The 109,711-nt window shown below is 41.7% G+C and overlaps 1 protein-coding gene across 2 annotated transcripts; it reads right to left on the bottom strand.

Moving 5' to 3' along the window:
- Window positions 1-19,199: 19,199 nt before the first annotated feature.
- Window positions 19,200-95,841, bottom strand: ADAMTS18 (ADAM metallopeptidase with thrombospondin type 1 motif 18). Of its 2 annotated transcripts, none has more exons than XM_058813560.1 (23): window positions 95,735-95,841; window positions 95,503-95,581; window positions 93,316-93,632; window positions 67,766-68,039; window positions 63,915-64,114; window positions 63,104-63,187; window positions 62,068-62,227; window positions 61,338-61,443; window positions 58,179-58,316; window positions 56,582-56,735; window positions 55,471-55,566; window positions 54,306-54,454; window positions 48,736-48,908; window positions 46,061-46,191; window positions 45,797-45,920; window positions 44,492-44,736; window positions 33,283-33,424; window positions 31,950-32,076; window positions 27,247-27,451; window positions 24,529-24,720; window positions 23,968-24,180; window positions 22,849-22,996; window positions 19,200-19,315 (listed from the first exon to the last, which is right to left on the bottom strand). In XM_058813560.1, exons 2-23 carry the CDS (start codon window positions 95,552-95,554, stop codon window positions 19,200-19,202), a joined length of 3,546 nt encoding a protein of 1,181 aa, XP_058669543.1. In that variant the 5' UTR covers window positions 95,555-95,581; window positions 95,735-95,841. The 2 variants fall into 2 exon arrangements, with proteins under 2 accessions (XP_058669543.1, XP_058669541.1); XM_058813558.1 differs by having other exon boundaries at window positions 95,739-95,840.
- Window positions 95,842-109,711: the final 13,870 nt, after the last annotated feature.

Below are 109,711 nucleotides of genomic sequence, written 5' to 3'. Positions count from 1 at the left end.
AAGGAAAAAGAAAATTACAGAAACCACCAAACATCAGACAAGCAAACCAACCACGTTCTTTCTGTAGGCAAAGGAAAACAACCATTTTCATTAGATTCTACAAATGTACCATCCTGCCCTGGAGAAGAACCATAAAACTGCAGCTGGATCATATACTTTTTTCTTTATGCAGCAGTTAAACATATTCATATTCACTTGAAAAATGAACCAACAACTTTCTGTAGCTGTTAGCTGTGCATTCCTTGAAAACATCCTCAGCTTTGCCCTTTTCAGCTGGGTGCTTTGCACTGAGTTAAAGTCTCCTGTGGATTCCCCTGGTCTGTGGTTTGTCACAGCAGACCACTGTTCTTCCTTTGGGCCATTTCACCATCTTAATTAAATTTGTGGTCAGGCTTATTTTGCTGTTATTTGCTTCACAGAATCAAACATTTACGAGTTTGGTGTCTGCTCATGAGTGCACTAAGAATAACTGCTTGAATGAAACAAAAACATGAAGTTTGTTCTGTGGTTTGAAGTGCAAACATGATTACCAATTTCACCACCCACTACTCATTTTAATAGAGTGGTATAACTGCTATGGTAAGTGCTTAACTCTAAATTTTTAGAAAGGAGACCTGTTCATTGGGAATTCTTTGTGTTTCTGGGTAAAGGTTGAAAATTTCTTTAAAAATGCAGACTGAAATAAAAGTTATAATTTTTTTTTTGTTTGAAGTTGATTTTTGCTTTGAATGGAAATGTCACAACTGTTCTCTTAAAAACTCTCTGAAAACTGTCTTACTCCTGTTTTGAGGTGGTTTTCTCAGTCCTTGGTGTTTCATTTCAGAAAAATAAGCAGGTTTTTTGTTATAGTAACACTATTTTATTGCCTATCAAAAATTATCAAAAGTATTTCAACAATCCTTGTTGTCTTAAAACACTTATAAACTGATTATTTGAGACACATTTCCCAGATCTGACTTGAGGCTCAGCTGTTTGCATTCAGGTGATGGTTGGCACTGTGACCAACTTGAAATTGGGAATATTTGTTTTTAATGGAAACAAATAAATCCATATTCTTAAGGAATAGAGAAACCATTCTAATGTTCATTTGGTTTAAGGGATGGAAAGAAACAGGCTGTGCAGTTACTGAAAAGAGCTGTTTATTCATAAAGTTATGATCCTAGGAGCTCCCCGAAGCCCATATAGTATTTATCCACCTCTAGTGTGGGATTTATCTATTTCTTGCAATTGAGTTTTAAGTGCTAATATTGTGTTTGTGATAATAGTGTGCAGAGAACTGGAATTTGGCATAATGGTGAGGACAGTCCTTAGCAGAACTGCAGACTGAAGCAAAGCTGTGGAAAGCTGGAAGAATGGCTCTAAGGATGGCAAAGCACTTGAGGAGGCTGGATAAAATGATTGCTGTGTTCCAGACATGCTGCTTAGTTTGGCATCTAACACTTTCTCAGAGACAAATAAGTTCTGTAATAGCCACTTCAAGAGATGGAGAACATCATGCAGGAAAAAGAGACTGCAAGAAGATTAAGCTCAGTATAAAACACATTTTAATTGATGTAGATTTTAGTTTACCGTTCCTCTTGCAATCAAAAAATTCTTAAAATGTGAACTTGCTTAATTAGACATATCTACACAAATTAATATTTTGTCTAGTGTTGACAAAAGTCATCACATGAACCACAGCATAGTACCCAGAACTGATGAAAAAATGTAACTTTTTTGTGCAGTTCTCACAGGGCAAGATGGATTTTTACATTCATTCAGTGACCCTAACTGTGTTAATTCTTTGTTGGTCCACATTTACTGTTGACCAAAGTGGACTCATGGCTGTTGACATGTATAACAAGACGTGAGGATTTTATCTAACTAGGATTATTTTTTTTTCTAAGCAATTGGATGGACCCCTGCGAGTTGTGTGCCATTGAAAATGACCTAAGGTTTGAAACATGATCTTTACTTGTTGTTCTTGTGAACTGCAGGCTACACAAATGAGACAGAATGATCCTTTATGTCTTAGTTTGGTCATTTAGGTTTTGGTTGTTTGGGGTTTTTTTTAAGCTTTCTCAGGCACTGTTTTGAAGGAATCCAGTTTGCGTGATTGGTGTCTGAAGCCTCTCTCTTGATAATAAATATGATTAGGTCTTATCTGTGCCTCTTATTTGTTTTATTTCTGTCATTTACAGTTGTTTTTAGCAATCTATACATTGCTCAAACAGCACCAGGTGTCAGTTCAAGCATTTTTACTTGGGCATATCTGTGTCATCTGATCTCTTAGGACAGGGACCATGAAAGGGTTTACAACATTTCTGTGAAGGGGAAGTTTTGGGCTTGCAGTCTCTGCAGCTACTTTAAATAAGTTATTTGACTTTTTTGTGTCCTCACAACGTGCTGGAGTTGGATTGCCTGGAGTTACACACACCTGGTGCTGCTGGGCAACCTTATCACAGTTTCTGGATGGTTCTCTCCCTCTGTACAGCAGTTATAATGAATGCTGTGTAGTGAACCATCCCTCTACTCATTTGTTTTTATTAATATGGCCTAGAACAGTGACAGTCAATATCATTAAATATTTTTATCCTTCTTGGATAAAAGTAGCAGAGTGGATATTAATTGAACAAATAAAAAGGCTTTATGAAACATTGTTATATAGATATCTATGTACATGTTGGGCAGACATTGAATCAGCTCATTTGTGATATGCCACACAACCCTTGCAGCAACTCCTGTGCTGGTGTGGAAAAAAATTCATATGCAAGTTATTTCTCTCAGGTCTGTTTCTCAAACCTCTCATTTACCATCTCAAAAAAAATTTCTTTGTGAAGCTTAAATTATGTTACTAGCTTTTTTATTATCATTTTTCACTAACTTAAGAAAGCTTCTTCATGCAAGAAGACTTTACAGACTTCAGTGAAGATGTTTGCATAAGAATTATGGGAGCAAAAAAGTAGGTTTAGAAACTTTCTTACTAGAAAAAAAAAATTGCTGTGTTTGAGTTTTTTCTCCTTTCTTTTTCCTCTCTAAGCAATTATTTTGTTGTAGTACCACCGGAAGTTCCTTGAAGCTTTTTCTGAAATGAGTAACTCCTTCATGATCGTTTCCGTATGTTTTGTTAAAAGAAATAACTGTCTGTACTCAATTTGTTTCAACAACGTGCATTTAAATATTCATTATATATTTAGAGTGGACACAGGTATGACGTGTGTCTTCATGCCTTGTAAATAAATGCTTTTCCTGTTTTCTGGTCAATTCCATGCTCTAAGCCTATCTAAGACACCATTCTGTTGAAATCTTAGCTGACATGTTTTCTTTCTTTTTATAACATTTCATTGGTCTGGGTCTTGAATTATAACACATTCCTTAGTCTGATCTATTTTGTTATTTTATTTTTTAAACTGTGTCATCACCACAGTCTGCTAATGTGTACAGAGTAAAAAAGAAAGGAACCTCGAGCTTTTTTCCAACCTGTCTTCCAAAACTGGCAACACCAGGCAGAAGACTGGCATTGGCACGTACTGTTCTCCAAATATTCTCCTGGGTATGCCCGGTGTGAGGAGCCCCTGGTCTGTGTAAAAATACCACAACCAACTACCTTGACAGATTTCCTTAAGGACTCTGAGGACATAGAGAAATTTTGTCTAAATTCTGCTGTACTCTGACCATCTGGGTGTGGGATGGTCCTGTTGGAGCCAGGGTTACACTGGTTGCTTGCTGTGAAGACTGAAATGTCTCATTGTCATGTAGTGAGACACAGCTCACGTTTCCTGTTGCCTTTTTTGGAGAAGAGAATGTTTCTGTTCTGAGAAATGCACTGGATTTTCCTTCAAGTGTTTCTGAAGGAGGAGGACAAAGGCATTACACTGCCATGTAGGCTGATTTCCCAAGCCCATGCTTATCTGGCAGTAAATACTTGGACAGGAGTAAGATGATGTTGTGAAATTGAATCTTTATACCTAAACTGATGGTAATAAGCAGCCTAAATATGAGGTGAGTGCATCAGATGTTTGACTTTACTCTGAGAAGAAGATTTATGCAGTTATATTCTACCTGAAAAGGAAATACCTAGATACCTTTCCTAATCTAGATTTGTGCCACATTAACTTTCAAAGGCAGACAAGATCTTTGTTGCACTCTGACGCAGATTATTGATTCTCCTGAGCAAGAGGCATGTAAAAAGGAACAAAAGGGAATAGGCTCCTATTGAATTTACCAGACAAGTTGATAAATTTTATGTGAAAAGGGAGGTTGGAAGTATAAATATCCTTTCCATGACAGGCTATGGAATATTTATTAAAAATGGAGTCATAAAGCAGGAATAATCTTCCCCATGACCTCACTGTGACAAACTGGCTTTCTAATTCTTGCTGAGTGCTGATTATTATTTGGCTAACACTCTGAGCTGAAGATGAAGCATGTGCTAAGTTGCAAGAATTCTTACAAATAGGCTGAGCTAATTCCAGAAGGGTAATTTTAAATATGCATTCATTCTTTTCCTTGTTGGAGTATTTTTTCTTAAGCACATGAGTAGATCCACACATGCTGAAAACCTTGAGGCAAACATTATAAATGCACTTGCTCATTTATGCATTGTGCAGTGCCTGGTCCAGGGAAGCAGTGGGATTACTGGGATTGGTCACAGGCTAGAAAAAGCACTTTCATTAAACACCTTTTGGAGGTGATAACACTTATAAACTTGCTTCAGGTTTTATTAACTCAGAGAAGATGCTGCTGGTGAAAGCAGCTCACAACTACACTATAATATGAAGGAGTTAAGGGGTTCCTTGTTGAGTTTTATCACCTGCAGGAAGCATTTGAACTGTGTTTATGGAGACTTTGCTCATGGAAGGAGACAAGGATCCTGCCTCTCATAGCAATGCAGCTGCTGTGTGTACATCTCTAGTGCTTTCAGAGAGAAATGCCATCTGCAGGCTCAGTAATGGGGTTCATTGGCTCTGTCCTCTGAGCACTGCATTTTATCAGTGCAAGCACACCACTCCTGCAGACAGTGAGAGGAAAAAGCAGCTCTATCTGAGCTTCTCAGGTGGGTCATCCTTCCTCCTGTTTATGAAACTGTGACAGCTTCATGTCTCAGAGGTTATTTTCATGAAAATGGAACAAATCAGGTTTTTTTCTAGCAAGTCATCCAGCAAATGTAAGGGTTTGTTTCTTGTGTTTTTGATATGGCTTTGCCCCTCAGGCATGTCCTGCTTGCAGATCACCTCTTCCCAGCACATGCTGCATTGGTGTGGTTGGTGCAGGTCGAGTGAATTTGTCAAAAAACTCGGGCAAATCTTAATTTTATTTGTGTTCTTATGTATCTCGTGTTCACAGGACAGCACAAACAAAAAAAGCCATATGCTTTCCTGCTACCATTGGTTACTCTGCCACAGGCTGTCAGTATGTCCGATTTGAAAAAATTAAAGCATAGTAAAAGACTTGCCAGTAAATGTTTAATTTTTTAGGCTTGGCTTAGAGTGTTCTGTCAATGTGCAATGTGATTCCTGTAAAATGGCTTCATTCTGACATCAGAGGTGAATTTCTAGTATTTCCATGCTTCAAGTTCCCAGCAGCTTCAGTTGTATTCCCATGTTCTTGCCTGCCCTTAAAATTAAAGAATAAACCTGCAGTTAGTTCATCAGGGATAGAAACAATAATATAATCCAAACTCGGGGTTATGAAAGGTCAATGAAGACTTATAAAGGAATGTTCTGTGGTTAAAATCTGGGAAGCAACAAAGTCCACCAAACTGTCCTATGCAGGAGAGTTCATGGCTGTAGTTTTGCCAGTCTGCTCAGGGTATTTTCTAGAGGCTTTGGGGGATACCAAATTTCACTCTACAGGGGTTGTTCACAGGAGATGATGGAACATCTCTTTATAAATTAGAGGACCCTGGAGAGATATGTTTACTCTGAATCATTAAAGGTTAAACCCGTAATCACAAAGATATTCAATCAAGTCCTGCCTTATTTTCAAACCACGGAAAAATGGATACAGCTTAATGGTTGTTCATATGAGAAGTCTGCTATTTTTCCAAGGGTACACAAAGCTGATTGGCTTTCAGTTCCTTGGATCCTTTCCCTCCCTGACAAGATCTTTCACTTCATACAGAGGAGCAATGGTATTGAACAAATTGTCAAATTAACAGAAGACCTAGAACAAAACTGCAGCTATGCCTGAACCTATCACCATTGTTTCCACAAGCTTTGATTTTGCAAAATCTTACAAATTGTCTTACATTCTTGTAATTCTGTAATATGTTATGGCCATTAAGGGGCATTCCATGAGGTGATTCTGGTGACAAGGTTGTGTGAGAACAGAAGATCATGGAGGAAGAAAAACAACAAGCTCTGAATCAGGCTTCACAGAGAGATGTTCCACCAGAGCAGGGGTCTGTCAGGAACAGGGCTCCCACACTCTCAGAGACTTCTAGATACATATTGGGAGCACACAGACACACTACTCCAGGGGTTAGGTACTTGGGAAGACTTTTCTAGGGATCATTACTGAAAAGATTTTAAATACACAGTGTAGAAATTAGTGTCATACATACCTGAGAGAAAAACGTATTTGCACATTTAACATAGAGGAAATATATTGGAAATATATTTTATACATTCCTAAGAAGCAATATCTTCTTCATGGTCTGACTGGCATGAATTTTACTCGTGCTTCAGGTGAATAACAGCAAGAATGATCTGTGCAGACAGAAATTTCAGTGCAGCCATGTCTTCAGAGCCAGAGGAACTGCTGCAGGTCTGAGAACTTTGATAGCTGTGATCACTTGTATGACACTGCCTTAATACAGCAGCACTGAGCAGCTCTGCCTCTTTGGACAAATTTAATACCACTCTTAATCTAATGTCATTGCTTTTCTCATAAAGAAAGAGAAAGTCTTGTGAATTTTGCTAATAAGTTCTGTGTGAATATGCGTACTGAACAGGAGGAATCATGAAGGCTGTGGAGACTGTCCATTTAAAGAACCTTTTGTGTATTTTAACAATAGGTGGATGCATATTGCTGGATAAAATTCCTTGCAGTATCAGAAACAAGATAAAAATAAGCAAAAAAAAAAAACAGAGTGGGGGAAGAGAACTCCCAGCACCGAGCTGGAAACCTCAGAGGCTGTGGAAGTGACTAGCAGAAGTTCAGGGCCAAATGTCACAGGCAGCACCTGCAAGTGCTGAATTCCAGCAGCAAGGAAGTGCTGGGAAGCAGTGACCATTTGGGGGACACTTGTGGGTGACCTCAGGTGCAGGAGAAGGATGACACTGCAGTGGAGACATTTCAGGAGGTTTATGGGCTGTAAGTCTGTCCAACAGCTGGAGCTTAATATTGTGAGTTACAATTTTCCAGACTCCCTGATCTGGCATTTAGAAACCAACCAACAAACAAAAAATCATTCAAAAGTCTTTGCAAGATCTAGAATGACCCCTTGAGATGTCACATAAAACATTGCAGTGAACTCAAGCCATTCAGGGCCAGATTGAGGCTTGTGACACTTAATGATGTTTAAATCCATAGCACACACATAAAAAATATCAAATCAAGAGCCCAGGCTTAAAAATGCTCAGGGTCAAGAAAGGAGAAATCCCACAAGAAAGAACTGCAGGACTTTGCTAACTATGACAACCAATATCTGTTGTGCTGAAGTGGATTAAACAATTCTAGTATTTGTAAATAACTCCTTAGAGCAAACTGCATGTCCACATAATTTAAATTCTCAAGGAGTAATTTACTGTAAACTATTAATATCTATGGCTAGGAACTGGGGTGGTGGAGGACTGTGCTTTAGAGATGCCCCAATTCTTTGGTGCCAGCACCTTAAATATCTGAGCTGTAAGTGAGACACTGCAAAGTGCCTGTCTCTTGTCTGGGCACTGTCACAGAACACCATGGCAGCAAATCCTTCCCTGGGTACAGAGGAGAGGAAGAAGGAGGTTTGAGGAGGCAGCAGCCTGAATTTGTCAGGATCTCTGCAGCTGGGTTGGAGGCACCTTTCGTCTGGGAATGCCCTTGGGCTCTGCTAAGCTGCCACCAGGATTTAGCCCCTCCTGCCCTCCAAGGAAGGCAGAGAGATCTGAGTTCACATCCCACTTGCTGGGCTAAGAGCAGACCTGTTGCTGGCTGTGGGAGTTATGATAAAGGGGCTGTAACTCTCCTCTGGAATGAATAAATAAGTACTGTTTCTGCTCCTCCACAGATTTGGTGTGGAACATCTGTGCATATGTGCAGCTCCTACAGAATCACACCATATGTGCAGAGCAGCTCTCTGGGGTATGGAAAGTAAGAAATCAGTAAATCACAGCCCCACATGCCTGGGGTACTCAGAACCAGAGCTCTGAGGGCTGCAGGACAGCAAATTCTTACAGAAGAGGGAGAAAGTGGGACACAGGAGCAGCAAGCAGTGTGAAAGGGAAAGGAGGGGAGCACAGCATGGCACCTCAGTGTGACTGAGTGTTTTTTGAGAGCTGAGCCATGTGAGCTGAGGAAGGTTTTGAGCGAGACCTAATTAAAATCATCTGGCCCTTATGAGAGAGGTTTCTTTTCCTTGCAATTATTTTTTGTGTGTGTCAAGGATATTTAATTAGGCATGTAGAGCTGATGTTTCTAAGAGGAATTCAAAACACATTCATAGCTATTTTTAATATGTTATTACATTGTTAGGCTTGGGGGATTACAAACACTTCAAGTCCATAAGAACAAAGAAACTGTATGGCGAAGTCTGCAGCAGTGGACCAGGACTGACATGATCTGCAGCCCAGGCAGTTCTCTGTTTTGGTAGAGTTTTGGGAGGCAATAGAAATTCTACAGCATCCCAAACAGAGTATCATCATCAGGGTTTGTCTTTTCTGGGACCTACTCACCCCCTTGCACCCAATCTATGGCATCCTGAAACTGGATGGAACTTTGGAGAACCACAATTTTGACAAGGTTTTCCACTAGTATCTAAATTTTTTGTTTCAGATTATTTTTTTGAAAGTTTCCTTTCAGTGATCCCATTTATAACTAGAGACCATCTGGGAACTTCATAGCAAGAGGCAATTTAGCAAGCAGTGGTTAATAGGTAACCACTGGACTGATGAGGTGCTGGCTCTGGCTGCTTCATTATAATTCAACCCATTCTCTGTCCTTCTAGTACAGGGATAAATTTGCATGTTGTGGCTCTGTGAATGCCCAGAGCATGAGACAGTAAGTGTGTAGCTTTATCAGACATCTCCCTGTGGTAATTTCCAAAAGGAAACTCCAAAAATCATACCTGACTGTTTTTTCTGTAGATCCTTATGACTGATGGCTCCACCCCCACACTTTTTTTTTCATGGAGCTGGAATTCAGCACACAGAACGAACAAATACAAGTGCTCGTTTTGAGGTGAACTGGGTGCTCAGGTTCTCTTTTCTTTCTTGAAAGACTTCCTGCTAATTTCACACCAACAGACAAATTTGGCTTAGCAGAAGTGGCCCAACACACACCAGCAATGAAGCAGGCTCTCTGTGCCAATCCCCAAGACACTGCTGGTGTCACCATCCCTGGAAGGGTTAAAAAGCTTGTGGATCCAGCACTTGATGACATGGTTTAATGGTGAACATGGTGGTGCTGAGCTGACAGAAGGATTTGGTGTTCTTAGAGGTCTTTTCCAACATTAACGATTCTATGAATCTCTCTATCCCTCCAGACTTTGCCCTTTTTTTAAAATTGCATGATGTCCATCATGTCCTGTTTTCAGTCAATAGAAATGTTTTGATTTAGCAATGGGTATATAAGAAAAAGGTGAGGTGTGTGTATATATATATATACACATACACACACACATGCCTATAAATAAAAGCACACACATATACTTGTTCTGAACAAAATTCTGAAATTCACTTAAATATTAGGCATGTTTTTCAGTGCTTGAACTCTCCCCTGCGGCATTCACGTTTTCTGAACAGAGAGAGACATAATTCTCTCTCTCAAGATTTTTTCCTGGAGAAGCACAGAAGGGAAAACCATTTTTATCTCTGCTTGCTCCTGGTGTTTTGCACCAGTGGAATGTGTTGGGAAGGTTGTTTACCTGAAGCCAGTACTGAATTGGATTCTGGTGGACATTGTTTATGTTAATTAGCCTGTCAGGTCCAAGCTGTGTCACCTGTCTGGTTTGCAGATGATCACGAGTTCTTCAGTTAGTTAGAAGCTAGTAAGTAAGTATGATGAGTAGAGTAGAGTAGAGTAGAGTAGAGTAGAGTAGAGTAGAGTAGAGTATTTCTCTTTAATGTAATATAGTATTATTGTAACAAAGTATAGTTCTTATAAAGTGAGTGTTCAGCATTCCATTAGCCTTGGAGTCAGATGCTTCATCATTCCCATGGTGGGGATGCCCTTCTATTTCAATACTCCCCCCAACATTACCTTCAAGAATCACAGAGAGATGATAAATCTTGTCTCACAGCTCAGTAACTGGAGCACCCTTCTGCTCTGCTACTGCCCTGACTGAGGCAAAGCCCCTCTGCACTCATGGCAAAGTTTTGGCAGTGTTTTAGCACTGTATTTGTAGAGTAATTCCAGCCTCTGTTAGAATTCACAGCATTTCCTTGGAGCTGTTAGTTTCTCGCTAAACTCACTAGGTGGCTGTCTAAGAACACACATGGGCTGGGCCCTGCCCTGTTCTTGCTGCATTTCCCTCTGGGCACTGGAGAGCTCCCTCTCCCCAGCCACAGCAGGCACCGGCTGCCACTGCCAGGGCAGGGCTCAGGAGACCCAGCCCCACACGCCCTGGGCACCAGATCCCTTGGATTAAACCAGTTTTGTTCTCCAAGGCAGAATTATGTATTTATGTCAACCAAGTTCAAGCCTTGCTTGAATGAGTTCCTCACAATTTTTCGAATTCTATGAGGTATTTCTAGGAGTTAGGTAAAAATAGGGAATAAGGTGCGTAATGAAGGCTGCTTTTTTCTTCCAGTAAACTAGGGCAGTGAGGAAAATCTGCTTCCAGAATCTGGAAATTCTGGTTTTCATGTATGAGGACAGACTGAGAAAAGATCTGTGCTGGTCACTGAACATTCTTGATGTTCAAGCCCTTGTTGCCAGATGTGGCTTAAGTCTGGCCAGTGTGCACTGATGCTGTGTGGTTATGAATCCTTTAACCTAAGGGAAATATTTCTGATTAAGATGAAAATTGGACCCCAAGGCTCAGGCTGAGCTGAACTTTGGGAATGCATTTCAGTTTTCCAATGCTTTTCATTGGAAACCCTGACTTGTGAAGGAAAATATGCATGGATCTATCTCCAGTCCATGTGTCATCCTATTGTCTTCAGTTCCACAGAATATGGAGCAGGGAATTAGACCACACAGCAACGAATGCATCTCTCCAGAGCACCTCTGGATCTGACTTGCATGGTTTGTGCTCCTCTGGACTAGCCCAGGAAGAGGAGGCAGGGAATTGGCAGTGTCTTTGTCTCTTTGCCTTACTGGGATTGCAGCAGAGCTGAATTGGCACATGGGAATGTTCTTAATTGCTTATGCATGGAGAAACGAGGGAGAGGATGGGAGAAAAGAAAGGAATAAAAATGTTATCTGTACTTAATCAGTTTGTTCCCATCACTGTGTTTTTAACAGGATACTTACATTCCATGAAATAATAATTCTTCTTTTAGTTCAGCCTTGTTGAAAACCCCAGATTTACCTGACACTTTAAGAGTTTTCAGTTGGAAACGGTGACATGAGATACTTAGTCTGAGGGCTGGGTCAACTCCATATCTTCCAGAAAGTCTCAGGCTGTGAAATAGTTTGTTTCCTGTCATCAGGACACCAAATGCTGATGTACAACACTCCAGTGCCTTCTGGGAGTTGTAATTCGCTTGTTCTCTGCCCAGCTCTGGTATTTTTTGGCACCTTGCAGCTGCACAATACCTTTTCCACCTGGAGATAAATGCATAGTTTTAAGCCCTCATTTGCCATAAATCTTAATTTGCATATTTCAAATTTAGCTGAAATAATAACAAATTGCCAAAATGTTTTTGCCTGGCTGTCAGGCAAGTTTGAAAGTTAAATTCTTGGCTCAGAGTCGGCTGGATTAATATGAAACGCTAAAACATGATACTGGTGCTGATCAAACCGTGCAACCTACACCTGAGGGGAATTTTTCTCATGGAATTCATAAAAAGGTCCTTATTTTCTCTTGATTAGATCTGACGGTTAAGGTTTAAATAGAAAGCAGCAACTTTTGCGTGGACAGCAGTGGGAGCTTTGCTGTTCCGAAGCAATAACTTTTAATCAGTGCAGTTCCCTGTCAAAGTGGATTATCTCAGGACACTTCACAACCCACTCTGCTCTCACCCCCCAATGGCTTCAGGGGGGAGCTCTGGAAAAGGAGGAGGGAAGCAGCGAAAAAGGGAATGCAATTGTGCGAGAGAGACAGAGCTATGTGCCAAAATGTCTGAAGGTTTCAGGACAGTATGATTCTCACATTATTGGTACTTTATTTTTTTAATCAACTGCTGTTTTTGAAAAGGCAAATCCACTGTTTGCCTTCCTCTTCTATGTTGTTAGTGTGCCTCAGTAAATCAGTTTGGAACCTGAGGTGTAAACTCTCCTGTCAGAGAGTCCTTTGATAGTGGAGGATGCTGGCTGGGGTCCATCCAGTAGGCATGAGGTTCAGAAGGTTAATGAGAAGTTCAGGGAAGAGCGTCTACAAAAGCCAGCACCAAGAACAACCCGGTTCTTGCAGCACTCTCTTGTTGTGCAAAGTGGGATTGTGCAATCTAGGAAGCTGGGGAATTACTTCAGTCTGGCTGTTTCCTGATAAGAAGACATAGCACATAAAGAAGAGTTTGGGTGTTTTTTCCACCTTAATTTTGTTCCTTACATAAAAGAAGATCTAGATAAGCAGTCTGTAATATATCTTGTGTTATATCTTGTATATATATGTATGTGGATGAATTTGAATAGCAGTTTCTAAAACTGGCCCGATTAGAGGAATCTCTGAACTAAAAGAAGAGTTTTAGTCTCCCTCTAAGTCACGATCTCTCAGCAGATCAGGGCTGCCAGCAGGATGATCACACATTAACACCAGGACCCACAGCACTGGCCCTTATACACACACGAGGTGTGAGTTGTTCCTGCCCTAAATAAAATGAACCATTTAACCAAAGGGGATACTGGATACTGTGATCTAGAGAGAGGTGGTTAAATGATGAAGGAGATCACTGGTTTTAGTAAGTCCAGTCGCTGTCCACAGCAGGCTGCTATGTCACAGGTGTAGAATAAAAAAGAATGAATTTAAATAGGATCCACTCTTCTGTTCCAGTTCTCCTTTCCCTTCCTCAGCACAAGTGAAGAACTTGCAAAAACACCATCTACCACCCTGCAGGAGAGTCAATGCAGCAGGTCAAAGATTCCAATTCACAGGAGATTCTAGAAGAGGTTAAAACACGTGCACCAATACCCAGAATCTCTCTGGGATGACCCTATTGAGGCTTTCCAGTACCTGAAGGGCTCCAAGAGAGCTGGAAGGAGACTTTGGGCAAGGGCCTGGGGTGACAGGACTTGGGGGAATGACTGCCCACTGACCAAGGGCATGGATAGCAGTTCTGTGAAGTTCTGTATCCTCTGATTTTTCCCTGGTACTGTCACCCAACCTGCACTGAAGCAGGTTGCTGCACAGGTGCTTTAGCCTCACTGTTCATACCACTATCTTATTATTACCTTACTCTGCCTTACTCTTTAGTAGCAAGGCTGGTGAAGCTGGGCAGGATTCTCAACAATGTGCAAATTCTAGGGTACAGTCACTGTGCTAAGGAGCAAATGGAGCAGCTGATGAGTGGGACAGATGTACAGCATGTCTTAGAGAGCTCAGAGCTTGTACCAGCCTGTGGGAGCTGCCCTGCTCTGCTCCCCAGTCCATGTGCCAAATGTCACACAGCTCTGCTGGACATGGAGATCAGCAGGCTAATCCTGACACTTGATTTTACCTGAGCAATAACCTTATACCAGGTTCATGATTTTCATTAAAAGTCCCATTGCAACTGAGAAACAACAAAATAAAAAGTCAGCATTAGATGTTAAGTGGCCACAGAATAAGAGGCCGGCTCAGGTGTGTGTGACATGGTCACTTACATCCCCTGACAGCCTCAGTCAATAGCTGGATGCTTTTCAAATTATATGTTCCAGTTTGTTTATACACAATTTTGGGTTTGCAACTAGTAATTTGGAAGTGGACACCAAACCCTTCCAAGCTGTGGGAAAGGATACAGTTTGATGAAGTATATCCTACATTTAATGGGAGAGAGCTGTGTTTACAGCTTGTTACTGTCTGTGTTGGTTGATTTTTCCTCATACACCAACAAAGCCCAGGCTCATGGAAGTTCTGGGCAACTTGGCATCTGCAGTTTATTTTTACAAAACCTGAGCTGATGAGCTTTCTGCTGACAGGCAGATTCTCTAAGAGTGAAATGTTCTGATCCACTTAAAATATCAATGGAGAGAGCTGTACAGTTAAGGTCTTTGAAAGTGAAAATTCCTTTAATAGATATCCTGACTCTTTTCAACTAATCTAAACAGAGACAGTAGAGTGACATAGATGGTCCTCAGTAGAGGACCATTATTTCCATGGAAGCAGAGTATTGGTAGGTCATTCCTGCTTTGGGGAGAATCCCTTCAGTTTGTGCTATCAGACAGACAAAATTCAGATATCATGATCTGAGAAGGTCCCAAAACCCAAAATTCTTGTATGTGCTTTCCTCCCAAGTCTCTTTGGTCTCCACAGGTAAGAGCTTCAGTAGTAAATATTTCCCATAAAAATCCATTTATAGTCCTCTTTAATGGGCTTTTTTTTGGTCAGCTTTGCTATGTTATTATGAAAGGATTAGTGAACATTATCACAACAGAACATAATTAATGTTTGGCAGCCCAAGGGATGCTAAAGATCTGTCATTTTTTTGCAGTAGGCACACAGCAGTGTTGAGGCTGACATGTGTAGCTTGATTTAATGCTTACAAAGTAAGCCTGGAAGTTAGAACTTAGCTGAAGGTTCCTGCCTCCATTGGCAGAATCCAGAAATTATAAAACAGGTTCTGTTAGTGACTGAATAATTCTTATTATTGAACGGAAAGTACATAAAATATTTAGTAGCTTGAAGCATAGGCCCTATAATAGATGTTTTTCTTCAGGGAACAAAAGGAATACTGCATTTGATGTTACTACATATTGTGAATTGAGGAATTCAGATTTTGTCTGTAGCTCAGCCCAGCTGGCAGATGTTTGCTCCCCTTCCCTCAGCCCTGCCTGGTGTGTGCTGGCTGCTGGAAGGCCAGAGTGTGTTTCTGATTCCCTGTGCTCCAGCAGGGGCTGTGGCTTCCCCGTGGCACTGCCAGGCAGATGCTGTCAATAACCCTTACAGGGCTGAGGATCAGCTTGGTCCCCCTGCCCCTCTGCCACAGACTGTGCTCATGGGAAGGGGAAGGGCTCCAGAGTGTGATCTGCATCAAAGCACACATTGCAGCCCAGCCTGGACCTGGGTTTGTCCTGAAGAGCAGGGGAGGAAGAATACCCACAGTGGGGGTGCCCAGTGAGCAGGAAGCAGGCAGGGAGGTCAGCTTGATTTGGCTGATGTTCATACAGTAGTGCTTGGGGAGGAATTTAAAGCATCTCCTGGAAGCTGCATCTCCTCATTTCAGGACTTTTTCAGCAAGAAGGAGGCTTACTGCTTTGCCAGATCCTCACTTCTCAGTCCCCCGTAACTGGCAGGTGAGTGATCCACATGGATTTCCCTTCTCTTGGGACAGTCCCTATCTTGGTTAGGACTCAGCACTGAACATGCCTCATTTTTGCTTTCAAAGCAGTGTCAGGATAAAGTTCCTCAGTACTGTTCCTTCAAATCTCACCTGCACAGAGCTGCCTTGGAGATGTCCTGCACTGTCCACACAGACAGTGAGCCACCAGCATCACTTTTTCTCCTAATCACCATGAGCTCCCTATGAACATGATCTTTTCCTCAGTTTCTTGTGGCACACTCAAGACTCTGAGCCCCTCCTGACCTGTGCACACAGCCCTGAACACAGTGGCATCTCAGTGACTCTGTGAGGCTGCACTTCAATTACAATAGAAATCATAATGTTAATTTATTTTCTTGATGCTTTTGAATAGGATTTGCTGAAAAATAAAGGAAATATGGGATATGGATCATGTTACCATAAAACCACATGCAGTGAAACATTCATCTGTCTCCAGCATTTCATGTCTTCTGGGCATCTGAGAGAGCTGAGTTTGATTTACACAATCAAGCTATTCATTAAATATCTGTTTGAGTTTTGGGCAGATGCATCCTTTACCTGAGTGATGAAATCTGACCACAGGAAATTGAGCTATTCCTTTGTGAAAAGACCCCATTCTGCTTTATAAAGTGAGCCTTGCAGCAATATACTTCCAGAAAACTGCCAAGCTTTGTGTACCAAATACTGTTGTAAGGTCTCAGCAATAAAGCAGTTGTGGACTTGGGGGGGATCCAAGCACACAATAGCACATCTTTATGCAATATTTCCTCTTTCAACATCCCACTCCAACACTGTAATTCACTGACAACTATCGGTTCATTTGGATTCCGAAATTCTAGCCCCAAACACTAAGCAGTTTATAGTCTGAATTCCTGTGTGGGCATATTAATTACTTAAATCACTAGTCCAAATCCCATCCCAAAGAGCTCTTGCTGGGAGTCCTTCAGGAGCAGACTGATCTATTATTGCTTACTGGATTGTACTGTGTGTCAGAGGCATCTCAGTATTTCTATCAACAGCCCTCTGGATATCTGGCTCTTGTGAGAGCACTAAGTGATTGTGAATGAAGGGAAAAGCACCAATATATGCTGGAGAATATATCTGAAATGATCAGTGAAATTAAACCCTCCCTCCTAGGGATTGGCTTGGAAGGTTCTTAGCCAGTTTTAGAAAAATCAAGTATCCCCAGGCAGATGGGAGAGGCTGTAAAACCTCCTGCTGTGCTGAGTGAGGCTCCTTATCTTGAATACCACCTTGCAGATAAAGACAGGGAAGAATCCTGCTGGTTCTGGGATACACAAATTCCCACTGTCTTTGCTGAGAGGATCGACAGCTCAGGTTTGTCTTGCACATGTATTGTTGTGTATTTTAGCTTTTGTGTTGTCATACAAATAAAACCATGAAGTTTTGCTCCGTTTTTGCCTTTTTGGGCCCACTTTCCCCATCACACAGCGGCAGAAAAACAGATAACCTTCTACTTACGGGACAACAAACAAAGATGCAAGGGAATGCACACAGCACTTGTAACACTTGATATTTACTTATAACCTCCATATTTTATTCATGAATTTTACAATTCCAAATATAATGAAACAGTTAGAGTATTTTATTACAAAGCTTATAAAATAATTAAATATTACACTTATAGTTTTTGCTTTTTTACACCATAATTCATACTTTGTGACACTACCATTTTTCTTTCCTCAGTTCTCATTTAGGGAAGTGAGCAAAGAAATATAAAGGAAAAGCTATGCATTAATAAATTAATTATTTTACATCAAATAATAAAAAGGACACAATTATAAAAACAAAACAAAAACAACCTTTTAGTTTTCCTAGAAAAAAAGGTTATAATTACACAATGTCCAATATCAAGACAGAGCAGTGTAGGTTGAGATATGTTTCCAATCATTTCCTAAAGTAACACAGAATACATGTTTTTAATTTAAATTGTTTCAGAAGGAACTGCTAATTTTAAGTGACCACTGTCTAGCATTAGTGCTGAGCTGGCTAATCCTACACTGAAACCATACTTTAAAAAAACACTCAAACTGAACTACATTCATCAAAAAAAGTTGTGGGATTGGGTGGAATTAGATAAATATGTCCCTCATAGGCACTCCCCAGAAAATTACAGTAGGACACAGCTCTGTCTCGGAATGGGTTTGGCAAATAGGTTGGGTTTTTTCAAGGCAGAAATGTTCTGAATGGCACCATTTGATACATGGTGCCATCAAACATCTCGATACTGAACGGCCACAAATATCAGCATTTTTACAATTCTTTAGTTGGCTGGTAGATTCTGAACTAAATACAAGTATTAGGAGGGTGTATAAAAATAGAATTGACTTTTATTTGGTAAGAGTGAATAATCCACTTATCTTTTAATGCTTTTTTTTTTTGCGTAATGTGAATAAATAACTTTTTAGAGAAGTTCAGCATGAATTAATGGACTGCAGTATTCTTGTTATTTGCTTTGGGTAATGGATTAATCAAAATTTGCAGAGAGATTTGAGATTAGAAGGAAGACATTCTTCAGTATCTTGGCATTCAAACAATCTAGCTTCTGAAACAAAACTACTTTAAAATATCAAGTTTAAATTTAAAATTACATATCTAATGAGCTTAGAAAGTTGAAAACATAACCATTGAGCTCAATCAATCTGAGTTCCTTGAGTTAGTTGAAATATGCAATTCTATTTTACTTGTAACACAGCAATATAAAAAGTCCAAATATTCTACTGCTGCACATTTCTAGGAATACATTTCAAGTTACTAGTTAACCACCTCTGAGTTTCTACACAAAGCAGAAAATGAATTCTTCAAAAATTATAAAAACATTAGCATGATGCACAACTTGCTTTTCCAGCAGCAAGTCTGGTAGAGAAGCACCATAATATCTTTGTAGTGCATTATTTACTTCTGGTGGCCACACGTGTGACACTGCCTTCTCCAGCCCTCAGCCATGGAGGTCCCTCCAGGGCAGCAAACAGCTTCCTCACCCTGGGACAACAGTCACAAAAAATAGCAAAGGACACACTTCTGATGGTGTGCTCTGTCCTGCTGCCTCCTCCCCCAGCTGCCAAGCTCTCCTGCTTTGCATTCTGGTAAATCAGCCAGAAAGGGCTCCCTTGCCTTAATTTCTTCCTCGTAACATGTGACAGTGCAAAATGACACTTTTAAAGAAAGAAGAACTTCCCCTTGAGTCTCAGTGTTCAAGTGATCCATAGTACCCTGTGCTTTAGTGAGGTCAGCAAATTAAGAAAAAATAAGAAAGAAACATTCCTTTTTCAACATAAATCCAACAATTACTGTACCTCAGACATTCCCTTAGAAAAAATGTCTCTCCCATCAGTGGTTTATGTGGCATCATGTCTTGCCTCAAAGCAGAGATAAATCCAGCATAAATTGAAGAAGAGAATCCTGTCACTGAAGGGTTCAGATAACACGCTGCTATCAGTTCTTCTTTGTACATGATTTACAACATTGCTTGCCATAAAATTTGTGGTTACAGACACCATGCTGGGGCACCAGATGACACCAAGTGAAGAAATCCACACAAGAAGGATCATCTGAAGGAGAGAAACACAAGCAATGTGGTAAGGCTGTGTTTTAGCAAGTCTGCAAGTCAGGCAATAGTTCCACACCCTTGTATGCCTTTGGTAATATTAAAAACATGATGGGTAACTTGATTCAAAGGAGAAGGAACATGAATGAGCTTTCATCTCAAAAATACTAGTTTCTTGTTTGATTTTAAGAGCCATTAAATTTTGCCAAGAGATTTGTTAACTTGATCAAGATAGAACTATTATTATAGGGGGGTCAAAAGCTGAAGGAATTAAAAAAATTGGATCACACTTTGTAGCTCAGGAAGACAGGAGGCAGTTCCACATTAGAGGATAAAAAAAGCCATCTGTGTTTACATCTCTGATTACAGTTGCTCCAAACCCAGGTACTCATACAAATGAGCCTACTCCATATTTGGTACCAGTGGCTGGCTGCCATCATCATCATCATCATGTGGAGTTCACCTGCACACAGACCTCATGGAACTCAGAATGCCTGGCCCCTGCACAAAGTGCTCTGCTCTGTGCTTGTATTCCTGCACTTTCTGGAGACACTTCTTTCTCTCCCTTTTCCTCTGCAGGGAACCTCAGAAATCTCTTTGCTGAGACACTTCAGTTAGGTGTCATGATTTAGCTTTTGGGGTCTTGACTATGCCATGTTGGCAAAATCTTAATTAACTGCAATGGGAGAAGAGACTTGTTAACCATGGTTAGTTCTCAAAAGCCCAGCTTTTCATTAAAAATACAGCCAAATTATATTTTTCAATTAAAATCTTGTTACTCTTCAATTTATGTGCAGATATCATTTATACACACAGCTTCATGGCTTTAAAAACACATTGTAGCTGCTTCTCTCTCGTTTTGCAGTGGATGCTTTATGTTTCTTTAAAAGAGGAGAGTGATGATTCATATGGGTGATTTATAAACAAATTCACCATGTCTGAGAGAGCAGTAAGACTCAATGGGGTTTAGCAAAATTTATAGCTAAACTGAAATCTGCAAGCATGGGTAAAGATTTTGTTCAGCTCTCAGAACTACTGTTTACATGGCCAATAAAAGGAATTTACAAGGAGACTGAACAAAAATCTACCCACCACTGTCTGCATTCTTAGATCAGTTACTGAGTCACAGTAGATAAATGCTCCCTCACAGAGCACAGACGACTTCTGCATGTTCCATGGGCCAGGAGGCATCTCCACCTCTCTATAGCAACTTCTTTGGTTTAATCACCACTGCTCTTTTTGTATTTCCTTTTATATAATGGCAAAGGTGATATTTTATACCTTTATCACCCTAAAATTTATTTGAGTGAAAAAGAAAATAATTTACTAATAATAATTCTTTTAAAATGCCACTTTTCCTCAGGTTTTAAAAACATTAGCTAGCCTTTAAATGCTAATGGTAGGGAAAGAAAATAGTGTTCTTGAACAGGAACTGGGGAGCTCAGGACTGAACTGCAGCCTTCCCACTCCACTGCACTGCCTTTCTGTTCTGCATGGAGTGTCAGGAGGGATCCAGCTGGGAGTTCAGCACCAGACTCCCCATTCCTTCACCTGCTGCCACCAGACAGAATTTGGGAGGGCCCAAAGCAGACAAGAGATGAAAAGCACACACCACACCAAGGAAGGAAAGCTGTTCTGATGAAGAGAAGAAGGAGCTCTCCTGCCATGAAAGGGTGAATTAAAAAAAAAAATTAGAAATTACTGTTTAAAAAAAAAGTATAAGCACTAAGGAAGCCACGTAAATAAATCTTTATGTCCCCTTTGAAGATCAGAGGGCAATGCTAATATTGCAGAGGTATGGCTGAAATTGGGACCTAATCCAAGCACTGTTGGAAGGAACACAAAGAGTCCCACAAAATTCAGTGGGTGGGGATCAGGCAGTCAGGTCCTTATTTCTATTTACCCAAGTATTTATCAGTTGTTTAGATTTTCATTCATTTGAAGCAGCTGGATTTACTTCGAGTTACGGTGACCGTAACTGCCTCTAGAGAGCGATGGAAATGACCCAGTTTGTCTAGGAAAGTGTGCAAACTCTCCCTGAAACATTAATTTCTTGCCTGTGATCACTGAGCTGGAGCTGCATGGCTGATAATAGAGACTGATTTGCTTCAATGTGATTCCAGCCCAGCTGGTTTCCTCTCTTTTTGCTGCTTTAGACAGAAAGTTAGAGAGCAGCGAGGAGATAATTGATCTCTAGAGCCTGACGACCCAGGTATAATAAAGGGGAAAGGGCTCCTGCAGATGTGAGGAGAGAGAGAAGCAGGCCAAGGCCAAAATTAATAACAGACAGTACTTCAGACATGAAATATAGCAGGGGAAAACAGAGGTGAAAGAAAAGTCCTTGCTATATCCTAACAGAAAAGGAAGCTATACAGAAACTCTGAAGTACAGCAGAACCTTTTAGGAATGTTAATTTGAAGTGTTAGGAACATTTACTGATAAAAACAGCAGAACTATTTACTTATCCCTTTTAGGACCATTTCATCTCCATATCCTTGTTTGGATTCAGGTCCCCTGATAGATGAGTGTGATAGCCTGCATGTCTCAGGCTGATGCAGCAGAAAGGTTTGTTAGGATCTCACTGGGTTTCACAGGGGGTTTTGTGCACAGGGAATGCCAGGAATTGGGCAGACATGGGGGTGGTTGGCTAATGTCAGTTTACAAGATGCAGGGCCAGAGCTTGACCTCTGCTCCCAGCTCCATTACCACCTTCCTCACGCAGTCCAGCCTAGATTTTATAGAGGTTGCTTTCAGCTCCCAGTTTTAAAAAGGTCAATTAATGTGCAGGATTTTGAAAGTCACAATTGAAAGTGCTTTAGCATAACCAGATTATGTGGGACAAACATGGACTTCCATGACCATTTTTCATGCAGTTAGGAAAGAGTCACAAACAGTAACCACCCTGTAAGCAAATCTCTGGAACACCACTCTTTGTCTGTGGTGGTGCTGAGAGGAATCCCCCTTGCTCCCCCCTCCCTTCTCACACTGAAGAGGTGGAGAGATAGAGTGGACATGAAAGTGGAGAGAGACTCTAATTTCATGTTCCCCGACTGCCTGTCATGCACTGCTCAGAAGCAGTAAGATGGACATTCTAGGTAAAGCAATTTTGGAATCCCAGGAGCTGGGTGAGGTCTGGAAGACTAAAAAAATATAGCAAATTCTTATTGTTTAGTTCCAAAGTGGCTATTATTCATCAAAAGCAGTACCAGCATAGAATACTTGTGTTTTTCAACAAGAGAGTAATAAAGGTGCAGTTCAGAACCAAACAGCATGACTTTTTCACATACTTCTTTTAACATATGCTTTTAAAAAAAATCTCCAGTACCAGTTGTACTCCCTCTTAAAGTCTGCTTTAAGAGGGCTCACTTGGTAAGGAAGAGATGCTGTTAATATCAGAGTTACTGTAAATGTGGAAGTCTAGGAAAAAAACAGCTATGAAGGAACAGGCCAGATAAGTGGTGTAGCGAAAAGGTGATGTTTGCTGGGTATAGAACTCTAAGCAATAAGCCTGCTGCAGCATCTTGAGCTGAGTTTTACCTCTTTTCACGGGGACTGGGCAGAAGTTGGTGTTGCAGGCTCTCAGGACAGCTGGTTTCTGCTGGGGCAGGCAGCCAGCAGCCGGCCTGCCCTGGCGCAGGCACTGCACGCTCCGCGTCTGCACTCCCCCGCCGCAGGTCACCGTGCACTGGGCAGAGGGAAAACAAAACCTTGGCTGCATTGCAGAGACTCTGAGAGCCCTGAAAGCCAAAGGGAGAGCCTTCAAGGGCCTCATATGAGACTTTCAAAGCAAGAGAGGTCAGGACCAGGTGTGCTGCTGTCCACCAAGCCCCACCAGGACCAACTTTTCAAAGGCGTGTGTGTCTTGTGGTTATTTAAGAACTCAGCTGAAAATCTGGTTCCTTACTTAGACATCAAGACAGAAATTGAACATTTTAGAAACCTGTTCCTGATTGTTTGCATGGATTTCTTTTGATCTCTAAGCCTCTGGGCCCAACCCTGCTGCCGGAACACAGATAAAAATCCCATCAGAACCATAATTATGGCAGTTTCTGGGGAAAACCACTATGGGTTTGCAGGAAGAGCTATGAAGTATTTTAAAATTAATAAGCCTTTTACTTGTATGTGTTTCATGAAAAGTTGTCTTTAAGATAAATGTGATCATTTTCATCTGATTGCAATTGTCAGGCATACATTGTTTCATGTAAATATTATTAAATGGGTGCGTGTCTCATTGATACATGACTCATAAAGTAGATAAGTTCCAGAAATACAGAAGCTTGTTTGCAAGAATGTAGAAACAAATACAGACTGATCCCACAATTAATCATAGTATTTAGGGAATTCCAGGCAATCTGTGCAGATGCTCAAATACACCGTGCATAGAGATATGCAGTAGTTCAAGCACAGTGCACTTTGAAGAAGACTGAGAAGAAAGTGTTGGAAAATGAGTGTGGAATGTAGTGCCTCTCAAGCATGAATAACATTTTTAAGTGACATTCTTCAGTTTCAGGACAAAGCACTGAGCTGCACCAAAGCACATGATGGATGTGGAGCAGCTGCATCCCATCTCAGGGGCTGAGTGGTGTGGCCCCGTGCAGGAGGCACCTGGGGCCTGTGAGCACTGGAGGCAGCTCCTCTGTGCTCTGACATGCCTACCTGCTGCCAGGGCGAGGAATACCAGCCAGACACCATGTTATACAACGTCTGTGATGGGCAGGCTCCCTTGTTACAAGCTTCCTCCAGGCTGGTGTTTGGTTTCTTGATGTTCCTGCATCTCCTCTGGGGGAAGGTGACCAATTTCCCGTGGATGCTCTTCTCGCCGCATTTGAGTTCTCGCTGCCGCAGGCCGGGCCCGCAGGAGGCTGAGCACTGCAGAGGCAAAGCACAGCTTCTACAGCCTCACAAACACAGGCAGATAAAGGGGAACTTGGGGTGGGTCAGACACCCCAAATTGTGCATTGTAAAAGCATCACAGAACTAATCCCACAAAGCCCATGCTCCATAAAGGGTAAACTGAAATATGAACCTCAGACAGTGATTAACAAAGACATTGGGGAACCTCCATCTACATCTGGGGTTTACAGCTCCTCACCTAGAATACCTGATTTTCAAACCACAGCTCAGCTGTTCTTCCTCCCCATGGTTTGTGTGTCCCTGAGCCAGCATTGCCAAGAGCAGCCAGGGCAGGCAGTGACCCATGAAACTGCAGCACTTTACCTCACTCCAGGAAGAAATCACCCACTGGAGCCGGTCATTTTTGGGACAGCGGCCGAGCACACAGGTCTGCTGGGACTCAGGCTTAGGCTCTGTGCTGCACCTGCTTTCAGGCAAGATTTTCACCTTGGGAGAACCAGGACTCTTGCAGTAGACATCCCGTTTCTTAATACCTCTCCCACAAGTCTTGGAGCACTGTGATGGAAAGAAACACTTCTTTGAACTGGAGGAAATGAATACTGGCATCATTTGCATTTTCCAGCAGAGCACAGGAAACATGGCTAATGTGCTGTACATCACAGCTGCCATCATGATATAAGTAAACCTGAAATTCTATTGGTAAATAAGTAACAGCAACATCTGTGTGTCACTTCTAAAACATTGTCCTAAGTGCTTTCTTAAATGTAAGCTGTGAACTCTCTCAGCCCCCATGTAGAACAGACAAGTAATCTCTTTTCCATAGATGAGGTAAGTTGGACTTGTGAGCAAAATGCTTTTGTGAGCAAAATGCTTTTTCCCTGCTCAGCATAGTTGAAAGCTGGTCCTAAGCTCCCTCCACAGAATCTTCCATGGCAAGATGCTCTCGGCTATTTGTCATTTTGTCCTCACCTTGGCCTAGAGGGATGAGACCGAGGCAGAGGAAACTGCCCAGGGAATTGATACATAACTCCACAAAGGAGACAGAACCTGATACAGACAATGCTTAAGGAGATACTTTAGTTGCCAACTGCAGCGTAGGACGAGTCACCAGGATAAATATGCATTGGTTCAGCAATGAGCCATGGTTCATGGAACAGACATGCTGTGGTTTGCACTGCCTTTCATACAACAAAATGCCTGAATGAGCCATTTGTGAGGAAATGAAGCAAAGAGCCCTGAAATAATGCTGCCAGCTTCCTACCTTCTTGCATCCTCTTCTAGCTGTCCTTTCTACCAATAATTATGGGGCATGTTCCAAGGCAGAACCACTCAGTGTATCAAATTACAAATGTCTTTAAAAGATTTCATGAAAGCACCGTTGTGCTGAGGGTGTAACAAATATCTGCATGCTGAAAATCTGTGGGTTTAATCCTTCCCCAAACAAATGATCTTTTCATTTAAAACGACACTGATTTCTGCAGAGAGCCTGGGTTTGGATTAGATGTTAGGAATAAATTCCTCCTCTGAGAGTGGGCAGGCCCTGGCACAGGGTGCCCAGAGCAGCTGGGGCTGCCCCTGGATCCCTGGCAGTGCCCAAGGCCAGGCTGGACACTGGGGCTGGAGCAGCCTGGGACAGTGGGAGGTGTCCCTGCCATGGCAGGGGTGGCACTGGATGGGCTTTAAGGCCCCTTTCCGGCCTAAACCATTCTGATTCTATGATTTTATGATTTTACATTTTTTTACATGATTCTATGATTTTACATTTTTTTCTTCTTACCACATTTAAGTCTGTAATATTACAGTTTTCAGATGAATATTAAAAAACCTTTACTAACTTGTGCAATAGGCCTGTTCACTATATTCAGCAGGACTGGTGAACTTAATTTTTATGGCCTTATTTGAGAATTGCAACTTGAATTTCATACCTCTTAAAGAGAAAGAAAACAGATTTTTTTGTAATGGTCTTATTTATTTGTTTGTTTATTTATTTATTTGCCTTAGAAGAAAGGAAGTTTGTAAGTGTGAATGTATTTGAAGACCTGTTTTATAAAATCTTCTGCTACACTCAGGTTTTCTTCAGACACGCTGGAAGAAAAAGTCCTTTTTTGAGAGTTGTGCTGGACTACTGAATAGTTACTCATCTGTTATAGAACATTACAGGGCACTTCGTGCTCAGCTGGGGGTGCTGAGGTCAAGATGTTCTTTAACATCTGAAGAGTGACAGCACCAAGAACAAAACACATAAGTAATACATTTTTTAGCTAATTGAAATCCACCAAATTCAATTTAGTGGATTTCAATTAGCTGAAAAATGTATTACTTGACTATCACTAAATGAAGACAGAAAAATAAAATCAATGTAGATCCTTTTATAAGGGTACTGTCAGCTCTCTCTTAAAACCCAGATGTGTGATTTATTTGAGGGATAATTTCATTTATCCTTACATGAACAGCATCAACAGCAGTGAAAGATGGAGCAGAGCTGAGTTTTGTGTGTTTTTAGCTCAGGTGTTTCGGTGTCAGGTGTGTGAAGCAGGGTATGCACAAAGGAATTTGCCCTCATGGCAATAGCTGAGCAGCTCTGCTTGCAGGAGAGCTACTCTTAACAAAAGCATAGGAACAAAAGTGACTAATCAATGTATAATTCACAAATTTATCAATCCACAATCCATATACACATGTGCATTAATATGCAACTTTAACCCCAAATATTTCTTCATTCCTTGACTGCCTGCCATCTCTAAGAGAAGGCAATACTGCTTGGGAAGTAATCTCATAGATGGTCACAGAGCCTTAAACTATGAACCCAGAAAGAATTTTCCATCTGTTTGTATGTACCTAAAAGAACACCACGTGCCCACTTCTGGCAAGCCCTCATGTGCCAGCTCCTCTGAAGGCTGGTTACAATGCACATTTAGTTTACATGTTTATACAAACATGGTTTACATATTATCTTCAAGTAAAAAAACCACATGCAAAGCACTGATCTCCACAAAATTTGCTCTGTTGTTTTGGGAGAGAATTTTTTGCAGTATTTTCATCATACCAGCAGACAAAAATGTAAGTTTTTCTCCGAATTACCTGAGACCATGGGCCAGGGCTCCATTCGGGTGGGCAGTCCTGAGCACTGCACACTTGCACCTGTGCTGGGGTGCTGACAGGACACAGGGAATGGGCCACCACCTCCTCTCTTTGGAAAGCCCTTTTCTGGACACACTGAATGAGGCGACTTTGCTGTCCCCCTCCACAAGACTTGCTGCATGTGCTCCATTCACCTGCTGACCAGCTTAAAGGAGGAAACATGTGTTAGAAACACAGGAGTGCAATTAGCTGTAGAAAATAAATGAAAACAGCCACCTATCAAATGTGAATTATCCAGGGATCCTGCTCAGCCTATCTCCTGGTGTACTGGTATCTGTTCAAGCAATCAAAAAGCTGCAGTTACATGATCTATTTTCAAAGCATGGAACTTTCTGCTAGGGATGAAATACAAGTCACTCAACTAGAAAAACAAGTATTGTTTATTTATAGCTTTTACCCACTAGAATGAGCTTGCCTATGAATCTGATCTGGAATCCTGAGTTCCACAGGGAATGAAAGAGATGCTGCTATTGAGGCAGGTGGAGTACTTAGAAGATAGAATTAGATAAGATAGAATTAGATAAAATAGAATTGAGTATGTACGACTGTGTTTGTGCTGAGATACAGTCCACTCACACAGGGGGACAAATGTTGGCATTTCTGTCAAAATCTACTGGCCCTACAGGTATTCATCCAAAAGAACTTGCTTGCTAAAAGTAGCAGTGCTGTCCCTGATATCCTGAGGAAATGAAAAGGCTCTGAAAGGCTGAGAGAGCTGGGGCTGTTCTGCCTGGAAAAACAGAGGCTCCAGGGTGACCTAAGTGCATCCCTCCTGTACCTGAGGGAAGCCTGGAAGAGAGCTGGAGAGGCACTTTTCACAAGGGAATGCACAAGGGAAAGGAGAAATGGCTTTAAGCTGAAGGAGGGCAGGTTTAGATTGGATATAAGGAAAGGAATTGTTCCCTGGCAGGGTGGGCAGGCCCTGGCACAGGGTGCCCAGAGCAGCTGGGGCTGCCCCTGGATCCCTGGCAGTGCCCAAGGCCAGGCTGGACACTGGGGCTGGAGCAGCCTGGGACAGGGGAAGGTGTCCCTGCCATGGCAGGGGTGGCACTGGATGGGCTTTAAGGTCCCTTCTGACCCAACACACGCTGTGACTTTATGATTCTCGAACTCAATGATTTACAAATCCTTAGACTAATAAATCCGGCAGACAGTTGATGCAGAATCTAAATAAAACAGAGGCAATTTAACCAGCACAAGCTGTTGGGCAATGTGTGCTCAGGCACGGGGACACTGCAGTTCACACGCCATGTCCTTCAAGTGACACAAAGTCTGAGGAGTTATTGCCAACTGCTTGGGCTAAGTTCAGTTTTGAAATGCCAGGAGCTGCTCACTATTTCTATTCTTGAAGCTCTGAGGGTCCCCAGGCGTTGTGGGACACTTTGCAAATATGCAACCAAGTGTCTTTGTCTTGAAGGCTTCCATTGTAAGACCATAATCACAGCCAGATAGCAAAACAGAAGTGAAAAAGCAGAAGAAATTATGAATGACTAAATGATTACTCACTGAGAACTCTTATTTAAAGACCCAGCACTGAAATTAAACTGAAGATTTTTAAACAGTTTGACGAATTTTTAGTAATTTATGTCATGGAAAAGGTTCTTGTCTCACATCTGACCACTTGGCCAATCCTGCTTCCACAGTTTCTCACAGCATCAATCCTGTGACCACTGGAATAGCTGCTTACATAAAGCTTTAGTGACAAGAAAGCTTTCTTCATCCTGTGTGAAAGATGCACAGGGTCCCATTTGCCTGTCTATTCACAGCTGCTTGAAAACAAAGCTAATTTTAATTATAAAGAATTTATAAAAAGCCTATTTTTTGAGAAATGTCTTTGGGAATATAAAAAATCCCAGCTCTCAGTATCTAGCAACTTCAGAAACTGCCAAAAGTAGTGAGAAATGTAAAAGGCACTAATTTAAGGACAATGAAGTATTAATGTGAAAAGTCAGTCGTTATGTAATTCCAGAACATGTCAAAAGTTTCCTTTTTGTCTGATTTATAAATATTTGGGCCGTTGAACTACAAACTTCTGAGAAAAGAGTTTAAATCCATTTTACAACTTCTAAGTATTTGCCTTGATGTTCCTGACAATGGCCATTGGTGGAGTGACCAAAAGTGTTCATTTGAAGAGTTTATTCACCATAACTGCCCAGAAAGTTCCCCTCTTCACAGAGAAGAGGGGACCTACTTTAATGTCCTCTAGTAAACTTCCATTTTCCAAGATTGTCTGGGCTGTGATCCAAGAGTATCTTTCATTAGTTCAAATAACTAAATTATTATGACCAGATTTGGCAGCTCTGAAATCCAACAACAGCAGTGTGCAGTGCTGGTGCCTTTCTGTGTGGGACAGTAGTTTGCGCCCACTCAGACTAATCAGCCTTTGTTCTTATGCAGCAATTATTCCTCACTGACCTTCACAAGTCTGGAGCTTCTTTTATGTCCCCAAACTGACACACTTGTATCTCATCTGTCACCTCCTTCCCCTGCCTCTTCTGCCGGGTGTATTTGGGTTTGCTTTATTTGCTGGCTGTTAAGCATTCTTTTGTTTCCTCCATGGCATTTATTAATCCTATTAATCCTATTTTTTTTTTTCTGTTGGCAGTTTTGGGTTTATGGGAAATTATACATGCTGTGAGTTTCTGGGCAGATTCCTCAGCAGAGATATCCTGGCACAGTTTCACTCAGCTGAATGGCAACCTGTTCATTTAAGGCATGGTCCTACATGTAGATTCTCCGTGCATTAATCTATCCTAAGGATTTTAAGAATAATTAATTAGTGAGTTGAACTATTTTTCCCTAGAGGTACTTGGGGCTTTTACATGTTTTTTTTTTTTTGTACTCATTTTATAGTTCAACTCATTAATTTTGTTTTAAAGTAGTAAATCATAGAATAGCTGTGATTTCAGTACAAAAACATTGCACTGTGTGTCAAAATGAAAATTCAGCATTTTCATGGTAAATATATATCAGAGGATGTTCAAAAGACATCAGGATCTCAGGTTATCAGAAATAGAAATTTTGTGTGTGGTCAATATAAGTGAATCTGATTTGGGTGGAGCTTTATAGTATAATGATGCCACATCAAAACAAAGGTAAGCAGAAGGAGCTTAGACAGAGTCCTGCAGACATCACAGACAATACAATTCTCTGTTCATTGGATAAAAATAGTCCTGGCAGAAGATAAGTTGCACATGAAAACATTGTGTTTGGCTACAAAGATTACTTAAAATTGGTATTGAGAAAATCATGTGGCTAAATGCAGTCTAAAGAAAATGCTGAAGCAGTAACATGGGGCTCTCATGTCACAAGGTATCATTATTTAAACCTTATCTCTATCCTTTTGTGGTCATAGTGTGTAATTTGGCATTTGGGTTTGGTGTACTCTGCTGTACTCTTTAAATTTGCAGGAAATTCCAAACTATTACTGAACTATTTTTCAGTATGTTCAACATATTGCAAAGTATGGATTTTTAAGTAAAACGAAAGCCTCTACAGAACATATGCATCTTTTTGCTTTGACCCACCATGCTCTCCTAGACTGGGAGGGATGAGGAATGCTTCCTATTAAACATCATTAAATGGGATATTTTATGGGAGCAGGCTTAGCCAACTGCTTTTACTGTTGCTTTTATCACCCTAGAGCAAAACCAGCAGATGATGCCAGGTCTGGACCCTTCTTCCATTTCTTCTGCTTCAATGCACCTTCAAGTGTATTCACTTCCCACTGAGACTGAAACACTCTTAATTTTGTCAACATATTCCTTTAGAAAATCTCTTGTTTTGGAGGCTGAAATAGCAAATCCAACATAATGCAGCTCTTCTGATCTTTAATATAAAATTAAAATAATGTTGAGGTTGCAAACTCAGGAATCCAAAAGTGAAATAACCAGTGGAAGAAAGATGGCCACAGTGTCCTTTAATCTATCCATTTTTATCCTAAGCCACACAACACTGTGTTTAATTATGTAAGCACAGAACTTTTTTTTTTTCCAAAGGACCCCTACATCAACTACTATAAATCAGTGTTAACTCCCTTGCTTTTTAAATTGACTTAGACCAGCTGGGTTCTAAGTGCTTATCTATATGTCAATGTCTCCCTTTGCATCTCGCCTTTCTTACCTCTTTTAGAAAATAAGATTGTTCACAAAGGCAATGCCTTCATATATATTTTTGTGGGCACCAGAAGCTTTGCTGACAGCTCATGTGGTTCAGATAGTCCTCTTTGTGGCATGACAATACTCTGTGGGACATTTTGTCCAAAAAATCACTAATTACACTGCACAAGACTCTTTTAACCTAATCTAATATGTGGAATGCGAGTCATGGGGCCGAGCTTCCACACAGGGAGTAGCACTTTTCTCAGGAAATGGGCTTAGTGATTCAAGATGAGGAAAGGTGGGAGAAGGAGCCCTGAGAAAGCTGGATGTGCCCTTGTCACCCCAGCACAGGGACAGAGCCCTCAGGAGCCTTTGCTTTAGGCACCAGACCCAAAACCCCACTTGGGCAGAACATCCTCAACAATTCCTGGTTCCCAGAGCACCAGGCAAACAATTCCCCATCCAGCAGGCAAACAATTCCCCTGGTGGAAGGGGAATTCCCTCCACGGCACAGCCAGCAGGCACAAACCCCAGAGAACTCACTAGGCTGGGCAGGGGTTTGTGTTGCACAGCTTGGTTTCAGTCAAAGGCTTTGTCCTTGGGCCACAGAAGGAGGCGTTGACTCGAGCACGATGATCTTCCAAACAAATTGCTTTTGCTGTAATGTGTCCTGTGCAAGTGTCAGAAAAGAAAACACTATAACAAACCTGTATTTGAAATGTCAAAGAAAAAAGTAGTAGGGAACAATTTTAACTAAACAAGTCTAAACTCATCCTTGCTACAAATCCACTGACTTGAACTAAATAAAATATGGGTTTATGTGACAACATGTTTCTAGCATTGATTTCCCTCTCTGTAGCACAGATACTACTGAAGTCAGATAAAACATTTTAGCTATGAACAAAAGATTTGAAGATTGTTCCCCCAGCAAAAATTAGTAATTATTCAAGTTGTAATTCCCTGCAGACACTAGCTGTGCTTGCTTAAAGCCCTTCTCACTCACTTAAAAACTACAAATAAACATTCAGTATGTAATAAATAAACATCCTTTTTACAGTGAATCTCTACAGACTCCAGAGTTCTGCAGGTACCTGTACCTTAGACTCAATCAAGTGTCAGCAGCAGGACAATTACAGAAATGCCTTAAGTGATTTTATAGATTTATCTTTTAACTGAGATCTATCATTCACCTCACACATGGTTCATTGGGCACAGTGAATCAAATTTGGAAACAAGACTGTTTTCATCATTTTTATATGCATGCTGCAGCCTTTTAAAGAGAGGGAAGAAAATACAGCTGTCATATTTTATAGCTGCAGGGCTCCTGGTGGATCTTTCTTCCATAAACCATTTACTGAGATGCTGTGAAGTTCTGACACTGCACCAGCAAGGTATTCCTGAATTTCACTTGAACTTTTTGCCAATACAGGAGCATTTCCTTCAGTGCCCAGTCATATCCTTTGGTATTACAGACTTCCCACATGCCAGCTTTTTGTTTTCATTACATCCCAGATTTACTTTCACTGACAAAACATGCAGGGTTTATAAAAACAAATAGGTGTCTGTGCAAGAAAAGAGGAAATCAAAGCATAATTAATTTCCACATTACTTCAACAGGAAGATATGATATGCATATGGGTTGACCTAAACAAAAAAGACTGACTCACTAGCATGACTATTTTTTACTCTAAAGCCATACCAAATTATTTCCTCTGTGTTCTATGTTATCAGATAAAAAAAAAATAAGGACCAGGTGTTCAGTGTAAACCCCTGTATGTATCAGTATATATTTGCAAAATCAAAGGCAGCTGAAAAGCTTTGAGATGCTTTAAAAAGAACAAAAAAGAAGAGGTTTGGCAATGGGAAAGTCACCTACCACCACCACAGGTCGCTGAGCACTCAGACTGCACTGTCACCCATGAGTAGCTGTGCTTCCTGGCAGATGTCTTGTTCTCAATGCTACTTTTGGCAAATGTGTATTCCCAAGAAATCCCAGGGTTTTTGCCTTGTAACAGGATCTGTAGAGGGATATTTGGGGGTTATTTTTAAAATAAAAAAAAAAAAAGGTGGGGAGGAGGTAAAAGAAAGGATTCTGTCAGTCTGAAGGAAGATGAACTAAACAAGATCCACACAAAATATACAGGCACAAAGCATGCTTGTGAGAGGATTTTCAGGAGACCCAAAGGAAAGACCATCAAAGCAATTCCTAAACAGCAAATCATTGCCTGGAAAAACACCTGCAGGTCTGAAAGAGAGGGTGCAGAAACAGAATCCCCTCCTGACAATTGGCTGGGTCAGGGCAGCAGAGGTGGAACATCACCCCCAGAGCATCCCCCTCTGAGCAGGGCTGGACTCTGCCTGGGGCACTGCAGCACAGGGGTTTGGCATCTGGGCATGGGAGACATCTCCTCTCTTCAGTGAGCAAAGCCCTGGCTGATCCTTCTGGCTGAGGGTGAGGGTCCCTGGTGACACAGAGTCCCCAGGCAGACAAAGAAGAGCTGCTTTATTGCAAAAACCAGACCTTTCTCAGTTACACAGCTTGAAATCATAACATACATAATTCAACCAGCCACCATACACCATGATGTGAACACATAATGGTTATATAACTTGTTTTTCTACCCCTAGTTCAGCTGAGTCACTTTCCCACAGTCCTTTTCTACTTAGCTGGCCTGAGCCATGGTTTACAAGGCCTTCCCTTTTATCCCTTTATTTTATCCCTGGATGCAACATCTAGCAAGGAGGAAGCCTTTGCCCACCAAGCAGGACTCAGATGCTTTCCTGGCAGAAGCTTGAGCAAAGCAGCATCTGTGGGGCTGGAGATGGCTTCCTCAGTTCTTGGGGCTAAGGGTATCAAACACAACCCACTTTCTTGTAAAAAAGCTCTTTCTATGCAGACTGGGGATAAATTTTGTTTGTAAGACCCTCAGCTGGAATTTTTCTCATGGTGATTGAAGCTGATAAAATTTCAGTGCAGGAGAGAACCTGTCCTTGGGTGTCTACAGAGCAAAAAAGGGTTGGAAAAATCCTGTTTTCCAATAGTGAATATTTTATTCACTATTTCAGCATAATGTGTTGGAAAATTTATAGAAAGTGTGATTACTGACTATATTAACAATCTCTGTCATCTAACTCAGGGAGCCCAGCTCTCAAGGGTGTACTATTTTAGTGGTGAATTATATTGCAGTTTTCATTCACTGTATTAATTTCAAGATTGAATTATAATCACTGCAAGATGCACGAACATCTGACACATACCTAAATTTGGGGAGAAATTTCTACTTAACAAAATTTATTTTAGAAACTTTTGGCAGCAAAGCGCATTCATATCCACACTTAGCAGAATCAGTGTGGGAGTTTACAGTTACAGAGCTCTAATGACTTTTAACTCTCCACCGATATAGATCCTGTCACAGTAACATAAAGAGCAGGTGCAGTTAACCTCTGTTCCTAAATTTAGTTTTTGATAAGCATTAGCATTTCAAGTACAATTCAAGTCTATGTTTAATAATTGTCATTCAAAATATTAATAACTTATCAGTGAAGTTTACATAATATCTGACCTGAGAACTTAAGCAATCCATACAAGTGGAACTGATCTCTGTAGAGACTGGTTTCATAAAATAGCAACAAACTTGCATTTATGTTAAGACTGAGAAATTTAATAACATTTTGAAGTGTAGCCAAGGGTTTTAAGGTATTCTGCAAATGTACCTATTGGAACACAGAAATTGCCCATGACGGTGAAAATTCAGACCAAATTTACATGACCTGCAGCTCAATAATATTGAACACATGGAGGATCTGGACTGCACAGTGTTTACTTTTCTAGAAGAAAGAAAAAATGAATGCTATAATTTCTTTTCTTAGTAGCCAAAGATTTTATTTCAGCCAGGGAACCTCAATAATGATCCAAACTGAGGAAACAGCAATTAGGGCTGCAAAAGGCAAATACTTCCAAGTGAATGGAAGAGTATGTGCCTTCCCCTGGGAGGATTCATATTAGAAACTCCTTCAAGCACAGGTAAATCCAGTATTTCATGTGAATTTTTTCAGCCATCCAAGCTTATTTCATGAGCACCTTAGAATAACAGTGAGGTTATGGAAGAAATAGATCTGAGAGTCACCACTGACCACTCTTTTGAATGAAAATTCTTGGTAGAAATAGGAATACCAGATCTGCTTTAGGGATGAGTTATAGATGCAAGTCTATATCACAACTGTTTTACAAGAAGAGGATTCAAATGGAATACTCTGGAATTAGGAAACATGAGAACTGAGGCTGCTGTGCAACCCCTCTGTGCCCTGCACAGATGCTCCCCACACCTCAGGATCTCTTAGTGGCTCCCCAGGACACCTCCCCAGTGCCCAGTGCTCCCAGCACATGGGGCTCACTAATGAGCATCTCCCAAAGCCTCTGTATTTCACTCCAGGCTCCTTCCTCAGGGTGTGCTCCTGCACCCCAGCTGCTGTGCTCCACTCAAACCATTCCCTGTGTCACTTTTTGGGGGACTTTTCTTTTTCCCTTGGTTATTCATCATTATCTGATGTAAATGTGATAAGATTTAACAGCCCCTTCAGATGAAGGGAAACATCTCCTCTGAAAAATACTATAGGATGTGTAATGTTCGACCGAGCTTTCATCAGGAACACAATACTATTGCAAAGCTGCAATTTTGCCAAAGTAACGTTTTTATTTTCACAAATCTATCAGCCTGCTGACAGCAAAAAGTCCAGCTGTTAAAACAGCTGCTTTAGAGTTTGAATATTGAACTCCATGTCCACTGGCATTACAGATAAAACAGGTTGCAACAATGTGCTCACTCCACTCAAAGACAAATTGAGACAAATATCTGAAGCATAAAGCTTCAGAACATGTGCTTCAGAAAAAATGCAGTGTGTTAACTGTAGTAAGAACTGAGCCCTCTAACACTTTTCTTCATTTAAAACAATGCCTTCCTTGCTTCTTCTTACAGACCAGACCTCAAAATATTTTAATTTACATTTACTCATCCTCCAAGTCTAAGGCATTAGCACAGATCTCGGCATCTTAGGCAGCCAGAAACACTTTCTCCCATTTCAGTGGGTGCTCTGTGTTCCTTCAAGAGCAGAGGCTGAAATTCTGTCTGGCCTTTTAATAAGTTTTGTCAAAGAGGAGGAGGTTTTGTCCATACCACAAAACCTCGTGTACGGGTTAGTCCTCATCTCATTTGACTCTGACAACTGTCATAAAACTGTGCTGTGCCAGTGGCCAAAAAGCAGCAAAGTTTAAAACTTTTCTAATAAAAATATCTTGAAGTATTAGACCGAACATTTGTCTTCTGAAAGTGCTCTTTGTGACACTGGAGGCAAGGAACAGATGGAATGCATTCTGAACACAGGGTTCAGGGCAGGAAGGGGGGAGGACGAGAAGGTAAGAGTGGCAGTTTTACTCCTGTTAGAGCAATTCTGTGCTGGTGCTTTGGCAGAGTGAAGGGGATGGTCTGGGACAAGTGGGAACAAGCCCTGTGAGAATCCTTCCCTTCAGAGAGCAGGCAATGGTGCAGGGAGCTCACAGCTGGGTGGGTGCCTGGGGGTAAATCCTGCACACCAGGCAAGCTGGGCCATACACATTTCAATACCTCGGGCTACAGCCCCTCCTTGCACACTGGGAAGTTGCCACAATCCTAACAGGCTGGAGAAGGGAACTTCCTCTCCATTTCCTGGCCAGAAGCCAAAGCTGGAGCCCCTTCCCTCCCAGCAGGCAACGAGAGACAATGTTTACCAAGCAGAGCAGCATCCCTGCCTCTCCTCCTGCATCATCCCAGCCATGCAGGAAAAGGGCAAAATCAAACTATGGAGCAGTATTGGAGACACAAATATTGCAGGGCACAAAAAACCATATGCTTTGATGTCCCTGGTGCTCAGCTGAAAAGTAGTACATGGTGTATAATGTCTGACTGAGTTTTCATCAGGAATGCAATACTATCGCAAAGTTGCAATTTTGCCAAAGTAACAAGCATATAAAAAGTTTTCTGTCGTATTTTCAAACATTCATTATAAAGCCCCTTCTTAACAACCCAATAACTGAAGTCTGCATATTCAGCCAAGTTATCAGACCTACAAATTTGGAAAGACCTCCAGCGCTAGTCTACTTAACTGGACTCATTCCAGCATCTTTTCAGCCAACTGGCATTTGCTCCCAAATTTACAGCTGGCAAACAACCTCCTTAAACATTTCCAGTTCCTCAACAGAACTGTTTAATGTCTACCTTTAACACACCAACCACCTGACTTCAGACACAGCACTCAGCAGCTCTGACCGCAGGGCGCAGAGTTATAAAATTTACAGCTTCTTGAGCTGGAAAACCACAGCTCTGTGGCTGGAATCTGCTGGATCCCTTCTGAAGGAAAGGAGCTGTGCCTTTAGCTTATGGCACTAAATGTTAAAACAATTGAACTCTCCTGAGAAAAGAACCTTTTCCTTTTGCTGCTAATTTTGAATAAATTCTCTACATTAGCTGTGCATCTGCTCCTTTGTTTGAGATTTTTTTTTTCTCGTGGCCATCCTAAGTTTCCAATATAATACTCTATTTTGCAGGTCAGATTTTTAAAGAGTCTACTAACATTGCTTTGCTATGATTGACTTGGTGCTTTCCAGTAGTTTTTTATTGTAAGATGTGCATGTGAAGTTACTTGCAGCACACTGGATTAAGAGAGATTAATTGATACAAGCAAAGTTCCTATTCCTTCCACCATGTTTTGTTCCATGCATAGAAAGAATACTAATGCCTGGCTTGTAACATGCTGAAAAAAATCTCTCTTATCTCTATGGAGGACTAATAGACATTTACAGATTACTTAGGGGAGAAGCTGAGCACAGAGGAAAAATATCCAGGTAAAAAGGACTATTTTCATCTGCATGTGCCCAATTCACAAAGTGGGCAAGAGCCCAAACTCTGAATGCAGCATCCACAGTGTCTTTGATCTGCATCCTCAAGCTGCATCTACATTGCAAACATTATCTACACTTCCTGGCTCATTCCCATTTATCCCAAGGCTTTGGAGGCCTTGGATAATTTCTTTAGGGAGATGTACCAGCCTGCAGGGAGGGCAGACAGAGAAGTCTCCGTGAGAACACGTGCCTGGCTGTGCTCTGCTTGAGACCTGCAGCTCTCATCCACTGGGGATCTCCATGCTGCTTAATAAATATTGTAACATCCAATATCCTAAGCCACATTCTGATTTCTCTGTTCAATCAGGGTTAATTCCAGGGTTAATATATTAATTTATTCTGGTATATTTAAGCATGCAGCATGTGGTTCTGGTGGAAAAGTGTTTAAAACAAATTTTAAAACTAGTCTGTTGTCCTCAATGGGCAGTTAATTGGATGGGATCCTTGACAGTGGCAGAACCAAGGCTTCAAAGGAAAGTGGGAGAACACCTGTTTGGAAAGCAGTAAAGGAAGAATTGGGTACTTAAGCCAAACCTTAAAACAAAAGGGGTTTTATCTCTTCAGTACTTCTAAAATAACTTTAAACACAGTCCTAACTAAAAGCTTATGACAAACTACTGTTTTTCAAGTCCACTAAGGTCATTAAAATGAAAAAAAAAAGAAAATAAGTATCCTTGAAAGGGTCCTATATGATCTCATTTCTACTTCAGCTGTTTCAAATTTATCTTCCGTTGTTATTATGCTCCATTTGTTCACTGTTCACATGCTAAATGTACAACCTTCAGGGATGCTGTCCAGCTAATCTCTCCTCACTACAGGAGAACCCTTTTATCCATTGTATTGAGTCAACATCTGTATCTTATAAGTACATCTTAGGTCCCTTTAGCCTACTTTCTCTTCAGGGGAAATCAGTACAAATTTATCATCTAGTAGCTAATAATAAATGTAATTCTTTATAACTGCAACTTGGCTTTCTCCCAGTGGCAGCTACATCATCAGCAAAGCCATTCCACCTGGCTTCCCTTCTCCTGTTTTCCCCTATTGATAAAGAGGAAGTGATTTACTGGATTTAATTAGATGTATTCCTGCCTTGAAGCTCCATTCACCTTCTCTTCCTGTGGATGTCTGCCTCTTTACAAAGCATCCTTTCCATCTGTTACTTATTGATGTTAAAATAAACTCTCTTTATTTCGCAAAGATGTCACAATTTCTTGATTTAATGTTTCACCAAGTTTGAGGTAAACTTCAGGGAGGATTCTCGTCCTGTCTCATCCTGGAAAACTTTGCTTTCTCCAATTGTATTTCACTTCTCAAAACAGTCAATTCTTCCTTCATCTGCTTATTGACAGAATGGAACACAAAAATTACAAAACTCTCATGTTTTTAAATTAGTTCCTCAATCCCTGGCCATGCAGTCTTTTTCATACCCACATAAAGTTTTTGTTTTCTTTCAGAATCTTTCTCAGCATTTGAGTGAGTCATGGAGAGTGACAGAATATTCCCCCAAATGGGTGTCCCCAGTGAGCCCCACAGGTGACAGAGCCCTGTGGGAACTCTCCTTCTCCAAAGGATTTGCAGCAGCTGGTGGTGCCCACTGGCAGCCCTTGTTTGCAAAGCTAGATAATAAATGACAAATATACTGACTATTTCTCCTCAAGTTAAATATCTTTCAGTTAGCATAAAAACATTGAAAAGGTCTTTAAACAGGAGGAACTGACCTTGGATTACCTAGGTCTAAATAACAGATAAATGAGCTGAAGGTTTTCAGCTGCATTAAAAATTAAAAAAAAAAAAAAAGAAATTGAAAATTAAAAATCTGTTTAAGGTGAGACAACTATGCTACAAAAACTATATTTTTAAAAACTGGTATCAATTTCTCATCCTAGATTAGCTTCTACCATATTTCTACCCCTCTGACCAGTGACCATTATTTCATGTCATCTAAATTGGGCCATTTCAGCGACTGTCTTCTAAATCCATGAACATTTTTCATTTCAGCTTTTACTGGCTTTTGAAAACCCATAATCACCGAAAATATCAGTAATGTTAACTTCAGAAGGACATTGATACACAAATTCTGAAGGACATCCATTTTCTGGGTTTTCCCTTCCCCCTGTCTGTGAAATCAATTCCTGAACAATCCAGAAGGGATCCTGATGAATCCCAAAACCTCATCATGCATTCACCCTTCCAGCAGTTGTGCTCAGGAAATACTAGTCATGCATATTAATTCCACATTCATCTCACAATGTTCTCCTCTCCAGGAAATATCTGGCCATTACAGTTTGTACTTTTTCTCCCACAGCCCAGTTAAATTACAGAGTCACTACTCTTTGTCTTTTTTAGTATGATTCATTCCCATAATTACATATCTATATTCTATAGAACTAAAGATATGGAGGGGAGGGTTTGGTGAAATTCTAGGGTAAATAAGAAGAGCACTCTATATCTTTTTGTGGTCTCTCACCCATTTTTGAATAGTGTTGAGGACTGCAATGTCTGATGAAATGAAACGTGCTCATCTGAACTATTGAGAAGCCTGACAGAAAAGCAGATGCATAGGAACACATTGTACAGTAAAATATAAATACACCACATCTCATAGAACTGCAAGGCTGAACTTGTGGTGTGCAAGGCAATGGGAAATGTAAAGATTTGTTTTTTCTTATTTGCATCTCCTTCTGCTCTCTCAAGACATGCTTCAGTTGTCTCTTTCCAGAAAATATTTTGGAGGATGACTGCATTTCAAAGGAAGTGATTGCCTTGAGCACAGACTTGCCAGACCTGTCTGGTCCCATCCTCTCCTGGGAATGCTGCTCAGAGAACGTGCACAGCCTGAGCTTCCTGGATACCTGCAGCCCGCTCTGCATGCAGGAACAAAGGCAAAAACCTGGACCATTTCAGCCACCACACAAATCTCCACCAAAATCTTAACTGCAGAATGAAATGGGCACGAGCTGTGTTAATCTGGCATTCAGTCATAGGTGGATGGCAATAAATACAGCTGCAAAACCTTCCATTTTCAGCCCACCTGAATAATAAAAGCTCCTGTATTGTACATACAATTTATCCACGTCCTCAATACCTGCAGTGCACCATTTTACTAGGGCTCACACTGGATTGTTTTGGAAGAAAAACAACAGCCCTAATCTAGAAAAAAAAGTATTAAATATCTTTTGAATACAGCCTAATTAAAAGAAAAATCTAAAGATTACAGGAAGAAGTTGAGGTCCAAACCCTGGAAAACCTTATCTTACATAAAACTAATTTAGTTGAATAAAAAATTGCAGCAGAACAGTTTTGTGTGCTTCTTTGAAAATTGTAGGTGATATAAAAATGAAAACAAAGCTACACTGTAGTATGCTTAAACATTCCCTTTTTTCAGCCTACTATCAGTCTCTGGTATTTAGAGCTGAAGCAGGATTTGTTTCAGTATTATGGCTGCAAGCACACATTCAGCAATTTTGTTTCTCAAAACATACTTCTTTGGTTTTCTGTCATTTTTGCTTCTTAGAGTTACTGGTAAGTTATAAATAATGCAGATCTCTGAACAGAAAATTCTGTTTTTTTTTTTTTTTTTTTTTTCAAAATTGAGCTTGCTGAATTTTCCTAAATTATTAAATGAGGAAAAAAACATTTTAAATCCAGTTCATAGATGTGTGTAATTGGGGGACACATAACATTTTTAGTCATTAGAATCCCCAGCCACCAGTGGTGTAGGTATTTCAATAAAATACAAGGGAAGCTTAAATAAGCTCTGAAAGGAGCAACAGCCTCCAGTTAAATGTTACATCTTAATAAAACTGTTTAGCATAATTTGAAAGGATGAAAATAGAAGTGTTATTTGGCATTAATTTATTTTCTTTAATCTTTATTCTGCAAAGTATGTGCCTGATATGCAGCCAAGTCTTCCTGCAGGCAATTTATTATTCATACTTCAGCTCTATAATAATAGTAATAGAGCTCAAGTCTACTTTGGGTTATGACAAATAAGATTCCTGGGAGTTCAGCTTAACATTTCATAATATTTGTAAGTGTGGTGGTTTTGGTGTAAGGCAGATGGTTTGCAGGGAGGGAAGCATGTCTGGAGCTTTGGAGACCAAACTGATTGGACTAAAGGAAGATCCCTGTGAGCACACACACCCAAAATGAAAATTCTTCAATGAAGAAAAATGGTGCAAAAACCATTGTGAATTATGATGGCAATTTGTGGAGAGACAAACCCTTAGCCCATGTCAAACTGCCTGTTCTAAAACTTGTGTTCACTCTACAGAGGTCTAACCTGCCCATGCTCCAGGGCCTTCAGTATTTCCCAAGGACATGTTTCAGTCAATTACTCAGCCAGCAGGAAGAGCAGCAAAGCTCTTCAGTATTCCAAGCACACACTCCTCTGGACACTTGTGAAAGCTTTAGAAACCCTTGAAGAGTATACGTCATGTCCCAGTCTGTGCTTGCTCTTTCTTGGTTTAATAGGCTCAAGCTGGGCAAGGGAGGGGATCCCAGAGCCTGGGTTATGGGATAGGGACAAAGACAAGGACAAGGGGCAAGGACGCTGCTACGGCCAGGGGGCACAGCACAGCTGGGATATGGGATGGGGACAAGGACAGCAGGATGTTGCCATGGCCAGGGGGCACTGGGATATGGGATGGGGACAAGGACAGCAGGATGTTGCCATGGCCAGAGGGCACAGCACAGCTGGGATATGGGATGGGGACAAGGACAGCAGGACGCTGCCATGGCCAGGGGGCACTGGGATATGGGATGGGGGCAAGGACAGCAGGATGCTGCCATGGCCAATGGGCACAGCACCCACTGCCAAGCTCCCACTGCTCCCCAGTGGCACTGCATGTTCCAGAGTGCTGCTGAAAGGTGTGGGAAGGAACTGAATCCCTGCTGGGGAGGGATCCTTCCTTCTCACAGGGAAGGAAGGATTCACCAAAACAGACCCAACAGCTGAGTTACAAAGCCAAAGAGCTGCAAGAGCTGAAAAGGGCAAACTAATGGAGCTAACAGGAAGTAAAGCCCTGGATGATTCAGCCAGAAATGGCCCCTCAGATATTCCAATGAATTTTAGAAGAAAATCTAGCTAAGCAACATAATGCAGAAAGAGGTTTTTCTCAGAATAGCAGTAGCAAATGCCAATTTCGAAATTGTAAAACTTGAACTAACCATGTAATTACCAAGTTTCCTTTCTGCTTACAATAGTTTCAACACAGGACATCTGGCAAACAAAGCAGGTGACACAAATTTGATTGTGAGATAAACAGATATAATAGAATAACTGAACCAACAGAAATTCATTCTATAGGAACCTGTGTGTGGTATTTTGACTGCATTCCAAGGTGGATGTGAAAATGGCTCCACTCACCTGCAGTTTCAGAAGCATCATTTGAACCTGTAACCATTGAGCATTGACATAATGGTAGCTTTAATTTTTACATTATTGGATGTCACAGACATCTTTTGTGAAAAATCCTTTCTTTAGGATTTTTCTCCCTTCTGAGAAGCTGTGGCCTCAGGAACAGAATGCAAACAATGGCTATCTGCTGCTGTGGAATGCAACAGGTGGATCCGTGATTGGTCTCCTGTGGATGTTTGGATTTACTGACCACTCACGGCAGAGCTGGGTCTCACTCTCTGCTGGAACACAGACCTTTGTTATTGATTCTTTTCTATTCTTAGCTTAGCTAGCCTTCTGAGAACTTTTCCTTCTATTTCTTTTAGTATAGTCATAATGTAATATATATCATAAAATAGTGAATCAGGCCTTCTGAACATGAGGTCAACATTTTCATGTCTCTCTTCATCCTGCAAGCCTCGTGACCACTGTGACAATTGGATTTTACTGCACACCATGTATGGGACGCATTCATAATCTCCATCACCACCGTGCAACTCAGAAATTCTGCTATAGGGTGTTTGATGCACCTTCCTTCTCACTGAATTTGTGACAGTTTAGTAAACCTCATACCTCGGTAAAGCAGCAAAAGGCCTTTCAATCCAGCATGATTGACCACACAATTAAGTCTGAATGCTATCATGACTCAACACTATTCTTTAATCTCTCTGAGAGCCCCAGTGCAGAGCTGAAGCTGTCGTCACCAATTCTGTAATGGACATCAGGGCAGGAACAAACAGAAGCCAGGCTTACTTCAAAGACCAGCGTCTCATTAGTGGGTCCTGCCGCGTAGAGACTCTCGGGCTGGTTAAAGGAGCGCTGGTAATCAAAAACCGTCCCGGCAAAGGGGAACTTCCCAGGCCAGTCGATGGTCCAGTCTCCTGTCAGGTAGTACCTGCTGGCCAGGCTGCGCACGGCCAGGTAGCTGGGGGAGACGTGCAGCTCCTGCAGCTGGATGCTGCGCGCGCCCGCCGGCACCGTCACCACCGCGTAGTAGTCTGCGAGGAGAGGAGGCAGCAATGAGTTGGCAGCTGGCACGCACAGAGCTGGCTCATCCCCCTGAGCCCCTTGGAAAGTCAGCACACTTCAGAAGATGCACAGCTGATCCACCAAGTTAGCCCATTTTCACCAAGAATAAGCAGTTCTGATTGTAACATCCCACCCCGCCCCACCCCATGCAGCCTGTAATCAGAGTGACTCTGAGGTATTTCAATTCCTGAAATTTTTCGTTGTGATTAAAGGCAAGAAAAAGCTAGTTCACCTTAGAAAAATTCAGAACACACTAAAAAATGGTGGCTCCACTGTAGCTTTTGCTGTAGTACCCTGCAGTAGTTGGAAGGTACAAGCACAAGGGCGTGAATGGGATGCAGAGTCTTCACAAAGCCCTGGATACCAGAGGCTCTCCCTGCTGCCAGCCAGGGCTCCATTACTACATACTGCACAATTTCCTGGCCTATATTACTGCAGTAAGGACATGTCTTATGACCAACAGCAAAGAGATTCAGCTCAAAATACCCCTGTGTGTACTGAAATCTTATCTGAGTTTTATGCCTGAAAAACTGCAGTGTGGTGAGATTATTTCCCAAGAAGCCTGTGACAGCCCACTAAGGAAAAGTCCACCTCCCAGTGCCTGGAGCTTCCACTGAAACAGCTTCCAGACTACTTAATTTGAAAATGGACATGGAAATACTGTCATGTTTGGCATTATGCTATGTATTACTTTGTATATGTTCCACAGTCCCATCCCAGTCAGAGCTGCTGACAGCTATTTTTTCACTTGCCTGAATCCTAAAATCTCTTTTCAGAGGAAATTCCCATGTGTAAAGGGAAAATGTGGCTTAAGAAACAAGAGAATTGTTTAACTGACCAAGACTTATGCTCAGAGCCTTCTTGTTACCAAGAAACAGGAGAAATGTGAACTCTCCTCTCACTCTCCCTGTGATTTTCTGCTCACATCTGGACCCTCAGCCACTGCCTGAATGAGTAAGGAGTCATATATATTGCATGGGGACACAGCAGAGCAGTGAGTTGATGGTCATGGGGAACAGTTTTCCTTACCATTAGCTTTGTGCTGGGTCAAGTATTGGCCTTTAAAGAACTTGCACGTTGAATTATCTCCTTTACAAACTCCACAAGCATCCAACACAGCTTTGGAACCAAGTCCATGATCACACCCTACTTGCTGCAACCAAAAGGCACAAATGAAGGACTCAGACAAAAGGGAATTTGAAGAAACAGCTGCATTTTCCCTAAAGGACTCAATTGCCCACTAATAAAAAAAAGATAGGCATTAGGATTGTAAGAAACTTAATTTTATCTTACTTCACATATTCCATCAATACAAACATCATAGTTATTTGGAGAACACAGAGTTCCATCCTTCACTTTGCTGGACATTGCAAAGAAAAAGTCAAAGTCTTCAGCTGTGCAATACAATTTACATTTGTCTTGCTCTGGGGAGAAAACAAACAAACAAAGACAAGGAAGCATTAGCAGATCTGCACTTTTAAAGAGATAAAAACCATCTTGGTTGTTGTTTCTTCCTGTATTCTAGAAGATAAGCTACAAGGATGAACTGTGCATGAAGACAACTTAGGACACCAGAATGTAGCTGAACAGAAATATAGCTAAATAAAGTACTTTATATTATGCTTTATTAAAAGCACACGTGAGTTTGCTTGTCCACACAAAGAATTAAGAATTCAAACTCAGTGTAAAAGCATTGCCTTAGCCCTGCTGCTGCACCCTGCTTTCAGTTCCACTGCCTCACAGGCTCAAATTTCATTTTTATTAAGATAAATGGGAGACTGCAATAATTTTATCTGAAATTTATTTAAAATTTGTGAGAGAGATAACATGGCACAAATGACCAGTTCAGCTGAAACTTAGAACTGCAGCCAGACTTCCACCTAACAAAAGTATTTTTCCTCCAACAAATCCCAACCATTGTCAAATTTGTCCTTACACAAGGGTAGTGTGCTATGCTTATAAAGGGCTGATGAATTCTGCACAGACAAAAACAGTAATGAAATTATAAGTATTATCACAACTGCTGAAATGCAGAGTTTTTATGCAAATTGAAGTGCAACAAATAAAACCGTTTTTAAGAACATGAAATTGGATTCAAAAGAGAATCCTTTTATTGTAAAATCAGTAGCTGGATTTCCAGTAGTCCCTTCGACAGAGGCAAAGAATCTGTGGCAATTTTGAAAACCAGATCATGTTTCCAGGACAACAAATGTAGATCTTGGAGGAGCTTTTACAAAGCAGCTGAGAGGAAGGATGGGCATTTTCAACTTCAGAATCACTTGGGAACGTCTTGCTTTTGACAATTACGCCCCTTGTCCCTAATTTTAGGACTTTTTTACTAAACACTAAACATTTTTACTCCTCCCTTTAAAACCAATGTAGGCCACCTTAATTTCTATTAAACAAGATGTATTTTTTGCTCTATTGTACAACATCCACTGCTACATGCTGTGAAACTTCTTTCCTCTGTTCATTGGCTTGTTAGGATATTTTTAAATACCCGTGAAAGTGTCCACAAAGACTTTTGAAGAAAATATATTCATGCTATGAATGAATGTGCATGTATATAATTACAGACATTATCATCAAAAGCAAATTTGTTCATGTGCTGAACAAAGCAGCTATGATGTGAGAAAATTCAGACACTTTTATTCAAGCAGTGCTTTCAAAGTGGAGAAAATATTTGTTTTAGCTGATAAAAGCGAATACTGGTTCAAAATATTTGCAAAATTAAGATGCATAAAGTAAAAATAAACTCGCTTGTGCAAAATAACAGAAATAGTTATTGAGACCTGAACTTGATAAAGATCTCTTAGTAAAAGATGACTTTAAAAAATGTATGCCAGTACATTGTTTGCATTTCCCCTTCTCATGGGACCATACCAGCAGTAAAGTCAAAAGGTTGATTTACTGTTACATTTTGAAATCTGAGAACATTCCAAAAGAAGGAAGATTCTGGTAGTGTTATTGTGGAAGCTTACATTTCCCATGCTGGAAATTCCGTGGAAATTGTTTTGCTTGGGTTTCAGACTAAGCAATAAGGAATATAAAATGAGAGAGAGAGAGGGGCGGCAGCAGCCGGGGAGTCACGGGGAGGACAAGGACTCCAATTCCCAGCCCAAATCAATCCTGCATGTCCCTGCAGGCAGGATCCCACAGCAGCCTGGCTCCAGCTCTGCCAGACAGCAAACACATCTCACCCAGCCCCAGGAAGAGCCTGTGTCTGCCCACAGGGTGATGCTCACAGTGGATGATGCTCACAGGGGTGATGCTCACAGGAGTGATGCTCAGAGGGGGTGATGCTCACAGGGGTGATGCTCACAGGGGATGAAGCTCACAGGGGTGATGCTAACAGGAGTGATGATAACAGGGGTGATGCTCACAGTGGATGATGCTCACAGGGGATGATGCTCACAGGGGTGATGCTAACAGGAGTGATGATAACAGGGGTGATGCTCACAGGGGTGATGTTAACAGGGGTGATGCTCACAGGGGTGATGCTCACAGGGGGTGATGCTCACAGGGGATGAGGCTCACAGGGGTGATGCTCACAGGGGTGATGCTCACAGGGGTGATGCTCACAGGGGTGATGCTCACAGGGGTGATGCTCACAGGGGATGAGGCTCACAGGGGTGATGCTCACAGGGGTGATGTTAACAGGGGTGATGCTCACAGGGGTGATGCTCACAGGGGGTGATGCTCACAGGGGATGAGGCTCACAGGGGTGATGCTCACAGGGGTGATGCTCACAGGGGTGATGCTCACAGGGGGTGATGCTCACAGGGGTGATGCTCACAGGGGTGATGCTCACAGGGGATGATGCTCACAGGGGTGATGCTCACAGGGGTGATGCTCAAAGGGGTTGATGCTTACAAGGGGTGATGCTCACAGGGGGTGATGCTCACCCACTGCACACGGGGCAATGGGCGCTCAGAGCTCCCTGTCCCTGAGAGCAGTGCCAGCCTCACCTTCCACTTTGGTGTAGGGCTTCCACTTGTAGAACCAGCCCCGGAAGGGTTTGCTGTTGTACTCTGCACACTGCAGGGCTCGGAAGTCCAGGCTGCCTGCTGGGCAAGGCTGCTTATTGCAGAGCTGATACACACGGCCCGAGCCCTGGCAGAACTTCCCGCCGTACTGCGGCCTGCAAGGGAAAGAGAAAAAGGTGATTTTGCAAAGCCTCCATTTTGTGTGATTGGTATGTTACACGTGTGTGAGGATACAGGGAACAGGAGAGGACATTCTGCCCTGGGAGATCAGTACCTCTTATATGGGCCATTAATTTTCATGGTTCCTAAAACCAAGCAAAGCAGTTCACATGAATTATCTACTTGGATCAGTGCAGACTCAGCAAAGATGCAACCATCTAGAGGTGAGTCATGCTTGCACTAATTTAAATTTATAGGGCTATTTGGTACTGGCCGGGTTCAACCTTGTTATACAGCTATTTTTACTCTGCTGTAACCAAAGAATGAACATGTGCAAAGAATTACCTATCACAATTAGAATTAATAAAGGATAACATAACACTGATCAAACAAAAAGAGAATGAATGATTACATTTGCTTGTTCATTTATTTTGTAAATAATTTTGAAAAAATGTGCTTTTAAATAGTCAGAGGAAACAAGGACTGTGCATAGTTGTCCTGCTTTAGGAAAGTGCTGGAATTCTGTGGTAATTTTAAACATGTCACATCCACTTCAGCAAACCTCACCTGGGCATTTTCCTTCATCTTGGCCAGAATGGAAAGACCATATTCTATTCCTTTGCTCATACCTCACATTATCAGAATATTACTTTTTTAACCATTTGCTTTGTGCTCAGATATTGTAAAACAATGTAAAATGCAAGAGTTGCTCTTTTGAACTTAGCAATTCACTGATGTCATTTGTGCAGTTTTACAATGCTCAGATACACATCTGCAAGCACTGAGCCAAGCCTTCAAAATAACAAATTCTAAGAATCCTTTGTTGTATTATACATGCCTGGCATCAAGTGAAAAGAAATGTACCAATGCTATGCTTGCACTTATTTATATAATGACTTTTTATAAAATTTGGGAACTTACATACTTGAAGGACAAGATATAAACTTTGAGTGGACAGCTTTGCCCATATTATACACACACTAAGAAAAAAACCCAGAATAATATAAAACATACTGAATAACAGTGATATATTAACTAAAAGCAAAGATTTAAAATTCTGAGAGTATAGAATGTAAAATTGAAACATACTGTTTGTTGAGATCCCTAAACACTATGCTGTAACTATTCCCCACATCCAAGGATCCCATGCAATTCCTGACTTGCTCATGCCTGGAGTAGCAGGGAGACAGCTCTGTGCAACATGCAGGAGAAAATCCAGGTGCTTCTTCTGTTTGCTGTGGAATCAGCTTTAACTCCCATATGTCTAACCCTCTAACCAAGCTGGGACTTGCCTTTTTTATGTTTTACTTACACAATATCTGCCTTTTCCAGAATTCTGGGCTGCAAAACAGTTTTCAGAGAAAGAGATGGAAACCCACCTGTTACTGTGTTTAAAACTGTGTTAAATCACCAGTGCTGTGGAAAAAACCACAACTTCCACTGACTTTTCCTGAGGTCACCTGCCAGCTACATTGATACTGGATATGACGGTGAAGGCCTTAAAGCCAAATTTTCTGTCCTAGCTGGTGGCAATCCAGCCTGTGAAGGGCAGGGAGGATATGGAACATCAGTGAAATCAGGGAGTGTTTATGTTGACTTTGTGCAATTGGTGAGAGCTTTGAGTTAGGGCAGCCAAGCTGTTGGGTGCTGACTCCATTCCCTACAGACTTTCTATACAGCTTCAGCACATGGAGGATTTTTGACCTCCTTCAACCCCAGAGAACAAATCTGCTTTAGTGTAAGGAAAAGAAACAACCTCTTTCCAAGTAAATGCCACCAAATAAGCAATATAATGGAATTATTTATGGCTAGATCGTGATTTCCAGCCGCACTCTTGCATTTAAGGATGGGACAAAATTCCTCCAAACTAAGAAAGCTCTGAAAGAGGCATTCTGTTTCCCAGCTCCATTACAACATTTTAATATTACAGTACATTCCCATTACTGAAGCTGTTGGCTTGAGAACGATGGAAACTTCTCCACCTTCATTTTTACCAACAAGATGTCAGTAGGAGTTAAGTAATTCACAGGAAAAGAGATGGAGATCTACAAATACAAATTCCTGTGGAAATACTGTTATCCACACTGAGGAAATCATGCTTTTCTTCAGGATGTTTGAAACACCAGTAGGTTTTGGGACTGAAAGCTGTTGGTGCATCCACACTTACAGTGGGATGCCCTGCACAAAGGACATTCCAGTATTTCTGTAGTGGTACAGTTCCCCCAGTACAGACACAGCCTAAAGCTTTCACCCCTCTGTGACCCCCTCCAGAACTGACACAAACAGGGTGGCCTGCATCAGGTCTGGCTGAGGATAATTGGAAAAGGGAGAAATTTGGTGAGAAAAGCCAACAAGAAAAGTCTCCAAATATAGATTTGGAAAAGGAGTCTGAGTGCAAAATGGTAAGTACTCCACTCCATATAAGACTCAAACACTAAAATGCGACAAGAGTAGCTTAAATTAATTCTAGGGTACCCTTTTAGGGGTAGAATTCCTAAACCATGGCATTCACTGCAGCACAACACAGAGTGAGAAATCCTGAAATTCATGTGATCAAAGAAAGTATTTCATGCAATACCAAATGAATTAAGACTCTGAAATTCCAGACTCCTTATTTTCACTTTTTGTAATCATTTAATTTCATGTAAGAACCCTTCTGCTGATCTTGTGCCAATATTATGATAGTATCACAAAGCTTTATTAATCTGCATGAATCTGAAAGGTCTACAATGCCTTTCACAGTATTTGTTTTTTAGAAGTATTTTAAATGTCATCATTAAGTTGCATCAGTTTACATCTCACATTTTCTGTAATCACCATTACAGATGTTATATACAAAAGATTTTCTAAAGTGTGTTCAAGCAGTTTTGGTTCAGTCTTTTGACTGCACACATGCCTACAACTCCATTGTGCTCTGCTGAACAATGCACTATTGTGAGGTGTAGGATGCAGTCCCACAGATATGATTCAGGTACTCATTTAAATCTCTCAGGCACTCTTCGGGTTCTTTCCCAGCCAAACTATTAAATTATGCAATCAATTTCTATCTTGGAAAAGTACCTAAACTGTACAGTGCTGTGGTGTATGAAAACCAGATCCATGAAATCACACTGTGACAATTTACAGGAACATAATGATTTTAGCAAATCTGCCCAGCTCTGTGGACGGCAGGTGATCCCCTGGGTGTTTGTCAGTGGGAATTTGTGCTCAGCTCCAGTGGGAATTCCAAAGCCATACCCAGAGCTCCTGGGGTGTGGTCACAAAGGCTGCCTAAAAATTGGCAGGAGGATGGGAATTGAACTGGTTGGATATTATTTGCAAGAGGATTTCACAAACTCCCACAGGTAACAAGATTTTCACACACAGCAGCCTCATGCTGTCTTCCTCACTTGCCCTTAAATTTCTGGTAACGTGGGTCACTTTTAAATCACCAGAAACTGAGATATTTCCGTCAATGTTCATAAGATGTCAATCATTGTGATTTCATTTTAGAGTCCAGTCAGTTCTTCACAGATCCACACCCTTGTTCTAATCTAATTTTCAGAAATGACATTCTTTGTAATTTTCAAAATTTCGCTATCCAAAATCATCTATCAAGCTTTTGAACAAAACAAACATCAGCTCCTACACAAATCTGGATTAGGAAAAGTGACATAAATATATAACATATAAAATAACATACATATATGTATCAAAATATATAAACATCTGAAATACATTTCAGAAATTCAGAAAGAAAGGAATCATTATTTTGACTTTTTAGAGGTTAACAATGAACAGGAACTAGTCCTTAAATCATTCTGTGTGGCATTGAAAAGAGATGATATTATTTTTCTTCTGATTCCACATTCATACAAAATGCTGTGATGTCAAACACAGCTACCTGGACATTTGTGCACTGTTGTGTGCCTTATTGATACTCCTGTCATTCCATCAATGTAACTCTGGGAGAGAATTATACCATTTTCTCTTTGCCCTAACTGGATTATTACTAATATAATGGAATTAAATCTAGTGAAAACATGATCCAGCTCTGGTACCAAGTATGACTTGGTGACATCAATTCTTACTTCATTAGAACAGACAGTTCACTCTGAAGGAAAGTTCTAAATGCTACAGCAGATGCCACGCTTCATGGTGAAGAGATTCTGTTTGAAGCCCCCAGAAATCTTTATCAATCACACCATGCACCAAACTGAACCATTTCCACTACTGGACATTCTCCTGTCACACAAGGAGAGCAAGGGGGAGTTTATGCAGAAATGCAGAGAACAATGTGCAGCCATACCCATTCAGCAAGAAAAGCAGGGACCAAAGCAGGAAAACCAAAATATATACATATGGCCTCTGAGACCCTGCATTCTTGTGCTAAACTGCTTAACAAAGGAAAATATCCAAGTAATTTCATTTATGAAAATGAACTGAGAAACAGCAAAAAAGTTTGACAAAACACTCTGCTACGGATCTGTAAAAATTGGCTTGACTGAGGGTAATAAAGACTATTTTAACTAACTCACATTCTCCTATAACACAGTATATGAAGCATGAATATTATACTGCAGCCCTGTATAGTAGATGAGAGGCTTCTTTACAGCCTCATATAAACTGTGTCATATTTTCTCTGTTTTTTATTACCGCACTTTAAATGCTGCTTTTACTGTGTGCAACGAGGAATACGTGTCTATGTCTGCTGAATTTGTGTATGAAATAGAACAGGGAAATCCTTCTTTTCTTGTAAGCTGTAGTGAGTTGAGTACTTGGGAAAGATGCTGGTCAGCTAACACTTTTAATTTACTTTGAAATGCTTATTATAATGAATAGTATTTACAGAGATAAGATATTAATTAGAGGCAAATAAAGAAATGTTTCATGAGTTAGCACACCATTCCAGAGTTCAGCAACTTTCATTTGACTCATGAAATATAAAAGAATGCAAAGAACATGCGAAGACAGACATGCAAAGACATCTGTCCTTATCATCCTGGATAATGTGATCTCAGGAGAAGTCTTAATGGTTTTTAAGATCTTTTTCTCTTGATCTTGGGCTGTTAGGGGTAAAAAATGTCCGTATGGTGCTTCCTTAAATGTAAAATGTAGAAGTGTACAATGTAAAAGTGTCTATACAGTGTCTCCTTAGATCGGCAGGTATTTGATAAACTGTAGCATCCCAAAATAAAGGAAGCAAGTGGGGATGTTGACGAGCTGCAGCAGTCTGCAGCCAGGCTCTGCTTTCTGGTGCCCGGGCACAGAAGTGTCTGCCACCCATGGCTGCTCGTACTGGACACGGGAGAAAGCATTACAAACATTCCCCGCAGAAATGGGCACTGTGCTCGTTTCCTGCCCTAGGAACATGAATAGAGCACAAACACGACCTTTCCATAACTGTGCCTTACTTTGGATTATTGCAGTGTCTTTCCTGGTAGGTGACGCCCCCTCCGCAGGTGCGCGTGCACTCGGACCACTGGGACCAGGCGGACCACTGGCCATGGACGGGCTTGGGCCCGTGCTCCCCGTACTGCACACACTGTCCTCTGCGACACCACTGCGAGACAGGCACACAAACACAGTCAGCACACCCTGCGACAGGCACAACAGGAAAAAAATCACCCAACATTTAAAAGCTCTAATGCTTGATCCTAACGCGGTCACCCACTGAACTCAATGAATGGCGCGCAGCAGGACAAGGACTCTGCAGCAGGACATTGATCCATACAGTGGCACACATTACTAATGTTCTAATATTAGTCCAAGTGTTGAGTTGAAGATCCCTGGGGTAGCAAATTTTCAAAACTGTGCTCTTGAAGAGTGCTTTTTCACCTTACTCTTCCCCCAAAAACCCATGTTACTTTATGACCCTGAGCTGCAGAGCCTCAACACTTCCCATCTAATTTACACACAGCCTCCCAGAATTCTGCTCCTTTCGTGATTCAATTTGGAAATATTGCACAAAGAGAAAAAGCAAAATAGAATATTTGTTAGTAACTTCAAAATCAAAGCAATGTTCTGCTGGAAGAAATCTGTCAGGTAAAGAAAATATTTTGCATAACTACAAATGAGAATAAATTAGAAGGTTCAACTCAAATAAATGCAAAAAAGATGAGGGTAAATACAAACAAATAAGATGAGTGGAGGTTTAAATTAGGAGGTTTGACTCTAACAAATAAGCTCTTTTAGTGGTTATCTCTGATGAAAATATGGTCTTAATCTGTACAGCAAACAGTATGGCTTCAGCTATGCTCATATCAGAGTGGAATTGGAAACATTGATCTAACTCCTGTTATAATTCATGTATTTTCTTACTGATTTATATTTACCAGAGATATCTGATCCCACAGCTCCTTGGGAGAGGCACCAGGCCCTGCCATCAGCCAGGTACCACTGGGAGGCCAAATCCTGAGTATGCATCACAGTGGAATCATTTACAAAGCAATCTCAAAGTCCAGGATGGCAAATCTGGAGGGATCTAGCTAAATCTGGTCTTGATGGGACCTTGTATTTGACCAAACACAGTCTAAACTCAAGTTAGGATGACAATATTTTATTTATAAAGCAACTTACCATACTTATACCACAAGCTGTTCCTTCTGCTGCGGGCATGAACTTTGTCTCACACCTGTGACCCACTTTGTGACACCAAAGGGATTTGCAGATATCCTGAAAAGGAAACAGTACTCACTGTAGTGCTCATAATTTCCATTATTTCCTGGTATTTAAAAAGAGTACCCAATGAAACATGCTTTTGCTACCTTAAAAGACATATAAATAAACTTTTCTGAATTTGGAAAAGCCTGGGTTAAAGTTTCCTAGCACAGATGTGCCTTCTTGTTTATGCACTATTTCACTATATATTTCTTAAAATTATATTGAGTGTGAGATTATAATAGAATACAAACAGTGTTAAAATGTTCATGGCTAAAATTTCATGGTGTCTGCAGGGACTATAACACTGTGAAGAGACAAGATTTTTCTAAACCACAGAAGATATCTGGAAAGGCATTCTGTGCACTGTGCTGTTCACTCCCTCTTCCTTGTCTATTAGCTGTGGAAGAAACACAGCTGCCAGCCCTTGAATAATGTAGTTAGTATATAATAAATCAAAATACTCCAGGATAATAACAGGAGTAAAAGAAATTACCATATCTTTTTTCAGAATGAGCACTCCAGCTTATTTTTAAAAACAACCTCTCTGAAGAGACCAGTAAGGAGTGTAACAGTCATTAAAACAATAGGTTAATCTAAATTAATCATCCATCATGAAGTCAAGAGTATAAGTTACATTTCATTGCTCTAAAATAACCCCATAGATCTCCCCCAGACTTTTTGCTGTCATCAAAGTAGAACACAAGAAACTGAGTCCTTCTTACCCCACACAAGCTTTGATCAAAACTCCACTGCCTGCTAATTTCCCTTAGCACAGCAGGCAAGGGTTCATGGCTCGTGTGGATTCAAGTGCCCCCCTTATGACTCCTGGAAGGAACACATTTCCTTCTGAAACTCCCCTGGGGCTGGGATATTCCTCAAAAGAGGCCAGTACCTTCAAAGCAAATTGCCAAGCCAGATAAGGCAGAGAAATAGCCCAGGCCTCAGAAGAGCCCTGTGCTTGTACTTTTTCAGTGTACTGCAGTTCTCTCATGCCATTGTAAATTCCCAAAAGTGCATGGATAGGTACCTTTACAAAGCTGAGGTTGCACAGTTTTGCTTTCATTCCAAATTGCCATTTGCACTGGGTATCAGCATCATAGATCTGCCCTGGCAGTTTGTCAGGGTATTTATACTGTCCTGTTTGCTTGGGTTCATCAATCAGGCAGGCAGCTTGAGCTGTACTATAATGAGAAGGTAAATTAATCAGGACTATGATCTTGACATCAAAATATTTTAATTTGCTACAGACCAGCACAAATACATAATATGGCATACAGTGCCTTTAACTAGTTTTAGAGGTATGCTCTGAAACAAGAATATCTATGTGTAGGAGCCAAAAGTTTTTGACATCTTGTTGGTAGCCTGACCTGCAAAGTTTTAAGGAAGCAGCAATTTCCAGGCTTTGGGGCTGTTGTGACAACAAGAAGGAGTGATGCCAAATTCCTTGCCTCCCTGTATTCCTGGATAACCAAGAGCAAGCTGTCCTCCTCTGCCTCTTTCTCATCAGTGGGTTCCCCAAATGAGAAGCCAGCAGAAGCAGCAGGCACAGTGTCCCATTGCAGCATTTGCCCTGTGTGGAGCTCCAGGAGGCTGCAGCAGGGTGTGTGCTTTGGTTTGTGCAGAGCACAGATCCCAGCTCCACCTCCTCCCCTTCCTCTCTGCAGGGCAGCCCCTGTGCACAGAAGGTCACTCCATGCTGGATTTGCCTCCAAGTGTCAGTCTCTGGGACCATATGGCAGCATGTAGGGCTCAAATAACTTTTTAACTTGCAATTCACTTCTGTACAAAAAATATATTTCATCACTGCAGCATGAAAAAAGCCCCAGAACTCCATTTTTACCTTTTCTGGCTGCTACTCAAAGATATTGACTGGGAATTCAAGGACCAGATCCACATAACTACCAAGGTGCCTGCTTCTCACTCTTAGGAATTAATATCTAAAATGCCTGTGTTGCTCTTGCTCAAAATACTTCCTACACAATTTTTAGTATTTCTATCTATTCTACCCATGAATAACAAAATAAAATAAGGGAAAGTTTAATGTAATCATGAATTAAACAGTGATTGAAGAACAGTTCCTCTAAAGGCATCACTGAGTAATGACAACACACTGGGAAAAAAACCTGACAACCTTCTCTTTCTCCTTTTTTGTTTCTCCCAGAAACAGGATGTGAAAAATGTAAAATGGCCTTTACTGGTGACATGAGCTAGATCAGGAGAGAAACTCCAGTGAGAAAGGCCACTGATGTTAATTTACATTTTGTAATGACTTTGGTACCACTGAGTCTGCCCTCTTTTGTGTACGCTTCCTACTCATTCTCTAATAAACCCAGCTGCTGACAGGAATGCCTGGGAAAGAATGACATGCCAGTCATTACTGCAGGGTATTCCTGGAGGGTGAAGCTCCTGCTTTTGAAACAAGGCAGGACAAAAAAGCCCTTCCAGGCCACACCACCTCACTGCTGCAGCAGCTCAAGCCTGTGGGCTCACACACTGCAAGGGTTTGAGCACATTTTAAAGCAGGAGAATTTCACACTTCAGTAATTTTTATGCTGTTCAAGAATTCAAGCCCAATTTCTAAAGCTGCATTCCCTGGCACTGGCCCAGATTTACATCTGACCTACCTGAGAAATTTGTTGAGATACTGCCTGCTGCACACAGACCAAGAAAACACTCCATTGTTTCCAGTGAGTGTGGGAGACATAATATTTCCCTCAGCTTTTCTACAAGCATTTCCTTCTCCATCATGAATCATCCCAAAGCTGGAAAGAGAACCAGGTGGGAGAGAGAAAGTCTAGATTAAACAGAAGCAAGAAAAGATATGGGGGAAAAGAAACACTTTTTGGGTAAAAGCTCTATGCTTGAACATCACAGGGAAGGTGGAGTTCATCCCAGTCATTCCAAAGAGATGAAAACTTATGCACCATTCAAATTAGCATCGGTATAAGTTTTAATTAGCAGCAATTTTTGTCACCCCACACTGATGGGAAAGGATGGTCAGGCTCCAAGGAAGAGCCACACTGCTGCAGCACAGGGCACTGCCCAGAGGAGCTGCAGCCTGTGCCAGGGTTTCCCAGTGTACCCATTTCCCAAAGCAGAACAGTTCCATGGTGGGGTGGATGGACACCACAGATCCTGTGTTCAGCCACACTTGTCCTTTCCTAGGCATCTGCCAGCTTACAACCTGCACAGCAGAGTGAGCCTGTCCCTGCAGGGACAATGCCTGCTGACATGAACGTTGTGGAGATCACAATCCAGGGAAACACCACCCACAGGAATGTGCTTTACACACCAAAACTGCCTTCCTGAGCAGGGGGAAGAGCTACAGAGCTCCAGCTGTAGCAAAGGAAATGGGTGTGAATGAATAGAATACAGAAGTATGAGTACAAAAATATTATTTTTTCTAATTTTAGCCACTAACTTGCTATATTATCTCAGGCAAATCACATTGGTTTCTTCACCTTTATTATACAGTGTCATTTTGTCTAGACTGGAACTGTTTAATGGGAATAGTGCCTCTTACTAGGAAAACTGCCTCTTATGGGGTGTTTTGCTCAGTCTGAGCATCAGGAGGTCCTGCTTTCACTAGGAGAGGTTAGGATGACATAAAAAATAATAAGCAATAATAAAAAAATCACATTATAATTACAAATTATAGGGATTTTATTGATGTAATAAAGATGATTTTTAGAGGTTTTCCTTTCCCTGTTCTGACTTTACTGACTGCATGGGACATCTGTGAATTTCAATGTGTTTGGGATAGAAATTTCATCATCTGTTACTTCAATATTGTAGAACACTGGCGACTTTATAAATGTAATCTGTGCATGTGCAGGGAATATCTCATTTACTGGACTCAAGCCTCTCCTGCTATAAATCATTACAGGCTCATCAGAGTTACTGCATGTGTTGCCACCAGCTGAGGCTCCAAACTTCCTAAAATATATGGCTCTTCCTATAAATGGACAAAAAAAGTACCAATTGAGCCAGTGTTTTAGAGCCCTTCATAAAACACTGTGCTCCCCTGCTCTGCAGCCAGAGAATCCCCAGTTTATATCCCACTGACACAATGGGCTTTGAACACCCAGAGGAGCCATTGAGGTTTCAGGTAAAAACACAAACTTTAGAAAATCATTAAAATGTCTAACAAAACAGAAAAATGTTTAACCACTGAAGCTTTCAGTGGATCACAGAGTGGGATATTACCCCCTGTGAAACCTTTGGTTAATACATTCATAGTGCACCTCAGCACCCCCAAAGCTGTCACAGATTTTTCCTTCCAAGAATCTCTGTATCACAGAAACAAACTTCTGTTGTCTCACATCACATTTCAGGTAGTCTCAGGACCATGAACATGACAAATGATCATAAAGACATTTTGTGTCTGGCACAGGCTTTTCTCAAGAGATAAGATGCATTTTATTAGGAGCATGAAAGTATACCAAGGAAAGGTGGAATAATATGTGAATCAAAGGCAGTGGTGAAAAAGGAAAAAAAAATAAAATTCCAGTTTGACTCTCTCAAAGTAAATAAGAAGAAATAAAAAGGGAAGAGAACATCAAGAGACTAAATGGGATAATTCTTGAAAAATAAGCTATGGGCCTCATTCTCCCCTAATACTGATGGAAGGGCATTAAAAATGTACTGAGGTCAGTGAAACTGCATTAGCTTGACAGGAGGATCACACAATATTCACATTGCATATCTGGTTCTTTGAATGCTTTGGCACAATTCCCACAAGCCTCAGTGGCAGCTGGATTACTCTTTAATTCCTTGCTTCCCTTCAGATGCACACAAACCTGTGAAAGGGTCACTCGTGTAGACATTAGGTCATAGTGTGCGCTGCAGAGCACATCAGTGCAATGAAAACTGAATAGTGCCGAAGCAGTCAGGCAGAATGGGAAGGCTTCATGCCTTGACCAACCAGCAGAATGCAGCACCACTGCTTTCCAAAGGTTTTCTGTGCATTTATGTTACTGACAAATAAAGACCTTTTAACTAAGCCTTGATGTTAGGTTTGTCCCACACAGCTTCTCTACTGCCAGTGGGGAGACAGGCTCCAGCTTGAACTGTGCTAAACTGGAAGTCAAAACCATGCACAAAGTTGTGGAAAGGTAACTCAAAATTATTGGGAGAAAAAACAGCAGAACAAAACCTGATCCCCTTGTTTAGATTTAATTCAACAATCTGAAGAATAGCTGAAGCTCCACGAAAGATTATTACTGGTTTTGTATGAGAGACACCAGGTTCTAAGAAAATTACAGTCTTTCTACAGTAGAAAACAAATGGAAATCCAATGGACATAAATACAGAAAGGCAGAAACCATACAAAGGTGGGTTTTAAGCAAATCACTCATTAAACAGGTAGAGAGAACAAAAGACAGGTTCAAAGTTCTTTATGAAAAACTGGATTTTCTGGGAAAAGGAGACCTCCAAGAGACTCAGAGAGATCACCCCTCTCCAGTGAAGCTGCAGTAACCTGCAGCAACCCCTCTCTTTTTGGAGCAACCACAGGGATACCAGAATGGATTTGTCTACCAGAATATGGGAGCAGTGTGGGAATCTCAAAGTATTAAAGAGGCCTGGCTTGTTCTGAGCCCAGCAGAACACCACTGGTGACCAGCCCCCAGCTGGATGGAACCCTGTCCATGACCACTCCCTGGGCTTCCAAATGATTTATATTTAGAAAGTGCCAGTCCAAATGATCTGTATTTAACTGATTTATATTAAATAGGCAATGTTTCAATTCACTTACATATTTGTTTACAGAAGAAGAAACTTACTTGTGTCCAGATTCATGAGCAATTGTAAAAGCCAGTCCAAGGCCTGTGTCCTCATTAATGGTGCAGCTGCGGTATTTGCTGCACATGCCACTGATGGGTGCAAATCCTGGAGGAATGGAAGGAAGGAAGCAGTAAAATAGCTTGTTCCTCTACAGAATTCCAAATTCACATATCATCTGCACTGGTCCTAGTAAGCCAGTTTACTTTGGCACACAGAGACACTTGTCTACTCCATCAGGTTTATCATGGAGGAATTACAGCAGACTTTTATTTGACAATTAAGGAACTCCTATATAAAAAGTATAAATCAAATCTAACCTCTCCAACTATACTTTATTTGTAAAAATTATTCTGCCCCCAACCCACCCCACCATGCCTTTACCAATTAGGGAGGAATCCCATGCAAAAAAAAAAACCTGCAAGGAGTCACAGAAAGAAAATAAAAATAGAGAAATATAAATAGAGAAATAAAAGTAGAGAAATAAATAATAATAAATAGAGAAATAAATAATAATAAATAATAATAATAGAGAAACAATAATTGAGAAATATTCTCAAAATAAAAAATATTCCTTGAAGAGGTGACAATCCAAAAATAATACTGTCCTGTCCTCTTCAAGAAGACCAACATCAAGACACACAATGTGCAAAAATGGACTCTCTATTTGAAGCCAGCTCAGCTCGTGCTGTGGGCAGGCCCAGGTGTCCCACCCATGGTTTGGTGTCACACCTAGAGTGTCACAGGGCTCGTTCTTCCAGGAGCAGATGTCAAAGCCCGTCAGGAGGATGGCGTGGTCGTGGCGCTTCCCGTTCTTCCCAACCAGGGCAGACTGCCACTGGCAGAAGCTGTTCAGGGACTGGTCAGCGTGGTGGTTGATCAGCAGCCCGCCCTGCAGGGAGGGATGGACACACAGACACACAGACACACAGAAAAGGTGTTTCCAGCAGCGCGTGAGAAAGATTGAAAGAGTAACAGCTGCTTAGGGAAAGGGGAGTTAAGTTAATATTTCATATTTGTTCCACATCAGCTTATGTGTTCCCACGTTAACTGTCTGTGATGCCTGAGTCAGCTGATGAGGGAATTTCTTACAACTGTAAAACAAAACTGGGCCTCTCCCCAGAAACATAGATATTTCCAAAGCTGGTGGCTGGAATTAGTGTACAAATATATTTGATTTCTGAGAATGCTGTACACCAAGCCATATTCAATATTGTGATTATAATGCATTGTAATTGCTGGGGAAGAAGAGTATTATCCAAGTAGCTCAACCCTTCACAAGTTTCTTTTCAGCAAAAGTGATTTTTGTCTTTTTTTGTCTCAGCACCCTTGACACAAGAATTGGCTCTGCTCCCAACTTTTGTTACATGTTTTCTTCAGTTTGGGACTTCTGACCCCTTGCCACTTCTGATCACCACACCTTGGAAAGCCCAGTTCAAAATTATTCCATTTATTTAAATGCTCATTAAATAGATTTCTCATTCCAGCCATTTCTCCTCAAGGAAACGCTCGAAAATGTTAGGTTTTATCTTACTGGAAGCATTTCAATGTTTCTAAAGAATATTTATATGAAATGAAGAATTTAGAATCAAAACCCAAGAAGCAGTGAAAAGCAGAAAGTGTCATTTTGGAGATTTTGGCAGTTTTAATCTTGTTCTCACACTCTATGCCTTAAGAAACCTCCCTGCACAAAACATGGGAGCACCCAATGCTCCCAATGAACAGCAGCAAATGAAGTAGCTCAGACAAAAATTCTGACACAACTTACAGGCTCATGTTCCAAAAGAAGCAGGCTCACAACAATAATGTTTATATCACTTCCAATTGTTCCATCCTTAAACAGACTAGAGACCTGCAATGATTATGGGAGAGGAAATATCACCTACATGCATAATCCTGTTTTAATAGATTAAACATATGTACTGAGTTATTATCTTGGACTTCAATTTTCAGTACTAACTTATGGAGTTAGACACCTTGTAGGATTAACCCAAAAGAGCTCAAACCAGAAGCAATTATGTCCCAAACTATACTTAGTCAAAAACCTTCTATTGACTCCAATGGGGTTTGATCTGTTCTTGCTCTCCTGGATCAAGTGTAATTAAGGCCAAAGTTCAAGCTCAAGTTTTGCAGTACAAAAGTAAACAGCAAGGCCATGCAGGAAAACATATTTCTAGTAAAATGATATCAATTTTATAGAAATATATTTGTGCTTTCTCAAATAAGTGTTTCTAGGAGACGTGAGATGAAAAGGATAAAGCTTCATGATATTAAATGAAAGTGTCAATTTCGGAGCATCTGCCTTTTTTGTACTATACAGGAAGCATTTTAAAATTTAACATTTTAAATACTTTCTAATTATTTTTCTTTACTCTACAGTACTGTTGCCAGAGCTGTGATGTTCTAAAGATGTGTATTTAAAGGATTTTGATAAAGTACTACATTAGATGAGGCTTGAAGAAAGGCTTGCATGAGGTGTCTCTGCTCTTGTTGTCATCAGTATTTGTCTAATGAAAGATCCCACTCTGAAACACCAATATTCCCCAGAGAAAGGACGCCTCAGTGACACCCCACCTTACCATGTTCATGACTGTTAGGATATATGTTGTTACATTTTCCTTGCCATGTTTCTCCAACATCTTTTTATCTGCCACAACAAGGGTTTCAACATTCAGACTTCCATTTTTCTGAATTTTAGCAGATGATCTTTTGAACCTCGCAGAAGTCCCGTACTCATCTGAGCGAATGTAGGTCTCTTCTGTGGGTGGCTTGGGGGCATCTAAAAGGAAATAAAACTGTTTTGGAAAGAGTTCAGATCACCCATGAACAGTTTCATCAGAAAATGAAGTATCACAGGTTTAAAGCCTTAGATTATTTTTATAGCATGTGATTTAATACTTCTGGCTGAGTTCTTCCATATTTATTAAAAAAGACCTGATTCATTCCTGAGGGAAGGACTGCTACAGGGAGAGAAGGAAATGGGAGAACCACATTCGTATTCAATAAGCAGTTTAAAACAAGGAATTAATCTAAAAAAATGGTAGCATCTGTGCAAAAACATACAACAGAAGTTTTAACAGAGTATCTGCATTTTTCCTGTCCTTTTGATAACTTCCTGAGGTGTTTGGCATGTTCTACTTACATAGCAGTTGGCAAAAAAGTTCTTTCCACAACAGATGTCCACGGGCAGTACAGAAATCAGATACACACCACAAGTAAATTCCTGCCAGCCTGATATTGGGACTGACACTGGCCTTCCATGACAAACTGCCAGGAGATTATTCCTGCTGGGAATGTATTTATAGAGTCAGGCAACACCAAGGATGGTGTGACAACAGGCAGTGCCCATCCCAGCTCTAGGGAGAATTTTCTCCCTCTGTGCAGGTGCAGCACAGGCAGTAGCACAGCTGGTTTCTGCTCCAGTTTTTCAGGGAACCAGAAATCAGGAAGAGAAATCCATTTCCCACATCCTACAGTGCTCCTGTTATCCATCCACAGGTTCTTCTGCATCAACCTACACTGCCTTTGCATCAAGAATTAACTGAAAGGCCACTATAACAAACTCTTTGTATAATAATGGTTTTTTTGATACAGGATGTAACAAGACAAATGAGGGAGCCCCAGGTAATGAAAAGAACCCTGCCTGTTCCTCATCAGAAATTTATTCTAGAGAGCTAAAGCAGACCCTGCTTTCTACCCTGCCAAACTGGGGAATCAAGAACACCACAGAATGCACAACAGTGGTCTGCTTTCAAGAACTCAGCATCCTGATGTGCATTTAACATACAAAGGACCAGGTTAGGGTGATTTTCAAGTGTATCACGCATTATACAGAACCATTACAAACTCAAAGAACTTGTCTGTTCTGGAAGCACATCAAGACACAAGGACAGATCTCACCCAAGAGGGAAGGGCTCAGCTCAAGGCACATCAGTGCCCAGGTACTGCTTTGAAGGCAATACAGCTCCAGTGCTTTGGACACACATATCCATGAGCAGAGATGCTTTGCTCTTGAATATATATGCAGGAGCAGAGGAGCCTTGCTCTTGAATTTACCCTCACTGCTACTCAGAAAACCTAAGCAGCAGCATTTTCATGCATGTTTTACTAACTATATTCCAGTTAACTCTCATGATCAAAAAGAATTTAGTTTGTGACAAAGAGCTTGGAAGATGATTAACTGGCTTTTCTAGTGCTTACAAAGTCTCTGCACATGAAATTTTAAAAGATGATATGTACAAGTTGATGGGATAAGTTATTTTTATGACACCCAAGTGGCAATGTGCTCTTTCCTCTTATTGCTCAGCAAGTTTGATTTCATTCTTAGGTTGGGATAAATTAACCCTGACTAGGCAGGGTTAATATCAGAGGACCCCCTTTTGTCAGCCTGAATTCTCCATCCCTTTGCTCATTTGAGCTGAAACTTTATTCCAGGTGACCAGATTGGATTTCGCTGAAAATTTCAAATTTATGTGACTCCAGATCTCAGAATAAGACCAGGAAAACAATGTAAAGACTTAAAAAGAGGAAAGAAAAAAAAAGCAAGAAGAAAAAAAGTACCAAATATTCATAGAAAAAAGGCTCCCTTTACTAGGGTAATTTCTTCTGCATCCTGTATTTTCCTCTACTCAATTAAACAATGGCATGTGATTTTATTTGTATCTCATTCAGTGAACACGAGATTGATTTGTTCTATAAATTAACCATGACTGGGTCTGGAAATAAGTTGTTATTTTTTAGAACTCCTTTCTTACTCTAAAAAGGTTACAGGTATGAACTGCACAAAGTGAAAGACCACAGGTTGTGAAAAGAAAGAGTTTTGTGGGTAAGGTACTTAAATGCCATCTTGCTGAATCAGATCCTAAGAGTGTGTCTGACATCAAGTTCCTAAACAGTGATGTGTAAATCACTTTTACTAAATTCATCACAGTTGGATGCTAACTACACGTTCTTCATTTAACATAAAACCTGCTTGAATATGCAGCTAAGAGCTCATAGCTGTAAGTGAAATTATTGAATAAATAGATGTACATGTAGACTTACAAAAGCACAAAGTACTTTAAAGAAAATTCAGTTTCTCAATTAGGTTCCCAGAATCACTGGTTACTTCTGACCTCTCCTGTGTCTCTGACCCATTTATAAGACAAGAATAACAATAATATCTTTTCACATCCCAGGAGGTCATACAAATACAGTGTTCAAAATGCTCTCTATTAGAGGGATAAGCACTGTGTAAAAGCTCAAGAGGACGTGGATAATTTTCATTCTGGACAAGCAGTCACAGGAGGAAGAGTAAACAAAGCAAACACAGTGGACAATCCAAATAAAATAGGCCAGTGTAGAGCACCATCAGCCCTGCTCTGCAGCAGGAAAACCAGACAGGAGGGAAAGGGAGGATGTAATGAGGCAGTTTGGGATTGCAGTAGAAGGCAAATGTTTACAGGTTGAATCACAGGCTTGTGCATTTGGCAGTTGAAGGTTTGGCTTTTAAATCTGGGGGGGAGGATCTCTGAAATTTTAACAAGCCATTTGTTTTCAGCCCTCAGTCTCAGCCAGCCACCTTCCCACTAACTCCTTTCCCATTCCTTCCCTTCTATTTATTTTCTCCTTCTTCCTTACACACCTTTGGAAAAGGAAGCTGCTCATTTTCTCAGAACTTCTGTAGGAAGTTGGAAGAATATAAGTGGACTCAGGCACTGTTTTCAGTACTGTTTGCAGTCCTGGAAACCCTCATTAAGAAACTCAGCTCAGAAGCTGATCAGCTTTCAAAAAGACTCAGCTGAATGCTAAAAGTACAGATATAAGGTCCAAGGGGGCTCTAAAATGTTCTGCAATTTGAGGGCCTAATGACAGACTCAGAATGGATCTTGGCAGGATAATGTATTTCAATATATTTTTTAAGACATGGCTTCAAAATCTTATTTAAACAATTTACATGGGTGGTTCTTTTTGAAGATCTCAGTTGCTGAAAATTTCATTATCAAATGGTGAGTTCTGAGACTTTTTCTCTATCCTCTCAGAAATTAATGATTTTGAAGCTTTTTTTCTCGATCTTCAAGCCTAATTAATTTTTTATCCTCAGTCTAACAGAGAGAAGTTCAGGGACTTGGCATTCATTACTGTGCAGAATTGCTTACTGAAAAGTATGTCAATGTAAGAAAAAATCACCACTGGGATCTTTCAATCTAGGCAAAGCACGCAAAAAACTAAACAGTGATTCTGATGGCTTAATAAAAGAGGTGGTTCTATGAACTTAGAGCAAAACTCAAGTTTCTCATATGCGTTTCATGTTAGAAATATATAACTTAAAGTTATTAGTGCTCCCTCCCAAAGGGACGTGAGGAGATGTGAAGCACCCCTTGGGACCACCATAGGACCCAGCCCGAAACAGCCACTACCTCAAGAAAGGAGAGAAAGTTTCCTTACATACATTTCTTGCGCCGTCCACAAAAATGCTGCTTTTGGAACCGTCCGTGGCGGTACGCGCTGGGGCGCGCGGGGTGGGCGCGCGTCCTGCGCCGGCCCCGGGGGATGGATTTGGGATGGGGCCGGGCTGGGGGCCCGTGCACCTGCCCCTCTGCCGTCCTCTTGTACAGCACGTGCGGGTGGTGCCCGGCGGGGGACGTGTAGTTGTGCTGCCGGGCCAGGCGCTGAGGTAACGGGGAGATCAGGAACTCCATCTGCCGCGTGCGTATCAATCCCGACTGCAAAGAGACACGGCAGCACGCGTTACAGAGCAGGCTGCCAGCTCACAGCCACCGACCCTCCTGCAGAGCCCACGCTGACCACAACGTGCACCTCGACACCGGTTAGCTACTCAAGTTACAGATTATTCAAGTTATGATCTGGATATTCTTCCCATTTAAATATGCATCGTTTCCTTTTGGAGGTGACCAGGTTTCCCATTTGGAAAAACACAAACCAGAGAGACTGTGGTGTAGCGTAGTGATTAAAACCATGACGGATGTGCAGCACAGCACCTTCACACAATAGCATGCATAGTTTCATGTGCAATATTAACCCATTCTTCACAATACAGGTTTATTTGTGCACAGGATATACATAAAAAGGAAGCGCTTTTGGAAAACACAACTTCTCATAGGTGCACATATCATAGAAGAAAATATTTGAATTAAGCTTCACAGCTTTTTCACAACAAGGCATTACCAAACAGGAGTCCCAGACTTGAGGGCATTCCAAGTAGAAAATGACATTAGAGGTCAGCAGCACAAAGCTGAAGCATCTAAACATCTAAGGACCATCGTTCAGTAATCAACTCCCTGCAATTTAATCATAATTTAAACACAATGCAAAATGTATACCCTCCTACAAGGGAAAGCTAATCAGTAAAGGCAAGCATCTGACAGTTTTCCTTCTTGGATCTCTGAAAGACACAAGTATGGGAAAACTACACTGTAGTTTTCACATAGGATCTGTGCATAAAACTGCACATGTGATGAAGTGTTTCCAGGATCGGGGCCAGGGAAATGTGGGTGGCACTGAGGAAGTATTTCCATGCAGCTCATTAATCAGTTATGATTTTATTTCATTTCTTGGTTTTGTAAAACATGTTGTAATAAACACCTTTTTTTACCAAGTCAAAAACCAAAAAAGTTTCATCAGGTAATTCTATTACATTATATACGTAATACTAGATACAGATTTTTGGTTTGGATCAGTGAGGCTCTACCATGTGCCAACACCCTCCTGCCAAAACTGACATCCCATGAGGACTACATATCTCTTAGGCTTCAGAAAAATATGTGCAGACAAACAAATGTCAATTGCAAACCATCTTGCCCCACATCTTGAGTCCTCCAAGACCATGATTCCAACCTCCTTCCTCAAAAATATCTTTGAAAATGCAGACATGTCACATGTTTCACCTCTTCCCTTCCGAAATGAATGTTCTTCTTCAGAGCAACCTCCCAGGGCCTGAATGCCATGGGTATGACAAGGAGAGCAGCTTGGATGCCTAATGTAAGGGCTGCAGTTTTTAAGGATTTGTGGAATTTTCTGTGCTTTAAGAACTGTGTCCCAAGAGGAAAACTCAACACAGTGAAAAGCAAGTGAAAATTGAAAGTTACATATGAATCTTCACAGCTTTAACCATTAACTAAACCAATGCAGAAACTGATTTTAAGTCTGTTCCAGGTGGAAAGATTTATCAAAAATCTACAGGTCCTCAACAGACTACAGTCATCTACTCCACTCTTTTCACAGAAATTATTTTCTGCTGATCCAAATCAAAGGCAGCTTTGCAGTACTCCCCAAAATAAGCACCTTTCACAGGGACCCAAAACCAGAGCTCACAATGTCCCACTGTGATCTCAGTTTTGGCAATAGAAGAGATTCCACACTATGAACTGAGAGGGTCTAATTGCCCTCTGAAATACAACAACAACAGCAACAACAACAACAATAATAATAATAATAATAATCCTCCCCACACAAATTATATTCTGATACACAATTTTCCCATTTTCCTCTCTTCAACATGAATTCATAATTATGGATCTCAGCCTGTATCTACTTAACATTCTAAAAGAAGGTTAAAGTTGCCTCCATCAATAAAAGACAGGGTTTAAATAATTGACAGGAATTTAACTCGCCTGCTCACTGCAATAAGTTGGCATATTTCAAATGTCAGATCACATTTGGTCATGACAAAGTACTTTCCTGTAGGGAAGATGACCAATATTTTAATCCTTATGATGTGTGTCATCACACAATTTACAAGTGGTTCTGAGAGGCAATCTTTATCTCCAATGCACTGATAATTGGGCACTGCTAAGAGATTTTTTTTTTCAAGCTGGAAAAGAGAAATGTAGTGAATCTGGTTCTTATTTCCCCATTTTAAAGGCTTCCACATCTGAAATTATTCCTGTAGGATTCATTTTGTAGATGATTTGAACCATATGGAAAAAAAAGGGGGTTCTACATTTTCCTGTAAGAAACTGCCCCTGATGCACATGAAGTCTCAGCCCCGAACATCATTTCTATATTTAACATTCTAAGGGAGGATTGAGAATTCATGGTTGTGGGGGAAGAAGTGACTGAATTCTGGGCCCTGCTTGTATTTTGCTGCACCTTTACAGAGGCAATAGCTGACTGAGTGCCTTACAAATGTAGTCACTTTTTTCCAACAGAAATGACCTTAAATCTCCAACAAGACATTTTTCCTTTGGGTTTTACATCAAACTCATCCTCCAAGTTGAAAAATGCTGTGTGAATGAAAGATACCTTCTTTTTGATAACATTCAGTTTTATGAAGTTGTGAAGTTGTCAAGAAGAAAGGAGAAGTGCCACAGAGCAGTCTGGACACTCACTCAATCACACACCATTTGCCATTTTTTCCAGGGATGGCTTCAAGCATTCACATTGAATTAATCACTTTGGGAATTCCAAAGCAATGCAGAGAATGCTGACCTGGCTTCAGACAGAGCTGCAGTCCTCTGGAGCACTGCAAAGCGGGCAGTGGGAAAACAGCTGCCAGGTACTTTTCCTGCAGGTTCTGAAATTGTAGTGTTGGGTGAAGGAAAGTCGGCCAATGGCTCCACTGTGCTGGCTGGCACACATGCCAGCTGAGAAATGCCACGGCACAGAGGCAGGAGATTAATCTTTTCACTCTTTTCCATCTTCATTCAGAGGCACAGATTCATCTTTTCTAGCTTTACACCAAGAAGGAATTCCAGTTTTTGAAGGCCAGATTTTGGTTACTGTGTACTCCTGGGTATGCCGGGAATTTTTTCTACAAATGCATGAAACATCTCCATAATTGTGAGTTAGATTATATGCATTAATCCTGCTCAAAGACTTCAGAACAAATATTGTGAAAACTGTTGTGGAAATTTTTGCATTGGGTTTTCTGCTTTAGTTTTATGCATTACATGTGATTTTCCCTGAATCAAGGATGACTTTCCATTAACCTCGATGGGTTTAGGACACAATGAGGAGAGGGTCAGATAGGTCAAAATTCCATTTTAATTTCAGATTCTCTGCAATTATAACAACATGAGAGGAAGCAGGATGACAAAATCTAACATTCTTGTAAGTCTAGACAACACAGCATGAAAAAGGCCAGGGACTCCTGTCTATTCCCTCTGTATCCCACTGTGGCTATCACTAATAATAGCAATAATTGTGAGAATATGGTGGGAAGGAACACCCAAGAGATTGCTCAGTTGGAATTTGCTGTTTTCTTCTTCCCTCACAACACATATTTGCTATTCTTCTGGAAGGGATATTCCATGCCATTGGAAAGAAAATGGAAAGACACAAGTTGACCTGTGTGGTTAGCAAATAATTTTGAATCAATAATTTAGAGGAACTTGCAGTTTGTTTGTGGAAAAGTTGAGAAGAGATAAAAAGGCAACATTCCTCCTCCTCTCGTTATTTGTTATGAAATGTTTGCTTAGCTCTGGGCTCAAGGAATTTTCAGATCCAATACACCTCTGTGAAATTCCTCAGTATCTGGCTGTAATCACCTAGGTAAGGAACTTGTTCTGTTTTCTTGGTGTGTTTCAAAAGGAAGAAGAATTTCAAAATGAGATTTGTACAAGGGCAATGACAACATGGTGTCTGCTTCAAGGATTTTTTAATTGAACATAGACCATAAATTGAAAAATAAGGAGAATTTGTTTAAACCACTGAAAAAGATCATCTCAACTACACAAAATCAGGTAGATTTTCCACTGATTTTCAATCCACAAGGAAGAATTTTCAGAGTCACTAACATATCTGTCCCTAACACATCTCATGGCAGCAGCAGAGGCTGCTCCCATTTGCTCCCCTGTGTTCTTAGACTGGGAGTGGAGCCTTTGGCAGCTTACCAGCCTGTAAACCTAATTCACTTTGGGGTTTCAGCATCTCCAGAAAACACAGACCCTCCATAAAAAGCAGATCAATGACAGGGACTGAAGAATTTGCAGAACTCCTACTTCTCTCCCATAAATTAACAAAGCTGAGAGCTGACAGATCCTCACTCCAGACTGGAAAGGCCTTGTGTCTGAGGGTTCTCTGTTTTCATACAAGGCACTTTGATTACATGCTAGTTAAACTGATGGCAACAGCTTTATGCATATTAAAGTTAGAGGAGTTTCAGAAACCAGATGCAAATAATGAGATAAAAGCCTAACAAAATGAAACTGAGAATTAAAACAGATGAATAATTGAACTTCAGTGTCTCTCCTAAATGTAACTACTCAATATTGACTGACGTGAAGTTAATTTACAGTTTGCACAAGAACAAGAGTATCTCAACTAAATGAGGTATGAAAAAGCATGCACATATTTCCTAAGGAATACTGCTCATAGTCAGAATGCCTTATTCAGTGTTAGGAGCATATACATAAAATAAGGTGTTAAAAAACCCACTGTGTTCTTAACTAAAACAATGGCCAAAGAAATACATGAAATCTATACCATTATGTGGATGTGAGTGTGCTCAAGATGAAAAATCACTAAAAGGGAAGAGTTAAATATCATTTCACACCCATTAAAATAGTTCCAAATATTCATGAAAAGTTTTAAAAGACTTGACAGAAGGCCAACTGAAATTGGCATAAAGCTTTCCACAGACTTCAGTGGACATTGATCCAAGACTTCTGTTATTTCCCAACTGTCCAGCTCCTAAAAAAACCCAAATCATTGATTCAAACACATCCCAAAAAGAATTACAGAACGTGAAGTACAGAGACATAAAGTACAGTCTAAGATCTACTTAAAACACATAAAAATGTAAACTAAGAACTTCCCTGAAAAACAAAGACTAAGGAGAGCAGATGACCTATGAACTATGGTTGCTGGTTATTTAAAACCATCTGAGGCCAAAGATTCCTAGAAATCTAATATGCACATCACAGTGTGGTTGGGGCCATCTCATGTTACAGCATCCTGGAGTCTTTTCTCATTCACTTTGCAGAGAGAAAACTCATGAAATCACCTTACCTTTCTTCAGTGCTTTGGCACCACAAAGGAAGCACAAAAGGCCCTGCTCTGTCACCAGAGCTTTCCATTGCTGGAGGAGAGACTGCCCTCTCTCAGCTGTCCCACCTGGGGTTCTGCCTGCCAGACCATCTCACACATGGAACCAAGGGCAGCTTGCAAGCCCAAAGAGGGTATGGCAGAGACCCAGAGAACACAAAGATGTTCACACAGCTTAGAGCTCCCTGACAACAGCCAGAAGCTGCCTTTTGGCCAAGACTGGTCTCTGGAATGGGGCAGATGTCCATTTTTGAACACCAACATACAGCAGCATGTGCTAGAAGGGGACAGAGGTCTCCCTTTAAGTCCCATACTCTGCTCACACTCCACCTCAGACCCAGGGGAGGTGAGGGAGGGCTTTCCCTTGGCTTTCATGAGCACATCATGGCAATGCCCTCACCAAGCACAGAAACCACCCTGGTGTTTGCCACCATCCCTCTGCTCCTGCCTGGAACACACACTTGCCAGAGCAAGGCAGCCCAGTCCAGGAGCCATGGGTCTGCTCAGAGCCTGGCTTTGAGAGAAGCTCAGCACAACATCCATGTTGGACACAGCACAACATCCACTTTGGGCTGAGCCTTTCATAACAGCGAGTTCAGGGCAGCAGGGATTTCAGAAACACTTCAAATGTCCCCAGGGAGAAGCCCGTGAGGAGGTGGCAGTCCCTGTGCACCAGCAGGGACAAAACCCTGCCAAGACAGCAAGGAAAGTGCCAGCTACCTTTCCTTTCAAGGTTCTGGGTTAAGCCTTGAAAATGTGGTGAATGTATCATTTTTTTACTTATGCCAAAGAATCCCAGGAAGAAAAAAGTCCTGTTAAGTTTGCCAACATTCATCTTATGAATTCCTCTTTCCTCCAAAGCAAGGGTGTTCAACCAATACCATCACGAGGCTGCTCAGAGAACTCTGCATCATGTAAGCAGTTTAAATAATAAATGCTTGTTTCTTTAGGGAATGTGTAATGAAGTAGACTCACCTCTTGGGATGGGTTAAGTTGGTAGTCTGAAAAATATGTGGGACTATAACCTTACTACAGTCATAAGCAAAACTACTTCCAAGAATTCTAGCCAGCAGGATAGTACAGCCTGACCTGGAACTGCAGATACCCGATAGCACTCACTGACTTTTTGAGAGATGGCTTATTGAGCCCCTCTCAAGTTAGGGTCACAATGTCAATGCTCTGGAAAATATAATCAAAATGAGCAAATTAAGATGTGAAATTAGGTAGAAAAAAAAAATGACAAGCAGCATATCTGGAAAGGAGAAAGGGGCTGAATTGCAGAAAGTGTTGCTGAGGTGAAAGATATTTTTACCCTTGGGAAGCATCAGGAGCAAGCAGCCAAGCCAATGGCAGTAAATCATGGCAATTAAGGGAGTTCCTCCCCTCTCCACTCTGACCCACAGCCCCTTTTCTGGGAGGGAGCTGCAGAGGGGACAGCAGCAGCCATGAGGCTGAGGGGCATTGCTGCCTCTTTCTGTCCCCCTGAGAAGGGCACTTACAGAATGTACTGGGTCAATGGAACAAGCTTCTGAGACACCGTGACAGAGACACAATCCCTGATCCACCAACAAAACGTGAAAAGCCTGGACCCTAAATCCATACACAGATTGTTAAATTAATGACAGACTTTTACAGAGTGTTAAGCACCCAGGAGCTCCCATTGAGCTGAACATTGTCTGTGCAAGCATTTCCAGAGCGCTTTTATACCAATTTGGGAAAGAAAATGTTCTGGGAAACTAGTGAGAATGGACTCTCATGAGGTTTCCAATAATACACATGTATTATTGAAGTCAGAAATCCCACGAGTAAAACTCAGAGCATGTTCATTTTTGATCCTATCCCAAACCAGGCAGCACAAAGGCATGTGAACACACTGAAGGGAAGAGAGAATTTCAGTTAACTAAACTTTTCCCTAGCTTTTATGTTTGCCAAAAAAATTCACCCATCCTTCAGAAAAGTATCAAGCCTGTAAATGGGCAGTTCCTGATGCTGGCCCCAGAGTCAGGGAAGTACAAAGTGATGTTTTATGGGACTGGGTCCTTGGCTGATGAGAATAACCTCAGCAGACCTTTACTGATTTTCACCAGACTGGAATACCTGGCTCTGTACCACACCAAATGTTTAGGTTAAGTTAATGGCCCTTATACACAGTAAAATATTTTTTATCATGAAAGAAGCATTAGAATCATTGGTTGCCTTTTCTGACTTGAGAATTGTCAGCAGATGGCATTTTCCTTTAGAATCTGACTCAGAAAAATAACTCAATTATTCTGTTTTCTAACATCATATAGATTTCTTGCCAATGTAAATTGTTAAGGGTTCTTAACAATATAGTATTTTATTACCTGACGATCTGACAGGAGGAGAGTACAAGGTTTAAATTGCCAGCCTGAGTTAGCCATGAAAGACTACTCTGTTTGGTTGCTCAAAAGAAGTGCTATGCAGAACAGTCAGCAATTAAAACAAGGTAACAAAAATGCATGTCTTTAATTATTCCTATATGAACAAAGCCAGAGTTATCTCTGAATAGTGCCTTTGTATTTCTGCAGTTGACTGAGCTTGTTTCAAATGTCTTTATGCAACCCCCTGTCAGCATATGGCAAATAAGGAAATATTCTTATTTGTTCCTCCACTTATGGTAATTGAACCAGTCACATTGGTATTTAAATGTATTAAATTGGTATTTATTGCAGGGTAATGAGATATTCTAGAACCAACACAAAGTTGATTGCTTTGCCACAGATTAAATACTTGCTTGTCAGTACGTGAGCTCACTCATTTCTCATGTTTTGGGTTTTAAAAAAGCCAAAAACCAAAAAGAAACCACCCCAGGAGCAGGCATGATAAATGAATAGAAGAAAAATACTAATTCAAACTACAGCATAACCACACTAACTATACACCAATAACATTAAAGTGAAGTGCCAGAGGTTTACCAAGTTACAGTCAGGATCACTTCATTTACAATTCCATCAGTGGGGCTCTTTGGCTCCCTAGAAAGGTTTTGGAAGGCAATTAGCTAAAACCAACAGCTCAAATTTGGCCTTGGTAGCTGTACAAGCACTTGGGTATGGCCTGTTTAAGCAAATCCCTGCAACTGTAAGATAAAATCTAGAGCTTTTATTAGTTATGACAGTTCTGAAATCCATCACAAAGCAAACAGGAAACAGCAGGATTATTTAATGAGTCCATTTATGCTTCACTCTCCCTAAAAAGAGGCAGCCCACTATTTGTCGTGTGCTGACAGTTGATTAGTTACTTAGGGCACCTCAAGAATAACAGAAAAACTGACTTGAGAGGGCAGCTCAGTGTGTCCCCTGAGCTAACATCCCCTGTAACTAGGTGCACAGCTTCAGAGAACACTCCAGGTGAGAGCAGGATTACCTTTAGAAACCTCCAAAAGCACAGGAAATGCAGCTCTCTCTGTCCTGTCATTCTCTGTAACAGCACAAAACAAAAGCACCATTTACCTCCCTCTTAAACATCTGAAATGTGCCTTTGAGATGCCCAGACCTTCAGACAGGGCAGCATTTCACCCTGAGGTGGGTTTGCTATGAATTATTTATGCTGCACAAAGGATTAGGTGAAATGAAAATGTTCTGGCAAGATTCTCCTCCCTCTTTGTGTACAGCTAATCAGTTTTACAGGGCTGGAGTTCAGATGGATCAATATTCTAGAGAAAGTGCATGCCTTCTTAATGAAGCTGCTGCTCCCAGAGTGGTAATAAAGGCAAAACCAATAAGATTAGGGCAGAGTGACACAGAAAATGAACAGCTTAAAAAAAAAACCCAAAAAACCAAAAAAAACCCAAACAACTGATGACATATAACTAAAATCAGTACTTGGAAATTCCTTTTCCATAGGTACTTAGCATTAACAGATGCTTGTTTGAGTGTTTCTGATCAGCAACATTCCTCCCTATCATACAGGCAACTCCAAACTTTAAAAGTCATGAATCAGGCCTTGTAGGAAACACAACTATAAATTACGAGATTTTTTAAAATAATGCCAAAGGGCTTCAGTGTTTTATTTTCTTTCTGATTTCTTGAACCATTTTCAGCTGAGTTTTTAAAAGCTTTTTTTATCCCTTCTAATCATGTATACTAGAATCAAAGTTGAGTGGGGTTGGGTTTTTTTTTTGTGAAAAATCCAGCTTTTCCTGTGGTGATGGGACTTTGGCAGCTGGACCCTTCAGAACATTTCATATTGTAAGTGAGAATTAGGCAAGGCTTAATATTCCTTCTCCCTTACATGTTGAGGTTGCAGACAATAGAGAGAGAAGACACTTTCCCAAGCACTGAGACACCACTTGGAGCTACCTGATGGCAGAACCTTCCCTCTGGGTGGGACTGTGGCCTGCAATGAGTTACACCCAACTGCATCAAAGCCCCAAGCAAATCCTCTCCACATCTGGTGGCTTCCCTACCCATACCCACATTTCCCCAGTGCAGATCCTCCAGACACCAGCTCTGCCCAACCAGAGCTGATGCAAATGAATTTGAGGGGGCAGAAGATCTGAGCCTGTCTGACCTGGGATAATTTGCATTCAAACAAAATAAATCCAGCTCAATTCCCATAGTAATTTTGCTTTGCTATGAATAGCTCAGGCAGCTCCAATAACGAGGAGCTCGGGTTACATCTGATTGCCAGCTGTATTGCTTACTAAGAAGTTAGGTCAGTGCTTCCCAACCTTTTAATTTTCCTTGTTGGAGTATACATTGCTATGGATTAGTTACATGAGAGAGTGGTCACAAGGAACTCTGTAGGGAGCAAAGTATCAGCTTTGCTGATATTCCACATACACAGACATATCCATATGTTGAAATATCTACGTGGGAAGGAGAAAGGGAGTGGAACAAAAGAGCTTAGGACACTAAGGGATGGAAAACAAGAAGCAAAGATGGCTCAAGAGTGAGAATGTCAGGCTGGCGCCTGGGTTATCTGGATTACACTCCCTGCTCTTCAGCATTTCAGCTTCTCTGTTCCTTATTTATCAGTTTAATAGGTAGGATTCTGTAATCAATGTAGAAAATGCTCATGAGGGACTCGTGAGGGCTCACATTTGACCCTGGCTGGGTTGTTCTGTTGTTCTCCCACCCTCTCTACTCTAAGCTGCAGCCCCAGCCTTCAGGATGCCACCCCCCAGCCAGGGCTGGGATCCAGGAGCACAGAGAGCCAGAGCACAGCCAGGGGTGTGCCAGAGATCCCAGCTGGCACTGCCCTGCTCACAGACACCGTCCCCAAACACAGATCTGTCCCCACGCACATCCTGGACAGGCTCATGCCGCAGCCCTGAGGCAGAAACACTCAGCACAGCCAGCTCTGGAGCATTCCTGGGAATTCCAGCACTGGGAATTCCTGTGCCATGGGGTTTCCTACTGCCACATGCCCTTAGAGAAAGGGTGGCACTCGGTGTCACGGTGTCACACCCAGCTGGGGATGGAACACCACACAGCCTCTGCACCAGGCTGGCACAGTTGTGAGAGGCAGAGCAGGGCATCCTCAATGCCATCCCCTGCCCTTTTGCTGCAGTGATCTCTCTGAAGCAGAACAGCAGCCCGGGTGTGTCTGCATCTCTTCTTGCCACCACAAAAAGGTACAACAGTAACACACTGAATGTAATTCACACAATTAAACCCAACAGACAAGGCAGCAGCATCCCAGAAATCCACCACCTTGAAATAAGGCTTCATCCTTTTCTCAGTTTCCCATAACATTAAAAACTGCACAATGGCAACTCCACTTCCATGGCCATACAAACACCCTCAGCATTCAGGGCTTACTTTACATGGGCATTTAAATAGTTATTTACTAAGATAAATGTAATAAGATACATCTACATTCCATGGCATGGAAAAGCCTCATACTTGCAGGCCCTGCTTGCAGTCACAAAACCTGCCTTCACCATCTTACACTGCCAGGTGTACCCTGAGTCCAGAGAGTCTCTGTTCCCCTCCTTGTAGCCAAATGCCACCGATCTGCACTGCTCAGCCATTCTACACCCAACTTGGGCCAGCTTTAAAGCTGTGCACTCGTTCACTCCTCTCCCACAAATTAGCCTCAGCTTCTATTTTAAGGGAATGATGCCCAAGGGTGAACATGCTATAACTGCTCTGCTGGAGTAAGTGAAAAACTTTGCTAGTCTGTGACAAATCCAGCAAGATTTCCTGCTTTTAATAATATTATCAATGAAAGTTTGATGAAAAATAATTTTCAGTGTTATTTTCTAAATCTCTGTAGTAGAAATAACTCTGATGACATGCAAAATCCACCACAACAAGGTCGTGGTTTGGTATAAAAGAAAACATAATGCCACAACTGTCTTAAAGTGGACACAGAAACACTAATTAATACTGGCCCAGGTTGCGGTAAGGTGAGGTAAATCCATTTTTTAACCCAATGCATCAATCTACACCTCCTGCCCTGCTGTCTGTGCCAAGGTCAGAGCCCAACACACAGGTCCAAAGCAGCATTTGGGTGTTAAACAATGACTTCCAGTATTCAGCCTCATGTTTGACTTGGAGCCCCTGAACAGGGTCTGCAGAACTAAACTGCTCATGAAAGGTTACACTGATTTTGCCATCATCAGACTTTAGTACAAGCATCTGAATTATAGAACTGTTTAGCAGAGATGAGTGTTAAGAAAACAGTGGGAAAAAAGACAGTGTGGGAGCATTTAGTTGTGTCTTTCCACTGAAGAAATCCATTCAATTATGTTATGTCAGCAAAGCACCATTTGCCAGGGTTTTCATGCAAGTGAACAGCATTTCTTCACAAAAGCATCTGTTCAGTAGAGTGTTTTCAGCACCATACCTTACATATGAGGCTCTCAAAGTAGTATCTGGATCAAAGCTCAAGGTAGCCCTGTGATATTCTCTGAGATCTCAGGAAAGGAGAAAATGCAAGTGGCAAAAGGGAAGGTAGTGCCTGAAAGCAACTTTGTATTCTATGTGATAGTCTTTGTATGAAATTGGTCCAAGATAACAAAATATCTATTGAACAGATGTTGCCACTATGTTAAACACCACAGGCCTTCTGACTGAAATAAAGATACAGTGAAGACAAGGGAGAAATTTGTTGACAGCTCAGAATGCTGCAGAGTTACAAAGGGATGGTTGAAAAAATTATATCAGCAGAAGATTTAGGAGGCAAAATTTCCTAAGCAGCCTGACCTTGTTTCTGCAATGAATCTACTGAACAGCAGGTTAAGCAAAGGTCAGGTTAAGCACAGGTTAAGAAAAAAGCTCTGAGAAGAGGAATGTGCTGCTGGGGTCACAGAGGCTCTGGGACATCAGGGAGTGAGTGAGAGCCACAGACACTCCAGTCTGCATGCAGCTCCTGCTTCCAGGGCCTGGCAGGGCTCCCTGCTCCATCCTGGCAGCACAACAGTGACAGAGGTGCTGCACAGCCCAGCCTGCAGTGACAGAGGTGCTGCACAGCAGTGACAGAGGTGCTGCACAGCTCATCCAGCAGTGACAGAGGTGCTGCACAGCCCAGCTGCTCCTGCATCTGAGCCCTTAACAGGAATCAGGACACGCTTGCTCTGCTGAGAGGTACCACATGAGTGGAATAATTAGTACATCAAAGCACCCAACTTCCATAACCAGGAGATAATTTGTCTGCTTTCATAGGCAAGAACTAGAAAAGTGAACATGAAGAGTGATGAATGTGGCTCTCCCACTCCAAGTCTCTCTGAAGCTCCGTGTGACCTGCACAGCCCCTGATTTATTACACTCAGATGGAGACTGCTCTGCTGCAGCACCACCCCTCACAGTGGTGTATCCCCAACTTCTCCCCAAAACAATCTGGCTGCTCAGCGGCCTCTGAAGGGGCACACCTGCCCCAGGGTTACTGGCTGATGGCAGCTCAGCCCTCCTCATGCCTGCACACTTCCCTGCTGGAAGTTCCCTGTGCTTTCAGAGCTGAAGTGCAATCCTGCCACTTCCCAGTGAGGATTTGCCCGGCTTAACACATCTGACCACAGACCTGACTGCTCCTGCAATCCATCTGGATCATCAGTCGGCCCCTCCACCTTTTCTTCTTTCCAGGTGGTAAGGCAAACAGAGGAAAAGCCAGAAGGAGCTCTTGTGAAACATTTCCTCTCTTCACAGCATGTTACACCTCCCCCTGCAGAAAACCAGCAGTGTTAATGTGCTAGAGAAGTAAATTAGGCACAAATAGCACCATGGGGAACTTAAATATTTTGAGTGTATACCATACAATCAGGAAATGCCCACCCTCTTTATCTGTTAGGAACAAGGAAACCGAAAGCTTTGTAATTTTAAACTGCCCATCAGTTGCTGTGAATCAGTCAGGCATCTTGCTGGGGAGAGGGAGCACACACAAGAGCACTGGCAAGATAAGAGAGGGTTTGAGCCACACTCCCCATCCTGTCAGAATAGTTTCAGCCCAAGATTTCACATTTGATCACCCCTCTCCAGGGCTTCTCTTTATGCACCTCCACTGAGCCCCTCAAAAAGACTAAAATAGGATACTGATCATAATTTTTCAGATTATTTATACTAATTCTTACAAGATTCACCAATCTGAAATAAAATTGGTTTTGTTTTCAAGAGCAAATTAATTTTATAAAATACTTTACAGATTTCCAGTGACTTACTCCTTAACATATTTTTAACAAATAATAAAGGAAGTCATCAGTGAAACTCATTCACATACATCCTCCACATTATAAACTTTTGTAATAAACCTATACCCTCCATTTACTACAAAAATTAAAGGCAAACTACAACAACCTTCCCTTTAAAATGCAATTCCTTTCCTGCAAGAAGCACAACAGTGTTGCTTTAAATCATAATAATAATGATTGAACAAGTTATTGAACAGCAGAAATGACTACAGCCATAAACAGCATTGTCATGTGCACCTTTATAGAAAAACAATATATTCATATTTCAGATGCAGGGGACACTGAATTGCACTGACTTTTGTAAGATGAAGATTTAATAAAGAAAAGGCACCAATTCAGTGCATTGGTATGAAAAAGAATGAATCAGTATAAATTCTTCTTCCTATTTATTGTCAGTTAGATCCAAAGGCTAAGCCGTCATTAAAGGATGAGGAATATCCATGGAGATATTTTGGAGCATATGGGCACCATTCTGAGCAGGCTGATGGTGGGCAGGGAACATTGCCAATGGGAAATCCTCCCCATCTTCTGCTAATCCTAACACAGGAGTAGGGCTGTGGAGGCAGAAGGACCTTGGCTTTGCACAGATGCTGGCTTGCAGAAGACAGACCTTCATTCTGTATGAATAACATTTCCTTCTGTTTTGTTTCTCACATTAGAGTGGGTTCCTGACTTTCCCAAACTGTAGTCTTTCAAATGACTAAATAAATCATGTGAACAGCCACAACAAAAAAATATACCATTCTCTCAGCCCTTGAGCTATTTGCAACTAATTTAGGGTTGTGGTGCTGTTCTGAGCACCAGTAAGCTAATTTTCAAGAAATGCTTGGAAAATTAAAACAAAAATAAACTTCTGATGGCACTATAACCTAAAAGCTGGGGACTTGTAAACAGAATCAGTGCAGTACCCAGAGGCCACGAGCACAGTCTGGCACATTTTTGTTCATAGCTTTAACTGGTAATATATGGTGATCTATCAGCCCTCTCTGATTCAGCTGCTGGCCCAAATTGTCCTTTCCTTGGGATTTCATCTATCCCACTGATGGAAAACACAAACCTTTGTCACCACAGCATTATTCTGATGCTCACAGCCATGGCACCACATGCACCCTGTTCTGTCCCTGGCATCAGGCATGGTCTCCATTACCCAGACCTGCAGGGCTCTGTGCCTCAGGCAGCTCAAATGACCACCCAGCTCTCTCTGGTAAACACAGGAACCAATTAACTATTTCTGTAACATGCTTCCCTCTCTGCAATTACTCAGCTTTCCTACCATGGGCAGGAGATGAATGAGGTCTTGTTCCCTACAGGTGTTCTGTGATGACATCTGATAATACTCCCTGATAATACAATTTCACAGCTCAAAACCTGCCAAGTCCATCTCCTGCTTAACAAGGACAACAGGCCTCAAAAGGCACCATCCTCTTTTATTCCCATCACCAGACTTAACTTTATCAGGACAGGATCTGGGTTAGGCCAAATAAACGCTTTACATTTCTTGTGGCTTTGCATTTTCTGGTGCCCATTGCATTTCCTTTGCTCCTCATGGTGGGGATGCTCTGGCAGCAGAGTGGAATGACAGCACTTGGCACCAGGGCACTGAAACCTGTCTGGCAGCTGCAGGCACTGCATGCCCAGCACTTGGGTGCACTTTCTAGCAGCAGTAGCAGCAGCTCAATCTCTGTAAAGTGCTCCTGCCACGTCTCACTGCTGGCTGCTCTGGTGTGAGCAGCCCATGAGAGCAGCAAGGCTCAGCCTGCAGACAGGGTTTGCCCTCCAGCATGCTGTTTGCCTCCATCTAACTTCTGATTCAGTGAAATCTGATTATACAGCACCACCCTGGAGCATGTCCAACCAGCATTTCGGGGTCCACCAGGAGCAGCAGACACGTTTCACTTTCCTGATGAGCCAGTGGTGCCTCCCCTTTCCAAAATATCTTGCTAAACCAAACAGCAAATGCAGCAGTGCATCCCAAAAAACTGGTGTGCCTACTGACTCAAGGGCCAAGATGATGTAGGAAGGAATAAAAGACCCTTCCCAAGGCCAGGTTCAGATCCAAAGCAGTCAGCAGAAAACTTTTTACTCACCACAAGAAGCTTTAGATGAAGCCCATCAACCAGCAAGCACCTGTCAATGAGAGGGTCAGGGCTGCAGGAATCAGCAGATATCAGCAGCTCGCTGCTGTCTCAGCTTGGAAACTCTTTTTTCCTGCCCCTTTGCTCAAGCTTTTGCTGCTTGGGGTAGGATAACAATCCAACCACCAGTATGTGTGTGAAAAAATATCCATATGGGCTCCAGCATGGAGAGAACCAGCTGACAGAGCAAGCCCAGAGCTCCTGTTGTGACAGACTGGTCTCCACAGAGCTTGCAGAGATGTTTATTACAAACAATGAAATGTAGAGCAGCCTAAAAGGAATTATTCTTTATCAGAAAATGTAACAAAAAAGTGAAAACGTGACAGAAGCATTTTTCTTGTCTATGCCATAATCATCCACAGCAGACTTCAAAACAAAAATAATCTCTGCCCTAGTCCAAGACTGTTATTTTAACATTTAATTTATATTTGCATCTGACAAAGTAACATCAAACAAGTAACATAGGTTTCTGTCAAGTGTTAACAAGAAATGGCACTGGGAAGCTACTTTATTAGAGAAGTTCAAACTTTCCTGTCTGATCTGCATTACAGCATTTATAGCTATCCCTCACCATGACCAGCTTGTACTGTAACAGCAATGTTAATTTGAAATATTTCTTGAGGTTTAGTCTAGCCTGATTTTAAGGCCTACTAGTTTGATAACTTCTTCCTAAAAAAAAAAAAAAAGAAGAGTGCATAGGATAAGTCAGGTCTGGTCAAGAAAGAATTATTTTAAAAATCTTTTTAAAATCATACAAAGAAAAAGAAAACCTCTTTTTAAATTCATGACTTAGAACTGATTACAATCTGGGGTTATATAAATTCTATATCTCATGGCAAAGAAAATGTAGGTCTGAAGAGTACTCCATGTTTCATTAGTTTGTGTACTCTGCCACAGAATATAATATTACGTTCTGAAATTAGAAGCCACACTGTGCTGCAGAGTATAAAAACAAAAGTGAGGGCTCAAGCTAGGTCAAGCATATTTTGTATAAGTCCATTAAAAATCTCATTCCATTAATATTAATAGAGATGTTGAGACACAAAAGTCCTTCAATTAACATATATTAGGCAGGCAGGCACAAGGATTCAAGTGATCCCACTGTGAACAGCAAGAATCCAGCCCTCAAAGAATAAAGCCCCAAGTGTGCTGTGTACAGAGTGGGGCAGCCTGAAATGCAAATGCCCAGGGGAGTGAAAAGGCAACACCCCATTGTCTCTGCAAGCAAATATCACTTTATTGCCTCAGCTTCCTCTTCTCTTAAGCAGGTTTGTTCTGGGCCTTGTAATTGCAGTAGGAATAACTTCAAAACCTATTATCTTTGTCATCCAACTTTTGTCTTTTACCATGTTTTGGCAGTCACTAGCTGGGCAGCCACATATGAGATTCAGGAGAAGGGTTTTCATCTGGCTGTAGAAGTTGTTTGCAGATTTCCCCAGCTTATGAACTAACATTGTAAAAAAAGAAATTAACTTGCATGTTCCAGAAATCACTCTGGACAATAATGGTTCCCACGGTACCAAGCTTCAACCATCAAGACTCATTCCCTCCCATCTGCCCTGATTATTTGACATTTCTTCACCCTCATTCTTGGTGATTTCCGAGCACGACAAACAATAAAAGGTTACTGATGTCAACCCATTGTGTGCCAGGATGTTGTTCTCATCAAACACAGAGCAGAGCCAGCACTGAAGCTTAATTAATACATGTTTGTAAATTGTGCTGAGCTGCAAGGCTTTATAATTTCAGGTTTCTTCTGTAAATGTTTACCTCAGAGCTTTAGTCAGTGCTCCACTGTCTGAACCCAAGATAAGTTCTGCTTCCATCAGCTATTCACATAGCTGGTCAAATCACTGTCAGAGCAAATCAATAGGAAATTCCTTTAGCATACAGTAATTTATGGTAGACCTGCAGCAACAGAATTAGGATTAAAATGGGATAAGAAAAGGCAAGAAAGAACCGACATTTCTGCTCCTAGTGACATGATCAAAAAGACAAAAGAAAAACTTGTTTGCAATGGAATTATCTGTTAAAATTCAATTCAGATACCACTTAAGGGCTAGTCAGAGCCTTTCAAAGACAAAATAAGTGTTTTTTGGGGAAAAAAAAATTCAAGTCTGGGTTTCAGCTGCTAAAACTCACTGTAGGTCCACTGCCAGCTCTTTTTGCAGAGACAATTAAATTTAACCCCTCCCCTGCCAGCTCACTGGGAGAAGACCATGACAAAGTGAGGCACACAGAGATCCTGGAAAGCAGATATTTTCTAGAATTTCCCAAGCACGCTCTATCTCTGTAAGTCAACAACAGTGCAAATGCTCAGGAGGGAATCAAATCAGATGCAAAGAGCTCTAAAATGACCTTGAGGAACTGACTGATACATCATGGGCATCACCACCGTGGATGCCTTTATTTAGCATAGTTCCAGCTATTATTTTGATCCATGTGCTGCACATTTCCAAAGCACAGGTCTTAGACCTCCAGTCTTCCCTCCTGTTGCAGTACTGAACAGCAGTCCCAGTGATCCTCTCTTTCAAAGAGTAAAGAACCTGCTGTACATCAGGAAGACAAACCCCTCCCTAAGAAGCTGCAAGTTAGAAAACATTATCACAAATATCTTGTGGACCTAAGCACAATATTGTAACAAACAAAAATCTGAGGAGCCAAAACACAGGAGGGGCTTCTGGAGCTGCTGACAGAACTCCCAGTGAGCATCCAGAGCAGTTACAGCTGAGCAGCCTGCAGTGACTTGAAGTCAACTCCCAAGGGAGTGCAAGTGTGTCATGGAGCTGTCATCATGATCAGGGCCGTGCTTCTGCAAGGGGTGAGCAGAAAATAAGCTTGGGAAAACAGCACTCTTTTAAGAAGAGCTTTGATGGCAGGATTTGTTCAAATTAAGTGAATTGTGTTGGGTCAGGGCACAACCAAGACACCTCTGTGCTTCCCACTCCTGTGCCTTGTGTCAGGTACAGATCTCCAGGAGTGAGCTGCTTGAGCTGGACTTGAGCTGCAGTTTCACAGACTGTCATTGTGTTTTGGGTAAACCAAAGCCTTTACACACCCCATCTGCCAACCTGGTATCCTCCTGATACATTTCTAAAGCAGAGGAAGAAAAGGGGAAAGACAGACATAAACCCCAGTTTAGGTTAATTAGTGACTAGAAGCTTCTATTAGTTATTAAAATCTGCCTCCAAAAAGAGAACTATTTGTGATTTCCAGCAGTTCCCAGCTGTGCAGAAGAGAATTCATTGCCCCTCAGCAGCAGAGATGGTTTGGCCCACATGAAAATAGTGGTGCTGAAAATAAAAATCCTCATGACATCAAAGACATCCTGTTATGAAGGGGTCACATCTGTGCAGGCAGGTCATCCACTCCTGACCCTCACAAGGACATTTGTCTGTAATGGGCTAGGCAAAGTGTGGGAACTGGGTTTAGTGGAAAGGCTTTGCTGCAGCAAGAAAAACACTGATGTTTTAAGCATAGATAGCAACCACTGATTCCTTTGGAAGTGATGATAAGACTGCTGCTTAACAAGAAGCTCATCCTGGCTCTATCTCTGTACAAATGGATGCTCTCTGTTTCTGGAAAACCACTCAAAGAGTTCAAGCAATGGTGCCCACAGAAGCCTGAAGCTTGGTTGCAAATACACCAATGAAGCATTTATTTTCACACTGCTGCCAGCTGAGCAATGACAGAGAAGGCACAAGTGACAGAGGACCAGCTCCTGTGGACACTCAAGAGCAGCTGGGCAACCACAGCCTACTGTGTTCGGTTTCCTCTATGTACATTCCAGGTTTGTTAACATAAAACAGGAAGAAATACAACTTCTATTGTTTTTTCTGCCAAGCAGAAGCAGATTCGCTCCCATCATTAATCCTGTTTAATTCCACTTCTTACCTATCAGGAATCAGTAGTGCCAAAGCACCTGGGATAACACAGCCTTTGTCTTGCAGAGCTAAAGGCAGGGTTAAACAGAAAGCTTATCAGACAGATATGGAGAAGGTTGATCAATAACCTAATCACACAATTCATCACTAGTCAGGTCAATGCTGAGACCAGAAACACTGCCTTCTATTTTTCTAGCATTACCTGAAATATCCTTAAGAATATGACTTTTTCCCATTGTCATCTCATTTTCCTGTAGAGATTTTTCTTATTTTCATATTTACCATAATATGGAATGGAACAATAGTTGAAAAACCTTCACCAAAATAGTGGACAAAATTAGGATCCTGTAAAACACAGTTTGTGTTTTAGAAAGGATGGAGATGCAATAGTGTGTGAACACAAAGAAAATCATAGACCTCCCATGAAAGAAGCTGTTCTTGTTGTGCTGGTACAATGGTAGAAAATATAGGATTTGTGTATTGGCTCCTGGGTGGACTAAAAACACCTTTAAGAATGAAAAAAACCACCAGCTCTGTACTTATCTTCTCCTCAAGGTCCCACTGGACCAAATTTTGTTGTATTTTTACAGCTGTCAATTTCTAGAGGACTCTCATTGCAAGCAGCAATTATTCTGTACATTCATCAGCAGTCTAACGGCAGCTTGTCTGTATAAGAACCCTGGAATTTGTCTCAACATATTTAATTTGACTTAAAGTGTGAGCTCTAGGAATAGGAGGCTGCTGTTAGCATCAACTTAAATAATGCTAATACCAGGTGCAATTAAATGACTACAAAGAGTGGGTACATGAGCTGCCTGGCCTGCTTGCCTCTTAGGTGGTCAGACTGCATCAAGAAGCTTTATTTTTGTGGCTTCTTTGATACTTTGAGCAAAGCCCTGCCCTCAGACACACACACACACCTCCCTCCATTGAATTAATACATCTCCTGTTTATCTCTCAGTCTATAACCCTTGTCTAGAATCCTCTGACAGCTCAAAGAGGAGGGAGGGATGAATCATGTTGCACTCATTCTCCTCCTTTGACTAGACACTAATAAACATAACACAGCTTGAGACAAGAGGCTCTTTATAATGACAGATTCCAACACATCTTGCCAAAACCAGAGGAGGGCACCAACTACTTCTGACTGAGGTACATGAACCAAAGGGAGAGAACAGCCCAAACCCACCTCTGGTGTGAGCAGGTGCAGCCTCTCAGGCCTCCATGCCAGTGATAAATTTGTCCTGGATGATAACACTGTGTGTCATACCGTTTTAAAGGAACTGTACTTCTTTTTTCTGACCCAAAATACACACACATCTTCCCTGTGATGGAATGGCAGGACAGCTCCTTATGTTGGACAAACAGGTCTTTCTTCTGGGCACACATTTTGTACTTGCTCTAGACCCTTCCCCTGTGTCCTGCAGCCCACAAATGCTGCATAACAAACCCCTCATTCATTAGGGCCACCAATTCCTAGGTTGTGTACTGGATTATAAACTTGTTTGACTTTGCCAGAGTTCATGTTCACAAGGGGAACGCGACTTCTGCTCCCAAAAACGGAGTTATAAATTACTTTTGAGAATGTCTCTATAATACAACTGGAGACCTCTGAGGTTCCCTTGTGTTCTGCCCTGATTTACTGTGTGACTGCAAACAACTCACTTTATACAGGAGATTCTGTCCACATAAACCTAAGGTAAGGAGACAAAAACTGGCCTATAAAGAGAGGCAAACAACACACTCTGATACAGGCTAGGAAGGCAGCGCAGTAAATCTTTTAGATGCCATCATGGAAGTGGAGTTAAAGATGGTGAACATACAACAGATCTTTTTAATGTAGATTAAATAGCACAAAGTGGATGAGAATGGGAAAGGGGGAAAGAGGTTGGAATATACACAACCATACTGAGTAGGTCCTAAAAAACCAATTTCTTATTCAAAGAGTGGCCAGCATAATCTCTTTCAGAAAAACCACAGTAGTCTGTGGATTTGGTATAGTCTGCCTCTCCACGAGCCACCTACAGGCAATTATAAGTAATAATAAATTGCTATATAATAATAGTAACAAAAATACAATTACAGTAAGTAGGAATTAGCTCAAATCAGGATTTTGGGAAAAAAGGTTGAATATGGAAAGAACAAACAGTTTGAATTGGAGAATGAAAACAGGGGATGAAACAGCAAGACAAACCAGCAGCCTGGATATACCAACTGGGAGAGCACAAGGCACTGAAGGAAACTCCAAAAAGTCATGCAGGAATAAAACAAGAGGTTTATTAAATGAATCATGAAAAATCAGTGAAGAAAAGTAAAAAAATTTGAATTGCTTTTTATTCGGGACACATTAAGATGATGCTAAAGAGAAAAACTAGCTTTGCATTTACTAACATAAACAAACTCATTGTCCCAAAGTTGCAAGAATGATAAAATTATCCCAGGGAGTGAGAATGCATTAAAAAATATGTGAAAAAAAATTATAACTTCTGTGGAAGGAATATAACATGTTCTCCACAGAAGGTTCAGAACAGAGTTTTCATTTACAAAGCAAGTAAAATCACTGGGTTTTTGCAGTATAACAATGCTCCAGCAAGCAGAGGATGCTGACTGAAGCAGAAAAAGGGCAGAAGACAGAAAAAAGCAAGTTTCTATTTGAAAGTTGAAGCACTTTGATGATGAAAAGAGGCCGTACTCACAGTAAACTTGTGCACATTCTCCTGAAATGCTCACTTACTCTATTAGAGACTTGTTCAGATAAAGATCCGGTTCTGCCTTCTGACACACCAAGAAAATTGTGTTGACTGATGGAAACACTTGGTCTCAAATCAACAAATCAGCATAAAAATGTGGGGCCTTCCTGTCAACTAAGCCATTAAAATGTAATATACACACATCTCTTAACAGATCTAGACCAAAGCAACAAATTCTTGCTCCTTTCCAGTGTTAAGTTAAGGTCATCCTGCCTAACAAGCCATTTCATACAGCCTCTCCCCAAAGTCTCCTCTGCAGGCACTGGCAGATAACAGACAGCTGAATGACTGAATACTCTAGGTCATCCAAAAAATTAGATCAAAGAATCCCCGTAGTCTATTGAAATGCAATTGCTTCCAAATCACATTGTGGTGTTCCAGGCTTGAAAGAATGGGTCACTGCAGCTTTATTGTAGAGAAGCTATTGCTAATGAAAGGAACAATGGAAAGATTAGTGCTACCAACCATATAGAAGAAACACCACTTTCGGTTTAATTGCAGTGAACAAAGCAAATAGGAAAGAAGGGCAACCAAGTGACAAAAGTAGTTGGGGCAAAAGGATATAGAAGCTATTCACAAGGTTCTCTTGATCAGAGCACAGCGTCCAGACTTAACATATGATTACTGAATTGGGATCCCAGGGAAAAGTGACGTGGGTGTCATTACAGACAGCTGACGACATCTTTAGGAGGACAGCCTTGTAAACTGAAAGACTCAGAATCCTGTTGGTAATTTGCCTGGGATTCATTAGGTGCACTGAAATTAATAGATAGATAGGGAGAGAAAGGAACAATTATACTTTGGGATACCTACCCTACAGGAGATTATTGTAAGTAAAGGTTTACTTCATTTGCCAGTTTAAAACAACAATTGAAGGCAAAATCTATTGAACCTTGAAATTAATTTTAAACAGAGATTCTATTTGTTGATAATTTAGGTACTTCCATAATAAGTTTGTTCATACCACAATATTTATTCTCTTTTGATCAGTTTCTGGATCTTTTCTAAGTGAAGCTTACCAGTCATAACAACCTCTGTGTCGAGACAGTGGTAAAAGATCCATTTCATTCTCAGTTAAGATCACCACATTCTGTTCCTCTGTGACCTGAGGCAGGCTTGAACCTTCCTTCTCCAGACAAGACTTGACAAGTCCAACTTCACTTAGCTCAGAAAGCATGTTAAAAATAAAAACGTGGGCAAACAGGGGAGATCTCCCAAACTGTACCTGCTGTGTGTAGGTAGAGCACTTCCCGTAGCAAAAAGACAAAATACTGCAATGAGTGAAAACAAGGTATTTTTCTGAGTAAATCTGATAAAAGGTGGCAGTTGTGAACATGAGGCTTCCATGAAAACAACTGAGCACATTTGGTATTAACAGTTCAGCATCACAAGCACAGCTTTAAAGGCAAAAGAAAGCCTCAGCCCAGTTCCTGGCACCTGCTCCAAACTCACGTTTGCAACTGTTCAAATGAACTGTTAAGATTCCTCTAACTTGATGGGAGGGAAAACAAAAAAAAAACCAAAAAAAAAAAAAAGCACAAGAGCACAGCATTCAAAATATAACCCAGACCACTTCAACCAGTTATCAACATCCCTTCCTAATGAACAGGCTTCTCAAGTCACTGATTCCAGTTTCAAAGGAAACACTGGCTGTCTCAAGTGCTCCTTCTTTGGTCCCGTCACACAGTTTAATGGCCCTCAGAGACAAGTACCTTTGCAAAACAGATTTCTAGAGGGTGACCCAACATATCCTCTGGACCTTTAGTCAACCACAAAGCACACAGATGACTTCATAGACTTCCCACTCAATGTCACTGCCTTCCTCTGCAGCCACAGCAGACTGCTTTGCAAGTGCAAGTGATTAAGCCTTAAAAAACATCCTTAGCTATTATTTCTGTAGACAATTCTCCTAAATTACATCAGTAAAGCCTTCTCTGCAGGCAATGAGCACTGTCAAACGTATTTTGAAAAAAATCACCTGTGAATAATGATTTTTCATGGACTTGGCTGACAGCCATAAATGGAAAATACACAATGATAATATTTAACACACTCATAAGAGATCAACTCATGAAGACCTGTAAACCCAAATAATGCTTGAATTATCAAAGGAAACAAAGGGAAATTTGTTCATAAGTCCTGCCAAACTAGGAAACTCACCCTTCCTTAAATTAGTTGACAAACCTAGATATAATATTGTTTTTACACAAGCTTCTGGACTGGCTTTTTCCTTTATTCACCACAGTTCACAAAGGCAAGAAGAACTTTTACTTAAGAGTGAGCAGAAATGTATAAACTATCACAAACTGTAACAAACTGCTATGGGATAATTACTAGGACTACCAGCTAGTCTTGTCTTTTTTTTCCTGAAAGACTGTCATCAAAAATTACAAAGGTTTGATGCTGTTCATTGGCTATAAAGAGGTCTCTTCTGTTAAATACAATAGCAACAATGAACTAGAAAAATCACAAAAGGGTTTATGGTGTCTTGACTATTATATGAACTACATACTTTCAGCTACTATTGCACATACAAAAATACTTTTAATGCTGATTTGTTTGAAATAGACACTTACCAAGCCTACACACGTAGATATTGCTACTGAAGAGGTGCTATCATTCCTTATAAATCCCTGGTAGAAACACTGCTCAATTTCATGGTCCTGAGAATTTGACACTCCATCTTTCCCGAGTACCTGGACAATAAAACTGTTGCTTAAAATGGTCGAAGGTTTAAGCTCTAAGTGAAGTTCCTGTCCAAATGCTGAAAATTTGTAGTGCAAGGAACTCTTTGAACTCTGAGTTGATCTTTTTCTCCTCGTACTGTGCAAAACATCATGTGAAACGTACGATCCGCTGGCATCCACTCTGACAGGTGTCACAAACACATAATCTGTAACGATAAAGAGTTGGCTATCAGCTCTGGCATCCCACAAACAAGGCACTCTGACACAGTATCAGGCATTTCCTACGGCATGGAGCATTCCCTCACTTTGGGGCTGGCCTGCAGGCTCTGTGTGTGCTGTCTCGCCTGCATAAATTCACCCCCGTAAGTCACAAAGGCTCTCAGCCTGTGTTTGTTTCCTTTGTGCCCCACTGAGAGGCACAGACTAACTAGCATAGCTGTGAACATTCCCACAACTGCTCCTCTGAAGACATTTGTCATCACCAGCAGATCTGTAGGCTTTCCCCTCCCCCTGTATTAATTGTTGTCAAATGTGAAGGCCACTGTGGTTTGAGAGGCTTTTCCCTTCCCTAAGAATGCAGCAAATGTTGTATCACTGTAGGGGTAGCCATGACTGAGACCTTGCAGAACTGTACCACTTGTTCAAATGGATTAAAGGATTAATTTATTAATGCCTTAACTGAGTGAGACCTCATCTCTTTGTAGTGACTTGATTAGACTGGGTTTCAAATTGTAACTGACCTCCAGCAGAAAGAGATTACATCCTACCTAATAACCTTTTGTCAGCCATTGCTAATTGCATGTCAAAGAAGTTTATTGTTTTGGATAAAATATGCAAAAAATTACAAAACTGTTTTTGAGAACACTCTGATCTACTCAGAACCACCCCAAAAAATAGAGGGTGAAAGAGGCCATAATTCAGCTGGCTGTACAAGCAGGTGCCTCACTTGCAGTACATTACCATTGGTGTTGACCTAGCCATGCAGGGATTACCTGTGTCCTGGAACCAGGGTCTGAGTTTCAGCTGCTTCCTGAACTAGGATCTTTGCACCCATTCCTGGTAGCCTAAGAAATTATGCTGAAAAAACTGTTTCCCAACCCCATTTAATTTAATTTGTGAGATGTGTTTCTCTGTGGACACTTAGAGTTGTCCATGCACTTGACAAGCAATTAATTTCTCTTCCTAAATTGAAATAGCACCATCAAAGGGAAAAACCCTTCCTTTTTGTGTTGTAACAGATGTTGCAAAATCTCCCAATCAATCTCTTCGCCTGAATAGACTTTATTGGACCCACATTAGGCTGAAAACGCAACCACCGACAGGTTGCCTTTCCTTAGACAGTGGAAGCAATACATCAAGAGCTTTCACTTTCCTCGAGTGGTGTTAATCAACGGCAGAAGCTGAGGGCGCTAAGCAGGCTGGTGGCCAAAAAATGCAAGCAGCTGCTGGAGAGAGGGAATCCCCCAGCGAGCAGAGCACAGGGTGCAGGAGGGGTTTCCTTTCTGCACCCTGGTGTGGCTCTCTGTCGCACTTTGTTTCTGCTCACACACAACACAAAGCATATACTGCACTTCAAAAGTCCCAAAGCCATCAGCATCTACGTGCTAGTCACTCCAGCCTGGGAACAAATGGCTCCTGAGCTCCCACTCACACAAGCCCTTTCGCTCCAGGCTTTTCCCCCCTTAGCCTGCATTGCACAGCTCCTCCTGCTCCCCCACACAAATCTTTTCATTACTTTTTTCTCACTGCTTCCACAACAGACACGTGAGGTTTTGCTGTTGTGGCTACACACACACATTCATCTTTCTAATCGCACATGGAAACGTGGATGTATTTACCATCTCATTCATTTGCTTTGCTGCTACATATTGTTCCTTTCAGCTTTAGCACACAGGGCTTAACAAGTTAATCCCTGCCCATGGTTCACCATCCCGCAGTAGCCAGCCTGCTTGTACTTTATGCTCCCTAAACACTCTGACTTCTCCCCTCTAAATATTCACTCCACGAAAAAAAAAAAAAAAGAAAAAAAAATCCATGCAAATATTCACATACAGACACAGAAAGAGCTATACAAACCATGAGTCAATTCACTGATGCTGTCACTGGTTAAAGTTGCCGCATGAGACATGCAACAGAGGCAGCACAGCTGAAGGGTCTGCAAGAGAAAGAAAAAATAAAAGAGAGAGAGAGAAAAGGAGCATTGGGTGAAGTTTCCTTGACAAGGCAAGGCAGAAACACAAGGCACCAGAAACCGCAGTAACCTGGTATAAAAGTACACTAGGCGACTGCAAAAGAAAGCGCTCTCGACCTGCCTTTACAGCGCTTCCGAGCCACGGGAGAGTCTGGAATTGCATGGAGCTGCCGCCGAGGATCGCAGCAGGTAAAGTCCAGACGGCCAGCAGGAGACAGTCCATGTTCCGCCGCGCACCTGGCGAGCGCTACCTGCTGCCCGGGCCGTGCGGCCGCCTGCCCCGCATGGTCACCTGGGCGCTGCCCCGCAGCCGCTGCGGCGGCCGGCGGAGCGCGGGGAGCGGCGCCCAGGTGAGCGCGGCCCCGGCCGCCCGAGCGCTTTAAGCCCCGCCGCCGCCGCCGCCGCCGCCGCCGCGGGGCAGCGCTGCCTCCGGCGCCGCGTCTGGAGCGGCCGCACCCGGGGGGCGAGCGGGGCGGGCGGGACCCGCGGGGCGGAGCGGGGCCGGGCCGGGCGGGACAGCGGGCGGGAGGCACCTGGGGCCGGGCACGGCGGAGCGGAGCGGCGGGCGGGGGGAGCCGCGCACGGCACGGCACGGCACGGCACGGCAGGGCGCACCTGAGGGGATGTGCAGACAGCGGGGGACCTGCGGAGCGGGGCACAATGGGGGCCGGACCGCTGGGGGTGGTCGGGCTGGAAGGGATCACGGTGGATCCAGCCACAGTCAACCCAAGAGCCAGGCACAGGATGGTCAGGCTGGAAGGGATCACAGTGGATCCAGCCACAGTCAACCCAAGAGCCAGGCACAGGATGGTCAGGCTGGAAGGGATCACGGTGGATCCAGCCATGGTCATCCCAAGCACCGGGCACAGGATGGTCAGGCTGGAAGGGATCACGGTGGATCTAGCCACAGTCATCCCAAGCACCGGGCACAGGATGGTCAGGCTGGAAGGGATCACGGTGGATCTAGCCACAGTCATCCCAAGCACCGGGCACAGGATGGTCAGGCTGGAAGGGATCACGGTGGATCCAGCCATGGTCACCCCTAGCATCGGGCGCAGGATGGTCAGGCTGGATGGGATCGTGCTGGATCCAGCCATGGTCATCCCAAGCACTGGGCACAGGATGGTCAGGCTGGAGGGGATCGCTGTGGATCAGCTGGTCCATCACGGTCATCCCAAGCACCAGGCACAGGGTTGTCTCCAGGCAGTTTTGGAATGTCCCCAGTGATGGAGACTCCACATTCTCTCTGGACAATCTCTTCCAGTGTTCAGCCGCTGCACAAGGAAGAAGTCCTTCTTCATGTCCAGGTGGAACTTCCTAGGCATCAGTTTCTGCTCAGGGCCTCTTGTCTCATTGCTAGGCACCTCCAGTTGGCACCTGGCTCCTTCCCTTTGTCACTCCTCCTTCAGACACTTCAGGTGCTTGGCACTATGTCTTCATACATTGATGTGGTCCCCTCCCTTCACAAAGATTCCCTCTCTTTACTAAGAGAGTTCTGTGAGAATGCTGAGGAAGCACAGTCCAGGACAAGCCGTGCAGCTTCCAATACTCACTTGGAGACAAATGTGCTGTTATTTTCTATTATTTTTAAAAGCTGCATCATTTGATAACAAAGAAACAAATCACATGAAGATGAAGTTGCCTGGGAAGTGAACACAGCTGTTGACAGGTACTGGACACTGATGTCCATCGAGCAGCTGATTTTCACACAGTGGTTCACACAAACTGATCCAAACACAGCCCCAGATTCTGGTCCCAACCAATGTAGTTGTGCTATTGCACTCTCCTTTCTGCAGAAAATTTCAGGAAAGGATCAAAGATCCAAATAATATAATAGCAAACAAGTATTGAAGTGGATGGGACTGGTCCAGGCTGGAAATCAACACAGAGCTTGTTTCTGATGATTTTGGCACTTGGGAGAAGTGTCCCTCACCTCATGATCTCTCTTTTGTGCCAGAGATTTTCCAGTATGTGTCTCAGTCTAATCTCCCTCAAAATCTCCTTTGTCCCACAGTCACACAGAGAAAATAAACAGTAACTGTGTCAGCTTAAGGTGCCTCTTTGCCCCAGGTGGCACAGGAGCTGGAGAGCACCTATGGAAGTTGAGGTGAGACAGAGGTCATCTACTCTGCCTGCCCCCTTCACCAGGGGCATCGTGATGACTAGTCTGGGGCAGTGGATTAGACAGATCTGAGATATTTTTGCTTTTAAAGCATTTCCTGTCTTTAAAAATTAAATAAATTCCCAGGCGTGGAATTTTTCCTTCATCTCCCTCCATTTTTCCAGCAGCTTTTACATTATCACCTTCTGAATATATTGTGATAAAGTTTCAAAATCTTTTTGTAACAGGGCACCTGCCACCTCCCACTGAGTATATTCAAATGAAAGAGCTAGTCACAGGTTTACAATGGTCCCAGTGGAGTAGAACACATAAAAATGCTGTGCATGGCAGATAATAGGAGAAAAATATAAAATTACTGGGCTGTAATTTTATTATCAGCCCTCCGCACTCTGAGTAGACAGACCTGACTGGTTTCAGTAGGCTACTTGACAATGAAATTTGACATTTCATTTGCTGTGAGGGGAGAGAAGTAAATACAATTCTCCAGCAATTACAAGAATCATTTAAGAAATAAAAACAACTTCCACCATGAACTGTGCATCAGTGAAAGGAGGTTTGCTCTGGGTTTCTGTAGAGCTAAGATTTCACCCTGGGGATTTATAGTTTCTGGGTACGATCAAAGAAGAAGAAAAAATGTGACACTGCTTTGCATGACTATAAATGACATGCATCTAAATTTGAGTTGGCATTAGGCAGGGGACCCCAACCTTTCCTGGCCTGTAGGCAGCAACATTGATCAGTTAACATGCTCAGACAACATCATCCTTTGCTCCCCAAGTCAATCAAGATCCCAGCCGTGATGGTCATAAACATCAGAGAATCCTGCAAGGCAGCTCGTTCCATGTGCAAACACACCATGCAAAACATCAGAGAAAGCTAAAGCTGCTCAGCCAGCAGTGGAGTAAACAATGCAGTCAGAGGGGGGCTTTCCTCCCCCCTCTCCCCAGCAAGCCCCACCTCAGATGACCACACAGATTTCCTCACAGACAGCCATTACCACGCTGCAGTCTCATTGGGCTCTATCCTGCCTAAGCTCCCAGGATGGATGCTCCCACCAATTTTTTATGCTGATCAGTTTTATCAGGTTCTTAAAAGTTCATTATTTTACCTGAAGAGTTTGCATCCACCTGTTCTAATTGTTTTCACCCGTGTGAGAAACTCCTTTATTGCCAAGGAATACAAGGGACTGCAGAGCCAGCAAAGGCTGTCACTCTGGAGCAGCTTTGCCCTGCAGGTAGCAATAACCTTCTTGGGGAGGGATCTCCAGCCTGAAGAGATCAGCTACAAACCCCCAGTGGGGAGGCCAGGATTTCTCCCAGAGCTGCAAGGCAGAGGAGGAGTTTGCTGCTCCACAGCAACAGTGAATTCCTGCTTCACTTTCCCCACACCAAGGTCCAAGAGCAGAGCCCAGGTTTCACCAGGATGTTCTCAGCCCCCTCTCCAGACAGACCACACCTGCAAGCAAAGTGTCTGTCCACTGTCCTGATGTCTGCATGCAAACATGTTAGATGTTCTTGTTTCGACCTGTGAGCAAATCATATAAAACTGATTACTATTTTTCAGGAGTCTATTCTTTCTAATTCTGAATCCTTCTTTTCCAATAAACTTTCCTAGATTTTTTTCCCCCAAGAATGATGCTGTCATGGCCATCATGATGGAGTCAAACTGCACACAGATCTCACACAGCTGCGGCTGCCCCATCTCTGGAATCACCCAAGGCCAGGTTGGATGGGGCTTGAATCAATCCTGTCTGAAGGAAGGTGTCCCTGCCCATGGCAGGGGTGTTGGAAGGAGAGGTCCCTTCCCACCCAAACCATCCCATGGTTCTATGATCAGTGCTTACTGCTAACATGACGGACAGGCATGCAGGAGAAACAAGCCCTGGGCTAAAACACCACCATGTTTGTTTTGCCATTTTGGTTAGAGCAGCTCTTCATCATGTGGGACATTTGTGAGCACTGACTTGAGTGAATAATTCACAGAAGACAGAGAGCTGTCAATCTAGATTATCTTCCAGATTTATTTGTGTTTAAAATTAATTTGTATAATTTATACCACATATGGCTGGATGACTGGAGGCAGAGTACTTCTGATGGGAAAAGGTGCAGGGAGGGCTCATTTTATTGGATATTCAGTGAATATGCAAAGTAGAATCAGAGCAGAATTTTCTTTTGCTAACTGAGTATTCAGTTTCTGCAACTGTCCATTCCTGCTTGACCATTTCTGGGACCATTTCTTGCCAAATTACATACTTGTTGGGTTACTTAAGGATACATATAAGCACTCCATAGGATTCTTCCAGCTCCATCTTTACCCTCTCTATGTTTATCCTCATGATGAAGTTTCCCTCTTGTGAGGCACAGAAGCCTTTTGCCTTCCATTCCAGTGAGGGACGATTAACCACATGCTGAGTGAAACTCTTTGCGTAGAAGTCTTAGAATTCCCCTTACAAATGACCCTCTTTAGAATGAGCTGATAGTGTTTAAAACCCATCAGTTTCATCTTTGTCACAAGTTGAAGAGGCCCCGTAGTGAAATTATGCTCCAAAGTTGGTTGTGCTCCACACTCAACACAACAGCTAAGGAGGCTTTTCTTTCTCATTATGTTTTTCATTCAATAACCTCAAGGCATTTTTTGAATTTATATAATTTGTCTAAAGAGTTCAGCAGCTGTTACTCAGTTGTAGCAGGATGAGACGGCTGGTTGAGCAAAATATGAGCAACTTAAAAAAGACCTTGGGGAAGGATTCCTGTAGATTCAGTGGAATTGCAGGGATATGAGCAGCTGGTATAAAATCCCATTGGTCTATCTGTACATTATCTAAACCCACGCAATGCTGTACAATTTGGGGCCAAATTAGCCAGCTGGCATGACTGACCACAGCTCCTTTCTCTGGGTTAGAGAACCTGAGAAGATAATCTTTGTGTCCTCCCTGCCAGAAAGATCCTTCGTGCAGAGAGGAGGCTGTGAACAGAGAGAGTTGGTGCCCCTCAGGTTTGGGGTGAGGGCACATCCTGATGCACTGATGGTCTGAGGACACAGCTCAGTTTCCCCACAGCTGCAGCACATCCTGCACTGCTCTGACTTCCCCAGAGCAGGGTTGTAAAGTACCAGAGAGCACTGGAATGGCAGCTGACAGCAGATCCACTCCTGCACTGTCCTCTTCCCCCCTCCACCCCAAATTTTGAAAGCCTACTCTCATAAATAGAAACTCCGAGGACTCCTTTGTCTACTTCCACAAAATCTGAAGCTGACTACAGTGTTCTGAGGAATGGAAAATGCTAGTTTAGCAGGTTCCCAAAAGCATGTTTCTGCATTTCTAACCAGTATTCAGTTTACCATATGAGCTACTGGAGTAGAGTTGCTTTTGCCTGATGGTTAATTGCATTTTTCAGTGACACGTGGCACAGGCTATACCATGCCACTGGTTATTCTGTTTATGGGTAACTATATTTCAGCTGACATGAAAACTCATAAGTAACAAAAACACATACTGGTTAACTTAGTGTAGTTCCTCCATTAATTCCTGATCCTTAAGGACTTGAAAGTTCACAGAATAAAATTCCACTGTCTCACCAGTTTCTCTATTAAATTCTACTCTCTGCAGCTGCCTTAAAACATGGTGTTAGGACGGAAGTCATAACCTCAGCTTGTCCCTAAACCCACAGTTTTCAGTTTGCATCCTATAAAGTCTTTCAAATACCTTGCAATAAAGAGTAATCATTGAGGAATAGGTTTCCACCACCATTTACAGTAATATTTTCTGGCAATAAGCCCCTATAGCTTTTTAGTCACAGCCCCTGGAAAAGGAGCTCCATCCAGCATTCCTGTTGCACCCTAACTCCATGAAATCAAAAAACCAATGTTTACATTTTTTCCTCACCCAATTTGCACGTAGCACTGGGCTGTTATAGTCCCAAATAAATGCTTTTGATTACAAATATTAAACACAATTTTCTGCTTACATGCATTTCTCTGTATTGCACAGCATGTCCATCCTAATTTGATTAGTTCTACACATTTATTTGTGCTAGCTGGACATCCCATTTTCTGGCATGTAGTATGGAGTTCCAGCTATCCTGCTGACTTGTTGCCATTGTCCTTGCTCTGTCCTGCGACACAGGAGATTTGGGCTCAGGAGCGGAACTAAACCCACCTTCCAAGCAATGTTCTGCATTTCTCCAGCCGTCTCTGCTGTAGGCTGCTGCTTAGATTTTAGAACAGATTAACTGACTTGCATTTCTAGTGTCACCAGCAATTTTTGGAAGGGGGAGGGGAGACCAAGGAAGCAAGACAGACAACCTAAAAACTTTGCAAACAGCATTTGCTTGGCTCGGGTCCAGACGTCACAAGTGGCTGCCACGGTGTCCCGACCATTCTGTGGCTGGAAAGTGAACAGGGGGAAGCTGCAGCTCAGTGCACGGGGGCTCTGTCACACACCCAGACCGAAATTAAATGAAAATGTCCATCACTAATAGAGGAAAAATAAAAGCTGTCATTGTGGGTGGCCCCACGAAGGCTTTGCAAGCACTACATTTTAGAAGAGTTTTCCTGGAAGCATGCCAAGGGTAATTAAAGCACAGGTACCTCCAAACTCACAGAACTCTAATAAAAACAATTATGCAGTTTATAATGTTGTGCACATGCCAAAATTTGTATTTATACAATGGATCAAAAATGGCACGGGAGAAACTGCGCAGTCCAGCAGGTTCAAAGATCCACTTTGAAAATGCTTTTTATAAATAGCGATTTGCACTCTACCCAGAAGGCTGGGTAGCCTTCAGAGTCACAAAGACACAGTTAAAACCCCTGCAAATTACTTCTAAGATGCTAGGATTGGTTTCAGACGTACTCTGGCATCACATGCAGGAAGGAAAGCTCAGTCCCTGTTACAGTCAGCCAGCATCTGCACCCCAGAAAAGGATAAACCAGGCCAAGAAACAAAATCCATATGGAAGTTTCCACCTCTGTCTTCCATGTTAGGAATGTATGAGATTATTCCACCCCCAAAACAAATGGTATTGGGATGAAATGGTTCCTCATTCATTTCTTATTGGTTCTTCTTGTCATGTCTGTAAACAACATATATTTGTTTCATCCAACAGAGACTAAAAGTTCTGCTTTTCTCCCCCATTCCTGGTAGTGTTGCTTCATCACACCCAAGCCTGAAATATTATCTTGCTTTTTCATTTTATTACTGGACTGGAAAGGTAACTTCTGCTGATGTGACTAGTTCCCACAAGTCCTGGCATCAGTTTGAAGATAAGATCTCTGATTACAATTCTCCTGCTTGTACCCAGTTAGTTTCAGGTTGGGAGTGTGAGTTCTGGGATGAAAATTTTGGGACTTAATTTTCCACAGTAACAAGAATTCACAGCTCCAGTTGGCCTCAAGAGGAACTGAACCTCCTGAGCATTTCTGAACAGGGATCCCTGTATGCTTTTGAGCAACGTACCCCAAGAAGAATGTTGCTGGGAAGATTTACTCTCCAGTCCTTTGTAAACGTGTTTCTTCTTTTATTCGCTGCTCATTTCATGAGCCAGGCAAAGAAAATTGGCTTCTCTTTTCTCTGAATTTCATTATTTGCAGATTTTTTTAATACAAGATAATGCTTCTTTGGCTGGCTCCTGGGATTCCTCTATTAAAAACTTCCCTCCCTTCTCACATCAATGAGCCTTTGTTTCTCCAGCCTTCTTGCTGGGAACACAGATTGCAAAGGAGCTCAGGAGGCTTTTCAGTCCCTTCTGTGGAACAGTTGGGGCGTACTCACAAATCCTTTGTTTTACCATTCTCAATTAAGTCTCAGCCCATTTCCAATGAAAATTAGGTGGTTTTACTTCTGGTACAGTGTGTATTCATCTTCCCTTGGTAGGTGTCTGCCCAGACCCACCACCTTCATGTCCTTCTTACCCGAACTGGACTTCCCTGGGAGAATTTTAACTACGGCTTGGCAAACAAACAGGAAAAGGTCTCCCACAGAATTATGGAGCTGTTCCATATTTGCTTCTATAAGAAAGGGCTTGCAGCACCATGCAATACTGTACAAAGAAGGTGTTGTCTAAAAGATCTGCACAGATACTCTGTTTGCTGTGCACTGAAAGACTCTAAACTCTTGTTCCATAACAAGGGTGGGATTTGTGTCAGACACTGGAACGTGGTGTCTTTTGAGGACCAGGGCTCATTACTTGAGGACTGCACTGCACCACAATGGCAGTGAGCAATCACAGCTTTGGATAAGGACATTAATTCCCTTCCAATTGCTTTATACTCTTTCATCAGGAAAACAAGGCCTTTGTGACCTACCTTTTATTCTTCTGCAAAGAGATTTATTTTTTACCACTGATTTTTATGCTAAAGGATAATGAGAACAGATGAAGAATATGGTAGCAGTAGCTGTAGAGGATTCCTTGAGCTAGGTGCCGAACACATGCAGAACAGAAAACTGGTCCCTATCCCAAGAGCTCAGCTTACTGTTTTTAATTTACCACAGCCTTCTTTGCATTCCTAATTTGCAAACAAAACTATTCCCCGACTGTGGTGTTGATTTCCAAAGTGATTTCAGCATGCTGAGGAATCAAACAGCTGTTTTACAAACTCAGTGTTGCACCAGTTGCTGTGACAACATTTAATAATATCTTACTCTGTGTGTGTGTGTACTGAGTGGAAAGTGTTTGATTTTTGTCTGCTTTCAATAGAGCAGGATGTTGGAAAAAAAAAAAAAAGAATTAGATCATTTTATGTTGTATGCCTGTAACACTGAAATCAGCAGCTCTTATTAAACTGAATTTAGTAAGGCAAGAATTGGGCCTTTATAGTAGCATTTTAAGAAAAGTGCTGCAGTGGAGCATGTATGAAAGGTAGCTGTGAGGGCGATTTCTAGTCCTATTACAATAAGAGAAATATGGAATAGAATATTCATGAAAATTGGAGTCCTGAAGGTTGAGGCTCTCCTTGGCAAACCCTTATGTACAAGTCTAATTCCAGGTATGTTTATGTTTGCTGAGAGGTGCCTCATAATCAAAATCCTTCCCTTCCTCCCCTTTAAGGAATAGCAGATACTGTGACAGTGCTGTTGTTTTGCTCCGTGGATGAACTCTTTAAGACTGTAACATTAATAATAGTGATTTCATGGCCATTTCAGTCATTTTACTTTTAATGAGAGCAGGAGTATTTTAGCTTGAATTTAAGTGAGATTTAAACCTCCTTGGCAGGGCAGACACAGCAACATTGTGCTAGAGCTGCATAACAGAAACTCAGACTGATTAGTCTGTTTGAGGGTAGCTTGATTAGTTTTCCCCCATGCTTCCAGGATAATTGTACTGAATCTAGAGAAAGAACCTTGCTGGCTCCAGCTCAGCCCTTCCAGCCAGCCACCCTCATGGAATGAAACTGGAGTCCCATGGCAGGACATGCACAGGATCTTCCAGAGAAACATGGAAGGCAGCACATCAAGGCAAAAACTATTTACAGTCAGAATTCGACAACTGATGTTCAGGACTTGAGTTATCTTGGCTTATTTTCATAGCCCAGTATAAAATAGAATTAAAAGTAAACAGAAGAATGTGACAGGCAAAATATTCATTAGATTGACAAAGCAGTTTTATTTTTTATGGCCTATAAGAATCTAAGGTTCAGGATTTATTTTTTTTTCAGTATCTATCTTTTGTTTCCCCTTGACTACATATATACACATTCGTGCCTTGTTCATCTGTAATCCCACACTCAGGGTGTCAAGACATAAATGCAGCTCTCATGAGTCGAATTTTCTCACTGCAAACTGAGGAAAATGGGCAGTTAATTATTAAGTCTCTGTTTTCCAGAGACATTTTTTTCTGCAGCCTGTCTCATGACAGTATGGAGACAAGGAGAGGTGAAAGCAGATGGGTCTGGATGAGTGCCAGCCATCTGGGAATCCTTCACAAGTACCTGAAATAGAAGCAAGGTAGGGCACATTGAGGTGAGCGGATTCCAGATTCTACCTGAAAGCTCTGTAGGTGGCCTAAGGCCACTTGAATCTAATCCAAAACAGGCACCTGGCTCTGGCCTGGATGCCTGCCAGTTTCATAGCATATTCTATCCCTGAATTATGGTGTCTGGACTTATTTCATGGCTTATTGTTGTATGTCTTTTAAAACTAATTCCTCACTGAAAGATGTTTGAAATTCAAGGCTTTCTTCAGTTTCCCCACTTTATTCTGGAGCTGCAGACACTTGCCTTATTGGGTCCAGGACAAACCTGCTCTAAGGATTCCCTAAATAGAACTTAATGCTTTGGTAGCTGCTGGTTGTTGTTTTTTGGGAGGAGGAAGGAAAGGGGGAATGGAGGCTTGAGTTATGCCTTTACCTTGTTGATAACTATGACAAGGGATAGCTTTTATAAGGCCAAAGTTGTCACTGAGTGCCTGTGCAACTTTTAAAGCACTTTTTAATAGATTTAAAGGGATCCATTTCTTTGCAATGATTAAAGCTTGATGGCTTGTAACTACTAATATGGTTTGTAGATGCTAACCCCTGAATTATCACATTGCTCTTGTTAAAGATCAGTCTTCCACATTTCAGTGAGATTCTTCTGACTTCTTCCTTATGGGCTGCCCGAAGGAACTCTGCTGTGGAGCTTCATAACTGTTGGACTTCTCTGGAATACTAAGTCAGGCTTACTCATACTCCAAAACTCCAATAGGACAAGAAAAATCTCCTAAAACCCAAATGTGAGTTGTATAGTCAATATTTCCTCCACAGAGGAATAAAATGCCTAAAATACTCAAGGGAAAATTTAGCAATGGGTGATACAACTTCTCCCTGAGAGTCAAATGTTTAGCTTATGATGTTGAAATATTTTAAGTGGACAGCACTACAGGATTTCTCAGTGCTACAAGGGCAGCTTAGATGGTAATGTGTTCATCTTTCTTCTTTCTATCAGATCTGTCAGAATGGTTTGTGTCTTCATGATTTTGTATAACCAGCAAATCTAATCCTTACCAGATGCCTGGACTTTATACTGCAGTGTTGCATATTCTTAATTATGCTACTATCTGCCCACCTCAGTACTTGGTTATCATTATCACACTGAGCAGTCTACTTAGTTAAACTTTGAAAGAAACAGAAAAGCAGACTTTTGCAAGCTCTTTTCCTAAGTTAGGCAGTTTCCCTGTAACAAAAAACATGTTGCTGTTTAAACAGCCCAGAAAGGAATTACCTGACCAGAATAAATAATAACTGCCTGAGGGTATGTTCCCTCTCAAATCTTGATTTGAAATTGCTGATCAAGTGCTAGATTAAGTGAATTACTTACGACTCTCAATTAATAAATACCAAAGCAACTTGGCTAAGAAAACAACAGAGAACATGAAACAAAGAACACAATGCCCATGTCTGCAAAAATCACTGGGAGTGGTTTGTTAGAGACCTGGGCATCACACAGAGAAGAGATTTCTCCTGAATCAGCCTGAGAGCTGAACCAAGGGTCATCTGTTATGTCCCACCTAAAACTTTAATAAGCTTCTCAGAAGGATTTAAAGACTGTTGGGCCTATAGGAAAAAGGAAAATAACTGCAAAGTCAGGAGAACACTTAACCTGAGATTTATGTGTTGTATCAACAATAATGGAAAGCCCGAGAGAGACCAAGGGTTCAAGACATGAACCTATTATGTGTGTGTGTGGAGTGTGGAATGTGGGAAGCTTAGGGCTACCATATTTCTGTCCAGGTTTTCCCAGACAAAATGAAATGCAGTGAGACTAATGTGTCTGGGATGCATCCTTGATTTATACCCATACAGTAAGCTCAGGGTGAATTGGATTTACTGTGCTCACACAGATCACCTACTCAGTGCACACACGTTAGATCCCATTGCATCCCAAATGCAGGAGATCCATTGTCCACATGCCACAGGACAGATCTGACCCTGTGCAATGGAGGTGTCTGCAAATGGCCTTGGTCTGCTCATCAGGTGACTAAACCTTGGCTTTTCCTAGACAAAATATCTAGGCAGAAAAAGACAACGTTCCTGGAAAAAGTCAGACGCAGTCCTAGCTAAACTGCATAGGTAGAAGTTTGATTTAATGTGCTTAATGGTATCTTTAGAGAAACATTTGAAGATATCATTAGTATCAGAATTTTTGTAAAAAGAATGGTATTCACAGATACTGCAAATTTTATTGTTCTGAGTGTCCACAGAGTGAGATGAGAAAAATATGTCATTGTCAACTCTTGTTTACAATGGGACAGAAATAAGTGCTGCTGTTCAAGACAGAGGGATCCTCCTTGAAACATTAAAAGTCTAATAAGCCATTTTCCTTCCAGCCTAATATGCATTTATTGTTAATATACACCAAAAATCCTGATCTTCATTGTAGATTTTAAGGACTTTCAGTGCTTTTTGGAAATGCACTTTGAAGTATTTGTATTTTGAAGAGGCTCTGCAGTCCTCAGGTAGAGACAGTCCTTCATATTCAGAAGTTTTTGGAGCTCCACAATGTGCACTTGCTGCATATACCCACATTCCCTGTCTTGGACCACAAAACTGGGAAGTTGAATGAAGAAGTAATTATATCCTCAGCAATGTATCATTAGTATTTCAGTAGAGGAAAGGCAAGAAGAAGATGAGGAGCAGCTGTGCAGCAAGCTCCAGGGTGGCTGAGCACAACCCAAGCAGACACATTCTGTCACCTCTTTCTTGGGCCAGGACCCAAGTTCTGCACGTATTGAGCAACTGGCAGCTACAGAAGCACTCTAAGACATAATCTGATTTCAATTTCCAATGTGCACTGATGGCCACGAAGTTACAGTATCTTATCTGACTCCTATTTCTTTGGATTAAAAAAAGGGCAACTTTATCTAAAAGTCTGCCTCGTTACAGCATACACTGTCAGAGGAACACATCCTGTTCAACTTGAAGCCTATCTAAATAACCTAACTCAAAGCATACCCACAAGTATTCCTTTAAACAATGTGAAAATAGTGCTAAGCATTTTTTTCCAAATCCATAGGGTAAGAAGCAGGCAATGACAAAGCCAGGAGCACTTTTCCATGCAGTCCCTGTGCGTGCTCCAGCCTGAACAGCAGTCGGTGTGGGAATGGTGGGACCCAGAGCATCCCAAGGTTATGCTACACCTACTGTGTGCATTAAGGAATGTCTCTGTTCTGCACCACCATCACATTTTACATTCTGACTCCACTGCAGCCAAGGAGCAAGTCAAGACAAAATTACCTTTGCCAGTAAGCCTGAAATTCCCCTCAGCAGATGTCAGCAGCAAGTCGCACACCCATCCTCAGGTTACACACTTTGCTGTTGTTCCTTCCAGGGCATTTACTGAATTCAATTTATACAAAAAAAAAAGTGAAGACAAAGTCATTGACATATGAATCAAGAAGGAAATACATTTGTGTATTAAAAAGATGATTGAATAGTTCCTTTGCAGAAGTCATTGTGTGAGAGGCGCCTTTTGCCTTTTTAAAAATCTCCGTCTTTCACCTGTTGACTCTCAAACTGAAAGACACTATTTAAAAACTACCATTTCAGCTTGCTCCTCTCAAATTGAAAGATGCTATTTAAAAATTACAATTTCAGCTTGCTCCCCTTCTGTTGGAGAGAGGAGAGTGCTCTCACAGAAAGCTTTGGACACCTGATGCTCACAGGATGATTCCAGTGGTTCCTGGGGAGTCACTGTGGTACAAAAGTACAGTGATGCTTTTGGGGAAAGTTTCCAGAAAGGCTTACAAATAGAAGTGAAGGCAATTACTCTTAGCCAGTCAGTTCATATCCAAGTACCTACAACATCTGCTGCAGCTGCCTAAACTCACTTTTCTAACTTCATGGGAAGACACTGCTGAAAAAATAATGGGGTTCATTGGCACTAGATGGTCTTTAATGTCCCCTCCAACACTTAGCGTTCCATGATTTTGTTGTGGAAGACTTCTAGATGGAGGACTACTCTGGAATGCCCCCTAAATTGAAGACTGCTCTGGAATGCCT

This window comes from Ammospiza caudacuta, chromosome 13 (genome assembly GCF_027887145.1).
Source record: "Ammospiza caudacuta isolate bAmmCau1 chromosome 13, bAmmCau1.pri, whole genome shotgun sequence".
NCBI lineage: Eukaryota > Metazoa > Chordata > Aves > Passeriformes > Passerellidae > Ammospiza > Ammospiza caudacuta.
The sequence above is the reverse complement of the archived record's forward strand: the minus strand, read 5'-3'. Positions and strand labels throughout refer to the sequence as shown.

Bases quoted from the DNA above. Each gene is read 5' to 3' on its own strand.
- ADAMTS18 (XM_058813558.1), bottom strand. From the start codon at position 95,840: ATGGACTGTCTCCTGCTGGCCGTCTGGACTTTACCTGCTGCGATCCTC. The intron at 93,633-95,502 runs GTTTGTATAGCT...TTATCGTTACAG, and splicing joins CATCAGTGAATTGACTCATG to ATTATGTGTTTGTGACACCT. The intron at 24,721-27,246 runs GTAATTCGGAGA...TTTCCATCACAG, and splicing joins GCCCTGGCCCATGGTCTCAG to TGCTCCAAGACTTGTGGGAG.